Source organism: Coenobita brevimanus, chromosome 90 (assembly GCF_032717465.1).
Source record: "Coenobita brevimanus isolate Jiangsu-jjx chromosome 90, ASM3271746v2, whole genome shotgun sequence".
Lineage (NCBI taxonomy): Eukaryota > Metazoa > Arthropoda > Malacostraca > Decapoda > Coenobitidae > Coenobita > Coenobita brevimanus.
The window spans coordinates 26251422-26395600 of record NC_137043.1 but is presented as its reverse complement, the minus strand read 5'-3'; the positions used below and the strand labels follow the sequence as shown (position 1 = coordinate 26395600).

Genomic DNA, 144179 nt, shown 5'->3' with positions numbered 1-144179 from the left:
GGATAATTCACAAAGTTCACTTTCTGCCCTGCTAACACTGAGTTCTGTTGGGCCACTATTGACTACGGTTTCTTGCGGAGTCACTGTCACTGTCTTCCTGTTTCCTGGGTAATAGTCACTCTAAGTCACACCAGTAGGTGGGGTGCAGGGAGGCTCTCCCGTCTGGGGGCCTCGACCTGGGAGGCGGCCCTCGTACTAGGGCCGCGCCGGTGGGGTGCAGGGAGGCCCTTTGGTCTGGGGGCCTCGACCTGATAGGTGGCCCTCGGGACTGGGGCCAAACAGCCGGAGTATTCGGGCCTGCTTCTTCCGACTCCGGGGAGTGAGGGAGCCCGAATCACCTTCGTCTGGAGTTGGAGAGTCTAGCCTGGGCGTCCTGGGACTGCGGGCACCAAGGGGGAGAGGCGCCGTCAGGACTGCGTCTCCTACAGGGCTCGGACAGGAACAAGGAACTCCCGGGTGTAGGCGGTAAGCCCGATATCGGGCCTTGCCACCACTCTAGTGTCTCCTCCGGGGCTATATTCCCGGGTGGTGACGAAGGGCTCCCCGAAGGGAAAGAGGCTGGAGGAGGACTCACGTTGCCCGTGTCCTCTCGGGTGTGTCTGGAGGCCGGAGCCTGGGGTCGCCTTCCCCTGTCACACACTCTGGCTGTAGCCGTGAACTTGCCCGGCGTACGGGGGACACCTATAGGGTGAACGGGGTCGCCCTTTCTCCGCGGCTTAGGACTGCCGACGTGGTGTTGCTCCCGTAGTAGGAGACAAGCCGGAGTGAGGGGCACAGAGGCCACACTCTCTCCAATACGGATTGAGTCTACCTTCAGAGGATTCTTTACCCTGGTACATGCCCTGGCCGGAGCCGAGTGTCTACCCGTACGAAAAACAACTGCCGGACGAACGGGGTCACCCTCACGCCGCGGCTTAGGACTGTCAACGGGGTGTTGCTTCCGTAATAGGGAAGTGCTACACGTACGTTAGCAGGGGCTCTTTACCCTGATCCGTACTCTGGCCGTAGCCGGGAGCCGATCAGCCCCAGCAGGAACATCTGCCGGGTGAACGGGGTCGCCCTCACGCCGCGGCTTAGGACCGTCAACGGGATGTTGCTCCTGAAGGGGAGAACAGCAAGAGAGTGATGCGCTGGGGCAACTCTCTCTCCCTAGTGTGTTAAGGCCGGAGCCTGGGGTCACTTTCCCCTTCACACTTTTATTTAGGCCGTAGCCTGGGGTCGCTTTCCCCTTCTCACTTTTTATTAGGCCGTAGCCTTGGGCCTCTTGCCCTTGGGCCTCCTGCCCTAGAGGGTGTAACAAAGCCGTCAATACGGTGTTACCTGGGACTGAATTTGGTTCAGTCCCACCCCTATTCTGTCGATCACTGCTCCGCCCGCACAGTAGTTCACTTCCCCTGATCACCTGGGGTTGGGGCACTTGCGGGGAATAGGGACCTAGGACCGTGATGCCCTGATGACCCTCTTGACTGAGGTCACTAAACTCACCGGTGTGTCCTCCTGGGGTGGTGGTGGGGTGGCGGCTCGGTGGTGGTGTGGGGGGTGGTGAGGTGGGAGGTCAGGCGGCAGGCACGGCGGGCATTTTACCACCCTCTGCGTTGTTGAAGTCACGACCCCGTGACTGGAGGTGGTAGGTGGTGGAGGTGGATATCTGGTGGGCCGGGGTAAGGTGTTGGGTGAGGCTGACCCAGTGGGTGGTGAATGTGTTGGGCTCCTGATGGGGGTTGAGTGTGGGGTGGAGGGAGGACGGATGGTTGGTCCAGCGTAGGAGCTGGAGCAGGTGGTGGGTGCCCCTGATTCTGGATGATGGGCGGGTGTAGGGTTTCCAATGCACTTTCGTCACCTTCATCTCGGGGAATGGTGCCTGGTGGAGAGATGAAATTTGAATGCTGGAGAGTGACGGGAGGTTGGTGGTTTTATTGGGACTAATTCGATGGGAGGAGCGTTGTCCTTTGGGGAATTGGGAATTGGGAAAATTCCATCATGCTTGGAGGAGGGGGAGGGTTATGGGGGAGGTGTTTGGGGGGGTATGTGGAGGGGGTGGGTGTTGGGATGGGTGTGCGATGGGTGGAGGTGTTGGGGTGTACCTCGCGGGTGGGCGTGAGAGGCGTCCTGATCTGGTGGTGGTAGTAGTGATGGTGGGTGTGGGTGGCGATGGTGGTTGTGTGCGTGGTGGTGGTGAGGGTGTGCGGGGGCTAGGGGGGGGGGATGGCTGGGGGCACGGTGTGGCGCGTATAATGAGAGTGGTCATGAGGGAGGGTGGTGGTGGGTGTGGAGGTGGTGGGGTGGTGAGTGGTGCGGTTTTCGGGGGTGGGTGGGCGGTGGTGGTGGTGTGGGCGGCATGGGCGGAGTGGGTTGGGAGGTGGTGGGTGGATGGGTGTTAGGTGGGTGAGTTGCAAGTTGTGAAGTGGTGGTGGTTTCGGCCTGTGGTGGTGGTGTGTCGGGGGGTGGGCTGGTTGTTGGTGAGTTTGAGGAAGGGGGTGAGAAGGAGTAGGAGTAGGAGTCTGGGAGGTGATTCTGAGAAAGGTCGGGGTGGACAGGTGTGCGGGCAGGGGTGCAGATAGGCCTAGCGCGGGGATGGTCAGTGTCGGGTGGGTGGAAGGGCCGCACGTGGCGATTCCTGTATGTGCGGTACTGTCCCTGTTGATCTATAATGACTTGGTATGGGTTGGGTACTCGCACAGTTTTGTAAGGTCCGTTGAATCGGGGGGAGGTTTTGGGTGGGGTAGGTAGGTTTGCGACGACTACGGACTGACCAGGTTTGTATGGGTTGGAGTGGGTTATGTCAGGTGCTAGGTCTTGTTGTGAATGCAGATGGTAAAGGTGGCGTTTGAGGTGGTGGAGAGGGTCGGTAGTGGAGGGTGGGGTGGGTGGCTGTAGGTGGTGGCGGAGTGGTAGGAGTAGGGGCGATTCCCCGAAAACTCTTTCATGTGGAGTTATTCCGTCTTCTCGTGGGCATGTATTTAAGCCCCATTGGATGATCTTGACGTGGGCAGGCCAGTCTTCGTTTCCTGTTTGCATAATGCATGTGCGGACCTGGTTCATAAGGGAGCGATGGCTTCTCTTGCAGATGCTGTTACCCTGGGGCCAGTAGGGAGATGAGTGGGAGATGTGGTATCCGAATATGTTTGCTAGTTCTTCCCAGACTTTTCCCGTAAATTCTGGAGCATTATCTGAGTGCAGTGCTTGTGGAATACCAAAATAAGGGAATACATGTCGGGTGAGGGCATCGGCAACTGATACTGCACTGTGATCTTTGGCGGGGCATGCGATGATAAACTTTGAATATACATCCACGAAGGTGATTATGTACTTGTAGCCTGCTTTGGATGTGAGAGGGCCGATGATGTCTAAGGAGAGTAGTTGCCATGGTTTTTGTGCTCTTAATTTTCCTGTAGGGCCTGGTGTTCGGGTGATGTCCTTTCCTAAAGCACAGGCTCGACATGATTGTATGATGTTCTTGGTGATGGTGGATGGATTGGGGGTCCAGTACATGTCGGTAAAGACTTGTAGCAGTTTCTTTGTTCCCAGGTGGATGCCGTTATGGGCATGGAGGTGGAGCATGGTGTCGTGGGCAGTGGTGGGGCTTAGGACGATGTGTCCGTTTGGGTCGAACAGGTGTTCGCCGTGTGGGTGGAGTTTAGCGAATGTGTTCAGTGGGATCCAGGTAAGGCGTTGTTTGTTGTGCCACATTTGGACCAGGTCTGGCTCTGTCGAGATGGCGTTGATTGGAAGACGGGACAGGGCGTCGGCGTTTGTGTGGAGTTTGCCTGGTTGGTATGCGATTTCGAAATCATACTCTTCGAGTGTCTCTCGCCACCGTATCAGTTGCGCATTAGTGGTGTTTGATTGCCGTAGCCATTGCAGGGATTGGTGATCTGTAATGACTATCACATGGGTGCCTGAGATGTAGGAACGGAAGTATTCTAGGGACCAGATGATCCCCAGGCACTCGCGTTTGGTGGCCGCGTAGTTCCGTTCTGCAGGATTCAGGGTGCGGCTGGCACAAGCGATGATGTGCTCCCGCCCATCTTGCACTTGTGCAAGGACAGCCCCTATGGCGATGAGCGATACGTCAGTATACAGGCGGAATGGGAGGTTGTAGTCTGGGAAAGCGACTACTGGGGCAGAGGTTAATTTGGACTTGAGGGTGGTAAATGCAGTTTTCCTTGGTTCGGTCCACATGAACGGCTCGCCCTTTTTTGTTAGGTCGTGTAGGGGTTTGGCAATATCAGCAAATCCTATGACGAACCGCCTGTAGTATGATGTTAAGCCTAGGAAGGCTCTGGTTTCATGTACGTCACGAGGTAGGGGGATGTCGGCGATGGCACGTAGTTTATCTGGGTCTGGTGAGATGCCTTCGGCGTTAATTAGGTGTCCCAGGAAAGAAACAGATCTCTCGGCCAAGATGCACTTTGTTGGTTTTAATTTTAGCCCTGCTTGGCGTATGCGATGGAACACTTGTTTGAGGCGGTGGAGGTGGTCGGCCCAGGTACGACTGAAGACGATGACGTCGTCGAGATACGCCAAACAAGTCTCCCAGGTTAGTCCACACAGAACTGACTCCATCAGACGGGAGAATGTGGCAGGGGCATGGCAGAGTCCAAAAGGAAGAACGTTGAATTCATAATGCTTCCCGTTTGATGTTGAGAAGGCAGTTTTGTGTTTGTCGTCGGGGTGTACAGGGACTTGCCAATGCCCCGATTGTAGGTCTAGGGTGGAGAACCACGTCGAGCCATGTAAGGAGTCCAGTGAGTCGTCGATTCGGGGTAAGGGCGTTGCATCTTTGACTGCGACGTCGTTGACTCGGCGGTAGTCTACGCAAAAGCGCATTGTCCCATCTTTTTTTTGTACGAGTACCACTGGTGAGGACCATGGGCTAGTGGAGTTGGAGATCACGCCGGCATCTAGCATATCCTGGACCTGCCGGTCTTCTTCTGCCCGTTGCTTTGGATTCTTTCGTCGTGATGGTTGGCGAATTGGAGGTCCGGTCGTGTGTATCTCATGGCTGAGATAGGTGGTATGGCTAAGGTCGGTTGGGCCGGAGGAGAATAGGTCCTAAAAGTCCAGGAGGAGTTGTCGGAGGCTGTTGGTTTGGACAGGGGACAGGTGTGATGGTAGGTCGGGGAGAGTGGGATGGTCTGGGGGTGGTGCTTGGCATGGTTCGGCTTCTTCTGTGTCGCCGATGATGAGTCCTCTTGGTAGGGTTAGTGGGGTTGTGGCGAGGTTGGCGATACGGATTTCGTGGGCATGTGGGGGGAGGAAGGTGGGGCTTACTAAACAGGAGGAGAGTGGTCCGGTGGGGATGGATGGTGAGAAGAGGACGGAGGTATGTGAAGGTTTGTTCACCTTTACCCAGGCTTCGTGGTGGGGTGGAATGGTGATTGAGGAGGCGATAGTGGCAGGAAAAGATGGGGAGGGGTCCAGATGATGTGTGGTGGGCGGTGGTGATGGGGGGGGATGGGGTGAGGCAGTGTGAGAGGTTGGGTTGGGGTCAGGTGTATGAGTGATTTGGGACAGGTGAGTGTTTGAGATGGTAGTGTGTGTTTGCGCGGTGCGTGAGGGGTGGTGTTCCTGATTTTTCTTCGATGTGTTTTTTTTTTTTCTTTTTTTCTTTCTTGTTGATTGATGTTTGGTTGGGACGGGCTGGACTGAAGTGGAGGCGGCGCTGATGACAGTCAATGGTGTCGTGGAGTTTCTGGAGCAGGTCCAGCCCGAGATATCCATCATATTGATCGCATGTCGAATCGAATATGATGAATGGGTGGTTAGTGGATATTTGTTGGTGGGTGTGGGTTTGAAGGGCCCGTGTTTCCCCACGGATAGGCAGGGGGCCGTCCCCCGCGTCGACGAGGTTGGCTGAGGTGGGGAGAAGAGGGCCGAATGCAGCAGTGTGGCGGGAGTAGAAGTGGGAGTAGAGGCACGATCTGGCTGCTCCCGTATCCACCAGTAATCGTGCCTTGACCCCGTTCAGCCAAATCTTGTTGTAGACTGGGGGTCTGTAGTTATGTGAGGTGGCCCCCGCCACCGTGGGGAGGTGCGGGGGCGGGCCTAAAAATCCATCTGTTGCGGAGTGGTGTCGTCGTGGTCATCGTCGTCCGTTCCCGAGTAGTGTGTTGGCGGTGCGTCGTCTTCCGGGGCGTCGTCGTCTAGGGAGGAGACATTTTTGCGCCCTTGGTGAAAGTTTCTCCGCCTGCTAGCCTTTAGCTGTTCCCTTATGTCGTGCAAGGGGCAGGCGCGACTGCAAGCCGTGAACTCCCAGGGATTTATTGTGATGAGGTTTCCTTGTTCCCTGGGGTTGGGGCGTTTCTTCTGCGGGTAAGCTCTAGGCACAGTGGGAGACGGCTCTGTAGTTGGCTGGTGAGGCGGCAGCTTAGGTTTGGGTGGAGGGTTTTGTTTTGTCGGGAAACGTGTCACCGCGTGGAGTGGCTGTGGTTTGGGGCGGGCGGCGAGAAGACGTCGGACGAGTTGCAGGTCGTTTTCCATGTCCCCTGAGGGATCGTAGATTGAGAAGTGCTCCCTGACTGTAATCCTCAATAGAGTATTAAATGTATGTATATCCCGGGCATTTGTAGGTGCCTCGGGATAGGCAGCGCTGACGAGGCGCCGAGCCTGGATGAATGTATCGTCCAGGTTCCCGTCGTAGGTGAGGGCGTCGAGTTGAGAAAGAGCGACAACTCTGCCTATTGATGGCGTAAAAGCCTGTCTCACTATTTGTGAGAATTGATCCCATGACAGTTCTGGGACGATTTTTGGTGCGACAGTAGTGATTATTTTCCCCAGGTTAGGTAGTGTGACTGCAATCTTTTCTCTGTCTGAGTCGAACCCTATGACTAGGAGGGGTTTGACCATATCTAAATATACTTCTATGTCGCATTGGTCTGGGTTGAATCTTGGTAATTGGATGTGCGGTTTGGCTGCCAGTGTGCAAGTTTCCTTTCTTCGTTCCTCCGTGCTTTTACTCGGATCCAGAACCACCGCTTGCCACCAGTGTAATGCTGTGTTTTTAAGGCGACTTCTCGTCGTAAAAACACCAGCTACTGAAGCGGGGTCCTCTTTCTAGACCGGAAGTAAAGCACTAACAAAGGAACAGGACATAAAAACCAGGCAGTATACCTTAACACATCTATTACCTAAATCCTACTCGTAACAATACACATAGAATGATATTTAAGATACAGGGACACAGAGGTAGAGTTAACACTTGGCTCCACAGATCAATCGTACACACTATAATAGTCACACAGGGAGATTGTGAGTTTTCTATAATATGGTTTACATGTCACTTGGAGGCAGTATATAAATGGGATTGTTCTCTTTAGGAATAAATAAGGTTGGGAGTCTGGTTTGAGAATATTACTATAAAAGAGGTAGGGTGCGGACAGCGACACTCGACTCTGTTACCTTGTCACGGAGACACGTACACTTAACTTTTGACTCGCCCGCGCCCTTACCTCGATGTTCATAGAAAACTCTCTGATTCTCTTATATGGGGAGGGACTAGGACAATTCACAAAGTTCACTTTCTGCCCTGTTAACACTGAGTTCTGTTGGGCCACTATTGACTACGGTTTCTTGCGGAGTCACTGTCACTGTTTTCCTGTTTCCTGGGTAATAGTCACTCTAAGTCACACTAGTAGGTGGGGTGCAGGGAGGCTCTCCCGTCTGGGGGCCTCGACCTGGGAGGCGGCCCTCGTACTAGGGCCGCGCCGGTGGGGTGCAGGGAGGCTCTCCCGTCTGGGGGCCTCGACCTGGGAGGCGGCCCTCGTACTAGGGCCGCGCCGGTGGGGTGCAGGGAGGCCCTTTGGTCTGGGGGCCTCGACCTGATAGGTGGCCCTCGGGACTGGGGCCAAACAGCCGGAGTATTCGGGCCTGCTTCTTCCGACTCCGGGGAGTGAGGGAGCCCGAATCACCTTCGTCTGGAATTGGAGAGTCTAGCCTGGGCGTCCTGGGACTGCGGGCACCAAGGGGGAGAGGCACCGTCAGGACTGGACTGCGGCAGCGTCTCCTACAGGGCTCGGACAGGAACAAGGAACTCCCGGGTGTAAGCGGTAAGCCCGATATCGGGCCTTGCCACCACTCTAGTGTCTCCTCCGGGGCTATATTCCCGGGTGGTGACGAAGGGCTCCCCGAAGGGAAAGAGGCTGGAGGAGGACTCACGTTGCCCGTGTCCTCTCTGGTGTGTCTGGAGGCTGGAGCCTGGGGTCGCCTTCCCCTGTCACACACTCTGGCTGTAGCCGTGAACTTGCCCGGCGTATGGGGGACACCTATAGGGTTGCCCTTCACCTAAGGGGTTGCCCTTTCGCCGCGGCTTAGGACCGCCAACGTGGTGTTGCTCCCGTAGTAGGAGACAAGCCGGAGTGAGGGGCACAGAGGCCACACTCTCTCCAATACGGATTGAGTCTACCTTCAGAGGATTCTCTACCCTGGTACGTGCCCCGGCCGGAGCCGAGTGTCTACCCGTATGAAAAACAACTGCCGGACGAACGGGGTCACCCTCACGCCGCGGCTTAGGACCGTCAACGGGGTGTTGCTTCCGTAATAGGGAAGTGCTACACGTACGGTAGCAGGGGCTCTTTACCCTGATCCATACTCTGGCCGTAGCCGGGAGCCGATCAGCCCCAGCAGGAACATCTGCCGGGCAAACGGGGTCGCCCTCACGCCACGGCTTAGGACCGTCAACGGGATGTTGCTCCTGAAGGGGAGAACAGCAAGAGAGTGATGCGCTGGGGCAACTCTCTCTCCCTAGTGTGTTAAGGCCGGAGCCTGGGGTCACTTTCCCCTTCACACTTTTATTTAGGCCGTAGCCTGGGGTAGCTTTCCCCTTCTCACTTTTTATTAGGCCGTAGCCTTGGGCCTCTTGCCCTTGGGCCTCCTGCCCTAGAGGGTGTAACAAAGCCGTCAATACGGTGTTACCTGGGACTGAATTTGGTTCAGTCCCACCCCTATTCTGTCGATCACTGCTCCGCCCGCACAGTAGTTCACTTCCCCTGATCACCTGGGATTGGGGCACTTGCGGGGAATAGGGACCTAGGACCGTGATGCCCTGATGACCCTCTTGACTGAGGTCACTAAACTCACCGGTGTGTCCTCCTGGGGTGGTGGTGGGGTGGCGGCTCGGTGGTGGTGTGGGGGGTGGTGAGGTGGGAGGTCCGGCGGCTGGCACGGCGGGCATTTTACTTCTAAGGCGAGTAAAATTCTCCATCTGTTTCACATTTTCGCCATTGAACTGAAATGCCAGAAGCTTTCCTGGGTTGTTTCCTCGATAAATTATTTATTTTTATTGACATTTGTTCTTAGTTCCATTGCATGGCAAACGGTGGAGACGGTGGTGAGACTTGCAGGGATTCTGGGGTATGTGCAAGCACAGCACAGTCGTCAGCTTATTATAGCTCTACGAAATGTGCTATTTCAGTCTTGGTTTGCAGACGTCTAATATTAAATAACTTAATTAGGCCTACCGTCTGGCCCCCTCCCTTTGGGCAGGCGCAGGGTTCGGGAAGCCCACTAGGTAAGATGACCAGGTAAGACGGATTTTTTTTTTTTTTTTAAAATCCAGATCAGGGTTCATTTGTTGGTGACAAAACGGTGACTGCAGTGAGATAGATGTTGAAAATGACAGGAGCCAGGACACATCCTTGCTTTACTCCCACGTCCACGCTGAAGGGTTCGGATTTGCTTCTACCCATGGATACACGAGCATTCATGTTGTCATGTAGGCTCTTCAGGATGGTGAGAATTTGATTTGTTTGGAACTCCAAATTTTGAAAGGGCATTCCATAAAATTTCTTTGTTGACAATGTCAAGTGCTTTTGCGAGATCGATGAATGCAATCTATAAGGAACGGTTATATAAGCTCTTGGCATTCTCTTGTATCTGTCGAGCAAGATCATATTACGGGTGCTTCGTTCCTTCCGAAATCCACATTGTTTCAAGAAGTGTTAACTCAGATATTTTGTCAGTCTGGATAACATATCTTGGCTAGTACTTTGCTAGCATTCACAAGGAGGGAAGGAAAGAAGGAATAATGGAGAACTAACACCAAGCCTTGATATGGCTATATGGCACTTAAGGCAGAAGGGAGCGGAGGAAATAATTAAATATATGATGTGAACAGCAGTAAGAAAAGTGATAATACTGGAAATAGAAAGAGTAGGAAAGTTACCTAGAAAATCAGTAAGCTGTGGGGGCCGACTAGTGGGGAAAGGAGGTGAGCTGAGAGACGGTGTTGGAGTCTGGACGAGCAATCAAGAAAACGGTGACTGGTAGTCATAAGGTAGTTACACTGTGAACAGAGAGGCTGAGGGTCATGGCTCATTAAATGACCGTAAGCGAGGCGGGTATGGCCCAAGCGAAAAGAGCAAAGGATCTGTATTCTGTAGTCTCCCATCGACCAATCAGGGTAGGTTAATGTACAGTACGTGTGCCATGGAAGAACTGAGGGTTAAACAGTATGAATTTGTTGTGAACCTGCAGGTTCCATGAGGATTGCCAACGTTCACGGAAGAGACAGGTCAGAAGAGATGACAATCAAGAGCATTTCTTCGTTGCTGCAACATTTGCGGCCTTTCCTCTAACCTTCTCCCTGTTCAGCACCACCTCTCCATCTGCACCTCACCCTCTCTTCCCAACTGAGACTCAGCTGTCTGAGGCAACTGATGGCAAACCCTTCTCTCTATCCTACTTTCTCCATACTCATTTAAAAGCCAAAGGTGGCTGTTGCATATATGTACGCAACGACTTATATCTTGCTCTCATGTCCCTGAACTTGATTCTTCTGAATTCTTTACTCTCTGGCTCCAGCTTTCCTGTTATTCTCTGACTAAATACATCTGTGCTGTTTACTTATCCCCTAATTCTACTGTACTGACTGAAAAATTCTTCGACCATCTTACTTCTGCAATAGAACACATCCTATCCATTTCTCCTTTCCCTGAAATCTCCAGTCTAGATTTCAATATTTACCACCACCTTTTGGCTCTCCTCTCCTTTCACTGATCCACCTGGTGAACAAGCCTACATCATTTCTATCCTTAATGACCTAGAGCAGCTTGTACAGCACCCTACCCAAATCCCTGACCGCCTTGTAGAGAGTTCTAACATACCTGACCTCTTCCCTACAACTAATCATTTTGCTTACGCTGTAAATCTTTCCACTTCGTTGGGCTCCGTTCACAACCTTATAATCTTACACTGTCCTATTGCTCCAGTACGGACTGTGGACCCTCCAAAGAAACGTCGGTTGTGGCACTTTGGAGCTGCTGATTGGGAGGCCCTCAGACAGTACTTCTTGGATTTTCCCTGAAATGATTATTGCTTCCATGGCCGAGAGCCATCTGATTGTGCCATGCGCATTACGGAGGTTATTCTCTCGGGCATAGAAGCATAATTCCTTTCGCTTATCTTTTGACTAATGAAAAAAAAAAAAAAAAGTTTAATCACGCTTGTTCTAATGCTATCCACAAGAAGGCCTACAAAAAGTACCGGAGCCAACCCACCCCTGAACCTCATCTTTTTTATGTTTCTGCCCGGAATCGTGCTAAGTCTGTTCTTCGCTCTACAAAAAATAATTTCATCCGTAATAAATGCTCTCAGCTAACTCATTCTTCCCGCTCCTTCTCGCACCTTGCCAAAAACCTAACAACTTTACCTCATCATTCTTCCCTCCACATTTCCACTCTGATGGCTCTGTAGCTATTTCTTCAACTGATAAAGCAGAAGTCTTCATTCAGACTTTCTCCTCCAACTTCACCTTAGACGATTCCGGTGCTGTCCCTCCATCTCTTCCCCCCTCTGACTTCCTCATGGCTGACATTAAAATTTCTTCAGTTGAAGTATTTTGTGCCATCACTGGCCTCAGTACTAACAAGGCATATGGGCCTGATGGGTTTCCTCCTGTTGTCCTCAAGACTGTGCTTCTGTGCTTACACCCTGCCTATAGGTAAACTCTCCTCTATCAACTTGCACCTTTCCTTCTTGCTGAAAGTTTCCTCTCATTCAGCCTGTCCCAAAGAAGGGTGACCATTCCCAACCCTCTGATTATCGTCCAATTGCTTTAACATCCTGTATTTCAAAAGTTTTCGAGTCTATTCTGAACATTTTTTTTTTTTTTTTCAAGCGTCTTTCCCATCACAATCTTGTTTCTGATCGTCAATATGGGTTCCGCCAGCTGGGACGCTCCACTGATGATCTCATCAGTGACCGGACAGAACCCTGTTCCTCAGGGCTCTATCCTATCACCAACTCTCTTCCATTTAATCATCAATGACCTTCTAAGCTGTATATCTAACCCTATCCACTCATAAGCTGATGACTCCACCCTTCACCTTTCCGTTCTCTTCCCGCAGCGTCCATCTCGACAGCAGTTGTTTCAACAAGCAAGGGATGAGGCTATGGCACACCGAATGTCTGACTTGGCTCATATCTCTGACTGTTGCTTTTAATGCATCAAAAACTCAGTTCTTTCATCTATCAACCCTACTAAATCTTCTCACGAGTACCCTCTAGTTTTTAACAATATCCAGCTCAGTCCTGCACGTCTACATAGCCTCCTCGGGATTTCATTTTCTCGGGATTTATCTTGGAAAGAATGTAATTATGACCTCCCTTGTAAAATCTGCCTCCAAGAGATTGGATGTGCTAAGCCGACTCCGTAGGCTACTTTCTTTATCCCTGCACAGTTGTTGACTTTATACACGGGTTTTATTCGTCCCTGTGTAGAGTATTCTCTTGTGTTTGGAGGCTTCCCACGCACAGCTCTTCTCAACAGGGTGGAGTCAAAGGCTTTCGTCTCATTAACCCTCCTCCTCTTACTGGCTCCCTTCAACTTCTGTCTCTTCACCGCACTGTTGCATTTTTATCTCTTTTCTGTCGCTACTCATGGCCACTGCTTGTCTAAACGGTTTGCTTGCATCCCTCCACCACTACGGCGGGCACGTAGCATGCACCCGTCTAGCAACAAACTCTCATCCCTTTTCTGTCCAACTCTCTAATGCAAGAGTTAACCACTGCTCCCAGTCATGTATGCAACAGGTCAACTCTGGAACTGTCTTCCATGCACTGTCTGTTTCCTATTGCCTACAATCTCCAGTCTTTCAAACGCAGCGTCCAGGCATCTCGAAACGAATGAATCTTGAATTTTGGCTATCTTTTTTTTTTTTCTTTCTTTTTATTGGAAGGAGCAGTTTGCAGGCCCTAGCTGGCCTTTGGTTCCATCTTCCTTGCATAAATAATAAAAAAGGAATGGGGCAGAGCCGCAGAGTGGACTTACAGGAGTAGCAGAACGTGCCAGCGAGTTGGCTTGTTCATTACTTGTAATCCCAGTATGGCTAGAAACCCATCAGAAGCGAATTGACTCTTTCCGAACAGAAAGGCAGAACAGCCACTCATGAATCGGGGTGATTGGAGTTGGCGTGGTGTGTAAGGAAGTCAGCGCACTAAGAGTATCGAAGATGGCAAAGATGGAGGAAGAGAACCTTGAAAGAGACTTCTGAGCAAATAGTATAGCATACAGTTCTGCGCTGAGAATACTTGCACCGGAAGGAACTGTACAGTACTTTGGAAGGTGTCAGGGAACACAACAAACTCGACACCTTGACAAAATTTGGAACCATCAGAAATTATATGCATGGCAGAAGAGCGACCGGACATAAGTTCGAGAAAAAGGGAGTGAATTGGAGTATCTGGTGGAGGAAGAGACTTAGAACAAGGAAGAAAAGAAGGGCAGAGTCCAGCAGAAGGTAGAAACCAAGATAGGAGGGACACACGATGAAGTGAAAGAATAGGAGGAAAGGTGAAATCAATAGATTGAAGAGTGGGGACCCGAAGGAGGAATGGAAGATGGGAGACCAAGTGAAAAGACCAGTGTTGGAGAAGACTGGAAGGATGGAGTAACTTGTTAGTAGGACTAAATAGCGTGACGCGAACGACGATAAGAGGGGGGGGGGGAATGCCTGATTCAGCACAAAGACTTGCAGCAGAAGTTTACCTAAAAGCGCCAGTAGCTAAATGAAGACCAGTATGATGAACGGAATTCACCTTTGAAAGAGTGCGAGTAGAGGTAGAGGAATAGACTTGGCAACCAGTATCAAGATTAGAAAGAAGAACGACAGACTGAAGACGATGTGTTACATGATCAGCACCCCATGAAAGATGAGACAGCGTATGCTGCAGACGAGGACGATAAGAGTAGAAGACTTTAGGGAGAAATACACACACCACAAAGCCAGTCAGGAGACAGGACGTGTGTGCTGGGCATTCCCCAGGTCCTGTCCTCCCCACTTACTGTTTTTTTTAATCAGCCCATACACCATTGACCGGGCTAATGTATGGCCCGGCCTGCACTATATGTGCAGGGAATCTTTAAACGGGAGAAATATGCGCATACCAGTTTAACCACTTCAACCAGTAGTCAAATGTGAGACCAAGAAAAGTGGTAGAGGAGCGGTAGGGAAGAGGGGTGTTATACAAGTAAAAAGGGCTGTGGTATGGTTTGCAATGAGTAAACGTTACTGCATAGGACTTAGAGGTACGAAAATGAAAACCATAAGTCATGGCCCACATGAAGGCAACATCAATGGCGGACTGAAGAAGGGATTGGTGATGATCTTCAGCGTCAACAGCAAAAGCATCAACATACAGAGAAGCCAAAACAGAAGGGATAGAGAAGAGACAATGTCATTTATAGCTATAAGTAAAAAGGGTAGCATTAAGGATGCACACATGGGGGTTACCTTCATGTTGGGGAAAGGTATCGGAAAGGTGGTCTCCTAGACGGGCATAAAAGGTTCAGAGGAAAAGAAAATTTTAAAGCAAAATACTATTGTTACCATGCAGACCAAAAGAACAAAGAATATTATACCTGCATGCAATATCGCAGGCCTTTTCTATAAAAAGAGAGAGAGAGAAAAAAAAACGGCAATTACTGGCGGAGTCAAAAAGCAGTGGATAAAATATTCGAGTCTAAAGAGAGAATCTCAGGTGCTACGTGCTTTGCGATACCCAAACTGAGAGAGAAAGAGCTAGTCAGAGCTATTGGACAGTAATTTTGAGGATGGTGCCCAGGTTTACCAAGCTTAAGAAACGGGAGGATGATTGCTATACACTAATCAAGAGGAAACCTTCCATCCAAAATTTATTTAGATACCAAGAGGAAGGACATGGCTTATGGGGAAGAGATGTTTTAACATAGAATAATGAACACCAATAAGTTGCTCACTTGTATTTTTACGGGATTTTAGTGAAGACGAAAAGAGAAGGGAGCATTAAGAACTCCCTCAGCTGACAAAGTAAAAGAGATTGGTACAGATTCAGAATCAGATTTAAGGCGATGAAATTCTGGAGATGAGACCCACTACTAGAAAGAGTAAAATAGTTAGGCTACTCGAAGCATTCACAACTAAGGAAGAATCAGTTACAGACTGGCCATCAATATGAAGAACTGGAGGCTGGGGTGGGATATATTTGCATAATAAAGAACTGGAGCCTAGGGTGAGATGTGCTTGTATATATATATATATATATATATATATATATATATATATATATATATATATATATATATATATATATATATATATCAGCCGTTTGAGTGTCCACTGCAGGACCGACCTATCCTTACCGAAGTGGGGACGATACAGCCAATGTATCTCTATCAAGTGGCTTAGGCTGTCTAGTAGAGATTGTACGTAGGGTGAGAAGTGCTTGTAAGTGTAACTGTTGTGTTGGAGTGGCTTTGGATGTGTGTGTAGTCTGTGAACCAAGTGTAATCGGCCCGTGCAAGCCGACTGGGTGCAAGCATACTTTATAGCATGCGACACTAGTTCAGCCACAGCACCCCTTGTGTCCGCCAATGCAGTATGTGGCCAGAAGAAAGCTCCCAAAGTTTATTACCCTGGCAGGGCACGAACCCTCGTTCTTCAGTGCACTAAAACGCACACTTTACCACTGTACCACAGATGCTCCATATATATATATATATATATATATATATATATATATATATATATATATATATATATATAAAAGATATATTGGGTTTCTGTATACCTACCTATCTATCTATATAGCCTACCTAGGCTGCTTCCCCCAAGGAAAGGGAGGTAGCCGAGACAGGACGACACACTCCCCATTTACTCATCCATTCAAACACATTCATTCGCATCTTAGCCCCATGGGGGAGAAGGGACAGATCCTCACCGCATCACACTGCACAAAGGTCAACTGCCCAGTGCAACCAGTGACATCCGCAGCAGGGCCCGACAGCAGAGCTGGTTTAACCCTGCAACATCATAATAGACCCATCCCCTTACCCGCACCTGACCTGACTAGCTGATCAGACCAAATGTGGGAGAATATCCCCTCAGGGCTGCGTCATCATTTATTCATTCACAATTTCTCTCCACATATTTCTGTCACGCACAGCCACTCTTCCTTGCTCAACAGACATCCCTAGCTCTCGCATCCAGCGCTCTCTTCACACAGTCCATCCATCCTATTCGTGGTCTCCCTCTCAGCCTTACACCTCTCACATCAGATCTAGTTATCTTTTTCACCAATCGCTCATTATCCATTCTCTCCATATGCCCAAACCATCGCAACACCCTCTGCTCAACTCTACCAGCCATCTCCCGAACAACTCCAGTTCTCCTTCGCATTTCATCATTTCTCACTCGACCCATACGCGTCACTCCACACACACCCCTCATCTCCTTTACATTCAAACTTTTCCTCTCTGCTACACCCATATTCCATGTTTCAGCCCCATATAACGCAGTCGGTACCACAACACCCTCAAACAGCCTCTTCTTTACATCCATTCTAAGCGAACGACATTAAACACTTTTTTTCATTCCTCCCAGCACCATACCTACTTCATTCATTCTAAACTTCACTTCTGCATCTATTCTTCCATCCACAGCAACATGTGACCCTAAATATTTAAAACACTTACCATTCAAAACTATATTCATCCCCCTACCATTTACCAACCTCGTACACCTCATCGCTTTACTCTTATTCTTATTTGCTTTTAACTTCCTCCTTTCACACACCCTTCCAAACTCCTCTACCAACTGTCTCAATCTCTCCTCTGAATCAGCCACCAGTGCAGTATCATCTGCAAACAGCAGCTGCTACTGTCTACCGTCAACATTCACCAGACTCAGACCTCCATCTAACACTCTTGCATTCACCTCCCTTACAACACCATCCATATAAATATTAAACAACCAAGGCAACATCACACATCCCTGCCGCAGCCCCACTCTCACGGGAAACCAACCACTCACAGCATTTCCCACTCCTACACACGCTCTACTATTTACATAAAAACTTTACACCCCTTTTAGTAACCTACCATCAAGTCCATACAATCTTTAAACAGTCCACAAAGCCTCCCTATCAATTCTATCATACGCTTTCTCTAAATCCATGAATGCCCAAAACACATTCGCTAAATACTTTTCACACACTTGTCTCACAGCGAACACCTGATCCATGCATCCCCTCCCTCTCCTAAAGCCACACTGCTCATCACCAATCACTCCCTCCGTACCCTCTCTAACTCTCATAATTAACACTCTACCATACACCTTACCTACAAGACTCAACAGACTTATACCCCTAAAGCTAGTACATTCATACTTATCAAACTTCCCTTTATACAACGGGACCACAAAAGCAATTGCCCAGTCAATTGGCACCATACCTTTCACAAAGCTCACATTCGACAATCTTACTAACCAGTCAACAATAGTCACTCCACCACCCTTCAGGCATTCCACAGCACACCCATCCATACCTGCAGCTTTCCTTGTTTACATCTCCTTTACTGCCTTCTCCACTTCCTCCTTCGTGATCAAAGAATCATTCAACTCTCCCAACACATTTATTCCTTGCACCCTTCCATCTGCCACAATCTCAGCCACTTTTTCCTCCTCTACATTTAACAATCTTTGAAAATACTCTGCCCATCTCTTCCTTACCGCATCCACCTCAATTAACATCCTTCCATCCTCTGCTTTTACTCGCTCTTCCTTCCCAGACTCTCCCTTTCGCACCCTTTTCACATCCTTCCAAAACATTTTCTTATTCTGTTGAAAATTCTGTCAGTCGCCTACCCCTTTCATCTGCTGCCACTTTAGCATCACGCACAGCCCTTCTCGCCCTATTCCTCTTTTCCTTGTTCCTCATATGACACCTCATCCTTTCTCTGCAGCCACACTTCATATGCACGTCTCTTCTCAGCCACAGCCATACTTCCTTGCACCACCATTCACTTCCTTTTCTTACACCACCACCCACACGTCTCACACCACACACCTCGTCTGCATGCCCCACCACAGCACTCTTAAACAACTGCCATTCCTCCACACTGCCATTTTCCTGATCTTTCACTGCGTTCCACTCATCTTTCAATTTCTCCTGATACTCTATCATTTTCTCTCTTTTATCCAACTCACTCACTTTCAAAACCTCCCTGCCACACCTAACCCTCCTAGCTTTCACCCATCTCTTACCTACTCTTAACTCTCCCTCCACCAGATAGTGGTCAGACATACCACCACCCTCCCCTCTCAGAACTCTCACATCCAACAATCTTCCTATTACATTTCTAGACACAACCACATAGTCCATCAATGCTTTATCCACAACCATTCCACCCTCCTGTCTCACCCATGTATACTTATAAATATCTTTCTTCTCAAACAGCGTATTTCCAATCACCATCTCTCGCTCAACACACATCCCTATCATTCGTTCCTCATTTTCATTTCTTCCAGGCACACCATGCCTACCAACTACACCTTCAACTGCTACATTTCTCACTCTAGCATTCAGATCTCCCATCATTACCACATTCACATTCGCTCCAAAACTCTGCAGACACTCATCATCACTCCAGAAAGAATCTCTCTCTTCTTCATCCCTTTCACTACCAGGCCCATATGCACTTACAAACACCCACAACTCACGTTCAAATTTCGCTTTCACCCACATCAGTCTCGATGACACTTCCTTCCAATCACACATTGCTATACTTCCGGACTTACTAACAAGGCCACACCTTCTCTTGCCCTTCCTCTATCAACACCTGACAATCTTCCATTCACACTTCCAAACATAGATTCACCCTTTCCTTTCATCTTTGTTTCACTCAAAGCCAACGCATCCAACTTTCTTCTCACAAACATTCTCCGAATCTTCTCCCTTTTAGCCTCAATCGTACTACATCCACGCACATTCATAGACCCAATCTTCAGGGTAGAACGATAACTGAATCCCTCATCCCTTTCTCTGGCCTCTCTCTCTTTAGGAACTAAAAAGCAGAGGAGGGGGTCCCTAGTCCCCTCACCCCGCCCCTTTTAGTCGCCTTTTACGACACGCAGGGAATACGGTGGCAGTATTCTTCCTAACACAACCTGGCCAAAGAGTAGTAGTACCACCCCATAGTGCGGCCAGATTGTGTCCCCCCCCCCGCCACAGGGGGGGAGATAATTATTGGTTGTGGTGTTTCCCGTTTCAGGGGTTGGGGAAGCTTAAAGCTTTTATAGAATGCAGTACTGTATAATGATACCAGTGAAGAGATAAAAGTAAAGGAGATGACAGTGATGCCAATCTTCTGTTGGTTAATTTTAAATATCATCATTAAATAAGGGAGATAACTCTCTTCCTCAACCACCGCTTGCATATCCACTGGTCCAAATGAGCTCTGTTTCCCCTCGCCTGTGCCAGTGGCGAGATGTGCAGTAAGAGTCTACTGTAATACTGAATGCTACCTGTTCATTCATGCTGGTATGACAAGTAGTTATGTTATTAGTTGCTGCCTGTATGCACGATAAAGTGCAGGAAGGGTTCAGTTTTCGTTTTTAAAGGCTCCAACATGCTTGCATGTGTCGGCCTTGGTCACCTAATGGCGGCTCTCCATGTTCCACGATCCATTGCAGCCTCCCTGTTCAGTCCCTTAACCCCGAGGTCACACTTAATGACCTCGTCCCATGTATTTCTCGGTCTACCCCTCATAACCCCACCCCCAATATTAACACTTCTCACCCAATTATCATCCCCCATCCCCTCCACATGTCCAAACCATCTCAATCTACCTCTCCTCATCACAACACCAATACACTCCAGTCCCATCCTACCTCTCAACTCTTCCATCGTAAACCCAGTCCCTCGAGGCCTTGGACGCAGGGACACACTGCACATCCACCTAATCATTGTCATTTTAGTATGTCTGAGCCGGCGAATATCTTCCTCCTTCACTGCCCAGGTCTCACTACCATACAGCATTACACTCCTAACACATGCTGCATACAAAGACCCCTTAGCACGTAGGGAGAGTCCTCTCAATGTCAGGAGAGGCAAGAGCTCCCTGATCTTCTTCCAACCACTTCTCACCCTAGCCACCTCCAGCACACAACATGTCTCCCAAATAACAAAACTCTTCCACACATTCAAGAGATTCACCAGCAAGTTCAATCCTTTCACGTCTGACAATCTCCACCTGCTCGCCCCGACATGCCGTACACATAAAATCAGAATTATCTCGCAGTCTACCTCTGATACCACATCTCTTATGCACCCATTTATCGCACACTCCGCACAAGATGGAATTACTTCCCACGCCCTTGTGACAAACTGCACATGGCCACTCTCCCTCGTCTTTGACAGTACTGCCACCAACCCTAGATATCATCACTTTTGTTTTATCTGTGCAGTGATAGCCTAAATGATCAATACAACTCATGATCTCCCTAGAAGACTAATTTATAATCATATGAATAGACATAACAGTACTATAATAAGAAATGTTCAAGGCAGACCTACCAAGGTGGGGTAGAATCATTAGGCCTTTTACAGCAGTCATAGCCTATGGTGTCAGGATGATGGGTACCAAGTGTGCACTAATTCTTTCATCATCAAGTGTACACATACCACCAACATAGTCAGGATACCAGGCAAGATTATGTCATGTTGTCTACTCTGTCTCAATAAGATGGTTTTGCTATGTTGTTTCCACTCCTTTCTTTTCTTTCATTTCTGAGGAAAAGGCAACGTGATCAATTCTCACTTCTTTTATTCATCTGCTAACATGTCTTGATGCGATACATAGAAAGTCTGCACAGTCCGGACACAAGCAGGTTACACAGAACAGCGGCTGCAGCACAACATTCACACAGCTCAGATCTACACCACCATCCAGGGAGAGGAAGGCTTCATATAAAAATAATAACTGTTGGAACTATCATAGATAACTTGCTATGTCATTACAGTATTATTATTATTATTATTAATATTAAGGAAATATCAACAGCATTACATTACCTGACTGATCTGTTTGAGTATCTCCCTTACATTATTTAATATATCTCAAAGTTAATAGACATATATTTAAATACATTTTAAACTGATGCACATATAATCTGTATTTACATAGTACAGTATAATGTATCTATACAGGACTAGCAAAAACTCTAAATGATGCTGGACCTGCAACAGCAAGTGGGTAACAAAATGTACATGTCACCCAGAGACCATCAGACACACACCAAATCTGGGCAATATAAAATTAATTTGATATCAAAGTATGGAGGTAACAGATGCTAGTGAAACCTAGAAATATGATAGTAAACCCTTCATTAGCACAGATGAGCTGTAGCAGACACTGGTACATCAGGTTCAAAATACAGTATAGTTCCCAGATTCATCACAGTACTGTACAGTCTTACATATTCCTACGTTACTCTACCATTATCTTACACTAACACAACATTTGCAAGGAACATAGCCACTTTCCTCCATGCCATCAAAGGGTTTACAGAGCTGAGTTTACCCTGGATGCCTGAGACTGTTCCTCCCTCCCTCATTCACTGAATACAGGACATCTGCAGTAAATTGAAGTAGATTCCACCTCAAAAAATTTAACATTCACACATTTACATAGTTTGAAGGATGCAGATGAGGGGATATACATTTATTTTAAAATACATAACACAAAGAATCAGCAAATACTGATGCAATGAATAATACAAAAGCTAATGTAGGCTGGTGGTCAAGAAGCATACTCCTCTTGCCTACCAGGAATATGTGTTCTTTTACATAACTCATTTCACTGAAACAAAACTTTGCCTTGGAGCAGGACTTCATTTATCCAGACACTTGATATGATAACCTGGTTATGAAAAGGCTTCCTTGACTACCATTTGATTTTTGGTACATTATAAGCATATGATCTTACCATATTCTGAAATAAGTACAGTTTTACTGTACCAGCTATGAAAATTTCATTTCTTTACCTTTTACTGGTTTGAAATCAATGTCGGGCATACTTTTTTTTTTTTTTTTTTTCAAATCTTCATTGCAGTATCCAAATTCAAGTGAGCCTTAAGGACTCAAAAAATTATACTGTTCAGTAAAAATTCTACTACAGTGAATCTAGAAAAAAAAAAAAAAAAAAAAGACTACAGTACAGCAAACTAAAAGTTTAAGGAACCATCATGAAAAGTAAAATCTTAACAAAATTATCATACTGCAGCATCAAAACTGTTAATATGGAAAATTAGAAACTAAATATAATTTTACACCTGTAAATCTATTTGAAAAACAAAGAAAAAAAATGAACACACCTGAAGTGCCGCAATTGTGGACTTTATTAAACTTACCCAAGAAGTATGAAGCTGACACACTAAATTCCCCAGGTAAATTCTTGGTATCTTACTGTGGTTTCGAAGTTTCAGTACATATACTGTATGTGATGATGCAATCTATAATCCTATATGGCATCACTCTGATCCACTAATCATCATTTTGGAGAACCTGCCCTGCGGGCACACATCTGTAATAAACTACTATACAAATTTTACAGTATATCTCATACACATAATTCCTAATGTAATTATTGTACATGCCAATAATTTTGTCTTTTGGTGCTCATTGGGATTCTTCTCTAAAATACACTTCAAAAGAAAGATATAAGATTACCAGTTTTAAGTACATTTGTCCAAAATTCAAAATTCCCTAGAAACTTCTGGAACTATCTGACTTACACCTGAATTTCCCAGGGAGTCATGGGATATTTTGAAACAAATTCTTCAAATAAATAGTTTTGTTCACTTATAGCTAGGGACAAAAGTTTGCCTATCATTTTATCTCTTCTAAATCTCACTTTCCTCTGCTGGCTAAAGCTGTCCATACATTAATGACTGATTGAGTAACATCATACCATAATGCCCCCTCATACATGTGAGGCTCGAACTCACCTTGCCATGGTAAGTCTAGAAAATGTGTGGCCGTCAGGTGATTATAACAATTTTCTTATTGGATTCACACACCCTATACTATTGTAGTGTGGGAGATGGTCAATTATCGTGACCAGAACAACTTAAATTCACTACTGTACAATAAACACTGCAACTGGTCTGGCTGTGTGGTTCCAATAAAAAATTACTTAATGGTCACACATCTTTTAGACCTGCAGTGGCAAGGTGGGTTCAAGCCCCACACAGATGAGGGTGCCTTATGGTACTTGTAAACTGAGAGAGGCTTGGTATGTTTATATGCCCACAGAGGATACTCCTATGCTGACCGAGGCTTGGTATGCATCTTTGCCCACAAGGGATACTCCTACTCTAATAGTGGCTTGGTATGTTTCTGCCCACAGGGGATACTCCTAAGCTGAAAGACGCACGGTATTTTCTCTTCTAACAAATGATTCTTTCTTATACGATGCATCAATGAGGAAAGTGAAAGTCTTGCCCAAAGTGTGAAACAGACACTCAAAATAACAGACAAACTCTTGCCCCTAACTATGCTGTACATTGTACTCTACTTAAAGTATAATTTACAAATGACTATCTACTTATTTAATAACTTTATTACTGCTCATCATGACTATAAACATTACTCTAAAATTATGATACATAAACTAACTACTTATGGGAATATTCATTTTGGATGTTTACAAGCCTGCTGTTCACTGATAACTCTATACAATAACTTACACAAATGTCTGGTACTGCTCCTGCCAAAGTTAGCAAGGGAATCATGTCTGCAAGTGTACACAACCTACTCCTGCCATGAGGTTACATTGGTTGTTATATAAGCACTACTTTTCCCAGGTCAACAGGCCTGGGAAGTTGTGTTTCTTGTGAATGCTTGTCCTCTGATGCATTCCTGCTCTAACACTGCAGGCTTCACACTCATGCAAACTGTCTTTTTTTTAACAACGCAGAAACAACAGCAAAGGCGTGTACTTCTGGGGCCACCAAAGTTAACTTGCTAATGAGATTTAATCAATTTCACTTGAGAGTCCTGACTCAAACTGCCTTCACTGACTAGCCTAACATATTCTAACTCACTTACCTGTTTCAATACAAGATTACAGTTTACTCTAACTTTACAAATCTAACTTACTTGCACTGACTTCCATTAGCCTTTAAGTAAATCAGTCCCCCAAACTTTACAATGTGCAGTAGTAAACAGTGGGGTAAAATACCTAAGTATTTAAAATATGGGTGCCCTCCAAAAAGTGCAGCCTTCACTAAATGCATTTTTAAACATTTTTACTTTCTTATTATTTATGATCTTTTCATTAGAATTTACAAGCCAATGGTTCTTCAATTTGGTTACAGACAGTGGCAATTTCTTCTATAACCGTAATGTACAACTTGGAATACAGAGCAGAACCGATTAGAGATTCTTGATTATGTCTGAAACTGAACAACTGTGCCATAATGGTTCACACTGCTGAAACTATACCCACACATTATACTGTATATTTGTGAGATGATATGTTAGATTAAGTTCAGCTGCATAACAAGGTGACAAAAAATATTCAACACTGGTAATTACACACAACCAAAATGGCAGAGCTATTAAATAACGGACAATACATGGTCTCTAAGCAGTACAACTCCTCCCAGCTGTGTATTCCTGTGATTAGCTGAGCTCCTGGCAGTGGCTACTATGGTTCTAAGAATAAGAAAATTTGCACCTCAGTCAAGTGTTTATCAAGGCCACCGAAAGCAAGCACTGTCACATAACAGCTGCTGAAACACTGACAAACTCTGTAACTATACTAAAAACAACTAACCAGTGAGCAAAGCTGTATGTGTACTGATAAAAGACCTTAGGAATAGCCTTTAGCACCATGCTTCACATGTGCATGCACACACCCCCACACATGCACACGCACGCATGCACAAACGCACGCACGCACGCGCGCATACACACACACACACACACACACACACACACACACACACACACACACACACACGATGCACATGCATGCATGCATACGTGCACACACAAAACTCAAGATACCCTTTTAGTGACCTACAACATTAATTACTTCCTTCTCAACCACTTTTGGATTGCAGTTCAAAATGTATCCATTATATGGACACTTAGAAAACAAAGAATACACGATGCCATTTTCTAGAAAAAATTAAAATAATATCGTTCTACCTTAGTGACATCTGATTACTTAAATACCGAATACAACTGCCAAAAAGCACCAATGTGACTGTCTTACATACATAATAGAACTACTAGGTACAGAAATTATCAGCATGGAATTAAACTTATGAACATCCAAAGCCAATTTAATGCACATTTAAAATTCTACAAACATGAATGAAGAGCTAAAAACCCTTCCTTTTAAAATAAAATTTTACACAGAACATGTGTGAGCTTAGTAACTTCAAAATATATAACAAACATGCAATGTGTCATGAATGCATTTTAATATGTTCACATTTTTACATGGGGATAAATAAAAACAAGGTAAAAGTCTTATCCACTGTATAATGTAAGAATATCAAGGTATTTTTGAGTGCAAAAGTGAGATGAACACTACAGGATTAACTAACCCCTTCAGCAAGACGATCTTATTTATCGTTATATTTTGGTAAACAATAATTTTCTTCAGCTTTGATGACAGCCCTCCAGCTGAAAGTGTTATTAACAATCTCCATTAATTCTTTCAGCCTGAAGACAATATTTTCATCTTATGGCTAATGCCAGATTATTTTAATTTCCTTTGGAGAGACCCATAGAGCTGAAAGAATTAATGACCATATATTCCACCAAAAATATATAATTTTACTCAATGTTATGAGTGCTAAAGAGATTTGAATTGCATGAGAGCAACTGTAATAGTTATATCAAAATATAAAACTACCCAGTGTTACAAGTGCAAAATAATAATAAGTATTTGGGCAAGGTTGTGTCCAGTTCACAAGGTGGTCTCCGTACTGGAGGCAGTGGTAGTACTGGATGCTACCACTGCTTCAGGGGACCAGCTTCGGGTTACAGATGGGGAACTGTTGCTGAGGGAGGACCAACTTTTTGAAGGGTTGCTATTGGGGGACCTATTGCTAGTGGGGGACCTGTGAATGGGCGGAGTGAAGACGTCATGGTGGGGAGAACGAGCATTAAATGCAATCTTGTATGAGCCTGCATGGTAGGAGTTATGTGTCCCACCAGACAATTTGACCTGAATGCCAGAACTACTGTGGGTGAGATGATGTTTACTGGAATGGGAGTTGATGAAATGATTGCTATGGGAGTTAAGAAAATGGTTGATTTGAGGGGAGTTGCTGGAAGATTCCATTACATCGGAGTGGGGACCTGAATGTTGCCTGGCTGTACCTGAACCAATGCTGCTGTTGTATTTACTCTCTGCTGGAATTCTTGTATTAGAGTAAGTGGGATTATGATTATTTCTGCTGTCTGAACAATATTTGCTACTGGTATCTGTGTGTCTATAAATTCCTGTGTTCTGTTTATGGGTGTCTGCATTTTGCTTCTGGGTGTCTATTATCTGTCTGTGAAAGTCTGCTGTCTGTCTATGTGTCTCTGTTGCTTGTTTATGGTTTTCTGAATGCCTCTGGTTATAAGTTCCATATTTACAAGTTCCTGATGACTGATCATTAAAGTCTGTTGTTTGTTTGTGTGTGTCTGATCCCTGTCTGTAAATATCTGTTCCCTGTAAATCATCTGAATAACTGTGTGTGTGTACTGTTTCTTTCTGAGGATCAACTGCCTGCTTATAGTCAGCTGTATGTTTTGGGTTGTTTGCTACTTGTTTTTGAATATCTGTTTGCCTAGATAAATCTGCTGTTTGTCTGCTGATGTCAGAGTTCTGCTGTAAAGACCTCAAGTGGTTTTGTCGGGGTGCAGACAGAAGTGGAGGCCTGAGAGGGGAATCCTGGGGTGATGTACCATTGCTGGTTTCACTCTCATAACTAAGGGAAGCACTCACTAGGGATGACGGGGTGGTAGAGGGAGTAGAAGGTGAGTCATCACCCCCTCCTGCCCCTGCTGCCCAGTCCCATGAGGAATGGGTTCCAAATGCAAATGAACTTCTAGAGGTAGGGGAAGTTGGATCTGGGGGTCTTACACTGGTATCCTGACTCATCCCAATACGATCCCCTTGTCCTATCCCACCCTGACCCTGCCCTACCTTGACTGACACTTGATTGACAGGCTGACTCTTGGACCGTGAATGGAGAGTGAAGCCAGTAGATTTCCCTTGAGACGACTGAAGTCTCTCAGTAGATGAAGTCTTGGTGGAGTGACAGTAGATGCAGGTAGATTGAACCTTGCCTGTCTCCCCAATATAGGACGGCAGCACCTGAGTTCCCACATCTACCACATTCACACGGAAACTGACCCCTTCATCTCTTAGTTCCTCGTCTAAAAAATTAGACCCCTTCTGTCCATCCCCCACTATTCCCTTCCACCCATCCTTCCCTTCTAATCGACCATCAACTCGGGAACCTTTTGATTCTTCACATTTAAGTCCATCGCCTCCAGCATATACTGTGCCCTTAGGAATGTCTCCCCATGGTCTACCCTCCCTCATCCCATCCCCTTTAGATTCATACAACCCATCCTCTCTCATTTCATGGCCCTTTGACCCATCTCCTTTCAGCCTTTCCTCCAGCTGGCTTGAACTAAAACCATTGCCATTCACATCACCATCATCAGTGTGCCTGGTGGGGTGATCTTTGGGTTGTGTCGTGCAAGAGCAAGTCGGACAGTGGCGGCCGGCACGCTCCCTTTCCCTCTCCTCCAACACGGCTGCCATGATGGCTGCTGACACTGCATCAACTGGTTCCTCCTTCACTGTCTCCTCTGAAGGGATAAGATGCAACATAACATAAATGTATGTTATAAAACAGGATTACAAAACTGAAAAGTGGAATTTATTATAAGGTACTAGATGGTGTTGCAGTGTTGATGTGGATGTTCTGGAATGCATTAGAAGTGCTCTAAGAAAGAAGAATGAGACTGACTAGGAGAGTTTACATGTGAGGTGGAGGGAGATACAAAGCATGAGACAGAGAGATGGAGTGGTGAAATATATGACAAGGGTGGTGTGAGCTGGTGGAAAGGTAAACTGATGGCAGAGGACAGAGTGACATGGAGGAAATTTATCTGTGGCCATCCCTTCCAGGATTAAGGCATCAGGCTATCAAGAGACAGACGACTAGCCACCAATGACTCTGGAAGATATTACAATCAGAGTGAAATGTGACTACAAGCTTGGTAACTAGCCACAAAAGCATCACTCTTAGGCATGAAATTCAGTCACAAATAACTGTAAAGTCAAAGTCCAGGCTGATACTCACACTACTACAGCTTACTACTGTACACACCTGATATTTCTTGTTTTTTAAACAGTTATGACCAACTGTTGTGAAGTAATCACCTGGTTCTGTTGTTCTGTTAAGCTTTCAGCCAACAGAAAAGCTATGCTGTACCACAGCCAACTCCTGTATGAGGGTATTATTAAAAGGCAGCATAGTAACATTGATCTGAAAGTCTAATTTTTCATTACCATCGTACTGCAATTACACTATTTTTATCCATTAGTATCGGAAAGCTTCACAAGAATATACAGTGGTTCGGGTGTTTTCCACTCTACTCTCCCTCCTTGGGGACATCATAAGGAATAAGGCTTTTAGCCATCTTACAATACCACCAGGATATTTTTAAATGGCAAAAAGAGGAATCACCCCAGACTCAGAAAGCTGAGGAAAGGTAAAAATGCTTCTTGTTTCCAGTTACTATCCATCATGATGCATACTGATCTTCAAGGATTGCCGATGTCTTGTCTGTTAGTTCAAAGAGAATGCTACTACTTGCTCTTCCACTGATAACTTTGTGTAACATGACAGAAATGCACCTTTATTAGTGGTATGCCTTTAGTCACCACCACCATCTTCTTGTCTCCCCTTTACTTCCCCCCCCCCCAAATTCCCTACGTCACTCAGCTGCCAACTTTTACAAGTGTTTCTAAAGCCTGTTGTTCCACTTACTTAATGCTTTTTTTTTTTCTTTTTTTTTATGAAAAAAAAAATATGGCTGACCACCTGACATGCCATTGCTTTACTGTGGTGTTGTGGCCATTTCTTGTTTTTGCATGAGTTACACTGTTTTTTACAGCCTGATATTAAACCCTCCTTGATTTTTTATCACAAGCCAGTGGCATTATACACTTCTTGCCATCCTTTCTTCTGCATATATTGGTTACATGTGAGCAGTGAGGGCTTACACATTTACTGCAGGGATGGCATGGTGTGTTCCCTCCTGTTGGCTCCTAATTTATCATCATCATCATCAGCCTTTGAGGTCCACTGCAGGACCGGCCTATCCCTACCGAAGCAGGGATGATACAGCCAATGTATCTCTACCTAGTGGCTTAGGCTTTCTGGTAGAGATTGTATGTAGGGTGAGAAGGGCTTGTGAGTATGATTGTAGTGCTTTGGATGTGTGTGTAGTCTGTGAACCAAGTGTAATCGGCCTGCCTTAAGCCGACTGGGTGCAAGCATACTAGTATGCGACACTGGTTCAACCACAGCACCCCCTGTGTCTGCCAAAGTGGTCAGTGGCTTGGTGAACACTTTCCAAAGTTTTTACAACTCTGGCGGGGAGGCGAACCCCCGCCCACCAGCGTGCGAGACGCACACTCTACCACTGTACCACAGAGGCTCCTCCTTATATATAGATATATATACTGTATATATATATGTGGGTGGGGGCACTCACCATCCACTCACTCAATGTAGTGCTGCTGTTGGGTGTCTGCCCTTTCCTCTCCTCCATCCTTCTTTCCTTCCATCCTCTTCTGTCTTCCTTTCCTTCATTCTTTCCTTGTCCTTCTGCCTGTGGGTGACTCTACACTGCGTGACAAGCCAAATGGCTTCCTGAACACCAGGAAACCATTTACTACGCTGGGTGGTAACCATATAACCAAATTTTGGCACCTGGTGGTTTAGTGGGTAATTATTGCACTCCAATCGGATTGAGCTGGTGAAGGTTTATATCCAAGGGGTGGTTGGGGTTGATTGCTCATGTAATGCCACTCAAGGATGAGTGAGGCTGGTCACTCTCATCTTAAATGTCGGGACCAACTGCCTAGCCCCGGGCTCCTACGCTCCTCATGGGGCAATGTAGGATTGGATGATGGATGGATGGATATATATATATATATATATATATATATATATATATATATATATATAAAAGGTGGCTTATGTCTTTATGCTTAGCTGGTGCTAAACAGCTGGCTCGGAATGTCCCAATGACGGAGCTTAGAGGTAACTTTAGTTCTTCTGCTTTAACTTGGAGATTTTTGTCCTTCTACAGAAAGAGAGGATGCTATGGTTTTGCACTATTTCAATAGCACTGCTTTGTAATTAATAATTTTATGCCAAGTTAAAATGGACAAAATAAAACTATACTCTGTTCGCTTTACCTTGGCCTAAAACTGCCATCCCTCCATCTTTAATGCTGAGTTATAACAACGGATTAATGCTAGAATATGATGCTATTAATGAAGAAGTGCTACACTGAGGATGTTAGCCAAAGAATTGTCTTTTCCTGCCACTGAACTGCGTGAAAAAAGCTGCAAATGGAGGAAACTCTGGGTCGAGTTGAAGTGCATAAACTATACAGTAGCTTGTTTGGAAAATTCTTGTACTTGAGTAACTCTCAATTGCCCTCTCTTCTATTAGAATTGGTGCTGCTGAAGGACACATTCACATGGTACAACAGTTTACCTAGGCAGCTCCATTGCTTGATCATCTAAACACTCCTCAGTCCCCTCACTACATCCCAAAGGAAAGTGATGGATTGCTGAAGAACAGTGGTGGCAACCTCTCACTCTCCCCCCCCCCTTTAACTAAACTCTTTATATACTACTTAACTTCAATCTTTTCCCTCTTAGTTTCATATGAACCCCAATCTCACATTCAATCCAACCTCTTCAGTTCCTCTTATCTAACATTCCTGTACAGACCGTAAATATCTTCAAAACAGACACTCACCTTGGACTTTGTTGACAGAGTAGACCATGGCAGTCGGTGGAAATGTGGGTATGGGCACCTTAATGATTTTCATTTCTGGGCGTGGATTGTCACGCACCTCACCCCTCGTCAAGCGGGTCTTGGCTTTCTTTTGCAAGTCTGAGGGTAGCTGATGAAGGAAGTAAAGAATGAGTAATGACATCTCTATCATGAAAACAATCTGTAGCTACTATTATTCTGGGTACTACAAATATATAAATAAGGAATTTACATTCCTTGATAACCTCAAGTTTTAAAAAATACAGTACTGTATTGTAATCCCTCTTTTACTTTCACAAGATCCGGTTGTACTGTGGACTGGCAACACCACCACCATCATCATCATCATCATCATTTCCAGTACTCTGCCCCCTCCTGGTAACTTTTTAACAAGGTATGGCCTTGACAGAACCATCTCAGCCATGCTGTCCTACACTTCTCTCTCTAACTGTTTTTTCCTACTCCTTCTCTCTTACCAACATATTATTCAATTATTTTCTACCACTCTAGTCTATCTACCTATCTATCTATAGCCAGACGCCTTAATCCCGTACAGGATGGCCACAAACAAACTGCCTCCATGTCACACAGTCCCCTGCCATTTCGATGCCCTCCCTCCAACTTACACCCCCTTCTACTCTCCACTCCATCCCCCCATCTCATTTTTGGTTTCCCCCCCTCCATCTCACTCACATACACTCTCTTAGTTAGTCTCTCACTCTCCATCCTCTCCACATGGCCAAACCACCTCAATGTATTTCTCCTAACACTTTCTATCACATCTACATCCACACCATATTGCTCCTTCATCTCCTCATTTGTCGGCCTGTCCCTCCACGTAACTCCAAAGGCTCCTCTCAAATAATTCACTTCCACTGCTTTCACTCTTGACTTTCATCCTTCCAACAAGGTCCGAGCTTCGCTTCCATGCGTCAAAAGTGGGTATCGCAATACGGTAAAACCTCAATATAACGGACTTCAATAAACTGGAATTAGCTTTTATCGGAATCAAGGAGCTACCGGACTAAATTCCTATACATTGGAAAAAGTCCAATAAAGCCAGAAGCAGTCCATACTGCCTGACCACTTCAGCTATGTTCACCACAATAAGGTAAATAAAAGACATGTTTATCACTGTACAGCACAGTATTATTATAGATATTATACTATTTGATTAATGTACTGTAGTGAAGTTATAACACAGTACAGTACCGCAATGGTAGTCAAAACAATTTAAAAACCGTTCATGCAATCCGGACTAATGTCTGATACATCGGACAAAGTGCGGGTTGGCAGATGGTCGTCCGGATGTCGCTTTTATCGGAATTTCGCATTTTTCGGAATGGCTTGGGCCCCAGTTAGTCCATTCTAGTGAGGTCTTACTGCACTATCAAGCACTGACTTTTTTACTTCCATGCTTACTTCCCTGTTCCTTATCACTGCTTTCAATAACCAGCACTGAACCACTTTAGTACAAGGTATTAAGGATTGATACTGGTTGGGTTATAACTAAAAAAAAAAAAAATCTGTATATAATAAATCTTGAGATGAAAACTGTTGTTGTTATTATGCTACCCCAGTCTGTATGATCATGCAGACCCACCAACTGCAGACAAGCAACCATCCCTGCAGGGCTGTCCAGTTCACTGAACAGATGTTCCCATGCAGCTGACAGCATTTCACTACAGCAGTGTGGGGATTAGTATGGAAGTTTAGTTCCTCAGTGGACGCTGCATCTGTGTCTCCACCCAGTTTACATGGGCAGTATAGTAGGCTCCATGTCACCCCATTATCTGGCTATATTGCTATCATCCAGTGTTACAAAGAGTTTCTTGGTTTAAAGGAAACCATTTGGCTTGAGGCTCAATGTACAGCCACCTGAAGTGGAAAGAGTAATAAAATAGCTACAAGAAGGATGCAGGAAATAAGAAGGGAGGAGGTTACATACAGAAAAAGAATGATACACAAGATGGAAGAAGTAGGCAGCAGTACATCAAGTGTAAGGATCATGAGTACCCCCATCTACTATTGTGAGATGCAAGTAAAGCATAAAATTGGGTGACAAAGCACTAAGAACTGTACAGTATATACACCCATACCCGCTATCTGGCAGTGTTGTGCACCAGTGAGAGTGTTCAGTCAGCGACACTGTCAGATATTGAAGCAAATTTCCCTATAAGACACTGAAGAAAAGCCACAGATGCATTCCAGATCCAAACCCAAACTCTCATATACCTTACTCAATCAATAAAGACTGATACAGAAACACCATAGGCAATATTATTATTATCATCATCATCATCATAAACAATACTATTGCTAAAAAATGGCACATCAAACATGACATGCAGGAGGGTAGGGTGGTGGGACGTGTGGTCGAGTGGTGTTAAGAGACTTCATGGGACAACTGATAGTGACAGCCAGCAGCTGGCAGTATGCCATGCGGGGGTGAGGGAGTGCAGGGGGATGGGAAGGGAGACAAGCAGGGGTGGGGGAGGGAGACAAGGGGGAGTGGGGGAGGGGGAGGAGACAGGGAAGGATACAAATCCAAACTGCTCTACTACCCCCCTTCCCCTAGTCTCACTCACTCACTCATTCAATAACTCCAACTCACTCACTCACCACTCTCTCTCTCACTCACTCACTCTCTCACTCACCACTCTCCCTCTCTCTCTCACAAACACACACACACACACACACACACACACACACACACACATACACATGTTGAGGTGGGGGAGGGTGGGGGGATGGAAAGAGAGACAACCAGACGTGGGGGAGGGAAGCGGGGGAGGAAGGGAGACATGCCTGGCAGTGCTGAGTGTGGTGGGGGATGGAGGAGGGACAGGGGGGAGTACAAAGTAGTGCAAAGGAAAGCAAACAGCAACAGACCTTAAGGTCCTTTCAAGGCTGCTTGTTACAGAGTAAACTATGACTACAAGATCTAATTCTACATGCTGAAGGGTAAGTATAGTAAAGCAAGAAGGCTCCCCCCACCTCCAAACCCTCCAGTTAAAACTGGCAGGAAAAAGACAGGAAAACTACCATGCAGCATGGGAAAACTGATATGGAAATTTCATAGGAATGACTGAAAAGGAAAAGTTACATTCTATGATACTTTATCTATATGCTACCAGTTTGAGTAACCTGAAAGAGAAAGTAGTAAAGCAATATGAATAATCAAATCATAAATAACTAAGGCACGATATTATGTATGGGTGCGATGAGTTAACGGGAAATCTGTAGACACAGTATGGAAAATGCACGGTGTGGATGTTCAGGCATGGTGCAGCAGCCTTGCCTGGCGCTTTTAAGGTATGCAGCAGTCAATCAAGCCCCAGCTCTGTTCACTCCACTGAGACAGGGAACTTTCCCATGTGGGACAAGTACACAAGTTACCTCCTGAAGCAGTGACCCCTGTTACATTAAAAACCCCCCGATGGTGGTCACTTAACAGGGACCCTCAGTGATGCACAACCCATCACAGGTTGAAAGTATGAGTGGTGACCAGTAACTCTGGGTTATCTGTGCACTCCCTAGTCTGTGCTTATACTATATTTGCATTTAATAAACTGATCCGGGCTCTGGAGAAAAAAAAAAAAAATCTAAATACACAAGTTTTTATTTAGGTGTAAGCATAATAAGCTGGGGGTCAGATACAGATACGTATCCAAGCAACCGTTAAAGGTAGAAGAAAGGGGATGGACGGAAGATGAGAGGACCGGGAAAGCCTCGTTTCAAACCTAGGGAGAGCAGGGGTGTTGGACTAGTGAGGCAACGGACATTCAACTTGTTCGGATTGTGGGCATGTTCCCCTATTTTTTTGTGTTCAGTCTTGCGAGGCGCTGGTCATCAATGCATCGGATAACAGGGTATGGGTGTACAGTACTGGATTTCCAGATGACTGCATCTGTTTCCAATTCGTGTGTTATGCTTTTGTCGGTCGCTAATTGGCTTTCTCTGCTCAACCTGACTCATGTGACCCACGTCCCATACCTGCCACTGCCTGCCTTAGTTGTTGTCTGGATGGATGCTGTGATTAGAGGCATTTACTTACTTATTTCCTTGCTCCTCATTTCCTGTCAGAAATCTGACCACATGGTTCCAAACTAACTTTAGTTATGCCTGAGCACCCTAAAAGTGTTAAGAACACAAGAAAAGTATTTATTCCCATGGAAAAAGTAAAGCTGTAAGACGAAGTGGCATGTGGTGTGGGAGCTTAAATGTGAATGAGAGTAACATTTGGACAGTCAGATAAAATGTGTCAGATGATTATGATGTGGATAGTTTCTTTGTTAGAGAAAAATGTTAATGATGAGACAGCGGCAAAATTCATGTTTTTGCTTTAAATGCAACGAGTGTGAAAATAAGGCTTTGTGACCGATCTTTGTTATGAACTGATGGTCTCTGGTTGAGAAAATTCGGCTCTCATGGTAGGTGAAGAGTCTAAGTGTTGACCTAAAAAGTTAGGAAAGTATGTGATTTCAGTTCTTGTGAATTATACTGTCATACAAATTATACTGTTTGTCTGAATTGTTTATTATTCAGGACTACTGCATTCCTGTTTACCACATACACTGTACAGTACACAGCCACTCCATACTGATGGTTTCATTGTATTTCTTATATTTGATGGATGATACCGTACTTTTAAAAAAAGTTTCACTGCCATTTTTTTTTTTTTTTTTTTTAACTATATCAGGTTTCTGGGCCGGGCAGATTATGTCTGTGCTAGTGTCTGCCACTCTCACCCTGACCCATATCTTCGCGGCGTGATATTTTTCTTTGATCGCTCTCTGCAAAAATACTTTTCATGATAGAATGTTGGTTCTGGTGTTATTTTAAAGCTGAATAGTTGTACTTTATCGTAGTATGTTAAAAAAAGAGGACCAAAGAAAACAGAGTCAAAATGATGAGCTGGTTAGGTGAAAACCAAAAATTTTATGCCCAGCCATACAAAAATATTCAGGAAAAAAAAAAAAAAAAAAAAAAAAAAATATATAAATCTGGTTTTAAACCATGCAAAACAACAATAAATTACCTTTAAATGATATATAGATTATGGTAATTTCTGCAATTTACTGCACAGTAAAGCAAAAGGAAAGAGATGCACATTTTTTCTTTTTTTGTCTCGGCTGCATATTTGCTTCACAATCTTTTTCTCTGATCGGTCAGTGCAAATACACTTTTTATGATAGGATGCCAGTTGTGCTGTTATTCTGACGCTGAATGGTTGTACTTTACTTTATGTTCACAAATGGAAAACAAAGAAAATAAAAAGTCGAAATGATGAGTTGAAGTTAGGCTAAAACCAAAAATTTTATACTGTATCTTGTCGCAGAAAAATATAGGGCAATAGAAAACTAATGAGGATATAAAAATTTGGTTGAAACCATGCAAAACTACAATAAATTACCTCTATATGATATCCAGATTATGGTTATTTCTACATTTTATTGCATGGTAAAGCAAAAGGAAAAAGATGCACAGTTTTTTAGGTCTCTGCCACATATTCGCTTCGTGATCTTTTTCTCTGATAGGTCAGTGTAAATACAGTTTGTATGACAAGATGCTGGTTGTGGTGTTATTTTGACGCTGAATAGTTGTACTTCATCGTATTATGTTCAAACAAGGAAAACAAAGATGCAAAACTACAATAATTACCTCTACAATGATATACAGATTATGGTCATTTTTGCATTTTATTGCACAGTAAAGCAAAAGCAAAAAGATGCACAATTTTTAAAGTCTCGGCCACATATTCGCTTTGCAATCTTTTTCTTTGATCGGTCAGTGTAAAGACACTTTTTATGACAGGATGCTGGTTGTGGTGTTGTTTTGACGCTGAATAGTTGTACTTTATCGTAGTATGTTAAAAAAAGGAAAACAAAGAAAATAAAGTCAATATGACGAGTTGAAGTTAGGCAAAAACCAAAAACTTTATACCTTGCCATAGAAAAGTATTTAAAAAAATAAATTAAATAAATAATAATAGATATATAAATCTGGTTAAACCATGCAAAACTACACTCAATCCTCATAAACTGCATGTTTATAAACCACGGATTCATAATCTGCGGCAAAGTAGCTGTCAGACTGCCAGCACCCTTAAACCGCTGTTAAGTCACGAAAATCGCGGATCTAGGCACCGAAGTGGGTCTTTTCCAAGGAGTATCGTAAACTGCGGCATTCAATTTGATAACCGCAACCCAACAACCAATCACCACCCGTCCCTGGTGGCAAGTGTGCAAACTAATGCCGCCATGTTGTTGTTGTTCTGCCTGCCAACCCGCACAGTACAGAGCATCATCGTGCGGTACGAGAGCTACCTGCCTTTTTTGTGCACTTTCCCCCCACCTCCTACCTTCCATGGCCCCCCCCCCCCGAACCCCCGAAGAAGCGCTCTAAGCCCTATGGCATCAAGAAGCAGCCGCCATTGTCGTACAGTCAATGTTTGGAGCTCATTTGTCGTGTTGAGAAGGGAGAGAAGTTTGTAAGCCTGGCGAAAGAATATGGGAGGAACGAGTCGACCATAAGGACGATCTACAAAACCAGGGAGAAACAAAACAAAACCAGGCAGACTTTGAGGGCTTCCTGAGGGAGGCTGAGGAGCTGGAGAAGGGAGAACAGCATGAGAGAGCACCCCACCTCATGCTGAGAGGTTCTATGTTCTTCCCAACACCACCCCACTTCATTCACTTAAGCAATACCGTCATAGGATTAAGGTGAGATCTCTTAACCTTACTTATTTCTATCAAATACATGCACTGAATATTTCTAAATCTGTATGTTTGTGTTTGATGGTGCCTAGATAGGTGTAGGTAGGGTGCTTTTGGGGGTGGTTGGCCAAAGTCCAGACCCTAATTAATTTTTCACATAAGAGGTATTATTTATAAACTGCGGAATTTGTAATCTGCGGCAGTGGTCCAGACCCAAATTGCTGCGGTTTACGAGGATTGAGTGTATAAAACTACTGCCCGCCACTCACAGAGCAAGCATTCCGCGACATCATGCCCAAATCTATTTGTCACGACGCGTTAATGCGGCTTACGGTGAACATTTTACAAAAGTATCTGAAAATCGTGAGAAGGTTTATATTCAGGGGCTGGTTGAGCCCATGTAATGCCACTCTGGGATGAGTGAGGTTGGACACCCTCAGCTTAAATGTCAGGACCAACTTGTCTAGCCACGGGCTCCTATGCTCCTTATGGGGCAACATAGGATTGGATGATGGATGGATGGATGGATCTGAAAATGATGCATTAATGCGTCATCGGAATCTCTGAGGTTGGATATGAAATGACACGTAAATGCGTCATTGAAATCTCAAAGGGTTAATGTCGTTCGTTGTCATCGTTTTTGTTTTTAAAGGCTCCAAAAAGCTTGCATGCGTCAGCCTAGGTCACCTAATGGCGGCTCTCCACGCTGCACGATCCATTGCAGCCTCCCCGTTCAGTCTCTTAACCCTGAGGTCACACTTAATGACCTCGTCCCATGTCTTTCTCGGTCTACCCATTATAACCCCACCCCCAACGTTAACACTTCTCACCTTCCTCATCCAATTATCATCCCCCATCCTCTCCACATGTCCAAAAGTAATTCTCGGCAAAATAAGCATGATGCTGGGTGGCTGATTTTTCACTGGTTAATTATTAGAAAATTTTGCTTGGTTGGTATTCAGGGCTTCCAATGTTAAGCATAGTGGCAATTTTAGGTGGTTAATATTATGGGGGTCTTGGAGGGGTAAAACCTCTCAGTTAGGTTAGGATGCACTGACATGTCCAGTCAACGAGATCTTATATCATCAAGCTGCAGCATGCATCAGAGGATTGCTAATAACTGAACTTTATATTTCCTTTTTAGTAAAAATATGGTGTTAGTAATAAAAAATACCTAAAGATGTTAATGATGAGGGAGTAGCAAGTCATGTTTTCAGGTTTAATGCAACATGTGTGAAAAGGGCTTTATAACTGAGAATTGCTATGATGTGACAGAGTCAGGGGCTAGAAAATTCAGCTCTTACAGTATGTGAAGACACTACGTGCTGATGTTGGTACTGTAGTTAGGTAAGATAATTATGTGTGTTCAGTTCTTTTGCATTATACTGTACTATCATACAAATTATACTGCCTGGCTGATTTGTTTTATTACTCAGGTTTACTGTATTCATGTGTATATGAAAAGTTGTATGCAATCACTCCATGCAGCTTCAGTATATATTTTCTCCTTTACTGTTGATGACTGATGATACTTTTAAAAAATTGCTTCACATTTTTTTTATTTTTTTTTATTTTTTTTTTTATTTTTTTTATTGAGTGCACCAAAAGTGATCCTTGGTGAAATATGCGTGTTGCTGGGTGGCAATTTTTCACTTGTTGATTAGGTTAGAAGATTTTGCTTGGTTGGTATTGGGGGTTTTCAAGAGGCTCAGTGGCAATCCTTGGTGCTAAAAATTATGGGGAGTATTAGGGGGCAAAACTAGTCAGTAGGTTAAGTTAGGATACACTGATGTCTCCAGTTGGCGAGATTGTATGTAAACACATTGTCTTGGGTGTCTTAAGGCAGACATAATTGTAATAACCTATCTATATTTTTAATGAAAAATACATGGCTCCTAGAACCTAATCCCCTATTTTGCAGGTAATTACAGTAATCCCTCAATTATCTGACGTAACAGAGCCAAAGGCACATCCGGGTAGTGGCAATGTATGGATACTGAACAATATCCCCCTACTATACCCAGCCCCTACCTATATCCAACCTCCAACCTATACCTAACCTATTTGTACGGTGCCTCTACTTACTTTGGCAGTGTTTTTCAGTAATTCAGGTATATTTAGACATCAAAACACACACACAGGTTTATCCAAAGTAAAGCTAAACACCAAGAAAACCATAAAAAAAAAGAAGAAGAAAAAAAAAAAAACACTGAAAATAAAAAAACACCCTACCTATACAATACTACATCTACAGTACCCCTCCTAATTTTGGCCCTGTTTTCAAATCAATCTGCCATATTTAGACATCAAAACACACACAGGAATATCCAAAGTAATGCTAAACACCAGGAAAAAAAAAAAAAAAAAAAAAAAAAAAAAAAACACTGAAAGCTAAGAAACACCTACCTATACACTACCAAACGTACAGTACCCCTCCAAATGTTGGCACTGTTTTCAGGTCAATTTACCATATTTAGACATGAAAACACACGTGGGATTATCCATATAAAGGCTAAACACCAAGGAAACAATGCATAACAATAAACATCCACAAAAAAAACTCAAGACGGTTGGAAAATCAGTTATCTGACACCCGTGAAAACTGCTCCCGGGCCACAAAAAAATTCCACAGCCAAATACTGTGTGCCACCAGAAATTGGTTAAACTGGTATAAATGTACACCATCACCTTCATTGGTGTGTATACTATAAGCTAATAAAAACACTGAAAACTGATGAGCGAAAGTATAGAAATGCAGTGAAAATGAATACTGTTCAAAAGTAAAACTTACCTTCATATAACTTTCCATCATCCTAGTGCACAATTTTGCCAACGCCTTCCAAGAGATAAAAGCAAGTCTAAACGCAGAATTTCAAGAGCTTTCTCATTGTCACTTTAGAATTTCGATACGACCAATAGTATCTGAATACATCATAAACATATTTAAAAATTCACGTCAGTGCTATCAGCGCAGAGAGGAGGGACTGAGGGAGTGAGGGGGGAGGCAGGAGGGTATGGAGGAAAGACAGGAGGGGGGAGAAGTGAGGCTGTGGGCAGGATTTTGATCCTTCTGTTACGAGGCAGGTGAGTGCTTTTACCACAAATTTCCTCGTTGCTTGTGGTCAGTTAGATGCACGGTGGCCACTTGGAAACAAAACTCCCGGTGACTGGGCGACTTTAGACGATCGGTAGAGATGCGGACGGCCCCTGTCACCAAACGTGTACTCGTGGTTTGTGGTCAGTGTTCGATGCATGGTGGCAGTTGGGAAAGACTTAGCCCGGTGGCTGCACAACTTCGGTCATTCAGTGGGGATGCATACGGATGTTTTGACATCACTTTTGGGTTACAGTCATATTACTCAGGTGCTGGAGGTTCGTTTGGAGTGACTGGACCAGCGTATGACTCTGACCATTCAGTATAGGGGCAGACAAACATTTTAGCTCTGGCCGTCGGTTACGGCCTATTTCCCGCTAACAGATCAAGCCCAGCGGCCATGCTACTGTATGTTTTACCATGTTCGCTGGCTGCCCCAAGTTCTCGGGGACTATTACATCCTGATAATAGCAATTAAATTTGGATAATAGTTTAATAAAGCCAAAGTCCAGTATCTGGATAACGAACAGGTCTGGATACTGCACGTCCGGATAAATGAGGGATTACTGTATATGCCATGTTTTAGCACGAATTTGATTCTGCACGAGGTTCTGCATAACCTATCTCGTGTTGTATGAAGACTGTACTGTACCTGTAATATGCTTTGTGATATAAATGGTACATGCAAAATTAAAATACATGGCTATCTTTACAATAACACATCACTAATACATTCACAGTTAAAGTACTAATTGGGAAATTGCATAATATAAGAGAAACATATTACGTAATGAAGCATTCATCTCCTTTTCAACAAATGATTATTATCCTAGAGAATCTGATCTTCCAGCTTCACCAAAAGTCAAAATTAAGATATGGAAGTGTAGTGTACATATCGTCACAGTTCCAGCTTCACGTAGTAACCACAAACCTACACTGCAGCTGTGCATGGACACACACACACAAGCAAATATTGTCCCCTTATTCAAGAAAGGAATTAAACAAAATCCACTCAACTACCGACCAGTATCACTGACCAGTGTTGTAAGCAAGGTATTAGAAAAACTTATAAGAAAAGCTTGGGTAAATCATCTAGAAGAACACAGTATGATAACAGAAAGACAGTTTGGTTTCAGAAAAGGAAAATCATGTGTTACTAATCTGTTGAGCTACTATGACAGAGTAACAAACACAATACAGGAAAGGGAAGGATGGGTGGACAGTATCTATTTAGATTTCAAGAAAGCTTTTGACACAGTACCACACCAAAGACTTTTATGAAAACTGTACCATCAAGGAGGAATTCGAGGCAAACTGTTTTGTTGGATGCAAGCCTTTCTCATAAAAAGAGAAATGAGGACAGTACTAAGAGGAAACTACTCATCATGGAAAGAAGTGACTAGTGGAGTACCACAGGGTTCAGTGCTGGCATCAATCATGTTTTTAGTGTATATAAATGATATAAACAGTAACACTGGAAATGAGAGCTATCTGAATATGTTTGCAGATGATGCAAAAATACAAAGGAGAATTACTAACACAGACTCTTGCAAAGAGCTACAAGAAGAATTAAATAAACTTCATGAATGGAGTAGTACATGGCAAATGGAATTCAATGTGGACAAGGGTCATGTAATCAAGTTTGGTAAAAGTGGAAAAAGATCTGATTGGGATTATAAGTTAGGAAATAAAACCCTATACACATCAGAAAGAGAGAAAGACCTAGGTGTGATTATCAATAACAGACTATCTCCGGCTGACCACATCAGCGAGAAGGTACGGAACATGTATACACTGCTTGCAAATATGAGAATAGCATTCACATACATAAATGAAGACATGTTAAGAAGGATAATAACATCATTCATTAGACCAACCCTGGAATATGCATCAGTAGTCTGGAGTCCTCATCTCAAAAAGCATATAGACAAGATTGAAAAAGTTCGAAGGGCCGCTACAAGATGGATACCAAGCTTAAGGGACCTAAGCTACGAAGAAAGACTAAATAAACTGAATCTACCAACTTTACAGGAGAGAAGGAAAAGAGGTGACATGATAATGCTATATAAGTGCATATCAGGAAAGGAGAAAATAGACATAAATGATTACTTAACATATGGAGAAGCATCAGCAAAAGGACACTGCAAAAAACTGCATAAGAAGAGAGGTGATAAAGACGTAAGGAAATTCAGTTTTCCAAACAGAGCAATTGATCAATGGAATGCACTACCGAATGAAATAGTGTGCCAAAACAATTCACAAATTTAAGGATATGTACGATAAATATGGTTTAAGACACGGGACAGTACGAGCTTGACTCATTCCTGTAAAGATACAATTAGTTAAGAATACAATTAGGTAAGAACACACACACACACACACACACACACACACACACACACACACACACACACACTCTCTCTCTCTCTCTCTCTCTCTCTGAACATGATCCCAAGTAATCCCATGCAGCACTGATATTTTAAATATCTGTGTGCCAGTGACAAGATATGGAAGCTCTGGAAACAACAAAGGATCAAAGGCATTGGATGAAGCATGTAAGGAGCAACACATGACAAGGGTCTGGCACCCCTCGGTAACTAAGCAACAGAATTACTCCACTTCCTATGTGTTTTTGAAGTACTTCTATAAGGATTTCCTTTGTTAAATATGTACAGATGGCTATGCTTGTACTGTACAGTAGAATCAGGATTCCAAAGGCTTGAACTGTGTGTGAATGACTGCATGCCACATTCCAATGGGCATGCTGATATTCTCCCACTTCTGTACTTTCTCTCTGCATGTTTTTAGATCATGCCACACCCCTTCCTTATGTAGAATTAAGATGATGATGACAATGACAATGGTAATGATGATGACAATGATGATAATGTGATGATGATGATGATGATGATGATGACGATGACAATGATGATGATGATGATGACGATGACAATGATGATGATGATGATGATGATGATGATGATGATGACGATGATGATGATGATGATGATGATGATATCTCTATAAACAGGACCTACCGTGTGCAGCTTGTGGGTGGCATATTTGGACGGGTTACACTGAAGCAGCTGTATGGCCAGATTCAGGTCATTCTTGTACCGGTCCTAGGAAAAGATAAATCAAAATTAGTTTTTTTTTTTTTCCCAAAACCAAAGGGCTCTGGAACTTGTACTACTGCATGGACAATCAGTAATGAGTTCCTTGTGTCAAACTGCATTTTTGCAACAACGTAAACACCAAAAATTTACTCAATGCACTACATAAATCTCAAGTGACTTACACTTGTACTACACCTGCCAGCTTTCACAAAGCCACTTTATCTCACAGTTACAACAACCTCATAATGTGCTCTCGCTCTTAACTACATCCATAGCACATTACAAAAATACTGCTACTTTAAGTGAGGGGACTAGGGACCCCCTCCTCTGTTTTTAGTTCCTAAAAAGAGACAGGCCAGAGAAAGGGATGGGGGATGGAGTTATCCCCGTACCCTGAAGATTGGGTCTATGAATGTGCGTGGATGTAGTACGATTGAGGCTAAAAGGGAGGAGATTGGGAAAATGTTTGTGAGAAGAAAGTTGGATGTGTTAGCTCTGAGTGAAACGAAGATGAAAGGGAAGGGGGAATCTATGTTTGGAAGTGTGAATGGAAGATTGTCAGGTGTTGATAGAGGAAGGGCAAGAGAAGGTGTGGCCTTGTTAGTGAGTCCGGAAGTACAGAAATGTGTGATTGAATGGAAGGAAGTGTCATTGAGACTGATGTGGGTGAAAGCGAAATTTGAACGTGAGTTGTGGGTGTTTGTGAGTGCATATGGGCCTGGTAGTGAAAGGGATGAACAAGAGAGGGAGTCTTTCTGGAATGATGTTGATGAGTGTCTGCAGAGTTTTGGAGCAAATGTGAATGTGGTAATGATGGGAGATCTGAATGCTAGAGTGGGAAATGTAGCAGTTGAAGGCGTAGTTGGTATGCATGGTGTGCCTGGAAGAAATGAAAATGGGGAACGAATGATAGAGATGAGTGTTGAGCGAGAGATGGTGATTGGGAATATGCTGTTTGAGAAGAAAGATATTTATAAGTACACATGGGTGAGACAGGAGGGTGGAAGGGTTGTTGACAGAGCATTGATGGACTATGTGGTTGTGTCTAGGAATGTAATAGGAAGATTGTTGGATGTGAGAGTTCTGAGAGGGGAGGGTGGAGGTATGTCTGACCACTACCAGGTGGAGGGAAAGTTAAGAGTAGGTAAGAGATGGGTGAGAGCTAGGAGGGTTAGGTGTGGCAGGGAGGTTTTGAAAGTGAGTGAGTTGGATAAAAGAGAGAAAAAGATAGAGTATCAGGAGAAATTGAAAGATGAGTGGAATGCAGTGAAAGATCGGGAAAATGGCAGCGTGGAGGAGGAATGGCAGTTGTTTAAGAGTGCTGTGGTGGGGCATGCAGAAGAGGTGTGTGGTGTGAGACGTGTGGGTGGTGGTGTAAGAAAAGGAAGTGAATGGTGGTGCGAGGAAGTAAGTATGGCTGTGGCTGAGAAGAGACGTGCATATGAAGTGTGGCTGCAGAGGAAGGATGAGATGTCATATGAGAGGTATAAGGAAAAGATACATGAAAGGTATAAGGAAAAGAGGAATAGAGCGAGAAGGGCTGCGCGTGATGCTAAAGTGGCAGCAGATGAGAGGTGGGGTAGGCGGCTGACAGAGAATTTTCAACAGAATAAGAAAATGTTTTGGAAGGAGGTGAAAAGGGTGCGAAAGGGAGAGTCTGGGAAGGAAGAACGAGTAAAAGCAGAGGATGGAAGGATGTTAACTGAGATGGATGCAGTAAGGAAGAGATGGGCAGAGTATTCTGAAAGATTGTTAAATGTTGAGGAGGAAAGGGTGGCTGAGATTGTGGCAGATGGAAGGGTGCAAGGAATAAATGTGTTGGGAGAGTTGAATGATTCTTTCATCACGAAGGAGGAAGTGGAGAAGGCAGTAAAGGAGATGAAAATAGGGAAAGCTGCAGGTATGGATGGGTATGCTGTGGAATGCCTGAAGGGTGGTGGAGTGACTATTGTTGACTGGTTAGTAAGATTGTTGAATGTGTGCTTTGAGAAAGGTATGGTGCCAATTGACAGGGCAAGTGCTTGTGTGGTCCCGTTGTATAAAGGCAAGGGTGATAAGTATGAATGTACTAGCTTTAGGGGTATAAGTCTGTTGAGTGTTGTAGGTAAGATGTATGGTAGATCTTTAATTATGAGAGTTAGAGAGGGTACAGAGGGAGTGATTGGTGATGAGCAGTGTGGCTTTAGGAGAGGGAGGGGATATGTTGATCAGGTGTTTGCTGTGAGACAAGTGTGTGAAAAGTATTTAGCGAAAGGCAAGGATGTGTTTTGGGCATTCATGGATTTAGAGAAAGCGTATCATAGAACTGATAGGGAGGCTTTGTGGACTGTTTTAAGATTGTATGGACTTGATGGTAGGTTACTAAAAGGGGTGAAAAGTTTTTATGTAAATAGTAGAGCGTGTGTAAGAGTAAGAAATGCTGTGAGTGATTGGTTTCCCGTGAGAGTGGGGCTGCGACAGGGATGTGTGATGTCGCCTTGGTTGTTTAATATTTACATGGATGGTGTTGTAAGGGAGGTGAATGCAAGAGTTTTAGGTGGAGGTCTGAGTCTGGTGAATGTTGATGGTGGAGAGTGGAATCTGAAGCAGCTGCTGTTTGCAGATGATACTGCACTGGTGACTGATTCAGAGGAGAGATTGAGACAGTTGGTAGAGGAGTGTGGAAGGGTGTGTGAAAGGAGGAAATTGAAAGTAAATGAGAATAAGAGTAAAGTGATGAAGTGTACGAGGTTGATAGATGGTAGGGGGATGAATATAGTTTTGAATGGTGAGTTGCTTGAGGAGGTAGATTGTTTTAAATATCTAGGGTCACATGTTGCTGTGGATGGAAGAATAGATGCAGAAGTGAAGTTTAGAATAAATGAAGTAGGAAAGGTGCTGGGAGGAATGAAAAAAGTGTTTAAATGTCGTTCGCTTAGAATGGATGTAAAGAGAAGGCTGTATGAGGGTGTTGTGGTACCGACTGCATTATATGGGGCTGAAACATGGAATATTGGTGTAGCAGAGAGGAAAAGTTTGAATGTAATGGAGATGAGGTGTCTGAGGAGTATGTGTGGAGTGACGCGTATGGATCGGGTGCGAAATGATGAAGTGTGAAGGAGAACTGGAGTTGTTCGGGAGATGGCTGGTAGAGTTGAGCAGAGGGTGTTGCGATGGTTTGGGCATATGGAGAGAATGGATAATGAGCGATTGGTGAAAAAGATAACTAGATCTGATGTGAGAGGTGTAAGGCTGAGAGGGAGACCACGAATAGGATGGATGGACAGTGTGAAGAGAGCGCTGGATGCGAGAGGGATGTCTGTTGAGCAAGGAAGAGTGGCTGTGCGTGACAGAAATAAATGGAGAGAAATTGTGAATGAATAAGTGATGACGCAGCCCTGAGGGGATATTCTCCCGCATTTGGTCTGATCAGCTAGTCAGGTCAGGTGCGGGTAAGGGGATGGGTCTGTTATGATGTGGCAGGGGTAAACCAGTTCTGCTGTCGGGCCCTGCTGCGGATGTCACTGATTGCATTGCGCAGTTGACCCTTGTGCGATGTGGTGCGGTGAGGATCTGTCCGTTCTCCCCTTTGGGGCTAAGATGCGAATGAATGTGTTTGAATGGATGAGTAAATGGGGAGTGTGTCATCCTGTCTCGGCTACCTCCCTTTCCTTGGGGGAAGCAGCCTAGGTATATAGATAGATAGATAGCTAGCTACGTATAATCTGACTTTCCAATTTCTCCCAAGTTACAGTACTAGTAAAAAAAAGGCTGACATTTTGAAACAAGTGTACTGTACATCCCTGATGTACCAGTACTATGAAGCTACTGTACTGTAGAGTCAAAACTCCTTCATCACCATTAATCAGTTTGTCAAACTACCACAATAACGAAAGCTCACAATAACAAAATCAACCAATACTGTAAATGGGAATAAATGTAAATGATTTAGGGATCCCAAGTTACAGTAATTTTTGTTCCTAGTACCTGAATAATAACCCCCAAACAATCCTAGGTTGCCCATGAGAAGTGTGGGAGCCCGGGGCTAGGTAAGTTGTTCTGACATTTAAGATGGAAGTGACCAGCCTCACTCATCCCTGAGTGGCATTACATGAGCAATACACCCCAACCACCCCTTGGATATAAACCTTCACAGGCTCAATCTGATTGGAGCGCTGTAGGTACCCTTAAACCACCGTAATTACCCATTAAACCACAAGGCGCCAAAATTTGGTTATATGGTTACCACCCAGTGTAGTAAATGATTTCCTGGTGTACAGGAAGCCAAATGGTTTCCTATACACCAGGAAACCATTTACTGCAATGGGTGGTAATCATATAACCAAATTTTGGCACCTGGTGGTTTAGTGGGTAATGACGGCACTCCAATCAGATTGAGCCGGTGAAGGTTAATATCCAAGGGGTGGTTGGGGTGTACTGCTCATATATTGCCACTCACGGATGAGTGAGGCTGGTCACTCTCATCTTAAATGTCAGGACCAATTTTCCTAGCCCCGGACTCCTACGCTCCTCATGGGGCAACGTATGATTGGATGATGGATGGACAAACTGGAGGGAATGGATTAGTTGTCTATCTATCTATTGCCAAATGCCTCAATCCTGTATGGGGTGGCCACAAACAAATAGCCTCCATGTTCCTCTGTCCCCTACCATTTCACTGCCCTGCTCCCAACTCACACCCCCCTCTCTCACATACCTCTCCACCCCATCCCTCCATCTCATCCTCGGCCTCCCCCTCCCTCTCCCCCCCTCCACCTCACTCACATACATTCTCCTCATCAGTCTCTCATCCTCCATCCTCTCCACATGGCCAAACCACCTCAGTGTGTTCCTCCTAACGCTTCCTATTACATCCACATCCACACCACAACGCTCCTTTATATCCTCATTTGTCAGCCTGTCTCTCCATATGACTCCACAGGCTCCTCTTAAATAACTTATTTCCACTGCTCTCACTCTTGACTTGTGTCCTTCCAACAACGTACATGCTTCACCTCCATACGTTAGAGCTGATATCACAATACTGTCATGTAGTAACTTTTTCACTTCCATGCTCACTTCCCTGTTTCTTATCACTGCTTTCAAGGAACCAGTAACCTTTCTTCCTTGTCGTATCCTTTCAAGCACTTCACCCTCCAAACTTCCATCCTTACTCAACAAACTACCCAATTACTTAAACGTACTCACATTTTCCAGTTCCTCACCATCCAACCTCACTATACATTCACTGCCTTCACCTCTCAAAGACCATCACTTTACTCTTCCCTATATTCACCTTTAGATTCCGTTTCTTACACACTCTCCCAAACTCATCCACCAAACCTTGCAGCTCCCCTTCGTCTTCACTCAACAACACAGTATCATCTGCAAACAACAGTACCGGGAGTTTCCAAACACTACCCTCTCTCACCAGGGCCACTCCAACATCCACTATCCTACCTTGTACCTCTTTTATTACCCCATCCATGTACAGATTGAACATCCATGGAAACAGGACACATCCCTGTTTCAACCCAACTTTCAAAGAGAAAAATTCACTTAGTTCACCATCCACACGCACTGCAGCCTTAGCACCATCATACATACTCTTCACAGCATTCAACAACTTCCCATCTACTCCATATATTCTTAATACTTTCCACAATCCTTGTCTATCCACCCTGTCATATGCTTTCTCCAAATCCATGAAAGCTGCTTACAACAATTTTGCTCTTGTGAACTGAGAAACTGATGACTCATTTCTTTCATATTTCTCATAACTAGTCAGCCAACATTCTTAACCATCAAATTTTGTACGTGTGATTACACATCTCCCATAATTAACCATTCCTAATTATCAACTTCTGTCCCTCTAAGTATGGCATTTCTCATAATTTAAGCAATATTTTGCTCAACTGTAACTATGCCTTAAAATAATTTCATTGACATCGAATCAAAGCATAGCTCCACCACTTATATCTATCAAGGCACAACACAGGTGACTGAAGTGCACACAACACATTAGTTTTGGGGTTACTAAAGGGACTGGAGGATGGTCACTGTGAGGCAAGGAAGCTTTGGCATCTTCATACTGACTAATCAGTATTCAGTGACCGACTGCAATGCCAGTAAGCCCTGGCCAGACCGGTATACTGTAATAACAGTTAATTGGGAGCTTTAATCAAGCATGAGATCTTTATTATGCTAAAAACAAAAACCATAAAAGAGTTTAGTTCTTTTTGTGGGTGCTAAATGGACTACAGGCCACCCTCATTTCATGATCAACCACTAAGCGATCATTTATAAGAGCGTAACATTTTAGCACCCCTTCTTCGATATGCGGTACGATTGCATTTCCACATACACAATAGCTACAATCACCTACAATGCATCATTTTTTGACAGATGATTGCCAATTTCACTTATGAGATCACTACAATTCCTATACACATGAATGTTATCCAGTTCTCCATGAGCATTACCTGGTTGTATTTAGAAGTTGACCTGTATTTAAGACCTCTTACCAACTATTAAATGGTGTTTCGTTCTTGAAGGACATAAATTTTTTTTTTCTTAGCAATTTTACTGCAAGGATTGGGAGTACTGTATTTATGGTGCTCCCACTGACTTTTCCCAATTTTCCTCACAGCCTGTGTGTGATCAAGACAATTTTACCTACAGTACTGAAAGCATAGTAATGCAGTTTTATAAGATTCCAATCAAGAAAAAATGCAATAACAAAACCAGCAATCAAGGAAGTTTGACTTCATATGGGCTAAATGTGTACAGTACCTAAAGTACAGCCTAAAAGACTTACATTCTCCTGCTTTAGCCTGTTGATGGCCTGAGCAGCAGTGGTGAGTGCAGTGGTGAGGCTGGCAGTGTCTGCAGCCAGACTGGATTTCTCACTTTCAGTCCGGTCCACCAGCCGAAGCAGCTTGTCCTCCAGACCCTGGTTTACTTTCTGTAGACGCTTGTGAGCCTCCAGCAGTCTGCAGGAAGGAGTACAACGCTTAGTAACACTTTTTTTTTTTTTTTTTTTTTTTTTTTTTTTTTAACTCGATACTTCAGCTAATTATTCATGAAATTAACTTTAAGTTGTCAATGTACATGGGATGCAAAAGCTACATTACTCAGAAAGAAATTCTACTGCTGTAGGTTTGCTTCATAACTAAAATGAGGGGACAATGGATTTTCAATTTTATACACAAATCAAAATGTTACATGTATGTCTTAAAATCAAGGATTTATTCTAAGCCAACATCATGTAGAGGTGTATGATATGTAGGAGGACTGCTGGGCCTTGATAGCAGGCTGTGAAGCCTATGTCAAGAGTCGGACACATAAAAAAAACTTATTTATTATATCAAAAATTATTTTTTTCAGAATATGTATGTTGAGAATTATGTATAAGGAAGGTAAAATACTATGCTTGATTTTATACATACCACACTGTAAGCACTGACTGAATATGCAAAATAAATTTTTGGTGAAAAAAAAAAAAAAAAAAAAAAAAAAAAAGGGGTGTAAGTAGTCTATGGATCATGGTATGGTATACAGATGAACTGCCTTTTCTTTGAAATATATGGGTTAAGGCTTAAAGAGGCCCAAGTTTCTTCCATGTAGTGTGGTTGTGACAACAATGCAGAGTAACTTGCTAACAGTGTGCTTGAAAATGCACCTTTTTAACATATCGGTATGCATAATCTGCAATGTAAGTACTACATGTAAGACTCTGGCAATTTTATTAACTGTACTGCACAGCACTTGCAAAGATTGCAAAGGACAATGTATGCCATTTGAGATAAATGACCCTTCCCACAGAAGAGCAGTACTGTTAACAGTTTTACAAACAAAAAACAATATGTAGCAGAGAAGAAAACATTATTTTTATATTACAGTAAAACCTCACTATAACGGACTAATTGGGGCCCATGCTATTCCAAAGAGGCGAAATTCTGTTAAAAGCGGCATCTGGACTTCCCCCTGGTAACCTGGACTTTTTCCGATATATCAGACATTAGTTTGAATTGCACCAATGATTTTTAAACTGTTTTCACTACCACTGCAGTACTGTTCTCTATTATACATTCATAACAATAATCAAATGGTATAATATAAATAATTACTGTATACTGTACTGAACACAGATAAACATGTCTTTTATTTATCTTATTGTGGTAAACATAGCTGAAGTGGTCAGGCAGTTTGGGCTTTATCAGACTTTTTCCAATATATGAGTAGCTCCTCAATTCTGATAAAAGAAATTCTGTTCCACTGAAGTCTGTTATATCGAGGTTTTATTGTATTCTATTCTTCCATTAACACAAAACAAGCCCAAGAACACATCACAGTATCCAAGAACTTAAGCATCATTATCTTAACATCTTCACCCACAAATCAGTACATATGACCATCAACCTTTACATATGTAAATCTGCTGGCAGCCTCACATAAATAAAACTGAAGTAATGAGTTCGATAAATGAGGAGGGAAGGACATCAACATACACAGCAGAAAGAGGGACATTGGGGAACAGATACCAATTCTACAGTAATATCCACCTAAACACACAAGCGACACAGAATTAACAAGCTGTCTACACAGTGAACAGAAGACTAAGGTAACCAGATTCATATATGGTAACAATCCAGAAACTAAAGGACAAAAGGATGCAAATGTAAAGGAATGCTGTCTTATGCTTACGGTATATATAAGATGGAAATGTACTGTAAAAACAATATGAATGCTGCCAAAAATAAAAATAAAGTATAAAAAAACAAAGACAAAAGAGAGATGCCAACTAAGCAGAGGCAAGATATGGCATTAAAATAGATCCTAAACATCCCAAAGGATTCATTCTAACACAGATAGCAAACACCTTTCTCTCTCTCTTTCCCTCTATCTCTCATACACACACATATATCTGTCAAGACCAGGGCTTCAACTAGAGAAAAATCATCATGACCATTTCAGGTCTCAGCGTAAAACAGGTTAGGGAATTTGTCAAAATATATATACTAAAATTTTTTGCACTCTAAATATACCCTATTGTACAAAAATTCTTTGGGTATCCATAAAAGTAAAAAATCTTAACATTACAAAGAGGAAAAAGGAGAAACTAAGGGTTATCTTACCTTCATGTTCCTCTTAACCTGGCAACACAATCATGGTCATTAATCTGGAGTCTTTAACAGGGACAGATCAGGCAATAAGATGGTGCAGTCAAGATCAATAGCTCTTTTGCAATCCTTCAAGACTATCAAACTTGAATGAGAAATAACAGCCACTATCACAGACTCTAGCAGACTGAGGTCTCATATCATTAGTTTGAAGGCCAAGGCATGTAAAGTAACTATTGCACTTGCCTGAACATTAAAGGACCTTCAGGAAGAAGAGCTGACTGGTAGCAAGCGTGAAGATTAACTTAGGGACCCTTGAGTTTAGATCAAGCCCTGGTCACGACCCATAACTTTAAAAAGGGGGGGGAGGGGGGAAGAACACTGAAAAACAATAACAATCAGCATGCCAACCTAAGCTTGCATTGCTAAGGCTAGAAAACTGATGGAGCTATTCATAACCCTGAGGGATACCACACACATTGTCTGTAATGGATAATGTTTTTACTATGAAATTTTTCTGGTACAACAAAGCAGGAAACTCTTACAACATTCAGATCACAGCATTAAATTCCACTAAATCCTTTGTGTGGTTCTGACTAATTTCTACTGCTGTAGTTGGCTATGCAAGAACAATGCTTAAACAGCACCTGGAGAAAAATAAGTCACCACAGGTTTAACTCAGTAATGCAGAGCAGGAATTTCAATTTGTATCTGACAATGCATACATGAGATTTCTGCCAAGATACTGGTAAAGAAAATATGATTTCTTTTCTCAGTTCAAGGGAATTATAAGTTAATCTAGCACATCTATCCTCATTACATAAAATACAGTCTGCAAATGAATGGCATCTTGCTCATGGCATCTACACAATGTACCAGTACTTTCCTTGTTAATCCTGAGCTTACTCCTGGCCAAGTTCATTAGCACAGTCATTATCCCTTGGTACCCCTCTGGCCTCCTCAATATATCACTTTATTCCCTCTTTTGCTGTAATTGCAACACTTTGGTAATTTCTTCAGGCAAACACAGATTCTGTTCAATTGAGAGCATTCCTAAAAGTCAAAGTTGTCAAAATTTATCCTCAATAAACTCTCTGTTGCTACTGGTATAACCAGGAATTTTGCTTAGGCCAATACCACTCAATTTTGTTCAGATGAGAGATATCCTAGTAGTCAAAGGGTTAAGCAGCTCTTTTGAGTCCTAACAGGGCTGACACCAGAGCTACACCAAGGTGGTTGCAATATACTGTAAATGCTTCAACCTACAGGTCACAACTCATGGTTTTGCCTTCTCAGGTGGTTTATATTAGCCAACACCAGACACTTTTATTACACTGACAGTCATAGCAGCTTAAGTAATACTGGTATCTTTAACCCTCTTGTGGTTGGAATAATTCGACAACAGTACTGTATTTTATTCAGAGTAACATCAGGTTTTATATATCTGAAAGTGAATCACATGAGTCAGAATGTTACTACTTCCTCCTCAAAATGTATATCTCCTCCCTTTAAGCACTAATCCATTTTATGCTTCTACCTTGTTCTGTCTTCCTCACCTTATTCCCCCACTACCAGACACCTCTGTTAACCTCTTCTGCAAGATTACAATTTCTGATTTATTCTTGCTACATCCAGACAGTTTTAACACGTTTTGGGAGGCCTTTCAAAGCTGAGAGGAATGAGGCTGTATACCATTCACTGATCCCATTACAAGTAATCTCTATTAAGCTAAATAAACTCGTTTGGTGGTGATCTAATTAAAATGAAAATTCTGTTATCACATTGAACTAGTTAACCTTTTGCTGACAATGAATTCTTCAGATGATCATTTCTGTAAACTCTTCTTTATGACAGCCTCCCTTCCCCCTCCCTAGTTCTCTTCTTCATCCCCCCTTAAACCCACACACACATGCACACAGACACAGGCAAGTGCGCATGCACACACACACACACACACACACACACACACACACACACACACACACACACACACATTTCTGTTCATACCTGCTGAGGGTGTAAGTCGGGCAAAATGAATTGTCTTTTGTTTTAAGTAACGTTTCCATACATAGTTGTAATCTGTCCAACATCTTTACCTATTGTGTATAAAGTGTTTGTTCACTTGTCAATCTATCTCTCAGTAAATTCAAATGCACTCCTCAAAAGTGACCTCCACTACCCAAATTGTTGACTTCTCTGTTCCAACTGCACTGACTAATTCCCATAATTCAAGTTAGTGCCAATACACTGTCATGCTGGAGTAATTTTATTCAGGATTATATATTCCTATCCTGCCATCCATGTTTAAAACACTTCCATTATCATCACTTTCAATGGCTTGTTGCCTCCTGGAAATTTCCCAACACAGGAAGGCCATGACACAACTGCAACCAGGTTACTTTGTGGCTGATCAAACTCTTTTACACAATCCATCAGAGCAGTATTCAGTTTAACAGAACATCAATAGCTTATTCATTTCATTGTGGCAAGGCGCAGTCTGCCACAAGGGAACATTGGTTCACTGCACAGGACAGCCCTGCAGGGGTAACTGCTTGCCTGCAGTTGATGGGTCTGGTCAGTCAGACAGATCGAGGTTACTCGACAACAATAATTTGAAGCAGTGTTCAATCTTACAGAATACTGATAGCCTATTGACTAGAGGCATACATCTACCACAGATACAATTGTACTGATGTCACTAATCTAAGCTGCTGTGTGTAAAGTGTCACCCATATTCCCCTTGGAAAGTACAGTACCTATGTGTTAGCCCTATCAATATACTCATATGTCATCTTTGCTACATACCACTGGACACCAGTTTCTGTACAACAGAACTGTATTTTTGTAATTTCAATTGTTAAAAAAGTAAAGGGGAAATAATGACTTAAAATAAATTTACACTATAGTACGTACAGCCCTAACAACTGAACTGCCTTGGTATCTATTTACCTGTATGATATCTTACAAACCAAATTCTCATAATGCCAAAGGTATTCTCTAATTTTTGTATACTCTTGCACAATATAAACCAGATCAATTATCTTTTTACACAAAGGTAGGAAACTGAAGGCATCAAATAACCATCATCATCTAAAGTCTTTTTCCCACTTATAGCACATGGAGTGGGGGGAATAAAGAAAAAAAGACAAGTACAGTACAAAAGCAGGTGAACTATCAACTGAGTGCCAAATAAAAATGGACCTAACATCCATTCATTCATCATTCAAGACTTCATATTCATCGCTTCACTTCACAGACCAAACAATCTACATAAAACTGTTTTAAAATACCTGCGAGGTACAGCCATTTCATTGACTGACTAGCAGAAGGGAAAAAATAAATAAAATAAAATGAAGTATAAATGCGCTGTCCTTGCCAAGTCTATCTCTATATTCAGTATATATATATATATATATATATATATATATATATATATATATATATATATACTGTATATATATATATATTGTGTATATACTGGTATATACTGTATATTACACCAGGAATCCGTTTACTATGCTGGGTGGTAACCATATTACAAAATTGTGGCACCTGGTCGTTTAGTGAGTAATTAAGGTGCTCCAGTAGGATTGAGCCAGTGAAGGTTTATATCCAAGGGATGGTTGGGGTTTCTTGCTCACGTAATGCCTCTCGGGGATGAGTGAGGCTGGTCACCCTCATCTTAAATGTCAGAACCAACTTGCCCTGCACCGGGCTCCTACACTCCTTATGGGGCAACACAGGATTGGATGATGGATGTATATACATCCATATATATATATATATATATTGTGTATATATACAGTATATATATTAGGGTGGGTCAAAAAGGAACCACCTAAGGGTTACCAGGTTGAAACATACTCAGAATAGTGCTCCTTTACAATGACAGTAACACTACAGAAAAAAAGTTTCGATATATGTGCCCATTCTAGCAACTTGGATCTAAAAATAGATTTATTTCTCAAAAACTTGGAAACATGTTATTATTTTGGATGAACTATAATGCAATTTGTTAAATTTCCTTTTTAAAAATATATGTAACAGTTGAAATAATTGTATTCAGATCATATGAAAGGCATGATTTCATGAAAAAGAACAGCAGAAATGGCATGAACAGTTGATCACATCAAAAGTCTTGTATACTTTCACGCTTCAGGAACAAGCTGCGAGATCGCTTACATTGGACGAGTATACCATGATGTGATTCATGCCCAAATACTTTACTTGTGGTGGATGTTACGTCCTTGATGCAGCATTCCACTCCTTGGGAATGGCAAGGGTACACGTCCAGTCCGATGGGTATGCTTTTGTCCATATGGTCCAGTCTGTTCTTCAGCAATGGAGGAACTGTGGCAGAAGAAAGCTCTACCAGCTCAGTGTACTTCTTGGCATCGAAGTTTATCTTCAGTGCCTATTTTTCGAATATTCTAACTGAGATTTGGTCATCATTCTCATTCATCTGTGCTTGTTTCATCAACTTGATCGCCATCGAGCATACACCAACATCTTCATCAACAACAGCCAACAACAGGATGTTCTCTGGATGACAGAAGTAGCTGTTATTGGCAAGCACAGAGCAAGTGATCGCCTGATCCTCCAACGGCAACTTTTGAAGGAGCTCCAACATGAAGAAGAAATTTTTGACTCCATCCTGACACGAGCTGTTGGCTTTCACACTGAACCACACAGGAGCATAGTAGTTCACAATGAATGAAACGAGACATTTTAGGGTTAGTGATGGTTGCTCCTTTGACAAAGTCGCAGTATGTGATTAGCTTTCATAAGCCCCCTGGCATGACTTAGCGGTTCTGGTTGTGCAGATGGTCCCACACCTTCATTAGTATCTCCACTTGGCATTTGCACTGCCAAACATGCACGGTACAGGTAGTCCTGATCTTTGCTGAGATCACTTACAACTTCTGGTCAAATGCAAGTTTTCCCAGCAACATGTTCATAACCAACAAATGGAAGATCTTTTGGGTCAAATTCAAGCGTGGACCTGTTGTCAAACCATCGACTGCCTCGAAATACCTTCGGAAAATGATTTCAACAAGATGCAACAAACAAACAAGCCACTGTAGTGGTATGCCAAGCTGTGTTTCGAGCTCATGGATCACTCCATATCTCCTTCCAGTATTAACATTTGTCCCATCACAGACGATAGCTTGCAACGAATCTGCTGAATCTGTTTCTTGAATGACAGACATTACTTCCTTGGCAATATCTGTTACTCTTCCACTTTCAGGAGAAACGTGGTCGATGTAAACGGCGTCAGGGAAAGCAACTACTGAGTAGTAATCTTCCTCCACGATTCTCTGACCATCTGGGGTTTTCTTGAGTGTCCGATCGTTTTTCCATCGAAACCGACGCAAACGATCTCCTTCAAGTCATTTTTATGCTGTTTCAATGTGACATCTCTCCAGTATTTTCTCTGACGGCAGAGTTTACTGGGATCAATTTTATTTTCTTCACAAAGAATAATCATATTTTTCAGTGCTGCGTTCACAATGGAGCAGATGTCTCAATTGCCTACTTGACATCAATCAGCTACACGACTCAGCTCAGGATAGACTAATTTGTTCTGACACTGTTCTGACTGTTTGCTTCCATTTACTTATGCTGTATCATCATCAATGTATTGATCACATTGTTCATCACAGGCATCACTTTCGTCAATACATGCTGTCATTATATCTTCATTATTTTCCTTAGTATCTCTAGTGGACTCTTCATAAAGCTTCCTTTTCATCACTTTATTTGCTGCACACTTAATTTGTGCTGTCTTCTTCCGGTCTATTCCATCAATATACATTTTTCTGAAACTATTTTGGTCAACCCAGAAAGGCCACTCCTGTGGCGATATCTTATCTGCTCTAGCGCATTGACACTCAGACTTCTCACGTGCATTGAGGTTTTTGAAACATTTATGACTAATGTCAAATAAGGTGTCAAAGCTGGCGAGTTTATGTAGGTGTTGGAAGTCCTTTTGCTCACTGGATATTTCCTAAGCTCCTGTGCCTTTGCTATCAGGCATTTCACACGAATAACAACACTGGTGTAATAGTTGTGATGGAAGCTTTCTCGTAAATTCCTGCTACTTCAAGTGTGACAGTTTCCGCAAAGGCTTGGGTGCTCAATGATGGATTTGTGGATTTATGTTCCAAATATGCTCACACCCAGGTGAGAGTGAATGGAGATTTGAGTGATGAGTTTTCCGTGAATGTTGGTGTGCATCAGGGGTCAGTCTTGAGTCCCATGTTGTTTATCATGGTACTTGAAGCCCTTTCACGTGACTTTAGAAACGGACTCCTGTGGGAGTTGTTGTATGCTGATGATTTGGTGTTGATTGCAGAGAATGAAAGGGAGGCGGAGGAAAGGCTTAGGAAGTGGAGAGATGGTATGGGGCAAAAGGGTTTAAGGGTAAATGCAGATAAAACAAAAGTGATGATATCTAGGGTTGGTGGCGGTACTGTCAAAGAGGAGGGAGAGTGGCCATGTGCAGTTTGCCACAAGGGCGTGGGAAGTAATTCCATCTTGTGCGGTGTGTGTGATAAATGGGTGCATAAGAGATGTAGTGGTATCAGAGGCAGACTGCGAGATAATGCTGATTTTATGTGTACAGCGTGCCGGGGTGAGGAGGTGGAGATCGTCAGACGTGAAAGGATTGAACTTGCAGGTGAATCTCTTGAGTGTGTGGAAGAGTTTTGTTATTTGGGAGACATGTTGTGTGCTGGAGGTGGGGCTGGAGCTAGCTCTGTGGCTAGGGTGAGAAGTGGTTGGATGAAGTTCAGGGAGCTCTTGCCTCTCCTGACATTGAGAGGGCTCTCCCTACGTGCTAAGGGGTCTTTGTTGCAGCATGTGTTAGGAGTGTAATGCTGTATGGCAGTGAGACCTGGGCAGTGAAGGAGGAAGACATTCGCCGGCTCAGACGTACAGAAATGACAATGATTAGGTGGATGTGCAGTGCGTCCCTGCGTCCAAGGCCTGGAGGGGCTGGGTTTACAATGGAAGAGTTGAGAGGTAGGATGGGACTGGAGTGTATTGGTGTTGTGATGAGGAGAGGTAGATTGAGGTGGTTTGGACATGTGGAGAGGATGGGGGATGATAATTGGGTGGGGAAGGTGAGAAGTGTTAATATTGGGGGTGGGGTTATGAGGGATAGACCGAGAAAGACATGGGACGAGGTCATTAAGTGTGACCTTAGGGTTAAGGGACTGAACAGGGAGGCTGCAATGGATCGTGCAGCGTGAAGAGCCGCCATTAGGTGACCAAGGCCGACACATGCAAGCATGTTGGAGCCTTTAAAAACGAAACGAAACGAAACGAAATGAAAAGAAATATGCCTTTATGACATTACAGCTAGTGGGCAGCTTATTTACCGGAAGACTGCGTGACGAGCCGAAAACAGTCTTTCGTGCTTTCTCATGTGCTGCAACAAGCCAAGATTCCAGTAAAATATGCAAACTCATACAAAATTCAAAACTGAAAACCAGTACCAGTTCATGTAATTGGTAACAGAAATGCAAAACAATGGGTTATCATTTGTAGAGTTGCCAATCACCGGTAATCAATGAATGTTTGGAGCGTCAGTGCTGTAAAAACTAAACTGATAGTTGCTGGAGCACCACTGACTCATTTTTAAATATATACTTAGTTCATGTGAAAGCATACAATAGGGCATCAAAATAGCCATGTGTTGTTGAATTTTAAATTTCTGACTCACCCTAATATATACATATCTATCTATCTATCTATCTATATATATAATCTATCTATCTATCTATTGCCAGACGCCTCAATCCCATTCGGGGTGGCCACAAACAAATCGCCTCCATGTCACCCTGTCCCCTGCCATTTCACTGCCCCGCTCCCAACTCACACCCCCCTCTCTCATATACCTCTCCATCCCATCCCTCCATCTAATATATATCTATATATAGATAGATAGATATACATATATACAGACAGATAGATAGATAGATAGACAGATAGATATACATACATATAAATATACATATATATATATATATATATATATATATATATATATATATATATACACACACACACACACACACACACACACTCAATCCTCGTAAATCGTGTGTTCATAAATCACGGATTCGTAAATATGGCTAGGTGGCCGTCAGACTGCTGGCAACCTTAAATCACTATTAAGTCACGAAAATCGCGGACTTTTCTGAGGAGAACCGTAAACCGCGGCATTCAAACTGAAAATCGCGACCCAACAACCAATCACCGCGCGTCCCTGGTGGGATATGTACATACTAATGCCGCCATGTTGTTGTTGTTCTTGTCCCGCCAGTCCGCACACTACAAACCGTCGCCGTGGAGTACGAGCGTTACCTGCCTTTTTTGTGCAACTTTCCCCCGCCTCCTACCTACCATGTCCCCTCCTGACCCCCCGATGAAGCACTCTAAGCAGTATGACGTCAAGAACCTGCCACAGTTGTTGTACAGTCTAAGTTTGGAGCTCATTCGATGTGTTGAATGGAGAGAGAAGTTTTCAAAGCTGGCGAAAGAGTTTGGGAAGAACAAGTGCTGAGAGGTTCTAAGTTCTTCCCAAAACCACCCCACTCCATTCACTTAAGCAATTTCGTCATAGGATTAAGGTGAGATCCCTTGACATGGCATATATCTATTTATTACACGCACTGAATATTCCTAAATTTGTATGTTTGTGTTTGATGGTGCCTAGACAGGTGTAGGTAGGGTGCTGTGGGGGCGGCTTGGCCAAAGTCCAGACCCAAATTAATTTTTCACGTAAGAGTTATTATTCATAAATCACGGAATTCGTAAATCACGGCAGTGATCCAGACCCAAATTGCTGCGATTTACAAGGACTGAGTGTACAGTATATGTATGTGTATATATATATATATAGTATATATGATGGTGCTAAGGCTGTAGTGCGTGTGGATGGTGAACTGAGTGAATATTTCTCTTTGAAGATTGGGTTGAAAAAGGGATGTGTCATGTTTCCATGGATGTTCCATCTGTACATGGATGGGTAATAAATGAGGTACAAGGTAGGGTAGTGGATGTTGGAGTGGCCCTGGTGAGAGAGGGTAGTGTTTGGAAACTCCCGGTACTGTTGTTTGCAGATGATACTGTGTTGTTGAGTGAAGACGAAGGGGAGCTGCAAGGCTTGGTGGATGAGATTGGGAGAGTGTGTAAGAAACGGAATCTAAAGGTGAATATAGGGAAGAGTAAAGTGATGGTCTTTGAGAGGTGAAGGCAGTGAATGTATAGTGAGGTTGGATGGAGAGGAACTGGAAAATGTGAGTCTATCTATCTATAGCCCAACGCCCTAATCCTGCAAAGGGTGGCCGCAGACAAAACGCCTCCAAGTCGCTCTGTCATCCACCATTTGGCTACCCTCCCCCCAACTCACCCTCCCCTCCCTCATATACCTCTCAACTCCATCCCTCCACCTCATCCTCGGTCTACCTCTCCCTCTCCCTCCCTCCACCTCACCTACATACACCCTCTTAGTCAGTCTTTCATTCTCCATTCTCTTCATATGTCCAAACCACCTCAGTGTATTTCTCCTAATCTTCTCAACCACATCCACATCCACCCCACAGCGTTCCTTCACTTCTTCATTCGTCAACCTGTCCCTCCACGTCACTCCACATGCTCCTCTCAAGTAACTCATTTCCACTGCTCTCACTCTTGACTTGTTCCCCTCTTGCAAGGTCCATGCCTCGCTTCCATACGTCAGGGTAGGGATCACAATACTATCATACTATCATACATTTAAGTACTTAGGTAGTGTGTTGAGTAAGGATGGCAGTTTGGAGGGTGAAGTGCTTGAAAGGATACAACAAGGAAGAAAGGTTGCTGGTTCCTTGAAAGCAGTGATAAGAAACAGGGAAGTGAGCATGGAAGTGAAAAAGTTACTACATGACAGTATTGTGATACCAACTCTAACGTATGGAAGTGAAGCCTGGATGTTGTTGGAAGGACACAAGTCAAGAATGAGAGCAGTGGAAATGAGTTATTTAAGAGAAGCCTGTGGAGTCACATGGAGAGACAGGCTGACAAATGAGGATATAAAGGAGCGTTGTGGTATGGATGTGGAAGTGATAGGAAGCATTAGGAGGAATACACTACGGTGGTTTGGCCATGTGGAGAGGATGGAGGGTGAAAGACTGATGATGAGTGTGTATGTGAGTGAGGTGGAGGGGAGGAGAGGGAGGGGGAGGCCGAGGATGAGATGGAGAGGTATATGAGAGAGGGAGGTGTGAGGTGGAAGCAGGGCAGTGAAATGGCGAGGGACAGGGCGGCGTGGAGGCGATTTGTTTGTGGCCACCCCGAACGGGATTGCGGCGTCTGGCAATAGAGAGATAGATAGAACTTCCATATCTTGCCTTTTTTCATGTTCACTTACATTATTCCATTATACCAGTTTCAGAAGATTTTCTATATACAGGTTGCATGCAATTCATATAATACAAAATACTGTCACCTGTTACAGATTCCCAGTACAGTGAACTCTCACATTTGGCGAGTTTTTATTTGGTGATGAGATGGGATTGTACACAACACTCTAATTTGGTGACAGAAATCTCACATTTGGCGACTTGATTATAATAAAAATACTGTATACTGTAACTGTAATCTATAATTTCATGCCAATTGATTTCAACAATTTTCTTTATTAATCTGAATTAATTTCAACAAAATTTTGTTTGTAATGCGAAATTCGAGTCTTGACTTCTCGACAAAGAACAAGAAGATAAACCCACGCAGACTCCCAAGCAACTGACAACGACGAAACTCTCACATATTGAGTGACTGTTCCCGACTCTAAGAAGAAATAGAGACAGTTGTTGCCAGTGGAGTGATTGTGTTCAGCTGGTACAGAAAATGAATGAAATATCAACTTTCTTCTTAACCCCTAAGACGCGGGTCGTCGCGTTTGCGACGCTCGCCGAAAAGGACATAACGGCAGACCGTCACATTTGCGATTCGAGTTAATTTTGAATAAACGCGGGCAAGCAGGTTCAAGCTGGTATTGTCTACCAGTACCACCACCCTTTAGCTACTATTAGCATACTTGACCTTTGTACTACTGACCTCCGTTGTTGCCAAGTATCGCTTTTTTTACCCACCTCCCCACCGCGGCCCGGCCACCCTGGCTGTGATATATGGCAGCGCGCTGACTGCTCAGAAATGTCAATCTGCGCTTTCCTCTCACAAGCAGTTTATGCTAATTGGAAACGCTTGTTTCCCCAGTTGTCACACTACTTTTTTTTTTGCGCGGTTTTCTCCTGTTTAGCATCAGTTTACCGCAGGATTTCAAGGAGACATTATAGTGAATTCTAGCTCTTCCGCGTCAGTGCCTTCCAGCCCTCCGCAAAAGGGCTTTGTGACCCCTACCCCTTCTAAACCCTTACTAGGGAGTGCAAAGGGCCTGAGTGAGTCGGCTATAGGCCTAGAACTACTGAAAGCCTCTATGGACTACGGTAGTGATGTTGGTGTGTGGTCAAGCAGTGCAGAATCAGACACTTTATCGTCGAGTGCTGAGTCTGAGGTGCAGGAAGAGGTCATTGCTGTGCCTAGTACCTCGTCAGGCAAGGCTCCACAGCAGAAGGGAGTGGCATATGGCAAGGGGGCCAAGAGGAAGCGAAGTGGTGACCCCGGTTCTCAGTCATTGTTCTCCGCAGGCCAGCCATTGTCCCCAACCTCAGGTCAGGCCGCCGCCATACCACCTCGCACCCCCAGCCAGATTATCTCGTCACCATCGTCTGCAGTGATTTCTCCAGAGTCTTCGGAGTCTCCTTCACCACCTCGAAAGGGAAGTAGGCAGTCTGGTAGTCGTAGAGGTTTCTGTAGGCCCTGTGTTCGTGCTGGCACGAGTTGGAAAGTGTCTACTAGTGCTAAAATTAGTGGTAAGGTTAATCGCACTAGGCAACTCACCACCCACCCTACCGTGAGTGAACTTGAACCTCCTCCCACTCTCCCCACCACCACCACAACCGCACATTCCCGACCTACCTCACCCACCGCCACACGGCCTGCCTCACCCACTGCCTCACGGCCTGCCTCACCCTCCGACGCACCCACCCACTCCCAGCCTAGGCAGGGCACTCTGGACGCCTTCGTGTGGTCTGAGGGCTGATTTTGTGCCAGAGTATCTGCCCTTTGATTCAACTGGGTGTGGGATCCAGGCTGACTTCCCTGTCCCCGAGGGTGGTGAATGTTTGGACTACCTGTTGGCCTTCCTGGATGACGAAGTCATGCAGCATATTTGTACCGAGACCAACAGGTACGAAGGACAATGTGCTGCAGTTCATGAAGGTGAAGGTGCAACGCCATCCACGTCGCGGATGGCAGCATGGGTTCCTGTGACGATCCGGGAACTATTTGTATTCGTCGGCTTGATGCTTCTCATGCCACATAACTGGAAGCACAAGCTCGAGGAGTACTGGAGTGCTGACGACCTGTGCCCCACACCCATCTTCAACGAGTACATGACTCGAGATCGTTTCAGGCAACTCATGACGTACCTGCACTTCGCAAACAACGATAAGGCTTCCCAGACTGACCACCTATGGAAAGTGAGGGAAATCCTGAACTTGATCAAGGACAAGTTTATGACGTTCCTTCGGCCCTTCAAGAAAGTAGTGATCGACGAGTCCTTGGTTTTGTTCAGGGGCCGTCTTCGGTTCGTGCAGTATATTCCTAGCAAACGCCACCGCTTTGGAATAAAGTTTTTCGTGCTGTGCGACTGCAAGACGGGGTTCATCCTCGACTTCGTCATCTACACCGCCAGCAATGTGGACTTGGACAAGACCGACCCCCTTGGATTCTCTGGCTCTGTGGTGAAAGTGCTTCTGGAAAACTACTTCGGCGGGAATCATGTCCTGTATACTGACAATTATTATACAGCACCGAAACTCGCCAAGTACCTTTCAGAGCGGCTCCTGTGGCACTGTCAGGAGCAATAGGGCACACTACCCTGCCTTCCCCGAGGCTGAAAGATCAAAGCGGGGAGACGTGCACCTGAAGAAATCAGACAAGATGCTGGCGATACGGTGGCACGACAAGAGGATCGTCAATATGCTCACCACAGTACACAAGAGGGAAATCCAAGCCACAGGGAAGGTCGACAGAAGGACTGGCGAGCCTGTGATGAAGCCTGATGCTGTAATTGACTACAACGTCAATATGCGGCTGGTGGACAAGTCCGATATGATGATCGGAGAGATTGACTGCCTAAGGAGGAACCGGCGCTGGTACAGGAAGGTGTTCTTGCATTTGCTTGATATGTGTATGCTGAATGCCTTCATCCTGTATAAGATCAAGAACAGGAAGCCAGCTACTTACTCTCTCAGGCGGTTTTCAAAGACTTGTGTCTACCAGCTGCTTCAGCGTTTTGGGCAGGTACTGCCATCAGGTCCCAGGCGCCACTCACAGACACGTCCAGACCGCCTACAGTGCCAGGACTACCTTCAGCGACACCGCCTGGAGCCACTGCCTAGCACTGCCAAGAGGGGGAAAGCACTGAGGAGGTGCTACGTTTGCAGCCACACCATCCAGCAGGAACGAAGTTTTAGACGCACCTCCTTGCAATGCAAAGAGTGTCAGATTCCCCTGTGCGCTTACCCGTGTTTTTTTGACTACCACAGCCTGAGTTGATATTGAAAATAAGGGTGGAAATATGTAAATAATACTGAGAGTGACAGTGATACTAGTGTTTAGTTTTCTTGTACGTACTGACAGTGACAGTCTGTTGAGTGTAAATTAGTGTATGTAGTTGTAAAAGCACTGACAGTGACAGTGATTTCAGTGTAAATTATTGTACATAGTAATGATATAAGGATTGAGAGTGACAGTCACTCCAGTGTAAGAAGTTGAAAGCATATTTTTCTATTCTGTGTTATGACAGTGACAGTTTGGTGTGTAGAAAATTTTATTTTTATAAGTAATGACAGTGACAGTGATGAATAAGGCACTAAACTGACAGCGAGAGTGAAAGTGAGCGATAAAAATGAAGTGCGAGCGGCCGACAGGAACGAGAATAAAGTGACTGGCGTAAGGCAGAATAAAAGCGCGCCGCGGTGGTCTTTCTCATTCCCGCTTCACAATACTGGCAGTGACAGTGATTTTTATGGCCGTAATCGTGACATGCGAGCCTTTGGGAAGTACTATGATGGAAAATAATGTAGTATACGTGTTTTTAGCTGTGAAAAGGGAAATGTTTGTTCAGCGACGGGAAGACCGCCGCCGAGCTGCATGTCGGCCGTACGCTCCATTGATTGTAGCCTTATTTTCAGTGCTTATTGTACAAATATGGATTCCAAACTACCTGTACGTTGTAGTATAAAGTGTACTGTGACAGATTGAGGCTGTGGTAGAGGGGAAACCTGGTTGCTGGACATGTGAAAGTGAAGATTTTGTTACCCAACTTTGCAAGTCTCCACAAGTCCTTGGGTAGTCCATGAAGGCTCAACACCTGTCTCTGGAGAAAGCTGAATGTAAGTACTATCTGCCATAAAAATTATAATGTTCTAGGGTTAATCTCTGATTTTTGGCAAATATTTTCCTACAGGTACTCAGACCGCGATACAACCCCGCCACATGGGGGGGGGGGTCGGCTCTCGACGGCCGCGCTTTAGGGGTAAAAGGAATACAGTAAGAACATAAATCAACAACAAGTGCTCATCACTTGTTACTTGGGCCGACAACAGAGTGAAGATACTGCACCAGCTGAAGCTTCCCTCTCCAGTGATCCTGACCTAGTTGATGATGCCATAGACATTGGAAGCACTCCAGATGACTTCCATTTTGAAGGATTTGGCTCAGATAAAGATCCACAGGAGGAAGGGACAACAGACGCTACAGGGAGAGAGGCTTCAGGACCCGTATTAACAATGATTCTCAAAATGTTTCTTAATTCAATATTTAGCTTGTCATCTGCACTTAGCTGAGAAAAGTGCTTAAGAATATTTCACAAAGGACTTAAAGTCATATTCCCAGCTAAGGGTAGGTGAAATGTTGTGACAAATTGCCCAAGTATGAAACACCTCATGTAGCAAAATTTACAATATGAAATAATATGGTTTAAAAGCAATAACAATCATAATACATAAGGAAAATACAGTATTACTAAAATTTATTATTTACTGACTCTCCCATGATGAAATGTAATAAAATTTTATTGTCATCAATTATCTATTTTCCAATATAAACAAAGGTGCAGACGAATCCTCAATGCCCTGTATGTAAACAATCACGCCAACTAAGGCATCCATACACCACACACCACGTGTACATGAAGCCCATTATTTTCTCTTCTTATGCGAGTTTTTCTGTTTTGTATTGTTTCTTAGCTAAAATAAATTGAATCATGTTATGTGTGTTTATCACATGATTTACACCCACTAATGTTATAATGTACTGTAGGTGGAAAATCAGTCCAGTCATGCATTCCCAAAACCAATTTATTTTTTTCCCATTAGTTATTCAGTTCAGATTTGGCGAATTCCAGTTTGGCAAGGTTTTTTTTCGCACCTATTACTTGCCAAATGTGAGAGTTCACTGTACTTTACTTAAGACAGAGTGTAAACAGAGCATGGCCTAATACTCAATAAGTGGCGGCGTCACTACACCCTTACATTTTTCTCCCATGTAAAATGCATGGGGTGCAGATTCTTATCCTTCCTACACTGTCACATACACAAAATCATAAATGTATGGAGACCTTTACCTATGGCCATCTGGACATACTGTCTTGAATATATTCTGATGACTAACTACGCACCTACATCTCAAAGCATATTACCACAGTGGTACAGACTGCTAGTAATATGCATCTAAAGTTGCACAGTACTGTATACAAGATAAAAAACTATGAAAGTATGCAAAAAGTACATTCTGACATGATATTAATGAAATTCTATCACTGCCTGCAACATACACAATCATTAGGAGGCCAAGGCATAAAATAAGTACAGCACAGTAAGTCACTACATAACAACACAGTCATATTGAGACCCTAACTGAAGAAACAGGTTCAGTAAAAAACAGAAGTAAAAGAAATCTTTGGATGAGAATGTGCTGTGTGCTGACCTGTCATATCTGTCCTGCCAATGGTCACACTGAGCTCTGAGGACAGCCACCTGGGGCTGAGGGTAGTGGTCGGGCCGGTCCTGGGCCATCTGTGCCTCCAGCTGCACGATGGCCACGTCTCGGTCCAGCAGCCGCCGCCGTAACACCTCAACCTCACTCTGCAGCGCAGCAGTGCTCACACCGCACCGCACACAATCACCCACCTGCTGGTATCCCGTATTCCGCATTATTAGCTTTACACTCCAGCTGCATATACAGTATGGGCAGTCCTCAATATAGGTACGGGATGAGTTCTAAATATAAAATATTTTTACATACAACTGCTACTGTAAACTGGAGTAACTAGCATATCATAAGTGGCAGTGGAACTTCAACTGGCCATTTTTCTTAAGTTTACTGAGGACTTAACAGCAAAAAAAACAGATGTCCTAAAAGTCTACAGTAGTTATATCGAGGACTGCCTTTACTGTACTCTCCACAAGCATTCTTACTAAGCAGTGTTCACATCTACATCTGCTCACTTTAGTCACATCAGTAAGTAAATGGTTCAGGTTGCTGACTGCAAGTAATCTTTTCATTTTCAATTTCAACTATCAAAATGCAGATATCAGGAAAGTCTTCCAAGCCATTGCCCCATGCAAGCTAATCACCAAGATATACAACACAAATAGGGAGAACACCATTAAATGCTGGCTTGCCAACTATTTACCTGGCTGACAAGCACATGCTACATTTCAGGGCATGTCATTATGAAAATTCCCTAATGGAGTTCCACATGGTTCTGTTCTTTTATGCAATTTCTTCAACCTATACATGCATGATATTCCCACACCCCAGCCACCCACAAACAATGCCTCATAGGCAGACATAACCATTACAACCACACACCACACTACAGGAGCACTTAGGGGAAATACAGGGCCAGCCTTTGGGTAATAAAAAGAAACACCCAATACTCTACAAACAATATATTAGATCTGTGATGCCCTATGCCTTCCCAGCATGGGCTCCCATCCTATCTAATGCCTGTACTCACTACAACACCTTGCAAACCTACAGAACAATGCTCTATGCACCACCACTGGCTACACAAGAACCACTCCCACAACTCACACTTTGACACTAAAGTCATCCCAGTCAGAGAATACCTGGATATGAGAGGCACACAATTACAGGCAGCAGCCAGTGCCATTGCACAGCATCCCTGTCATTACATGACAGACACAGACAACACACCTCGGCACATAAGACAATCGCCACACAAGTATTATCAAACCTTTTATGACAATATCCACCACCAGACAATCCAACACCAGCACTGAAGAAACACCTAGATACTTGATGCATAGGGCAATACAATACCTCAATCAGAGCACAGTATTATAACCCATCCCTCCTGGCATTCACCCAACAGAGATGCTCTTCAACATATTTGACTGAGTTCATCCAGCCAGCAACAGAGCAGGGCATCATCCTGCCCTCCTCAGCTAACAGCTTAGATTTGGGTTAGGTGGAATCACAGATGAAACATGTCCTGCTTGCAGATGGGCCCCACACAGCATAACTCACATAATGGAGAACTGTACAGAACATGCCACACTAAGACAGTCACAACACACACAATGTAGGGAACCTATGGGAAAAACCTGTAGGGGTAGCTGCTTACCTACAGTACATGGGTCTGCTCAATCAGGTGGACTGGTGTTGAGCAAAAACAACAACACTCAAACTGTATAATTTAATGACTGTTGCATTCAGTTTCTTAACCCATTAACTGCGCATGGCGGTTTTTTGGAGGTGTCCGTGGTGAGCAGACATAAGAGTAAAAATGAAATTTCCCAAAGATCAAATTTTGTCTTAGGAACTGACAGAACACATTCCAAAGTATATAGTAATGAAATATTAGCTTAATATTTACCTTGGTAAAGCCATGGATGAACATCGAAGTGTCTGATTCCCTATTGGAATGTATGGTTTTCGTTCTCTTTTTCGGTTTTGGTTTTGAAGGCTCAAACATGCTTGCATGGGTCGGCCTTGGTCACCATGGCACTATATTCGAAAATCACCTGCGCAGCCAGGGCTGTATTGAGCAGTTGCACTCGGAACAGCCCAGGCTGTATAGTGCAGTTAACGGGTTAATGTTTCAATTAACTTTTATGTGATTTGGTGCCATTTTCTCTTCAATAATCTGCTTCAGAAGACACTTATTTTGGAACAAAAAGGCCAGTGAGCTTTCTTGTGACATACAGTAGACCCTTGCTGAAACGGACTAATTGGAGGGAAGCCAGGCTCAATGAAACCAAAAGTTTGTTAAATCTGAGGTTGGGGCCCCCCACCCTTCTGGTAAAAATTCAAGAAAATGTCTGAAATTAAATGAGTAAAGTATCTTATTCTAATACTAAATGAAAGCCATACCCATTTATCACTAGCCTTGGCCCATAACTTTGCCCTTTTGCTGCTTATTTCACATCCATGTCAAAGCACTTCTTTATGGCTAGTACAGTAATGTATTACCATAATCTGTAATTACAAGTCAGCACTCACCATGGGGAGAAGGCAATTTCAGGCCAGGTTGAATTAAAAATGGAAGGAAACATAACTGTACACTCTTTGTATAGATGGTGGTACACTTCTTACAATGCCACATCTTGTAAACTATTCACTGGGTGAACTGTCATTCACTGTCAGTGTTGGCAAAGATGACATGTGACTCTAATGTCACAACTGGTATAGATAGTCCTAAGGTGCTGGAGATCGGGGTACTGGAGGTTGTAGTGCTGGATTCTGAAGCTATGTGGAGGCTGGGTAGGGAAGTTCAATGCTAGACACAGTAGATGTTATCTTCTTAAGGCCATACTTGTGCATGAGTTCAGTCCTGTTCGGCTTCTCTCATGAACCTCAATCATCTCCATCTTCTCTGCAATGGTAATAATTCTCCTCTTTGCTTTTTCAGAAGGGGAAGTGCTGGGAAATTTCTTACCAGAAGCCATTTTCCTTGGTCACAATGGAAAAATGCTCGGCAAAGTCTAGAGACATCAGACGTGCAAGCAGTTGTCTGAACAAAATAAAAAACAAAAGACAGGGCAAGACTGAGGCTAATCATGCTGGATACAGCATCCACAGACTTTGGCCCTGCCCAGGCCTACCATAAGTAACCCTAAAAATAGCTCAACCCATCACTATTCCTGTTCACAAGAATAGTGATAGCCACAGTGGGTGGGTGAAGCTGCTGCCAGCCTTGGAAACTATGTCCGTGTTACCCCGTGTGCTGGCTGTGTAATGCGCCCCACTTAATGACCATTGTTAGGTATAGCTGAAAAAGTGTGTGGTGAGCTCAGAGGTGTTTGAAAGGGCTATGTGATGTGTCTAATTCAACAATTGTTTCGTATAGCCAAAAAACAATTTGGTGGGCTCAGAGGCATTCGGAAAGGCAGTTTGGTGAATTCTGAGGCATTCAGAAGAACTGCATGGTGCACTCTATTTAACCCCTTAACCCCTAAAGCGCGGCCGTCGACAGCCGACCCCCCCCCGTGTGGCGAGGTTGTATCGCAGTCTGAGTACCTGTAGGAAAATATTTGCCAAAAATCAGAGATTAACCCTAGAACATTATAATTTTTATGGCAGATAGTACTTACATTCAGCTTTCTCCTGAGACAGGTGTTGAGCCTTCGTGGACTACCCAAGGACTTGTGGAAACTTGCAAAGTTGGGTAACAAAATCTTCACTTTCACATGTCCAGCAACCAGGTTTCCCCTCTACCACAGCCTCAGTCTGTCACAGTACACTTTATACTACAACGTACAGGTAGTTTGGAATCCGTATTTGAACAATAAGCACTGAAAATAAGGCTACAATCAATGGAGCGTACGGCCGACATGCAGGACGGCGGCGGTCTTCTCGTCACTGAACAATCATTTCAATTTTCACGGCTAAAAACACGTATTCTACATTATTTTCCTTCATAGTACTTCCCGAAGGCTCACATGGCACTATTACGGCCATAAAAATCACTGTCACTGCCAGTATTATGAAGCGGAAATGAGAAAGACCACCGCGGCGCGATTTTATTTTCCCTTACACCAGTCACTTTATTCTCGCTCCTGTCGGCCGCTTGCACTTCATTTCTATCGCTCACTTTCACTCTCGCTGTCAGTTTAGTGCCTTATTCATCACTGTCACTGTCATTACTTATAAAAATAATATTTTCTACACACCAAACTGTCACTGTCATAACACAGAATAGAAAAATATGCTTTCAACTTCTTACACTGGAGTGACTGTCACTCTCAATCCTTATATCATTACTATGTACAATAATTTACACTTAAATCACTGTCACTGTCAGTGCTTTTACAACTACATACACTAATTTACACTCAACAGACTGTCACTGTCAGTACGTACAAGAAAACTAAACACTAGTATCACTGTCACTCTCAGTATTATTTACATATTTCCACCCTTATTTTCAATATCCAGTCAGGCTGTGGTAGTCAAAGAAACACGGGTAAGCACACAGGGGAATCTGACACTCTTTGCATTGCAAGCATGTGCGTCTAAAACTTCGTTCTTGCCGGTTAGTGTGGCTGCAAACATGGCACCTCCTCAGTGCTTTCCCCCTCTTGGCAGTGCTAGGCAGTGGCTCCAGGCGGTGTCGCTGAAGGTAGTCCTGGCACTGTAGCCGGTCTGGACGTGTCTGTGAGTGGCGCCTGGGACCTGATGGCAGTACCTGCCCAAAACGCTGAAGCAGCTGGTAGACACAAGTCTTTGAAAACCGCCTGAGAGAGTAAGTAGCTGGCTTCCTGTTCTTGATCTTATACAGGATGAAGGCGTTCAGCATGCACATATCCAGCAAGTGCAAGAACACCTTCCTGTACCAGCGACGGTTCCTCCTCAGGCAGGCAATCTCTCCGATCATCATATCGGACTTGTCCACCAGCCACATATTGACGTTGTAATCAATTACAGCATCAGGCTTCATCACAGGATCGCCAGTCCTTCTGTTGACCTTCCCTGTGGCTTGCATTTCCCCCTTGTGGACTGTGGTGAGCATATTGACGATCCTCTTGTCGTGTCACCGTATCGCCAGCATCTTGTCTGATTTCTTCAGGTGCACGTCTCCCTGCTTTGATCTTTCAGCCTCGGGGAAGGCAGGGCAGTGTGCCCTATTGCTCCTAACAGTGCCACAGGATCCGACGTCATGCTCAGAAAGGTACTTGGCGAGTTTGGGAGCTGTATAATAATTGTCCGTATACAGGACATGATTCCCGCCGAAGTACTTTTCCAGAAGCACTTTCACCACAGAGCCAGAGAATCCAACGGGGTCAGTCTTGTCCAAGTCCACACTGCTGGTGGTGTAGATAACGAAGTCTAGGATGAACCCCGTCTTGCAGTCGCACAGCACGAAAAACTTTATTCCAAAGCGGTGGCGTTTGCTTGGAATATACTGCACGAACCGAAGACGGCCCCTGAACAAAACCAAGGACTCGTCGATCACTACTTTCTTGAAGGGCCGAAGGAACGTCATAAACTTGTCCTTGATCATGTTCAGGATTTCCCTCACTTTCCATAGGGGGTCAGTCTGGGAAGGCTCATCGTTGTTGGCAAAGTGAAGGTACATCATGAGTTGCCTGAAACGATCCCGAGTCATGTACTTGTTGAAGATGGATGTGGGGCAAAGATCGTCAGTACTCCAGTACTCCTCGAGCTTGTGCTTCCAGTTATGTGGCATCAGAAGCATCAAGCCGATGAATACAAATAGTTCCCGGATCGTCACAGGAACCCATGCTGCCATCCGCGACGTGGATGGCGTTGCACCTTCACCTTGACGAACTGCAGCACATTGTCCTTCGTACCTGTTCGTCTCGGTACAAATCTGCTCCATGACTTCGTTATCCAGGAAGGCCAACAGGTAGTCCAAGCATTCACCACCCTCGGGGACAGGGAAGTCAGCCTGGATCCCACACCCAGTTGAATCAAAGGGGAGATCCTCTGGCACAAAATCAGAGCCCTCAGACCACACGAAGGCGTCCAGAGTGCCCTGCCTCGGATGGGAGTGGGTGGGTGCGGCGGGGGGTGAGGCAGGTCGTGTGGCAGTGGGTGAGGCAGGCCGTGTGGCAATGGGTGAGCTAGGTCAGGCCTGTGTGGTGGTGGTGGTGGTGGGGAGAGTTGGAGAAGGTTCAAGGTCACTCGCAGTAGGCTGGGTGGTGAGTTGCCTAGTGCGGTAAACCTTACCACTCATTTTAACACTAGGAGACACTTTCCTACTCATGCCAGCATGAACACGGGGCCTATGGAAACCTCTACGAATACCAGACTGCCTACTTCCCTTCCGAGGTGGTGAAGGAGACTCCGAAGACTCAGGAGAAGGCACAGCAGACGAAGATGACGAGAGAATGGGGCTGGGGGTGCGAGGCGGTATGGCGGCGGCGTGACCAGTGGTTGGGGACAATGGCCGGCCTGAGGAGAACAATGGCTGGGAACCGGGGTCACCACTTCGCTTCCAATTGGACCCCTTGCCATACGCCACTCCCTTCTGCACAGGAGCCTTGCCTGACGAGGTGCTAGGCACAGGAATTGTCTCTTCCTGCACCTCAGACTCAGCACTCGATAGTGTCTGATTCAGCATGGCTCGATAACACCGCAACGTCACTACCGTAGTCCATAGAGGCTTTCAGTAATTCTAGGCCTATAGCTGACTCACTCAGGCCCTTTGCACTCCCTAGTAAGGGTTTTGACGGGGTAGAGGTCACAAAGCCCTTTTTCGGAGGGCTTGAAGGCACTGACTCGGAAGAGCTAGAATTGGACATGGTGTCACCTTGAAAGACTGCGGTAAACTGACGCTAAACAGGGGCAAACCGCGCGAAAAAAAGCTAGTGTGACAACTGGGGAAACAAGCGTTTCCAATTAGCATAAAGTGCTTGCGAGAGGAAGGCGCAGATTGACATTTCTGAGCAGTCCGCGTGCTGCCATATATCACGGCAAGGGTGGCCGGGCTGCGGTGTGTTGGTGGGTAAAAAAAATAAAGATACTAGGCAACAACGGAGGTCAGTGGTACAAAGGTCAAGTGTGCTAATAGTAGCTAAAGGGTGGCGGTACTGATAGACAATACCAGCTTGAACCTGCTTGCCCACGGTTATTCAAAATTAACTAGAATCGCAAACGCGACGATCCGCCGTTATGTCCTTTTCGGCGAGCGTCGCAAACGCGACGATCCGCGTTTAAGGGGTTAACCCCGGGGTGTCACTTTCGTGATGCTCAGGCGCAATGGATCATGCCGCGGGGCGTCAATTTTGCGATTCTATGTTATTTTGAATTCTCCTGGGCTTTCAAGTGGTGGCTTGTATCATCTATCAGTACTGCCAGCGTCCAACAATAGTCAGCACTGCTAATGTCATCTGTACTCCCATCCATTGTTGACAATATAGCTATTTATCACCGTTCTTGACTCCCCTCCCTACCTCCCCTCCATTACCCTCTCCTCTCACCTGCCCGGCCACACTGCGCTAAGCAAATCTTCCCCGGAATTTTCCACTGATTTCATCCATTGAAATAAGCCCTATGCCCTATTCTTATACAAAATAATATATACTAAAAAAAAATAAGGTAACTGATAGTGCCATACACCTGGAGTTGGCTAATTATCACCTGGCAACACCCCACGTGCACTTGTTTGCTAATTTTCCCTGGTAATTTCCCCTTAAAATATGCCGTATAATCTATTCTCGTTATAAAAATATATATAAGAAAGGAAGGGAGAAGCCTATGTGATATTTACATTCACCTGGAACTACCTAATTTCCTGCCAATCATTTCACAGCATATAAATTAGGAGCTGTCACCTCGGTGACATTGTCAGCCCTTGGCAGCCCCAATATCCGCCTCGTCATTTAGTTCATTGTTGTTTCTTGAGATGAAAGCATGTAGCACTCGCGCCCCTCCATTTCTGCTGCTTCTAGAGGGCCCTGTGACCTCTACCTCTACTAAACCTCGTGTGGGAAGGGGTATAGGACTAAATGACTCTGCTGTGGAGAGTGAACTGGCTAATTTATCCATGATAATGATGGACAGTGACCACAATCTTTCTGGTGAATCGTGTGATGAGCCAGTGGAGGAAATGGTTATAAACTACGAGTGCGTCAGTGTCCCAAGTTCATCCTGACTCCAAGGGAAAGGAGCCCTTAGTTACTGGAAGTGACAGTGTATAACATAGTGTAAATAAAATAGAAATGTAAATAATTACTCATATAAGAATATGAGTACAAATACTTGGAGTAATGACAGTCAAAGCTTTGCTCTCTATGCTAGTTTACTGAACGAGAAAGTTGCCTGGAGTGAAAATAAACTATTACTGAAGGAAACTTATGGATAAATACTGTATAAATATATAAGTGTAATAAAGTAATAGGAATATAAAGTGTGAGTGTGCTTATGAATAATAAATGACAGAATACCAGCGAGGAATGAGCGCAAGTGGGAAGCTCGTAAGCGCTCATAACTTTCATTGCTTTCACAGTTTTTTTTTTTTTTTTTGGTGTATGGATTCCAAATTACTTGAAAATCATAGTGTTTCTAGTGATAATATCAGGCTGTGGTAATCATATTATGGGGTGCCAAGAAGTGTAAAGTGGAGAATTCATTACCCAACTTCAGAAGTCTCCACAAGTCCTACGGTACTCGACGAAGGCTCAACAAACATCCCAGGAGAAAGCTGAAGGTATGTGCCATATGCACACAAAATTATAATATTCTAGGACTAATAAATGATTTTTGGCAAATATTTTTAAAAAGTCAGTCGGAGCGCGAATATCCTCACGGGACACGCAAGGATAGCAAAAACACGACCGCGGTGTAGGGGTTAACGACCAGTGTTTGGTATTGCCAATGAAAATTTGGTGGGCTCTATGGCATTTGATAAATCAGAAATTTGTCCAATCAAGGTCTGTTACAGCGAGTATCAACTGTAAATATAAGAATACATGAAACTCTAAGCAAGGTGAAATTCTCCCAGCAAAGCAGTGGAAAAAATGACCATTCATTACAAAATGGCTTGGATATTTCTTAAAACTACCTGCACCACTGAATTCATAAATGTTGTTATGTCAGATACTGTATGTCAGATGAAGGAATAACAACTAAAACAGGGAGTAAAAATGGTATGTTAGCTGTACTGTAGTCAAAGAAACGTAATGAGATTTACAGTAGTACACCAGACCATCGCTATAACAAACCCAGCATAGCGAATGTCAGATTTAACGGACGCCATGAAGCCCACTGAACTTTGTTGCTTATGACGAACGATGTCCGTTAACCCTTATGCCGCAGGCTTGTTTTGCTTTGACTTGCGGCTCCCGCGGGCATATTCGCGCTCCGACAGACTCTCTAAAAATATTTGCCAAAGATCAGTTATTAGTCCTAGAATATTAAAATCACATATACTTATGGCACATACCTTCAGCTTTCTCCTTGGGTGTTTGTTGAGCCTTCATCGAGTACCGTAGGACTTGTGGAGACCTCTGAAGTTGGGTAACGAAGTCTCCACTTTACACTTCCCGACAACTCGTAATATGATTACCACAGCCTGATATTATCACTAGAAACACTAATCTATGATTCTCAAATAGTTTGGAATCCATACTCCCCCCAAAAAACACTGAAAGCAATGAAAATTACGAGGGCATATGACCATCCCACTTCCGATCGTTCGCCGCTAGTGTTGTCTATTATTCATAAAAACACTCACAGTTTATATATCTGTTACTATATAACACTTATATATATCTACAGTCTTTATCCATAAGTTTCCTTCAGTAATAGTAGTTTATTGTCACTGTAGGGATTCAATTTCTTTCAGTAAAATACGTAGCATTCACTTTCTCGTCCTGTATACTAGCATTGAGAGTGAATGTCACTTTCACCTTCACTCTCATAACTCATAGTATTCATACATGCTAGAGTGAAACTTTCACTTTCATTACTCCTAGTATATATACTCGTATTCTTATAATACCACTCATTTACATTTCTATTTACGTTCTCTACTTTATTTACATTATTTACAGTGCTCGTCAGAAGAATCCAGCGTTGTCCGCCGGGCGCGCAATACTTATGGCCAAAAAAGAATCACCCATTTTTGGGGGTAAGAATTGAGCCACAAGTTTGAGCTCCGAGCATGACGTCACGGTAGCCTGGGGCCTTCTGACGCGCTGGTTGGTTCCCGCCTCAGTCGCCCACGGGCTGCCTGAGAGAGAGGAACTCCGCCGAGTGTCCCTCTCAAATTGCGCCATTTTTTACCGAGTGTCCCGCAGTGTTTTGGCCTTCAAAACTTTGTTATGGCACCTACCCGTGAACTATCGAGTGAAATCATATCCCAGATCATTGCTCTAAAGGAGGCAGGCCACCAGACAAAGGAAATTAGTGAATTGGTTGGTGTGGCACGATCGACAGTGCGTCGTTGGTGTGCGCGGTTTCGGGAGGAAAACAGTGGTGAAGTTCCCACAAAGAAACCGAGGTCTGGTAGGCCTAGGAAAACTTCCCCAAGGTCTGTTAATGTTTTAAAACGTGCAGTGGAGTTTAATCCTCGTGTGAGTGCAAGGAAAATTAAGGAGAGCAACCCAGAAGTGTTTGGTGAGGTGTCAGTGAGAACAGTGTCTCGTAGGGTGCATGAGCTTGGTTACACAAGTCACAGGCCTGTGAAAAAGCCTCTTCTCTCTAGCAGCCAGAGAATTCGTAGGCTTGCCTTTGCTAATAAATATCTAAATTGGGGTGAGGAGCAATGGTTGTCAGTGTTGTGGTCTGATGAGGCAACGTTTAGTGTTACCTGTAACAGAGGAGCATGCAAAGGTAGTGACCCACTTGACCCATGGTATGTAGAAAGCACAGTTAAACATCCTGATTCACTCATAGTATGGGGTTGTTTTTCAGGGAAGGGTTTGGGGAAGCTTGTTGTACTTCCCAAGAACCTCAGAGTGAATCAGGATGTTTACCTGGAGCTTCTGTGTGATCATTTACCAGACTCCTTCGAGCTAACAGGTGCACGAGTGTTTCAGCAGGACGGTGCACCTGCTCACAAGGCCAAATCGGTCACCAATTGGCTTCGTGACTGCGAGGTATCATTCATGACAGACTGGCCAGGAAATAGCCCAGACATCAACCCGATTGAAAACCTCTGGTACCTCGTAAAGAAGAGTCTCCAAGGGAAGGACGTGAGCTCTCTGCCTAAGCTGGAAGCCGCCATTCGTGACTCCTGGGACAAAATACCGCTCCAGCACCTCAGGAGCCTCGCCCTTTCACTTCCAAGACGTCTCAGGTCCGTGAAGAAACGTAAAGGCTACCCTACGAAGCACTAAAGGTAAATAAAATGCATTATTTATATGTTTTTTCAATGTTGAAAGGTTTGTTTCTCAGGAGGGACGCAGGGCGCTCCATACTTCTGACGAGCACTGTACATTCTATTTTATTTACACTGTGTTATGCACTGTCACTTGAAGTAACTTATAAAACTATTTTCCACTGTTCACTTATATTTACATTCATTGCTTTCTTGCTGTTAACACATTATTTACAATTTATTTACAATTCCACTTGCACTGTTTTACTCAATAAAAAAATCATAGTCACTCTCTATCAATTCTCAGCCCTTTACCTCTTTCCACACGAGGTTTAGTAGGGGGTAAAGGTCACAGGGCCCTTTGCATGGGGTTATAAAGCGACGTAAGTTAGCAGGAGCAAATCAGACATACTCCCACTTTCAAAGACGACAGTGAACTGATAGTGGTGGCCTCCTGCCGCCTGGCTAGGGTAGGTGCAATACTACCAACTTCAGCCTATGAGACCAGCTGATATATAGCTATGAAATGATTGGCAGGAAACCAAGACAATACATAATAAATTAGGTAGTTCCAGGTGAATGTAAATATCACTTAGGCTTCTCCCTTCCCTCCTTATATGTATACTGTATTTCTTACGAAAATAGATTATACGGCATATTTCACGGGGAAATAAACAGCGAAAATTAGCGAACGAGTGCACGTGAGGTGTTGTCAGGTGATAATTAGCCAATTCCAGGTGTATGGCACTATCACTTACCTTATTTCTTTTTTGTATATATTATTTGGTATAAGAATAGGGCATAGGGCTTATTTCAATGGATGAAATCAGTGGAAAATTCCAGGGAAGCTTTACTTAGCATAGAATACAGTGTGGTGGCCTGCAATAATTAGGTAGTTCCAGGTGAATGTAAATATCACATAGGCTTCTCCCTTCCTTTCTTATATATATTTTTATTACGAAAATAGACTATACGGCATATATCAAGGGGAAATAAACAACGAAAATTAGCAAACGAGTGCATGTGAGGTGTTGTCAGGTGATAATTAGCCAATTCCAGGTGTATGGCACTATCACTTACCTTATTTCTTTCTTGTATATATTATTTGTTATAAGAATAGGGCATAGGGCTTATTTCAATGGATGAAATCAGTGAAAAATTCCAGGGAAGATTTACTTAGCGTAGCACGGCCGGGCAGGCGAGAGGATAGGGTAATGGAGGGGAGGTAGGGAGGGGAGTCAAGAACAGGGAGAAATGGCTAAATTGTCAACAATGGATGGGAGTACAGATGAGATTAGGAGTGCTGACTAGTGTTGGACATTGGCAGTACATATACTGATAGATGTAACAAAGCCACCACTTCAAAGCCCGGGCGAATTCAAAATAACACAGAATCACAAAAGTGTCGCCCCGCGGTATGATTCCTTGCTCCCAAGTGTCACGAAAGTGACGCCCCGCGGCTAAGGGGTTAAATGGGGCAAAATGGGTCACAACAAGTGTTTCCTACCTTTTTTACTCCAACCTGGCCTGAAACAGCCCTCTCGCCATCGTGACTGCTGAGTTCTAATAACAGACTATAGTAATAATGTACTTGTCATGAAGAATTGTTATGACAAGGACGTGAAATAAGCTGCAAAATGGTAAAATTATGGGCCAAGTTAGTGTAAAATGGGTATAGTCTGCATTGTTAGTATTACACTATGCTATAACATTCATTTATTTTCAAATGTGTGCATAAAATCCCACCTCAAGGAGGGAACCATCAGATATAACATTACTGGCTTTAACCCGCACCATCCCAGGCATTTTTGCAAGATTATACCCACCCAATCCCGGACCAAAAACGGAAAAAATTTTTATTGCATAAAACAATCCAAAAGGACATATAAATCAAGGAAAAGCAAAAAAAAGTACTCCTTATAGGAGAAATAAGACCAGGATGGCAGTCCATCGTGTTTTTAGCCCAGTTTCCCAAGCTGTGAGCAATGTTTTCACACCCAGCTGGGCAGGATGAGACAGAACGGGGGAGGAGAAAGGGGGATTCTCCTTTCTCAGTTCCTCCACTGGCTCATATTCCTCCCCAGAATAGTTATCCAGGCCGAACAGGGTAGTACTCCCGAGGGGAATGGGAATGCTGGTGATAGGGAGAGCTGGAGCTCCTGTTTCACTAGCTATCTAACCATTCCCCTTTGCTGACCTTTTCAGTGTGACAGTAACATGGAGAGTAGACCAGCATACTCTCCCAAACATTTCCTCTAACTGTCTATGCACTACACCACATGCACTTTACATTTCACACAACGTATCCCACTATGTTACAGGGGTTGGCGCCAGCAAGGGCATGCGGCCAGAAAACTTTGCCCCCGCTACCTAGTGGCGGACTTCTGGGGGGTAGGTGTGGCGGGGGTTCCGCCAGCATAGATCGTGGGTCCAGGGCGAGATGGGGCTCGGACCTGTGCTAGAGGGTACAGGGCATTGCGGTTCCCAGGCTGCCGCTCCCGCCCAATAGAAAGGGGCCCGAACCTGGGAGTAGCGCCCCAGGAGGCTGCCCTATCAGTGGGTGTATAATGGTGGGATAGTTGCAGTGCCAAGACGCGCTTGGAGGGTGTCCCTGCAGCTGTCCTGGCAGGGTGCCCCGAGGCCACTACCACAGCCACTGGTAAGCTGGTGGGCTAGGGGTCCCAGATCCATTGCCTGGACCTGGGACTGTGCAGCGAGTGGGACCTGTGCTGTGTCTGTCCCCCTTTATTAATACTGAAGATGACAAAACAAAATAAGTTTCAAAGCAAGCCTGAGGACAGTAAATCACCCATGGGGATAAGGGTGGGTTCATGGAATGTGGGAAGTTTGAGGAGAAGAGCAGGGGAAGTTGTTGAGGCATTCAGTAGGAGGTGGGTGGATGTGGCGTGTTTGCAGGAAGTCCGGTACAGGGGTGGATCAGCCAGAAAGATTGTTGGGAAGGACTGTTGCTATAAGTTGTTTTGGCAGGGGAGGTCAGACGGATATGGAGGTGTTGGTGTGATGGTTGCGGAGAAATGGGTGGAATACATTATGAATGTTTTGAGAGTAAGCGATAGGATATTGGTAGTGAAAATTCTGTTGGGAAGAAAGATAGCTGCGATTATATCGGCATATGCTCCACAGGCAGGATTGGATGAATCAGAGAAAGATAGATTCTGGGATGATTTAATACGTGTAGTGGGTGGTATGCGGGATGATGAGATAGTGATTTTGGGAGGGGACTTAAATGGTCATGTAGGTGAAGCAGCACAAGGTTATGAAGGAGTGCATGGGGGATGTGCATATGGTCTAAGGAATGCAGAAGGGGAAAGGATACTCGAGTTTGGGGAGGCAACGGACATGATTGTGTGCAACACATATTTTAGGAAAAGAGACAGTAGGTTAATTATGTATGAGTCTGGAGGAAATAGCAGTCAGATAAATTATTTTCTGGTTAGGAGGGCCGATAGGAGGTTAGTGAGGGATGTTAAAGTTATAGGAAGTGAGGAGTGTGTGCAGCAGCACAAACTAATGATTTGTGATATGGTGCTTAAAGAACAAGTGATGAAAACGAGGACTTATGTACCTAGGAGGAAAATATGGAAGCTGAAAAACCAAGTAGTAAGGGATGCCTTCTATAGTGAGTTGAGGAGAGTGGTGGCTGAACAGGGAGCTGTAGACAGACGCGTTAATGAACAGTACAGAGCCCTCAAGAACAATTTCTTGAGAGTTACTGAAGTAACATGCAGCTGGACAAGAGGACCACCAAGACATAAAGTAACTTGGTGGTGGCATGAGGGTGTAGAGGCTGCAATTAAGGAGAAAAGAAGGCTTTTCCGGGAATGGAAGAAGGGGGGTGTAGAGGCTGCAATTAAGGAGAAAAGAAGGCTTTTCCAGGAATGGAAGAAGGGGGGTGTAGAGGCTGCAATTAAGGAGAAAAGAAGGCTTTTCCGGGAATGGAAGAAGGGTGGTAGGAAAGAGGAATATTTGGCTGCCAAGCGTAAGGCTAGAAGAGAGGTATACAGGGCAAAGTCTGAGTCACAGAGACAATTACTTGATAACCTAAATCATGGGGAAAGGAAAAATATATTTAGGGTGGCAGGTCAGGTGAAGAGGGATAATCGGGATATTATAGGTGAGCAGTGTGTGAAGAATGATGAAGGAAGGGTAGTGGTGAACAGTGAGGATATTAAAGATGCATGGAGAAAGCATTATAACCGGTTGTTGAATGAGGAGTTTGACTGGGACAGGGAAGGTTTGGAGCCAGCAGATCCAGTGTCTGGCCCTTGGCCTTTGATTGATACTGCTACTGTGAGTGAGGCAATAGGCAGGATGAGAGTGGGGAAGGCAGCAGGTGTGTCTGGGTTGACTGCCGAAATGTTGAAGGCCTCAGGCGATATAGGGGTGAGTCTAGTCACTGACCTGATAAATAGGATTATTTATGAGTGTATTGTCCCAGATGATTGGCTGAAGAGTGTAATTGTAAATGTGTATAAAGGGAAGGGTGATGCCCTGGAAAGAGGAAATTATTGAGGTATAAAGCTTTTAGATCAGATAATGAAGGTAATGGAGAGAGTTTTAGAAGGTATGATTAGAGAAAGGGTGAATATTGATGAGATGCAGTTTGGGTTTATGCCAGGTAGGGGGACCACTGATGCCATATTCAATGTTCGACAGCTTCAGGAAAAATATATTGGTAGGAGAAGGGATCTTTATTTTGTTTTTATTGATTTGGAAAAGGCCTTTGACAGAGTCCCTAGAGAGGTGGTGAAGTGGGCAATGAGAAAGCTTGGCTTGGAGGAGTGGCTGGTTAGGGTGGTTATGGCCATGTATGTGGGTGCTCACACCCAGATGAGAGTGAATGGAGATTTGAGTGATGAGTTTTCCGTGAATGTTGGTGTGCATCAGGGGTCAGTCTTGAGTCCCACGTTGTTTATCATGGTACTTGAAGCCCTTTCACGTGACTTTAGAAATGGACTCCTGTGGGAGTTGTTGTATGCTGATAATTTGGTGTTGATTGCAGAGAATGAAAGGGAGGCGGAGGAAAGGTTTAGGAAGTGGAGAGATGGTATGGGGCAAAAGGGTTTAAGAGTAAATGCAGCTAAAACAAAAGTGATGATATCTAGGGTTAGTGGCGGTACTGTCAAAGACAAGGGAGAGTGGCCATGTGCAGTTTGCCACAAGGGCGTGGGAAGTAATTCCATCTTGTGCGGTGTGTGTGATAAATGGGTGCATAAGAGATGTAGTGGTATCAGAGGTAGACTGCGAGATAATGCTGATTTTATGTGTACGGCGTGCCGGGGTGAGCAGGTGGAGATTGTCAGACGTGAAAGGACTGAACTTGATGGTGAATCTCTTGAGTGTGTGGAAGAGTTTTGTTATTTGGGAGACATGTTGTGTGCTGGAGGTGGGGCTGGAGCTAGCTCTGTGGCTAGGGTGAGAAGTGGTTGGAAGAAGTTCAGGGAGCTCTTGCCTCTCCTGACAGTGAGAGGGCTCTCCCTACGTGCTAAGGGGTCTTTGTATGCAGCATGTGTTAGGAGTGTAATGCTGTATGGCAGTGAGACCTGGGCAGTGAAGGAGGAAGATATTCGCCGGCTCAGACGTACAGAAATGACAATGATTAGGTGGATGTGCAGTGCGTCCCTGCATCCAAGGCCTGGAGGGACTGGGTTACAATGGAAGAGTTGAGAGGTAGGATGGGACTGGAGTGTATTGGTGTTGTGATGAGGAGAGGTAGATTGAGGTGGTCTGGACATGTGGAGAGGATGGGGGATGATAATTGGGTGAGGAAGGTGAGAAGTGTTAATATTGGGGGTGGGGTTATGAGGGGTAGACTGAGAAAGACATGGGACGAGGTCATTAAGTGTGACCTTAGGGTTAAGGGACTGAACAGGGAGGCTGCAATGGATCGTGCAGCGTGGAGAGCCGCCATTAGGTGACCAAGGCCGACACATGCAAGCATGTTGGAGCCTTTAAAAACGAAACGAAACGAAACGTCTTTTTCTTCTGAAGAATCACTAAATGAAGGGACAGAAGGGTACATGTGACAATTTCAACAGCCTCCTCCAGCCCAATGAGGCGGAAAAATGGCGTGATTTTCGTGACATCCTGACGCTCTGACAGACAGTGGCACACTGATGTTACCCACCCACGCAGAACCAAACTCAGTACTACAACTGCTTGGACACAGTGTTGCCAATACATTAAGCTACTCCTTAGCAAAAAATAAGCTAGATTAAAGCAGTTTGAGACGTGCTACAGCACTTGAACTTTGCTGTCGGCACCATCACATCACTGGGATTAATCGAGACGTTTTGTACTGTCGGCACCATGCCAACGGCGGGATTGTACAGGTTAACAGACCAGGCCTTCCTTCAATTACCGTAGTCCATTATAGTGAAGGTCTACTAAACTACTGTTTGGAATTAACACTGTATGGTAAACGGTAATGCCAATAATATAGGGCAAAATAATACAGGGCAATACATGCCCCATTACCCATGCAACTGTACTTAGGTACACACCAGACCATGAGTATTCCTCAGCACTACCATTATACTGTACAGTATATGAACCATAACATTAAGCACAATTTAAGGCAGTAGTGATCTATCATATCTTATGTACAGTACTCTTTCCAACTTCCTCTTTATGCCACCATCAACAATTTTCGTAAAAATGCCCTTTCGCATTAACTCTTTCAATACATCTTTTTAAACTACTTGCTGTCCCTAGACCACCTGATTCAGATTAGGAGAAACTTTCTAAACTAGAGAGGATAGATACAGCCTTTATGAAATGCTTAACTACATACAGCTACTGCAAATTGATTTAGGACACCCCTCCACAAGGTATTAAAAACACAGAAATCATAGTATATCACAATGTTTGTTCATGAAATGCCATTCAATAATATGAAATCAAGTTTCCCTTGTTTTTCATGACAGTTGGATGCATTTTGGCATGGAATCACTTAGATCTCTTAAGTAATCTATGGACATTTCTTTTTACCAAACAATTGTCAGTTCAGTCTTGAGGTTGTCCAGATTGGGTGTCTTCTTTTCTGCCATGATTTTCTTCATCTTTGCCCAGCAGTTTTCTATCGGATTTAGATCCAGACTGTCGCCAGACCAGTCGAGGACCTCAAACCGATTATCCTGAAGCCATTTTGCCACCTTTCTTGACTTGTGAAATGGAGTTGAACTGTGCATGAAAAAGTCGCACCCATGAACAACAAAAAAGTTTAACAAATGATCTTTCAGACCTTGAATGTACCAGCCACCATTCATCATCAAGCTCTCAGGAAGAAAGTAGAGGCCTCCCCTTCCCATTTCACCTGAGAAACACCTCCATACTGTTACTGATTGTGGGTGCTTTAACAGTCGGCATGTGTAAGCAGGGTCATATCGACTACGGGAGGCAGGGCGATGAACCTTGGCAGAACGCACTTGTAACACCTGAAATGTGCTTCCATCGGAAAATGTAACTTTTCTCCACTCATCTGATGTCCAGTGTGCATATTTCTTGGCAAACTGAATGCACTGCTTCGTCATGTGGTCAGTGAGAAGCAGTGTCTTGGCTGCGGTGTGGCTTGGCAAACCCAGCTCCTTCTGCAAGCGGTGTTGGATAGTTAGAACTGAGATGTCTTGTAACAGCTGGGGATGCATTCTCTTCAATTCTGTCGAGGATTCTTGATTACTTCCCTCTTCAGAAGTGGATCTGTACCTCTGGATGTTGTCCTCTTCTTTCCACCACCATGCTTGTGCTCTGGTACAACATCAGGTGGCAGGCTGCGTGCTGCAGCAAGAATTTTCATGACGGTCAACTTTGCATGTCCAGTTTGTTCACAAATCGTGTTGATAGGGACATTATCCTGCCTCCATGCAATGATACGGACCCTCTCATCCCTTGAGCAGTACTTTCCAGGCATGACAACTCGACTCTAGGAAAATAACAGGGCAAACAATAATGCACATGAAATAAGAGGGAGGTGTAAGCTCGAAGCGACGGGAACCTATACTTCCACTCTCACTTCTGGGCAAGCACTGATGTGCTGAGTGTTTCACCACCTCCTGCCAACACCAGAGGATTGCCAGTTACTTCTTGCCCCCCAAATTCACTTGGCAGAGGTGGAAACACAAAGCAAAGACAGACAACTCTCCCATAGCAAGTCTGTGTGTAGGTCCTAAGTCAAAATGTAGTAGGTGTACCTACATACTAGTGCCCCCATCAGCTTATAAAAAAAAGAAAGAAAAAAAAAAAAAAAAAATTGTGGAATACTATAAAAGTCATACCCTTTTGCTGAAGAAACTAAGCTTTTAATTAGTGATAACTTTTTACTGAAGATGCCCCCCCCCTTTTTTTAAGAAGCATTTCTGCCACCACCTGTGCCACCATCACCAAGGAGTGTAATGAAAGTGATCAACAGAGTAGCACAATTTCAGTGCTGTTACTTATGCAATCACCCACCTGCAGCAAAAGCAGTGTTAGTGTGGCCTCGCCTTCTTGGCACCGTGCTCACTGTGAAGTGAATTATCTCCCATGCAATTACAATGCTGAAACAACAGCACTGTATGTTGACATTTAATCTGCATACATTTTTATCTTTATAGTTTTTCTTGCTATCCCAAATGCTTTTATTCAGCTTTGGGTGCAATAAAAACAAAAAATCAGTGTAGTCTTTCTGCTACTCACCTGGCGGACATGCCCTCTGCTCATCTCTCTGGCCCTGCCTCATAGAAGCTCACTAACCTCACCATCTGTGAAAAAAGATGTATTAAGAGTGACACGGAAACTGAGACTAGTGTAAAATACATACAGTACTGTGGTTTTCTAAGTTTCACAGGGGTTCAGTTTCAAAGAACAGCTGTGAAGTTTGACAAACCAGTGTACAGTACACTTACAGCAAATATAAATTTGAAATATTCTTAAGTATCAGCAGTAAGAAGTACGGTTAATTAACATAACTCCACAAGCTGTAAGGAACAAAGCAATAATGTCTACACTATAGACGGAGCTGTCTGCCAAGTTTGGGTGAAATATACGGTATCCTAAAAATAAACAGAAACAGGAATAACAGTACATAACAAAATGTTTCATCTGTAAGGAAGCACTAAATACAGGTAACACAATTAGTTGGCTACCTTGATATATGCAGAACAAACCAGGTTTTGACAAAACGATCCAGCAGAATGAATGATCTATCTATTGCCAGATACCTAAATCCCATTATAAGTGAGAAATTAATCTAAAAACACAAACAAAAAATGGCTTCAGAATAAGTACATCACTGCATTTTCTTTCCATACTTTTATAGAAGACTAAAGTTTCAGTTTCATTAGCAGATAAATAAACCCAAATGTTTCCATTCATACATAAGAAATAAAAAGTTTGACAGACCTAAGGCTGACCCATTAAAACTAAACACCCTCACTGATGACCCCCTTACAATAACCAACGTATTTGTTGATTCATTTTCATCTATTTTTGTCCCTGAACCAGCTACTAATCCTTCCCAGCACCAGACTTGTATCAATAGTATGTCTACCATTCACTTCAGCCATACTGACATTGAGAACAACCTTAAAACACTGAAAACTGACAGTGCCGCAGGTCCTCACAGCCTACATCCTGACTCCTGAAGGAATGTGCATCTGAACTAGCATAACCACACACAATTCTGTTCAACAAGCCTATGCGCACTGGGACTGTACCCACATCCTGGAAAGTGGCAAGTGCCATCCCTATATATGAGAAAGAATCCAGGACAGATCCATGAAACAACCAACCGATTGGCCTGAAACCAATTCTCTGCAAAACAATGGAGCGTATAATCTGTAAAACCTTGTATGCATTCCTAGAGGTCAACCGACTATTGCTGATAATCAGTTTGGATTCCAATGCAACCGGGCTGTGACAGACCAACTATTACTCACCTATAACTGTCACAATTATGATGAAGGGTACACTGTAGATATGATTCTTTTTGATTACTGTATATGAAAGCCTTTGGCAGAGTGAATCACCAAGTCCTTCTAGACAACTTAATTATGACTGGAATCTCTGGGAATTTCTTTGGATGGGTACAAAGCTTTCTTTTGGGTCGTACAGTATCTGTAACCGGTCATGCTAGCTCATCCAGACCAGTTCTCTGCGGAGTGCCTCAAGGCTCTGTACTTGATCCCCTTCTGTTTTTGATAATTATCGACTACACTGGCTCTCAACTATCATCCAAACATATGATCTTACCTGATGACTTGAAACTCTATCTCTGTTTCCCCACATCCAGCCCCAACGCTGCAACATTAGAACATAACGTCAACACTCTCCACAACACTTCCAAGTCTTTGGGACTAACATTTGCTCCGGACAAATGTATACATTTGAGATTCACCTGCTCATGTGAACATGCTCAGGATGACCATCTTTACTACCTGGACAATATTTCTATTAAAACTTCTTCCCGCAATGACCTTGGTGTAACAATAGATACCAACCTGAAATTCCATAGCCATGAAAGACTCTCTGCTGCAAAAGCTGGAGGTGTTGCCACTAATCTACTGAAGTCCACCATTTGCTGCATACCTCAATTTATGTATTGTATTCCTTATTCATCAGTGACATCCATCCCATTCTTGACTTTGCATCTCCTATTTAGAATTCTGGATAAGCTAATGACTTGAAACTGCTAGAATCTGTACAGCGCAAGTAGACCATGCAAATCACGTCTCGAACATCTCCCCTATGCAGGAGGACTTTGTATCCTGGACCTGTTCAGTGCTGTCAAGGGAAGGTTGCTGAGACATGATATGATATATAGCTACAGAATTTTAAATGGATTATCTAACATCAAACCTGAAGATTTATTTGGCCTAGCACTTGCACTTGGCAAATGGGGATCACACATTCAAGATATATATTGCACATTCCTAGGTAGAATTTAGAAGATTCTTTTCCAGTCGGGTAGCTCACACATGGAACTCCCTGCTGTTAAATGTAGTTGAAGCCAGAAGTGTAGGAACTTCAAGTGACAATTACACATACCACTAGGTGATCAACTACTTAGTTATGATGACTATTAAATTTGGACCACCTCTCCTCCTCCTCTAGAACTGACTTAGGCCTAAACTCATCACTGCCATATTGTATCCCTACAAGGTCTTTCTTAGCAATTTCTTACAACTAATTCCTGTCATTATTCCAAGTTTAACAAGGTTTACTAAAGCTAAACTCCCTGAAGATACATTTAATCAGTCTATTATCACTATTCATGTAACTATATTCTTGCTCACTTGACTGGCGTATCTGTTACCATATCAAGGGCTGCTCACCTCCCCTGTCTAGCTGCTGGCTGGACTGAAGATCTGTGATGGCCCCACCAGGTAAGATTACCAGGTAAGGGTGAGGACTGGGGAAAGCCATGGTTAGAAATGAAGGATGTGGCTTCTTGATTAGGTTAGGCCCCTCATAAATGACCCTTTGAGCAGTAACTATTATGGCTGGAACCACAAAATGGCTATACCATACTCAGACTGGTCTTGTCCAAAAAAATTTTGACAAAACCTGGCCTGAATGTAAAATCTTAAACATTTTCTATTGTACCGTATTAAATGGGTGTTCGTGTTATATCAGTATGCTTTAACCCATCATCTTCCCTGATCTTCAAAGCCCTCCCCACTTTGGAGCTAGCAATTCTGACAGCTGAAGGAAAAAAACATACAATGTAGAAATTTGTGATAGAAGTGAAGGTCAAACCCATCTAAAACATATCAAAGGGTATAATGATTTAAATAAATGGTGTGAAGCAAATAAAAAAGTATGCTGTTTAACCCTATTTTATCTAGCTAAACCTATCTGTAAATAAACCAAACAACTACAGTTAGGAAAATACGAGGCAGGTATGAAGACAGCCTTGCACAGACCATATGAAATCATAGCTGCCTCTTTGAAACTCAAAACATTCAGGAAAAGTACAGTAGTAGGTGGTTCCATTAATTCAACTTTAAAACCAATCTTCCACAGTAATGTGATCATGTGAATATCCTGCAATCCAAAAAACTATTTAACAGATTGCAAATAATGACAGGTGGTAATGCTCAACTTAGGGAAAAATCTGCTAAATCTGTTAAGTTTTATTAGGAACACGCACGGTGTATTGCAATGATGAATTCACCGGGCATTTACTGTATACCAACTCTTTACTGTTAACTGATCAGCAGCTACATTACCCACTGAAGAATATGGTAAACTACGGTAATTGCAATACGACTAATTCAGGGCTAACTCACAAGTTGGGTGGCTTGTGTTACAATGCTGGACTCCACGTACACACCACTACTGCTACTTTTACGTGTTTCATTCACTCTTCATCTTCGCGAACAATTATCCTGCCTAGATTTTGATATACATTTTACTATAAACCGCACCATAATAATGAATTTTCCCTTATTGACATTACGACCTCGACCCAGTTAAATCCCATAATATAAACAAACCCGACTGACACGTATACTTAAGACCAAGAAACAATCTTTAGCCCAATATTTTCATCTGTATCAACGCAAAACTTCCAGACTGTATTATAGCAGGTCCAAAGCTGCGTCAATATCATGGTACTTACGAGTGTTGATGTACAAACAATATGATTTTGAGATATCTGGGTGGTGACGAAAGCATCAATGACAACACAACGACTCGCGCGCCATCTGTTGACACCCCACCCAGGGCGCCCGTGCTGCCCTCTCTTGACGCCCACGTCACCTAACACTAGGTTATGGAATGCGAGTGTTATTGTGCTAATTCACTTAATATGTATATATTATCATTTTATGATCTGATGAGTCTCCCTGTGGCTACGGGAGTTACGTCTCTGCTTATTCGATACCCCTCATTTCTCTCCATCCACGAGAATCCTCTCGTCTAAATAGGACAGTGTTCGTCCATAACCTCAGGGGGGGGGGAGGGGGAACTTTGATGGATGGTTGCGGAGAGGACGGACGTGTGCTGAACTCTCCTCCAGACTCTAGGGCTGCCCCACCGGCAATAGTTTTGCACTTTCCCTGATTAAAGTTAGGTTAGCTAGTGTTCACAATCCTCCATACCCTTATCAGAGATATAGTAGGTGTCTGTATCTGTTTACTGAGATTGCCTTTGCTTTCTCGCCTCTGGAGTGTACCCCCCACTGATCGCTCTGGGGTGTGAGTTATACACAGGCGCGTCCTCCCGAGAGTGGTTTGAGAGGGTAATCTCAGGCTAGGTGTGTCTTTCCCAGGTACGTTGTCCCTTGCTTGTTTTTCTCCTTCTTCCCACTTCCCCCGCGAGGGGGAAGTGTTACCTATGGAGGACGCCCCTACTGCCTCCCCCCCTTCAGGGGGGGAGGTGGTCCTGACGATAGTAGGCATGATAGGACTGACCACCCCCAGACTGACGGACGCCAGACTCGAGCCCCACTTGACATCCCTGTAGCTAATGCGACCTACGTTATCATTCATGCGCTAGGTTCCACTCCCCTGTCCAGTCTCAATCCCTTCCTTATCAAGAAGGTGATTGACCACTGTGCGGGAGAAGTCGAACAAGTTAAAAAACTTGCTAATGGAGATCTCCTGGTCAAAACTGTAAACTCGGCACAGGTAAAGGATTTGTTGAAACTGCGCAAATTCCATTGTTACGATGTCGAAGCCAAAATCCCAGTCTCCATGAATTCTTGCAAGGGTGTTGTCACTTGCAGCGATCTCATGGTGATGAGCGAGGACGAGATCGTAAGTGAATTGGAGCAGCAAGATGTCATCGAAGCTAAATTCATAACTCGCTACTCGGAAGGCATAAGGACGAAGACAGCAACTATCATCTTGACGTTTCCCAAATCTTCTCTTCCTAGTGATATCAAAGTTGGTTATGAAATTATTCACGTTCGGCCGTACATCCCTAACCCTTTGCGTTGCCTGAAATGCCAGCTGTATGGGCATGGTACAAAGACTTGTCGGGCTTCCCAGCCAGCGTGCGGCAAGTGTGCAAGCCAGGGTCATGATGCGGAAAGTTGCACATCAGAGACAGTACGTTGCTTTCACTGCAAGGGTACTCACTCCACTTCCTCTAGGGATTGTCCCAAGTGGAAGGAGGAGAAGGAAGTCTGCACAGTGAAGGCAACTGAGGGTATTTCCTACTACGAAGCTAGGAAAAAGGTGAAGGAGTTGCATGCAACTCCCACGCCGAATAGGTCCTATGCTTCGGCGGTAATGTCCCGTCCTGTGATGTGCTCTGTCGAGACGCAGACTGACCCTGTCTTTCTCCCTCCTGCCACTCACAGTAGGCTACATCTCCATCTCGACCTCCTGTCCGTTCCAACTCTCTCACTGACATCCCTAAGGCATCAACTTACTCTCAGGCTGCTGCTGCCTCTCCATCAGTACGGCCAAAAGCGAAGCCTGACAATCCTTAGTACCACCCTCACGAAACAGTCACGTCCTCATGTCCTTCCGGTTCCTACTCCAGCGAGGGAGATAAAGGTTAGCTCTTCCTCGGGGGAGGCTGGGAACCTAGTTATTGATGAAAATATGGAGGTTTCCATCAACAAGCACCGGGATAGGTCCCCTGGTAGTCGCTCGCCTACTGGCGGGAGACAAAAAAAGACGAAGCACACTGGCCCCCAACGAAAATCTTAAACCGCCGCATTCACTCTATTACAGTGGAATTGTAGAGGTATTGGGAATAAGTTACAAGATAAAGCAATCTTGCTGTCAATACACAGGCCAGACGTTGATTGTTTACAGGAGACGCGCCTGGAGGATCATCCTGATCCTCCGCAGTTAAAACACTATCACTCGTATAGAAGATATGAAGGTCACGGAGTAGCCATTTACACGTACAAATCACACCCACAAACGGAAGTGATTCTAAATTCTACTATGGAAGCGGTCGCGTGAAGAGTAAAATTTAATAACACGTATCTGTCTATTTGCTCTCTGTACTGTCCTCCACATGGCCTCATTGATAGTGATGCTTTATATTCACTATTTGAACATCTGCCTGGGAATAAGTTAGTGTTGGGCGATTTTAACGCCCATCACTATCAATGGGGTAGCTTGAGGATTGATGGTCGTGGGGAACAAGTAGCCGACCTAATACTACAGTCCAACCTTTGTCTTCTGAACGATGGTAGAGCGACTCGTGTAGATGATCGTACTGGTAACTTTTCGGCCACTGACTTATCTTTGGCCTCCCCTGGTATACATCAAGATCTCTCATGGGACCCTTACGACGACTCCTTGGGAAGTGATCATTTACCCATCTGTCTTTCTTATACACGCGACATCGTTCGGACCCTCCACCTCCAAAATTTAACTATAAGAAAGCAGATTGGGGATCCTTCTCAAGGATCGCCAATTTAGATATATCTGGGGAGACCATAGATGTTAAGGTCGAAAATATAACTACTTCCATATTACACGCAGCTGAGGCTGCTATTCCCAAGACTTCTACAGTTCATGCGAAGCATAGAGCACATTGGTGGACGCCGGATTGCCGACAAGCATTAAGAAAACGCAATAGGAGATACAGGATTTTTGATAGTCAGCCCACTGAGGAAAACTTTATTGCATACAAACAGGCACGGGCTGAGGCAAGGAGAAAAATAAGAAGGGCCAAACGTGACTCCTGGCGGTCCTTTGTGTCCACGGTGACTCGTACAACACCATTACGTAAAGTCTGGTCCACTATAAGAATATTAAATAATAAAGGCCCATATTTTCCAATCACCACCCTTCAGGTTAATAATAACATCTATGACGAGCCCGTGGACGTTGCTAACATCCTCGCCAGGAGTTTTTCTCATGTAAGTAGCTCAGCCAATTATGATCCGCGTTTTCAACATCATAAACGCATGGCTGAGCTACAGATATTAGACTTTGCCACAGAAGACGTAGACTCCCCATACAACCAAGAGTTTACGCTAGATGAACTGCTCCTTGCCCATAAATCCTGTAAAGACACCAGCCCTGGACCAGACACCATCACATACGGTATGATCCAGCATCTTAATCAGGACAACCTGATTAAGATGTTAGCATTGTACAATGAGATTTGAGCGTCTCGAACGTTCCCAAACTCATGGCACTTTGCGCACGTCATACCGATACCCAAAGAGGCTGGTCGTCTTATGAATCCCACTTCATTTCGTCCTATTATGTTGACTTCTTGTCTATGTAAGGTCATGGAACGTATAGTAAACAATTAGCTTCTTTTTGTTTTAGAGTCGAAGAATTTGTTTAATGATCAACAATGTGGCTTCCGTAAGTACAGAAGTTCACTAGATCATTTAATGAATTTGGAGCATTGTATTGCAGAGGCATTTGCCAATAAAGAATTCATGATAGGGGTGTTCTTGGACATCCATAAAGCCTATGACATGATATGGCGACACGGTATACTAATGAAGCTCTATGCTTATGGTTTAAGAGGAAATTTGCCTATTTTTATTTCAAATTTCTTAAGGGACAGAACTTTCTCTGTCAAATTGCCCCGTAACGTAACATCGGATATATTTATCCAGGAAAACGGGGTGCCACAGGGAAGTGTGCTTAGTCCTACTTTATTTAGTATTATGATCAATGATATTCTGTCATCAGCTCCCATCCCGAGGAATCTTAAATAATCGCTCTACGCTGACGATTGTGCAATATGGCACTCTTCCCGTAATGCACAATTTTCGGCTGGGCGGATTCAAGCAGCCCTTGACTCCGTCCACCAATGGGCCTTGCAGTGGGGATTTAAGTTTTCCGTCCATAAGTGTGCCGCTATAGTCTTCACTAATCGTAACGTACCTAATTTGTGCTTAACTTTGGATAATCAGGCGGTACCTTTTCAAAATTCTGTAAAATTTTTAGGAATACATTTTGATCGTAGAATGAATTTTAAACTTCACGTTAATACTTTGCTTGCTCGGTGTGATAAACCGTTAAATGTCCTCAAGTGCCTAGCGGGTACTACCTGGGGTGCCGACAGAAAATCTTTATTAATGGTATGTAAGTCCCTTATTTGATCGAAGCTAGACTATGGCGCACAGGTGTATGGCTCGGCATCCGATGCCACGCTGAAAGGATTGGATGTGCTACAGAATAAATGTTTGCGAATGTGTCTTGGAGCTGTCCGGTGAACCTGTGTGGCTCGTATGGAAGTGGAGGCGAATGTGCCTCCCCTCCGTATTCGCCGTGACCACCTGGCCTTGTCCTACGGTGTAAGGACATTAAGGAAAAGTAATATCGGCAATGTGGCATGTACCCCCCTGCGTCAATACCACCACCTTCTGCGGGTGGTGCGTCGGCCACTTGCCGCTCGCCTCCACTTACTGACTCAGGAGCTTGATGTAGACCCCAGTGACTGTGACAAGTTGGTGCTTAAAAATATAGCGCCTTGGGAGCCACCCGGCTTTACAGTAGATGTCTCATGGCTCGCAGCACCAAAGGCCAAGGCGCCGGAGGCGGAGGTCCACCACTTGTTTCGTAACATCATTGTTAGTCACTTGGGGTCCCATCAATTGTACACCGACGGCTCCAAGTCGAGTGAATGTGTGGGTGCAAGTGTGTGGTCGACTGAATGTGCCCTCAGGTTTCGGTTGCCGACTCATACATCTGTGTTTACTTCAGAACTTTTTGCTATTGACAAAGCCATAGACTATGCTCTCAATAATTCTGGGCATGACTCATTTTTCATATTTTCATATTCAAAATCAGCCCTTCAGGCAATTGCATCTTGCACTACGGACTCTCACGAGATCCAGGGCCGCATCATTAATAAGTTGCATTCATGCAACAAGTCATTCACGCTGATCTGGATGCCTGGTCATTGTCGTATCTACGGCAATGAGCAGGCTGACTTACTTGCAAAGTCGGCTGTAGAGCTCGAGGAGACTTGGGACGTTCCTCGTGATCCACGGTCGAATCTGTCTCTCGGAAAGAGATCAATAAATCTTCCGTGGCAAGGTCAGTGGACCAGACTAAATATTCCAACTTGTAAGCCGTACCTGGGCGACTGGGACACCGCCAACCGTCCCAGTCGCCTAGAAGAAAAAGTGTTGGCACGGTTACGGCTCAATGCCACCATTTTAACCCACATAAAACCATATATGGAAAGACGCTTCCCACCACACTGTGACATCTGTGATGCGGTGTTATCTATCAGTCATATCATCCTGCGCTGTCGGCGATTTATTCGTGAACGAGCTTCACTTATAAATTACTGCGGTGCAGTAGACGTCCCCTTCACCCTTTCCACCATCCTGGGTGATGGGGACATTGTTATGACTGATAAATTGATGGCTTTCTTGAGAGAGACCGGACTGATCAGAGTGATGTGACTTTTTTACTGTGTGGTTATGGTTTTTATCAACGGTAAATATGTATATATTGTAATATTAATTAGGGTTGACAGTTGACATATTTTAAATAGTTCCTCCTCCCACCGATCTATTTCTAATATAGATGTCCCCTACATTAAGCCAAGTTCCTCGCCTGACAGTCACCAGCTGATGAATGCAAAGTGTGCAATATAGGAAGGTATTGGGCACTTGCAGTCGATGGTGGTCTGCTGGGCGAGGTTCTTCACTTTTTGTACAAATTATGTAAATACATTATATTATCTTGCTTAAGTTATTCTAATTAGGGACGACAGCTGACGTATATGGAAATGTTCCTGACTCGTCTGGTTCCCCTTCATATAGTGATGTCCCCTATATTAGGTTGTGCCTCGACTGACAGTCACCAGGTGATGAGTGCAGGTATGTCATGTAGAAAGGCATTACATATCTGCAGTCGATGGTGTTCTGTTAGTCGAGGTATTTTTACCATTAGTGTAGGTCTAGCTATTTGTCTCTGTAGGATTTAGTATAGGTTAGCGATTTGTCTGTTAGGTGATTAGTTTTAGGGTCTTTAGATTAGTTTTTCTTTATAATATAAGGTATAAAAAATATAAAACCAAGAAAAAATTTAAAAAATAAAAATACAAAAAAAAATAAATAAAATTAAAATTATTATATATATATATATATATATATATATATATATATATATGTATATACGTTTGCATGAAAGTGTGTCTGTGTGTGTGTGTGTGTGTGTGTGTGTGTATGTATATATATGTGTATGTTTAAATATATATATATATATATATATATATATATATATATATATATATATATATATATATATATATATATATATCCGGCCTTAATAACCAGGGGCTTCGGCCCCAATGGTTGATAGGCCGAAAAAAAAAAAAAAAAAAAAACAACCTCAAGGACTTTTCATGAATGGTTGCGGAGAGAGCAGACGTGTTTTCTGAGCTCTCCTCTAGCATACGGTTGCCTCACCGGCGTTAGCTTTGTTTTGCTCGCCACTATAGTAGGACTCGCGCACGTTTGCGGCTGTGGTGTGGCCCGCACCTGTGTACAATGGTGCCACGTTTCCCCAACTTGCGATGTGAAACGGAAGCTATTTATGTACAAGGCATCACAAATTCGATAAATTCAGATGAATAAAACTTACACTTGTGTATTTTGATGGATGAATCAACAGTAATCTTATTATGCATAAAATATTTATACAGTAACACAGAAACATGGCATACATATTGTACAGTGTTGCTAAAAGAAATTGTAGTCTCTTTTAATGGTTTTTAGCGTAGTTTTAGGGTGGGTAATAATATTACAGTTATGGATATAAGAGAATGAGCCTGAAAAAAGAAGAAATATGCCAATATCCAAAGTAAAAGAAATAATTCATGTAATTCTTGTGAGTGGCAACACTTATCCAGTCTGGCCTAAGGTAAAGTACGTACCTCCGTAGACCCAACCATAGCTTGTACAGGTGTTGCTAGGGAAAAATGCTCACATTTACCGGCTTTTACCATAATTTTAAGGACGAGGAATAATCAAATTTATAATCATAAGCTAATATGTAGGACAAAATAGTAGGCATATGCCAATACCGAAGTAAAAAAAAAAAAAACATTATTCACTCGCGAGTGGCAACACTTCCACACCCAGTTGGTGAGAGAGAGAGAGGGGGGGGCAGGAGAGGGGCATGCATTGAATGCATTGTCGGCATCACTAAATATAACAAAACCAAATTAACAAATGAAAGCACAATTATAAATAACATATAAAAGAATCAAAAGTACTAAGGGTGGCTCACATTTCCCGCCAGGAGAGAGAGAGAGAGAGAGAGAGGTCTGTCACTGCCTTCTTTGTATTCATTTGTTCCTTTGTACATACTGCACACACTGATATACATTGTTCCTATTGATGCACATATATCTATACACGTAATTTCTCTCTCTCCCTCTCTCTCTCTCTCTCTCTCTCTCTTCTAATACTGACCACGTGGTAGGTGAATCCAGCCCCCCCTTCCCCTTCCCTCCCTTCTTAATCCCTCCTGGGTGTCTCAGGTCAAATCCCCCTTCACACTTCCCCTCCCCCCTGGACCACCACCCCAACAAACCCACATCCACACTCCCACCCACACCTACACCCACACCCCACTACGTCGGGGTGTATGAATCAGTAACGTAACAAACCTCTCAGCAGACAGTAACTTTGACACTCCATCTACTACTAAATATAACAAAACCAAATTAACAAATGAAAGCACAATTATAAATAACTTATAAAAGAATCAAAAGTACTCAGGGTGGCTCACATTTCCCGCCAGGAGAGAGAGAGAGAGAGAGAGAGAGAGAGAGAGAGAGAGAGAGAGAGAGAGAGAGAGAGAACGGTATAGAAAACGTGGCAACACTGTACACAGGTGCGGGCCACACCACAGCCGCAAACGTGGGCGAGTCCTACTATAGGGCATTTTTCTATAAAGTTAGGATAGCTAGTATTCATTTTCCTCCCCTCCCTATTTAGAGATACAATAGGTGTTTGTGTCTGTTCCTGAGTTTACCTTTGCTTATCGCCCACGGAGGGTCCCCCCACTGATCGCTCTGGGGCGTGAGTAAACACGGTCGGGCCTCCCTGGAGTGGTTTGAGAGGGCAACCTCAGATTTAGGTGTTTTGCCCCTGGTTGTTTATCCCTTGTTTGTCTTCTCACCTTCTTCCCACTTCCCCCGTTAGGGGGGAGTGGTACTATGGAGGACGCCCCTACTGCCTCCCCCCCTGAAGGGGGGGGAGGCGGTCCTGACCGACCCCCGACTGAACCACGGACAGACCGATCCCAGACTGAACGGCCCCAGGCACGCACCCCGCTAGACATCAATGTTAATAACGCCTCCTTTGTACTACTACATGCGGTTGGTTCCACTCCCCTGTCCAGCCTCAATCCTTTCATTTTCAAGAATGTGATTGACGGGTGTGCCGGTGAGGTGGAACAGGTGAAAAAACTTGCTAGTGGGGACCTTCTAGTAAAGACAGTAAACTCGCGTCAGGTAAAAGATTTGATGATGTTGAGTAAGTTCCACTGTTATGATGTTGTGCCGACGATCCCTCACTCCATGAATTCCTGTAAAGGTGTTATCACCTGCAGGGATCTCATGGTCACGGACGAGGATGACATCATCGGTGAACTTGCTCAGCAAGATGTAATTGAGGCCCGATTCATAACCCGTTTCCAGGAAGGCATAAGGACGAAGACAGCCACAGCAGTTTTGACTTTTGGCAAAGTATCTCTCCCTGCTAATGTGAAAGTAGGATATGAAATTGTTAATGTGAGACCTTACATACCCAATCCCCTTCGTTGTGGAAAATGTCAGCTCTATGGACATCATGAAAAGGCTTGTCGAGCTTCAAATGTAGTATGTGGCAAGTGCACGACTATAGGACATTCTGCTGACCGCTGTACATCAGAGACTGAATGTTGCTTCCACTGTAAGGATGCTCACTCCACTTCCTCTAGGGCTTGTCCCAAGTGCAAGGAGGAGAAAGAGGTCTGCACAGTGAAAGCGACTGAGGGCATATCCTTTTACGATGCTAGAAAGAAGGTGAAGGAGTTGCATGCAACTCCCAAGCCTAATGTCTCCTATGCATCGGCGGTTGTGTCCCGTCCCGTGATGTGCACCGTGGAGACACGACTGACCTTACCTTCGCTCCACGTGCCACATGCCCTACCTCTATGTCTAGACCCCCTGTACGTTCCAACTCTCTTACAGACATCCCTGTCACCACTTCTTACTCTCAGGCTGCCGCTGCTCCTTCGCAGTTGGTGCGGCCAAAATCGAAGCCCGACAAGTCTGATAAGATTAATCTGACCACCCTCACCACGCCGGCACGTCCTCATGTCCTTCCTGCTCCTGGTCCAGCAAGGGAGAGAAAGAATAGCTCTTCCTTGGTGGAGTCCGGGAGCCTTGTCATTGATGAGAATATGGGGGTTTTCCATGAGTAAGCACCGGGATAGGTCCCCCGGTAGTCGCTCGCCTACTGGTGGGCGACAAAAAAAGACGAAGCACACTGGCCCCCAACGAAAATCTTAAACCGCCGCATTCACTCTATTACAGTGGAATTGTAGAGGTATTGGGCATAAGTTACAAGATATAGCAATCTTGCTGTCAATACACAGGCCAGACGTTGTTTGTTTACAGGAGACGCGCCTGGAGGATCATCCTGATCCTCCGCAGTTAAAACACTATCACTCGTATAGAAGATATGAAGGTCATGGAGTAGCCATTTACACACACAAATTACACCCACAAACGGAAGTGATTCTAAATTCTACTCTGGAAGTGGTCGCGTGCAGAGTAAAATTTAATAACACGTATCTGTCTATTTGCTCTCTGTACTGTCCTCCACATGGCCTCATTGATAATGATGCTTTATATTCACTATTTGAACATCTGCCTGGGAATAAGTTAGTGTTGGGCGATTTTAACGCCCATCACTATCAATGGGGTAGCTTGAGGATTGATGGTCGTGGGGAGCAAGTAGCTGACCTAATACTACAGTCCAACCTTTGTCTTCTGAACGATGCTAGAGCGACTCGTGTAGATGATCGTACTGGTAACTTTTCGGCCACTGACTTATCTTTGGCCTCCCCTGGTATACATCAAGATCTCTCATGGGACCCTTACGACGACTCCTTGGGAAGTGATCATATACCCATCTGTCTTTCTTATACACGCGACATCATTTCGGACCCTCCACCTCCAAAATTTAACTATAAGAAAGCAGACTGGGGATCCTTCTCAAGGATCGCCAATTTAGATATATCTGGGGAGACCATAGATGTTAAGGTCGAAAATATAACTACTTCCATATTACATGCAGCTGAAGCTGCTATTCCCAAGACTTCTACAGTTCATGCAAAGCATAGAGCACATTGGTGGACGCCGGATTGCCGACAAGCATTAAGAAAACGCAGTAGGAGATACAGGATTTTTGATAGTCAGCCCACTGAGGAAAACTTTATTGCATACAAACAGGCACGGGCTGAGGCAAGGAGAATAATAAGAAGGGCCAAACGTGACTCCTGGCGGTCCTTTGTGTCCACGGTGACTCGTACAACACCATTACATAAAGTCTGGTCCACAATAAGATTATTAAATAATAAACGCCCATACTTCCCTGTGACCACCTTGCAAGTGAATAACACCACCTATGACGAGCCCGTGGACGTTGCTAACATCCTCGCCAGGAGTTTTTCTCATGTAAGTAGCTCAGCCAATTATGACCCGCGTTTTCAACATCGTAAACGCATGGCTGAGCTACAGATATTAGACTTTGCCACAGAAGACGTAGACTCCCCATACAACCAAGAGTTTACGCTAGATGAACTGCTCCTTGCCCTTAAATCTTGTAAAGACACCAGCCCTGGACCAGACACCATCACGTACGGTATGATCCAGCATCTTAATCAGGACAACCTGATTAAGATGTTAGCATTGCACAATGAGATTTGGGCGTCTCGAACGTTCCCAAACTCATGGCACTTTGCGCACGTCATACCGATACCCAAAGAGGCTGGTCGTCTTATGAATCCCACTTCATTTCGTCCTATTGTGTTGACTTCTTGTCTATGTAAGGTCATGGAACGTGTGGTTAACAATAGGCTTCTTTTTGTTTTAGAGTCGATGAATTTGTTAAATGATCAACAATGTGGCTTCCGTAAATACAGAAGTTCACTAGATCATTTAATGAATTTGGAGCATTGTATTGCAGAGGCATTTGCCAATAAAGAATTCATGATAGGGGTGTTCTTGGACATCCATAAAGCCTATGACATGACATGGCGACACGGTATACTAATGAAGCTCTATGCTTATGGTTTAAGAGGAAATTTGCCTGTTTTTATTTCAAATTTCTTAAGGGACAGAACTTTCTCTGTCAAATTGCCCCGTAACGTAACATCGGATATATTTATCCAGGAAAACGGGGTGCCACAGGGAAGTGTGCTTAGTCCTACTTTATTTAGTATTATGATCAATGATATTCTGTCATCAGCTCCCATCCCGAGGAATCTTAAATAATCGCTCTATGCTGACGATTGTGCAATATGGCACTCTCCCCGTAATGCACAATTTTCGGCTGGGCGGATTCAAGCAGCCCTTGACTCCGTCCACCAATGGGCCTTGCAGTGGGGAATTAAGTTTTCCGTACGTAAGTGTGCCGCAATAGTCTTCACTAATCGTAACGTACCTAATTTGTGCTTAACTTTGGATAATCAGGCGGTACCTTTTCAAAATTTTGTAAAATTTTTAGGAATACATTTTGATCGTAGAATGAATTTTAAACTTCACGTTAATACTTTGCTTGCTCGTTGTGATAAACCGTTAAATGTCCTCAAGTACCTAGCGGGTACTACCTGGGGTGACGACAGAAAATCTTTATTAATGGTGTATAAGTCCCTTATTCGATCGAAGCTAGACTATGGCGCACAGGTGTGTGGCTCGGCATCCGATGCCACGCTGAAAGGATTGGATGTGTTACAGAATAAATGTTTGCAAATGTGTCTTGGAGCCATCCGGTGTGCCCGTGTGGCTCGTATGGAAGTGGAGGCGAATGTGCCTCCCCTCTGTATTCGCCGTGACCACCTGGCCTTGTCCTATGGCGTAAGGACGTTTAGGAAAAGTAATATCGGCAATGTGGCCTGTACACCCCTGCGTCAATACCACCACATTCTGCGGGGGGTGCGTCGGCCACTTGCCGTTCGCCTCCACTTACTGACTCAGGAGCTTGGTGTGGACCCCAGTGACTGTGACAAATTGGTGTTTATAAAGATAGCGCCCTGGGAGCCACCCGGCTTTACAGTGGATGTCTCATGGCTCCCAGCACGAAAGGCCAAGGCGCCGGAGGCGGAGGTCCACCACTTGTTTCGTAACATCATTGTTCGTCACTTGGGGTCCCATCAATTGTACACCGACGGCTCCGAGTCGAGTGAATGTGTGGGTGCAAGTGTGTGGTCGACTGAATGTGCACTTAGGTATCGGTTGCCGACTCATACATCTGTGTTTACCTCCGAACTTTTTGCTATTGACAAAGCAATAGACTATGCTCTCAATTCTAGGCATGACTCATTTGTCATATTTTCAGATTCAAAATCAGCCCTTCAGGCAATTGCATCTTGTACTACGGACTCTCACGAGATCCAGGGCTGCATCGTTAATAAGTTGCATTCATGCAACAACTCATTCACGCTGATCTGGGTGCCTGGTCATTGTCGTATCTACGGCAATGAGCAGGCTGACTTACTTGCAAAGTCGGCTGTAGAGCTCGAGGAGACTTGGGACGTTCCTCGTGATCTACGGTCGAGTCTCTCTCTCGGAAAGAAATCAATAAATCTTCTGTGGCAAGGTCATTGGACCAGACTAAATATTCCGACCTGTAAGCCGTACCTGGGCTACTGGGACACCGCCAACCGCCCCAGTCGCCTGGAAGAAAAAGTGTTGGCACGGTTACGGCTCAATGCCACCGTTTTAACACATATGAACCCATATATGGAAAGACGCTTCCCACCGCACTGTGACATCTGTGATGCGGTGTTATCTATCAGTCATATCATCCTGCGCTGTCGGAGATTTATTCGTGAACGTGCTTCACTTATAAATTACTGCGGTGCAGCAGACGTCCCCTTCACCCTGTCCACCATCCTGGGTGATGGGGACATTGTTATGACTGATAAATTGATGGCTTTCTTGAGAGAGACCGGACTGATCAGAGTGATGTGACTTTTTTACTGTGTGGTTATGGTTTTTATCAACGGTAAATATGTATATATTGTAATATTAATTAGGGTTGACAGTTGACATATTTTAAATAGTTCCTCCTCCCACTGATCTATTTCTAATATAGATGTCCCCTACATTAAGCCAAGTTCCTCGCCTGACAGTCACCAGCTGATGAATGCAAGTGTGCAATATAGGAAGGTATTGGGCACTTGCAGTCGATGGTGGTCTGCTGGGAGAGGTTCTTCACTTATTGTATAAATTATGTAAATACATTATACTATCCTGCTTAAGTTATTCTAATTAGGGCCGACAGCTGACGTATATGGAAATGTTCCTGACTCGTCTGGTTCCCTTTCATATACTGATGTCCCCCATATTAGGTTGTGCCTCGACTGACAGTCACCAGGTGATGAGTGCAATGTCATGTAGAAAGGCATAACATATCTGCAGTCGATGGTGCTCTGTTAGTCGAGGTATTTTTATCATTAGTTTAAACCATTTGTCTCTGTAGGATTTAATATAGGTTAGCGATTTGTCTGTTAGGTGATTAGTTTTAGGGTCTTTAGATTAGTTTTTCTTTATAATAAAAGGTATAAAAAATATAAAACCAAGAAAAAATTAAAAAAATAAAAAACAAAAATATAAATAAAATTAGAATTATTATATATATATATATATATATATATATATATATATATATATATATATATATATATATATATATATATATGTACGTTTGCATGAAAGTGTCTGTATGTATGCATGGAAGTGTGTGTGTATGTGTGTGTGTGTGTGTGTGTGTGTGTGTGTGTGTGTATGTATATATATGTTTGTATATATATGTATATATGTTTAAATGTATATACATATATATATCCGGCCTTAATAACCAGGGGCTTCGGTCCCAATGGTTGATAGGCCAGGAAAAAAAAAAAAAAAAAAAAAAAAAAACATAACCTCAAAGTATGTAATCTTGCTGATAAAGGAGCAAGATTTACGTGGATACAGAAGGAAACAACTATTTAAGCTAATGCAGACATGATGTGCACAGTACAGAACGTTCAGCCTTGCTACTCGACCCAGTTTAACCCTCGGTTAATTCACTGGTGCTGGCAGAAGCAGGGAAGCAGCAATAACATATACCCAACCAGAGTGGTTGTTTCACTTCATTTGTGCAAAACAGCACCCTGCACTGAAAGCTGAATATAAGCCCAAGTACGTTGCGTCTGCCGCAGCGACCTCGCTATCAGTCTTGGGACATTTCCGCAGTAGCCTAGATCTCCTTGGCTATAGTTATGTTGTCTCCAGCCTTTTGTTTGATTTGTCAAACATATTTCATGTCCTGCTGATGTAGCATCTTCATTCCTTCATACACACCGCATCCTTATCACTGCTTCTTGCTCTCCCTCCACTCTCACCCCAATCTTTAAAATCTTCTCCCACCCAAGGTCCAGTGGATGTCCTGCTAATCAAGGGCGTAGCTACGATTTTTAAAGGGGGTTGGCCACGGGATGGCCAAACCAACTTATAGGGATAGCCCAAGGAGAAATGGTCAGTTTGGAATTGTTTCCCCGAAGTTTTGTGGTGGCTACTGGGGTGGCCATAGGCATATTTCAAGGGTGGCCAGGGCCACCCCGGCAACTTTTCTGGCGACGCTAGTGCTACTTATGATTATGATCACACAGTCACATATGTGGTTTACCTGGCAGTTTAAAGCAAGTAGGTGTCTTGATAACGGTTAGGATCAACAAGCCACACACAAATCTGTCTATCCATATGTGTGTGTGTGTGTGTGTGTGTGTGTGTGTGTGTGTGTGTGTGTGTGTGTGGTAGTAGGAGGAGGCGGGTCGGAAAGTCATACCTCAGGTGAGAGAGGGTCAGAGGGCGGTGCCTGTTAAGAAATTGACAAAGTGGTAATAATCCCGGTTCGAAGAAGGTTAGGGGATAAGAGAACGAGTGGAGACAATGGTGGACTTTAATCTGGATGAGAGAGAGAGAGAGAGAGAGGGGGGGGGCAAAGAACGGAAGTGGGAAGTTATTCAAGACAGCGGGAGTAGAATGTTTTGTCGGCAATACAGCTACGCATCCAATGGGAAGCTATAGGCCAGTGTGGGAAACCGTGGCGCATGTCACGATGGTCTGTTATCCAGTCATAGCCGGTATTTATTTTCCTCTCAGACCCTCTGTTACACCTATTTGCATGGGAATAGAAGGGAGGCCAATGTTCTTGAGTCTTCGCCCCAAGTGTGTCATCACCCTCTGCCCCAGCTAATTCATATTGCTACCTGTTCTCTCCTAACTTACTACTAAACCACCACTTCTGTCCCAGCTTCAATTTCTTCCTCCCAAACTTACTTCTCTACGACCGTAAGTTTCATTCCTGTCTCTTCATCAGTAAAATACGGGTGCTTGGCTGGAGATATCTGTACGCTGACAACCGAACACCCTCATGTTCACTGCCTTAATTATCACCTCTGACAACCCCAGGACTCTATTGGAGCTATAGTGGAATAGCTATGTGCTACCTTACTCAATCTGGCAGTCATATTGCCTGATTTTTTTTATCAACAAGCTGGTATCCTGGTATAACTGACTTGGGCACCAGCCCACTCAGAAATGAGGTATAACTAATATGACGACTTCCATCTTTGTTCACCTATTACTTAATTTTCAGGAAGGCGCCTCATGTCGATTCTCTCTCAATCTGAGTTCTTTGTAATATAGCCTACTACGATATTTTAGTAAGCATATTTTTGCTTGTTAAATTTATCTCAGTGATTCCAGGATTCAGTCTCTCCGCCTGTCCCCATTTCCTGGTAATATTTCACATGGGACTTCCCGAGTGCTCTGTTGACTGCCTGGCACATCAGATTCATCCCATAACATCTGCGCATATCATCCTTGTGGCGAAGTTGTCTCACACTACCTCAAAAGTTTGTGCTAATATTACTGCAATATTTCTGCATTTGTTTCTCGATTCCAGAATGCTACATGACGGTAGCGTAAAAATTCTTAGAAAAATCCTGTCTCGTTCGCTTTGTCCTCTTCTATTCAGGCAGGAAAGGGAAGACAGATGTCCTGCCCTTTTCATGCCATCAACTCAGCTAACCAATAGCTTCCAGCAATATTTCTTTATGCGAATAAGAAAGAACCAAAGACAAGAAACCTGCAGAAAAGTTGTTCTTTCCAGGAAAAACTGAACAAATGACAGCCAAATTTAAGATCCGTTGACTTCCAAATGCCTGGACACACTGTCGCGATAAACTCCTCTGCATCATTATCCTGGTTTTACTCCCGGGGAGGTAAAGGTGTTGAATCCTTCCTCTCACCCCCCACCACCACCTCCACCAGCCTCTTTATTTGGTTGCCGGTCCGCTAACTTATGCAGTTCACAAGCAAAGCTCTCTCTCTCTCTCTCTCTGTCATGATGGTTACACTTACATCTTTCCCTCTCCGTTTATTCACTATCTGCGAGGCTTCCATGCCAACTTCTTCCTTTCACCAAACGAACCTAGTGCTGGAGAGGAACACCTTCATGTGATGGCACCGATATAACCAGGGGGCTCAACTGCCTGGTTATACAAACGTCCCTCAGCTACTTCCCTGTCCTTCAAATGGAAGGTGGTAGACAGCAATAGAAGTCTACATTCTACGGTCCGCCGAGTTCACGTTTGAGATGAACTTGGGGCTACTACTACTACCACTATACAACAACTACCACCACCACCAGCACCACCACTACCACTACTAATACTACCACCACCACCACCACCACCACTACTACGACGGCGTGTGTTCCTGCGGACGGTGATGCCTGGACGACCACCGCATACGTATCTAGCCAAGCAGTGATGTCTATTCCTTACTCGAGCTCATTTCCCTCAGCCATTTTGCATCGTGCCCTTCCACACAAACTTAAAATTGGGGTCGTATTCTCAAACATAGGTCGCTTCCCTGTCCTCGCTCGTCTTGTTTTTGACAGGAGGAACTACATAAACGCGGGAAGATTTTGCACTCTCCCTTCCCTATCCTTGGAGAAGAAAAGAAGCTACGATCATTTTTTTCTCGTTTTTTTTTTTTTTTTTTTTTTTTTTTTTTGAGGAAGAACAGTAGATATGGGAAAATTGTGTAGTTTCTTTTCCCTGTTCTTCCTCAAAAAAAAAAAAAAAAAAAAAAAATATATATATATATATATATATATACAGTATATACAAAGTTACGCCAAGGAATCGATCGCAAATTTGTTAGGGAATCTCACTCCTGGATGTGTTTTTATAGAAGATCTTAACTAAACTCTCTTCAACTTGACCTAAAAGTGCCATCTCTCCTTCAACACCCAGTTCTGGCAATAGCTTAGCACTAGAATATAATGCTAGCAACGAAGAGGTGCGGTGGGAAGGAGGTAGAGCCACAGCATTGTCTTATTCTACCATCAACTGCGAGAAATTAGCTGCAGAAGGGAAAAAAAATGGGCCAAGTTAAAGTAAAACAACTATATTTCTTACGGTAAATGAGAATCTCATGCAGCTGAATACTGTGGTAAATAATTTTTCGTTGTAGTTTTCGCACTGATTCACTCTTGTTTGGACGTGAAATGTATGGCAGCTGTATTTAATATGGTAAACGTAGAAACAAACGGTCTTATCCACGAATGAAGCTCAAGAATTTTATGATGATTAAAAAAATAAATATAATAAATGATAACAACAACAACAACAATAATAACAGTAGTAGTAGTAGTAGGTGCAGTAGTAGGAGCAGTAGTGGTAGCAGCAGCAGCAGCAGCAGTAATAGTAGCAGCAGTAGTTGTCGTAGTAGTAACAGTAGTAGTAGTAGTAGTAAAAAAAAAAAAAATCAGTAATAATAATCATCATCATCATCATCCAATCCTACGCTGCCCCATGAAGAGCGTAGAAGCCCGGAGCTAGGCAAGTTGGTCCTGACATTTAAGATGAGAGTGACCAACCTCACTCATCCCTGTGTGGCATTACGTGAGCAATAAACCCCAACCATCCCTTGGATATAAACCTTCACTTGCTCAATCCGACTGGAGAGTGGTAATTACCCAATAAACCACCAGGCGCCAAAATTTGGTTATAAGGTTACCACCCAGCGTAGTAAATAGTTTCCTGGTGTACAGGAAGTCATTTGGCTTGTCACTCATTGTAGAGTCACCCACAGGCAGAAGGAAGACGAAAAATGAAGGAAAGAAAGACACGAGAGGATGGAAGGAAAGAAGGATGGAGGAGAGGAAAGGGCAGACACCCAAGGGGAGCACTACATCGAGTGAGTGGATGGTGAGCGCCCCCACCTACCACATTAATAATAGTAATAATAATAATAATAATAATAAATAATAATAATAATAATAATAATAATAATAACAATAATAATAACAATTATCACCACAGTAAATGAACAAATGATAAAACAAACTCCTCTTTGCCTATTAGATTAACTTATACATATGACAAAAATAAGACATGATTTCTTTCACCGAATAATGCACCTTATGTGGTAACTGGTAATCTGTGATGAAAAATAAGTTTGTGCATTATTTATTTGAAAAATTTTACTACAGAGTATATTCTGTTCTCTCTTTCTTTCTTTCTCTCTCTCTCTCTCTCTCTCACACACACACACACACACACACACACAGTAGCGTGCATTTAATGCCTACAACTGGATCCCTTATCTTGACCCGATGAACACAACACAATATAAAATGCGTACGAAGATCCAGAACTTAAACTGACTTCTTTGTGTTATAAATACTCTGGTTATCACTGTGGACTGGACGCCTAGTTAATAGTGCAAACGTGAAAAGATTGCTTGATATTAACTTTCTTAGAGGGGCAAAAGTTCTTGGTTGAGGCAGTTGTGGAAATGTGTAGTGGTGGAAGGAAGAGGGATGTGCGTGGAACAGAATGATGAATGTGCAACTTGCGAATGAGTTATGTGTGGTGAGATATCAGGAAAATACGAGAGAGTGACTTAGAATGAGAGATGGTGCATTATGAGTGTTACGAAATATGCAGTATGAGGACGGGAAGAAGAAAGAGTAGTGAGTGGTGAAATGAGAGGTAGAGAAACCTGGGGATAGGGAAATGGCTTTGTATGGGCATTACTTGTGTTGAGAGAATGTACAGGAGTGGGAAGAGTATATGAAAAAATAGCAAGAAGTCAAGAGAGTGGTACTGTAGTTGACAACCAGAGTAAATGACATCACGGAATTTCAGGAACAGTAAAGTAATACTTAGGAAGGAAGGACATGTACAACGACAATGAGGGATGGAATAGCCTACATGAATCGATAAGGGAAGCAAATGGAGCAGGATTGACTGGGTCAACAAGAAACCGACTGATTATTCTGACAAGCTTTAAATGTAAATGATGACCAATTGGCAGTCATGATAAACGTGGTTGGTGCAAATTTACACGAAGAGGTCATCTAGTGTGGCAGACAAGAAGCGAGGAGGTGAGGAATGCATTGCAGAAACTGAAGTATGGGAATGCAAAAGGAATGGAGGAGAGTGCTGCACTGTCTCACGAAGAAGGGGGAGAGGGGACTGTGTCGAGGGGTGGTTTGATAGATCTGATCAGTGTTTGGATCACGGCGAGGTACTGTACCTGAAGACTGGGAGACTGCATGTACTGTGCTGTGCCTCTGTAAAAAGGCAAGGGTGATAAGAGGACTGCTTAAATTTTAGTGGGTCTCTTGAACATACCAAGTAAGTTGTATGGGAGACTGGTGCTCAAACAGAATATCATATTACGGAAGGAGAGGGAGGTTTCAAGTGTGGCAAAGGGAGCGTGGAGCAGGTGTTTGCTCAGAGAAACGTGTGAAAAGTACACACTGAGAGGCAGGGATCTGCTTTTATTACTTAACCCCGATCCACCTGGCCGAGCAGACCATGGACCAGATGTAAGCTACTGCCCGTATGGGGTGGTCCCATAGGTTCCGTGCACTGTTGTTACTGTGTCTGCATTTTAGTATGGCACGTTTTGTGCGGTGCTCCATAATGTGTGGATCTATTTTGAAAGGGGGACGCGCGTCATCTCTGACCCTATCCAGCCCGAATCTAAGCTGATAACTGAGGAGAGATGGGTGATGTCCTGTTCTAAGCTTAGACAGGGGTATTCGATTGGCTCTGATGGGTGGATATCGGGAGGGGGGCGGTTTGCTTGTAGTAGTGTTCTGATCGAGGACTAGTACTGCCCTGCGCGTGAAATGAGTATGTCGGTTTTCTTTGTTGTTCTGTATATATATTTAACGTATCTGAAGAACGCACATGACGGCTGACAGGACACGTTGCGATAAGTATTGTAGGTGCATGAGGTAAGTGGGAACATTTTAACCGCAACGAAGAACTTTTACTATGGGAGTATAGGGCATGTACACAAGTGGGAAGGAGGAGACAGAATACTTAAAAGATATGGGTGAAGATGTGCCAGAAACGCGTAATATTTCTATGTCTGTTCAATACGAGATTGTTTATGGATAAGCTATTGAGAAAGTAAATGTGAGGGTCCTGGGAGAGGGTAAAATTCATGGGTATAGGGAGACCGGGAGACTGGGAAGGAGAGCAGTTTCTTTTTGCAGATGATACGGCTTTGGTTTCAGACTATGAAGGTAAAATTCAAGAGTTTCTATCTAAGTTTGGAAGAACTTGTATGGGGAAGAAACTGAGAGTGAATGTAATAAAAATCAAGGTGATCAGATGTATAAATGAGCAAATCACAATGGTATGAGGTTAAGTGTAGATGGGGAAGATCTGGGGGAAGAGAAGTTTTGTTTTTGAGGATGGACATCGCAGGAGAGAGAAACCCAGAACCTGAGGTAAATCACGGGATGCGAAAAAGGTCCAAAGTACTAAGGTTGGCTGAAGACCATGTGGGAGTAAAGATCTGTCTAATCAGGCGAAAAAAGGCATGTATGAAGACTTAGTGGTGTTTACTGTGTTGCATAGACGCGGGGTGTGGACCCTAAATGCTAGGGACCGGAAAAGGGTGGAAGTGTTAGAAATGAAGTGACTAAGGTCAATATGTGGGGTCAAATGGTTTAAAAGAACAAAAAATGACATGGTGAGAGAGAGGTATGGAAAAAGATGTAAAACGACGGAAAAGTCCATGACGTGGTCATGTGGACAGAATGGGTGGTGAAAGATTGATAAAAAAAGGTGTATAGAACACACAAAAAAAAGAAAAAGAAAAAGAAAAAAAAATGAGAAAGGTAAGACAAGGGCAAGGAGGATGTGGAAGAATGGCGTGAAGGAAATTCTGAATCATGGAGGTCTAAGCATCCAGGAGGATGAAAGACATGAAAAGACGTGAACAAATTGGAATGAAGTGACTTATGAGGAAATCACTCACTATCAGTTACTTATAACCTGCAAGAAGTGACGAGACTAAGCTAAAGCCACAGTGATTAACAGGACATGGCTGTGGACGATTCATCAGACTTGCTTTGGAAAGCTGTAGACCATAACAACTGTACAACGGCTGAAACAATGAAAGTCAATGAGTGATATTACTTTGTGCTTTCTGCCGCCAACCAGCTTGAACAGGTAACAGTGACCTTATATATATTTTTGATATGTAGTATATCAAAATAACAAGTAAAATCCATATACCTGTGACAAAAGTGGCTAAATATGTAATGAATATTAACAATTTACATACACAATATTTTAGCATTTAGGGCAATTCAGGAGTCCCCTCTTCAACAGTGGCCACGGTACTTGTGTTCCCGCCATTTTCACTCCTGGTCTTGTTGCCCCTATTTCCGCCTCTGTTCCTGTTCCTGTTCCTCCTACGGGCCTGCCTCTCCACGTCAGGTATACGCCTGGTCCTGGCTCTCTTGTACACTCTGAAGAGTCGCCGCTCCAGCCTGCCGTAGGGCTTGAAGAGGCGGGTGACGGCGGAGTGGCTGAGACGGTTGAACCTGGCGTTGCGTTCACCCACCAGGTTGATCTCGTAACTGGACGGGCTGGCAACAAAGCACCATAATATATCAATACACGAATATGGAAACGATTATATCATCATCAGCATCATCATTATCCAGTATACCTTTGATATATATCACCCCCACTTTCTTCAAATAAAATAAAACCAGTTGGTTATTATTTGGTCCAGGTTCAGTCTCCCAGCTCAAAAGTGCAGACACACATCTCAGAGGAGTAAATATGCAATGACTGAGTTTTGAAGACGGAGGGGGGGGGGGATGAGAACATTATCCCATTATGGATGAGACAATGTTGCGAACAGTTTACGACAGGAACCCGTGTGCACCATCTGGATACATACTGTACGTGTGACGTTTCCAGGCCTGCAAATGTACAGAAACACAGCAAAGCAGGTTTGTTTCGAAACATGATTAGTGTCACTGTCTACTTCAGTTATTTGGTGATTCAATATTTACGGTATTAGGCTGATAATCTTGATAATCTACAATATGAAGTCTCACAATTTGCTTTAACAAAGCTTATCAGACTTTCCGGTCGACTGGTATCTCTGACCCGAGGATTTTTTTTATATTTTTTTTTATTTTTTTTAGCTGAATGAAACTCTGTTCTCTCAAGGGTCCGTAATGAGTGTGAAAGCGACATGTGACCAACTGGCCTGTTAACAGAACCTTTACGGGAGACGCCAGTGGTTTCAAAAGAGCGGACTGCCCCTTAAGCCACATTCTCCCCTCCACTCTGCATTAAAGTTCCACCTATTCCAGTCAAGTCAATTCAAGTCCAATGAGATCAGTTCAAGTCCAATCAAGTCCAGTCAGGTCCAGTCCAGTCCAGTCAGAAGTCCAGTCCAGTTCGATCACACCATGTCCAGTCAGGCCAAGTTCAGTCGTCAGGTCAAATCATGTCCAGGCAGATCACATCAAGTCCAGTTAGATCACGTCAAGTCCAATCAGGTCAAGTCCAGTCAGATCACATCAAGTCCACTCAGGTCACGTCAAGTCCAGTCAGGTCGTCAAGTCAGATCACATCAAGTCCAGTCAGGTCACGTCAAGTCCAGTCCAATCAGATCACATCAAGTCCCGTCAGATCGTCATGTCCAGTCAGATCGTCCAGTCCAATCAGGTCACCTCAAGTCCAGTCAGATCACGTGAAGTCCAGTCAGATCACGTGAAGTCCAGTCAGATCACGTCCAGTCCAATCAGATCAAGTCAAGTTCAGTCCAATCAAGCCCAGTCAGGTCACGTCAAGTCCAGTCAAATGAAGTCCAGTCCAATCAGGTCACGTCAAGTCCAGTCAGATCAAGTCCAGTCCAGTCAGGTCACGTCAAGTCCAGTCAGATCATCAAGTCCAATCAGGTCACGTCAAGTCCAGTCCAGTCAGATCACGTCAAGTCCAGTCACATCATGTCCAGTTCAATCAGATCACGAGAAAATTCAGTCAGATCACGTCAAGTCCAGTCCAATCAGGTCAAGTCAAATCCAGTCAGGTCACGTCAAGTTCAGTCAGGTCACGTCAAGTTCAGCCAGGTCACGTCAAGTCCAGTCAGATCAAGTCAGTTCAAGTCCAGTCATATTAATCTAGGTCAGATAAGGCCCATTCAGCCGAGTTCAGTTCCAGTCAGGTCAGCCAGGGCCACTTCAAGCCCACTCCGGCCCCTCACGTCCATCCCGGTGGTGGAGAGGGCCGCCTTCGTGTGGTGGCATGGAAGTAACCAGGTAATTCCGCTGCCAGGCTGTACACACGTTCCTCAGCTCCCTCCCTGTACTCTAAAAAGGGGGATGGTGGACTGGAGAAGAAAGGCAACTTCAGTCTACAGTCCATCAGATTCACGTCCACATAACAATGGGCAAACAACACTAACAACAAAAACAAAACAGTAAGAACATCAACAATAACAAAACAGTAAGAACAATAACAACAATAAAACAGTAAGACCAATAACAAATACAAAACAGTAAGAACACTAACAAAACAGTAAGAACAATAACAACAAAACAATAAGAACAACAGCAACAACAAAACAGTAAGAACAACAAAACACTAACTACAACAACAACAAGGGCAAGAACAACAACATTCACTCCAGCCCAATCATGCTAGTCATTACCTTGTCCGTCCACATCACCTCAACTCCACCGACATCCATTCCCAGTCATTCACATACACCTACAATCACGCACGCCCGGCCACGATACCTAAATTCTGATTAGAGTACAATATGAAAAGTAAAGTCGGTTAGGTCAAATTAATTCAGTTTAAGTTTATTCACATCCACTCAGATCATTTTCAGGTCTAATTAGCCTACTTAATCCAATGGCGTAATTTTTATATTTTACTCGTGCTACGGTGCTGGGGAGGGGCTCCTTCACGTGATGGCACCGATATAGCTGGATGATTGAGCTGCTAAGTTATACAAATGTCCTTTAGCTACTCCCCTCTCCCCAGAAAGGAGGATTCAGAGCTGCAGGAGAAAGGAACTTAAACCTGCAGTCCATCGGGCTCACGTTTCAGATGAACCCGGGGCGACTGCTACTGCTACTACGTTTACTACAACTACTTTTGCTACTACTGCTACTACTTCTACTACTATTACTACAAATACTACTATGCTATTACTTCTATTCGTGCTATCTCTGTCGATTTTATGCAGCTTGGTAAAGACCTTCAGTACTGAAAGGATTACTGAAGCTTGCATCTACCCCCTCCAGTTCTTTTTTCCTCTCAGAAGCTTGGAATATCGCCAAAAGTGGCAAGAATGAAAGGGTTAAGCACTTCAAAACTGTGGCGTATTTTGGGGAAGCTATATAGAGCCTTCATTTTTTCACTACAACAATAAAAATATAGAAAGCAGACAGCGAGAACGAAATAGCAGTGACGTCCTCGGGCTGAGTAGGTCAAAGGCAGTTCAGGTCACTTCAGGTCCACTCAGGTCGCTTCTGGTCCACTTAGGTCACTTCTGGTCCATTCAGGTCACTTCCGGTCCATTCAGGTCACCTCAGGTCACTTCAGGACCATTTAGGTCACCTCAGGTCCATTCAGGCCACCTCAGGTCCACTCAGATCACTTCATGGTCACTTCAGGTCCATTCACATACAGTACATTTAGGCCACTTCAGGTCCATCCACATACATTCAGGTCACTTCAGGTCCATCCACATACATTCAGGCCACTTCAGGTCCATTCACATACATTCAGGTCACTTCAGGTCCACTCACATACATTCAGGTCACTTCAGGTCCATTCACATACATTCAGGTCACTTCAGGTCCATTTGAATTACTTCAGGTCCATTGACATCCATTCAGGTCACATCAGGTCAAATTAGGTCAATTCAGATGTAATTAGGTCAAATCAGGTGTTTATTCAAATCCATTCATATCTTTATTACATTATTTTGAGCTCACCCACTTCCATTCAAAAGGTCAAAGTAAAGTCGTTTAGTTTTCCATGTCACTTCAGTCACGTTTAGACCCAGTCAGACTAGTTCAAGTCCGTTTGTCCGGGTACAGTCACGTTAATTTAGGTCACTTAAGGTCAGTTCAGATGTCATACCAATAAATATATGTAAATAAGACTTGTCCCTACTCTGAGGCTCTACTGTAATTAATTAACTTCAGGTACTTACAGATTACTTCATGTCCAACAGATCCATTCAGATCAATTCTGAATCATTCAAGTCAAACCTGTGAAGCATATTATATAAAAGTAGGCTGATATTCTCCACACTGTTCCAAAAGCTTGGTCTGAATCAATCTAAAACTTATCCTGCATCATGTTAAAAAAAGAAGAAAAAAGAAAAACAGACTACACAGTTTTCTGTCAGCGGTGCGCATGAGTGCGTTTGAGAGTGAAGTAACTGCTGTGTCAGATACAGATGAATAATAGCCACGTTTGAAAAAGTTGTTCTAACTCTAAAATAGGCAACTTTTCCAAATGTGGATTAAGTTCTTCCATTTGAACAAGTAACGGCACTGTGATACCAAACACAACGTACAATACTGTACATTAACACAGAGAACAAAAGAGGCTAATGTGGTGTGGTGGCAGGAACAAATGCGGCCCGGCGCAGCGCAGACCGCAGGCGAAGGGTGAGGAAGGAGCGCGGGTAGAAAAGCAGCTGTACCGCTGCATGCTGAAGACGACGGTACCAGTTACGATACACAGGGTGCGCTCTTACCGTCAGGTCCTGGTACCGTGGTCTGAGGGGGCACGGTACAGTCGGGGAAATAAATTCGCCAAATATTTCATCCCCTCCACTTAAGTTTTCCCAAGCTGAGGGAGGCTTGGCATGTTTCTCTGTCCTTGATAAAAGTTTGCCTAATATTTGACCTCATTTACTTCTCACTTACCTCTACTGGCTAATATTCCTCAACTGAAAAGGTCTTCATATATATCTTTGACTTTGATAAATGTTTGCTTAATAGTTCATCTTTTCTTCATCTCGCTTTCCTCTGCTGGCTAATATTCCTAAGTTAGGGGAGGCTTGGTATGTTTCTCTGCCCTTGATAATAAATTTGCCTTAATATTAACCTCCTCCTCTTCTCATCTGCTTCTGCTGTGTAACATTCCTAAACTGCGAGAGACTTGGTATGCTTCCCAATCTACAGATGCTCGTTGATATGATGCGTTTAGGAGGAAAGTGATAGACACGCCCTAAGTTTAAAGGAGACGCAGTGGAATAATATTGTTCCAGACTGTACACACACACACACACACACACACACACACACACACACACACACACACACACACACGAAAATATGCAAAGATAAGTTACCAGTATACACTCGCACAATCACTTAATATTAATAAACACAAACACAGAGGTATAAACATATTGGTACAAGAGTACCGTAGACACATGTTACCAGCACAAAAAATACGATGATAAATATCACACATTACTGGTATACACATACACATAAGGAGGGGCAACAGCACGTGGATGCACAATTTTCCACTTAACATTAAATTCAAGCAATAATAATAACAATGGAGGGCTGTCTCAAGCATGCCTCTGGTGTGGGCGGGAGAGGGTGGGCTGAGGGCTGGGAGGCGGGGAAATGTGGGTGGCAGGAAGGGTGGATTGCAAAGCTGACTATTAACACTCTCAGGCTTCTATATTCACTTTCATTTTCAGCTGAACATAATCAGTTGGTGTTTGGCCAAATAAGATACCAGAGTTGACGTGACTATGAGAGGATTAACAGAGTCAAGTACAAATATTCCCAGGCGCCTATTATATTTAATAATTTCTGTTGGACCACATAAAATACCAGAACTGATGCTACAATGAGGGGGTTTGGAAAGGAGCTGGGCGAGGTCCCGTGTCAGAAATGGGTTAGGCTCAGGTAGGTGAAGGAGAAAGAGCTAGGTAAACGACAAAATGTGAGGTACAGGGCGGTGGGGGGGTGAAAGAATGGGTGGTAGACAAAGTGGATGGCAGAATTGGCTAGATTAGGAATGGAACTGGGAGAGGTACAGTTCTAGGACAGTTAGGGTCAGGCAAGTGAAGGAGAGAGCTAGGACACATCAGTGACTAGAACAGGCAGAGGCGAAGATAACGTATCACAGAAATTTAGGATAAATCAAGATAGAAAACCAAGAAGCAGGTGAATACAACAGGTGAAGGAGAGGACCTACTGTGGTAATGAGTTAGCTCCAAGGAAACAGAGTTAAATGAAACAGTAAGAGCTAGGCCTGTGTACGTCCAGGAACGGAATAAGAAACTAAAGCATGATAAACATCAGTAGTTAAAATAGACATGATAGTTGCAAGGTTGAAGCGGAAGTATGCCATCGGAAAAAAATGGGATAGACCAAAGAGTGACTAAGATAGGATAGGTGTAGCAAAGGATTAGGAGGCAGGATATGCGACCAGGGAGTAGTCACGATAAGGTCAATGAGAAACAGAGGCAAGAGCAGCCAGGGCGAGTTGCGCACGTATGCTGGTCAGGGTCACTAATTCAATGGCCATATTACTAAATCTGAGAACGGGAGGGACAAGCCAAAGCCCCCACTATTTGACATCACAACTGAAACACATGATGACAAAGAAGAGAATTAAGTTTAATACTTCTACTTCGCTGCCAATAGGCAAATGTAAAGAGGATGGCAATTTAACAATTTTCCATCCTCACAGTTCTCTATTCACTTTATGTAGGAGTAAAACTGCCACCTCTACATGCTGAATGCTGAACTATAATGAGATATTAAGACATTATGGTGCCAGTTACGAAAATGTGTAATGCAAAGGATACATGGACGCTATAATGTCTCATTCTGCCACTGAACTGCGACAAATAGACTACAACAAATAAGATGAATGAATTATAGTGTTTTAGAAATGAGTCATAAAATAGGGGCCTGCCTACGCCTTTCTGTTCCCAGTTTTACGAATGCTACTTAGAGATGGATTCCGTTTTGCAGAGCGGGCGAGGAAGGCAGCCACATCTTCTGCCACCCCAGGTATAGATATTCCCGCCTCCCAAGTCCTCCCCCTCTCCTCATTAGGTCTCCCGTCTATCAGGTACTTGATGACAGAGTAGTAGTTAGTGTCTGCGCCGAACTGCGGGATGATCTTGTCGTAAGAGGCCACTTCGAAGGCGTCGCGAAGGAGGAGACTCATGAAAGAAGCGTTGGAGAAGAGGTGGCGGACTACTAGCTCTGTCGTGTGCTGCTGGGCCAGGGTCCGGTTTCCGTAGTAGGGCATATAGTCGAATAGTGGGCTAAGGGTGTGGGGGAAAGACGGAGGAGGACTTTTGAGTTTTCATGCACTACGGAAACTATATTCAAACAGCCTTCTACAGAACAGTAAACATGGAAAGAAGAGTTCTTTTATTTATTTATTTATTTACTACTGAGGAAAAACGTGGAGAAAATGAAAGAGTTTGGGAAAAAAGGTAATACTGTAATAAAAGAGTTAGAATGTAAGAACAGTTACAGCTTATCATTTACTTGGAATGAAGAACAGGGTGTCAAGATCAGAGATGGCTGTTTGAATAGTCAAGTGTTAGATACTGACCGTCAGTTTACTTCAGAAAATGTACAGTATATCGTCATGAAGTAGAGAATGTGAAGGTCAAAATAAATTAGTCAATAGTCATGTTATATCGGAGGTATTGTAGTATATGGTCATGAACTTTAGTACTTATAAGAGCATTAACGATGTCAGGTATACGATTCCAAGTTTGAGGTATTTTAAAGCAGTCTTAGTATCGTTCTGTTAAAAGTGTCAAAGCAAAGTGTCCTAAGTATAACATGTGGAGTGTATTAATTCCTTAAATCCGAAGACGTCATTTTAGTTATTCTTGCTACTTTCAAACGAGCTTATTCAACTAAGGGATAGGCCTTTCGTACTGAGGAAGTTGATAAAGACTGTATCTAACCCAGTTCGAGGTGTGTATCCTAAAACTGAACAAAATCGTCTGGGGACGGTAACAAAGAGAATGAAGTACAAAAGTACTAGACAGATGCAAGACCATCAGGGCCGTGATATGGGTTTTTGCTGAAGTCTACCGGGGTAAAGCACTTCTCATCCGAAAAACTTTAGGTCGTGACTGAAGGACATGGCCTCTCCAGTAAAATAATGAAACTAATAATAAGTCAGCTAATTGACGGGGTTAACCGCTTTATTATAATGATTTTTTTTATTTATAGTCTTCAGACACCTTTCATCAACTGGAGCGAGTTTTAACCAGTACAAAAGGTTTCATTTTAAAAAATCGTCTGGAGGCAGCACGAATAATAAAGGAAGACGTCACCGGATTCAAGGTGGTTAGTATCAGTCATTAGTCCAACTCACCTGATGATGTTAAAGTCAGACATCTCTGCCCCGAACCTGTCAATGATGGTGAGTGTGTCGAACTGTACGGCCTGCAGCCCCGTCCGCACCCGCGTGATGGAGGAGGGGGCGGCCCGGTAGTCTATAATCAAGTCCAGGGGTCCAGTGAGCCATCTGCCGCGGATCTGTGGCGGTAGGGGCGACACTTGGGGGCTGGGCTTACATTGGCCTCACCTCTGGCTCATTACATTAACTACCGGTTCACTTTCTCACCTCACATCATCTTCCATACCTTCTCACAGGTGACACTAATTTCCCTATACCTTCTAGTAGCCCAAGAAAGTAGTGGTAGGGGACACGTGGGGCTGGGCTATAAATTAGGCTCACTTCTGGCTTAGTACATTAACCACTGGCTAACTTTCCCACCTTAATGTCATCTTCCTTGTCCTTTCCCAGCCCCTCCCAGTTAACTTGTCTCTCCTACTAGCACTCTCAAAATTAATTTCAGCCTAACACTGCCTATTTGATAAGTGAATCTTGTACTTATAGTTTCATGGGAAATACAGAAATCTTTGGAAGAGATTCTGTTTGGTAAAGAACTTGGGAATCGTGTCACTTAGCCTCGTTTGACTAGAGTGAAAACTGCATGGTTTGTGTGTGTGTGTGTGTGTGTGTGTGTGTGTGTGTGTGTGTGTGTGTGTGTGTGTGTGTGTTTTGAGAGGTAAGAGGGTTGTTTTGTTTTTAACTCCGCTTGTCCACATCTCTCAGAATATGTCCATATTTCACAAAACATATTTGACGTCATTGTCCGTCCCAACTTATCGTTTCGTAGTCTGTCCACTCTTGTCCTTTAACTGTCTTTACAACACTGTCTGTCAAAGGCTGTCTCTTCACACTGTCTGTCCAAGTTCTATCCGTCATCTCATCCACGGAACCAAACGTCAGTTCACGGTACAACCAACGCCTGTCCACATCTTCCAACGCCTCTTCATGAGTCTCCAAGCCTTCTCGAGCACTCCAGTTTCCCTTCACGTCAGCGCACACTTGAGACAGCCCTTCTCTTCTCTCTTCTCCTCCTCTGGTTACCTGTCTATGAGGAAATCGATGAGCTTGGAGGAGGAGTCGTTGAGGTGGGTGACGGCGTGGGCTGCTAGGGCACTCAGGGTGGAGTTGATGCTCTTGACGCCGTGTTCGGTTTGGAAGAGAAGCTCGATGTTCAGGGGGCCATACACGTAGTGGCTACGGACCTGGCGGACGGCGGGGTATACACTTTTTACTCTTGGCCTAAAACTGCCAACTTTCCATTTCGAATGTTGAGATGTGACGACAGATTAACAATGGAATATGGTGCTAGGAACGAAGGAGAGCTATGGAAAATATGTACAGCAGTAGCACTGTCTTTCTACCACTGAGCTATGTGAAATGTGCTGCAAAAGGGCGAAAACCTGGGCCAAGTTAATGTAAGGGGACTATGGTACAAGAGGATGCGAGGGTGTGGGTATGTGTGCTGTAGTGGGAGGAGGAGAGCATGGAACTACTGGAGGAAAACTTCATTTACTGGGAGAAAGGTAAGGAATGGGGGGAAGTGAGTGGGGAACGTGAGGGAAGTGAGGCTGGGCAAAGGAGCGTCGGAGTGGGAGGGGGGCAGAGGGAGACAGCAAGGTGAACTAGTGGAGGGGAACATATGTCATTGGGAGAAGGAGAACATCCGTTATTGGTGTAAAGGAGGTATCAACTATCGGTGTAAAGAGAATATGAATTATTGGTATAAAGAGAACATCAGTTAGCAGTGTAAGGGGGGGTATCAGTTATCAGTGTGAGGGAGACATCAGTTATCGGAGTCAGGGGGACGTCAGATCTTGGTGTAAAGAGGACATCGCTTACCATTAAAAGAGGACATCTTCAGTTACCATTAAGCGGAACATCAGCAAAGCGGGAACGTCTAAATTCAGTGCAGAATGGAAAATACTGGATAAGAACAAAACATAGCACGAGCACATAAGTAAATCAAAAGAAAACCGAATGCTCCGAGGGATGGTGAAATCATGAACACGAGTTATCAGTGCAAAACAAAGAAGAAAGTGTCATCATCATCATCATCACCATTAACATCATCAAAACTGATCATGAAATCATTAGCAGATCCAGACATCGTAATTACGGACACAAATAAACACTGCTACAGGAAAGCCCGCTAACCCTGTAGGTGGTAGTTGGTGTCATGCTGAGTGTAATTTAAAAATATGACTTGTGCCATTTCTATAAGTTTAGGAATATCATTGCCACTACGTACGACGACGGCTACGACTACGATTACTGCTGCTACTACAACAACAATAACAACAACAATAACTACTACTACTATTACAATAGTGCACTGGGATGCTGTGACGTACTTTTTACGTACAGTTTGTATATGTGGGTTAAGATCAGTAATTACTGAGCACCGCTGTTGAGATTGTAATTTGAACCATTATATATATATATATATATATATATATATATATATATATATATATATATATATATATATATATATATATATATATATATTGTATATAATATATCATGGTGTTACCAAGCTATGTAATTATATTACGAAATAAAATTCAATGAAATTATATTACTCTTACCACTTATCTATCAATCACTCTATCTATCTACCTACCTAACAATCTACCTATCTATCTATCTGCCGACAGCGAGACGCCTTAATCCCAGAATCTGTGGCCACAAACGAATCATTTCATGTCACCCTGTCTTCCGCCATCTGGCCATTCTCTCTTAACCTCCGGCACCACTACTGCTATTGGTACTACTATGGCTACCTTTTATTATTCTAACCAGCTTCCAACTTTTTAGTACCACCATAACGATTACCACAATATACCACGAAATACAAATACTACGCTTTACCTACCATTCTTTTCCCTGGCAGTGGTTAAGGCAGGAGACTACTGTGTTTAGGCCAGACACTAACCAGCTAATGGAAATCCCCATCAGTGAAAAAAAAGATAATGGCGAAAAATCTCTTCCCTAGCACCACCACCATTACTACTAACACCACTACTGCTACTAACAACACTATCACATCCATCAACACTATCACCACCACCACCCCACCACCACTGCAACTACTACAACTACTGGTACTATTACTACCATCGTATAAACCTCACCACCTTCCCTATCGCCACCACCACCACCACTGCTACTACTACTACTACTATTACTACTACTACTACTATCTTATAAACCTCACTACCTTCCATGCCACCACCACCACCACCACCACAACCACCGTCTCACCAGCGTGTTGTTGCCTGCTATCTGGACCTCCGCGTTGCCGAACCTCTTCACGTTGGTGAGGCCGCGAATGACACCGCCGCCGATGGCACTACCACGCTGCCTGTAAAAGACGAGGGACAAGCCAGGGTGAAAAACTGAGTAAGAGCGGACTGGTTCGAAAAAAAAAAAAAAAATGGTAGACCAAAAACAAACTGGAAGGTCAAGGCTGGGACTTAAAATGGAGAGTGAGATCTGTTATGAGGGAATGGTGGGTTATTACTGATTATGGTACGGAAACATTATCTAGAGGTCTTCTTGTCAGGCATACCTCTCATAGGACGCTGTTATAATAGAGTGAGCCTAAGCTTATTGGGGAGTCTTTACCATGTCCTGACTGACACTCCAACCTTCGACAACCCAACAAGCTGCCAGTCGCTCTACCAACTGACCTACAGTACATCGATGGCTTATTAGGCATGACTTCTCCAAGGGGCGATTTATAACCATTGCCTGTGGCTTTTATTACCTCATCACATACGACAATACACAGAGTCACGGCACAACAAAGATGGCGTCAAACAAATGACAGATGTATGAAATGAGGGAAATGAGTTAACCTTTTGAGGCAGAGAGCCTCTCCTAATATGGCTACAGGCCGTCCCATAAGTTTCGAACCATAAAAACCACGGTGCTGCACATTCGCCGACTGAATATCTCGTCTTCATAGGTGTATTAGTCACAGTACTGGACACACTGAAAATATTTTTTGAAAATAGGCCGTTTTCAGTATTTTACATGTGGTTCCAAACTAATAGGACATATCGCATCTTTTATATATCTACATCTGTGTGTGTGTGTGTGTGTGTGTGTGTGTGTGTGTGTGTGTGTGTGTGTGTGTGTGTGTGTGTGTGTGTGTGTGTGTGTGTGTGTGTGTGTGTGTGTGTGTGTGTGTGTGTGTGTGTGTGTGTGTGCGTGCGTGCGTGCGTGCGTGCGTGCGTGCGTGCGTGCGTGCGCGCGCGCGCCGTAATGAGTAGGATGGATAGAGGCGCGTGTTGGAGCATGTCGAGGGGGGGGGGGCATACTCTGTGTAAATGGATGCTGCTGCTGACTGGCAATCGACGTACACATAACCATTTTAAAGACATCACAACATGCGACTACATGTGGGTTGGGTGAGTGGAAGGGTGGCCGGGATGGGCTGCGAGGAAGGGTGGCCGGGATGGGCTGCGAGGAAGGGGCATGCCAAGGGAAGACCACTCTATGGAGATGACTGCTGTAGGGTGGTGAGGTGCAATTCAAATGTGGAGCAGCAAAAAAATAAGTGAGGTGGCAGAATGAAGTAGGTGATTCAGCTAACTTGGTGGTGGGGCAGGGTAGCATGAGTACACCCTGTGAAGATGGAGTATGTATGAGGAGAGGTGCTGCTGGTGGGAAGGTGTAATTTAGAAGTTCGATGCTGGGACGGGTAGTAAAAGGGTGGGCTGTGTGGAAATGAGCGGGCAGGATAGGCTGGGACAGTGGTAAGCAGTGGGGAAGGGCATTGTAGGTTGGCCAATATTAGTAATGTAATGGCTTAGTTTGGAAGATGAAGTGCATGAAAGGGCACTAGTGGGAAGAAAGGTTGCTAGTTCACTGAAAACAGTGATGAAGAGTAGGAAAGTGAATTTGAAAGTAAAAAGGTTGGTGCATGACAGTATTGTGAACTCCAACGTACGGAAGTGAAGCATGGACCCTGTTGGAAGGCCTCAAGTCAAGAACGAGAGCAATGGAAATGCGTTGTATGAAAGGAGAATATGGAGCTGCATGAAGAGACAAACAGACAAATGAGGATGTGAAGGAGGGTTGTGGTGTGGATGTGGATGTGACTGAAAACGTAGAGAGAAATGCTCTGAGACGGCTTGGCCATGCGGAGAGGACTGAGAATGAAAAACTAAAAGAGTGTATGTGAATGAGGTGAAAGGGGAGAGGGGAAGTGGGAGAACTAGAACGAGATGGAGGGATGGAGTAAAGAGATATATGAGAAAGGGGAGTGTGAGCTGAAGGAAGGGAAGCTAAATGGTAGAAGACAGGGCGACATGGAGGCGATTTGTCTGTGGCCATCCCTTACGGGATTAAGGCTTCTGACGATAGATACAGAAGATAAGACAGAATGGCTTAGTTCCACTTTATTTTCTAAGAAGATGAAGAAAAGTAACAAGAAAAGAAAGAAGCCAGAGAGGATGAAGAAGAAGAAGAAGAAGAAGAAGAACAACAACAACAACAAGAATAACGTGAGTAAGCAACACGAACCACTCACCTGGCAATAAACGACACAGGTAAAAATATACGGCCACACCTGGCTTCCCGGCTAAGAAAGTTTGTGTGTGTGTGTGTGTGTGTGTGTGTGTGTGTGTGTGTGTGTGTGTGTGTGTGTGTGTGTGATTCCTTCAGCCCGAGAACATATTCCTAATTACTATCAGACGATTTTACTGAACAATATTAGTATTAAAGAGGCTGATTACGGATACATCTAACTGCTCAAATCGGAAAACTCCCCATGGCTGGATGAAATCTTTTGGAAGTGGGAAGATCAAGTCAATAATATCTAATTTAATGAATTAATTATACAGACACAACACAAAGCTCTGACTACATATTTGAAAGAGAAACATTGTCTAAAAGTATGTTTAATTTTCTGGAAGAAAATGGTAAGAAAATACAAAAGTGAACGAGGAGTACATCGGAAATACAGACGTAGCGGGAACGTGTAATCAGGCGGAATGTACTCAGGTGACAGGACAAACTGAATGCCTTGAGAATGCTCAGCAGGCAATGTCACACGACCAAAGTTAACCAGAGGAAGGCAGGCTAATCCTGTTCTTGTTCTTATCGGTGAAGTTTGAAAAAACCTTCACGGGCAGGGATTTCGCTGGGGGTGGGGGATGAAAGTACAGTAGCTGGCTCTACATTGTTCGAAGTTACCCTGGTCTCCAAATAACTACTACTAAATGTACCGTACATGTTGCACGAATGTATGTGACTATATGCAAAAAAAAGAGATATGTGTAAGCAGCTAATATGCTTAAAATCTCAAGTTCAGATTGCAATCACATGATAATTGATAGTGAGCGATAAATATGTATCAGAACAAACCGAAAACAAATAAGTTTACACTCAAATATTAAGGAAAATACCTTCTTAATAATCTTGGGATTCAAATAGTTTTAATGTGCCCTTAAACATGACGCATTTTTCCTAGTTCTGGGGGGGCTGCCACTCCCCTCCCCTCACGCCTCGTACTCTGCATTCAAACTATCAATCCTATAGCTCGTAGTTTCACAGGGTACGAGTATACTCCCAGGGTCTATCTCCATCTCCTTAAAACGGCTCTAGTTCCTCAGGTAGTGGCGTGTTCGCAGGGAACCTCAGCTTGAGAATCAAGAGGACAACGAGCGTAGACGTGAACATCTATCTATATACCTAGGCTGCTTCCCCCAAGGAAAGGGAGGTAGCCGAGACAGGAAGACACACTCTCCATTTACTCATCCATTTAAACACATTCATTCACATCTTAGCCCCAGCCCCATTTTTATTAACCTCCTAAACTGGCGATTGTATTCTAAGCGAGATTTGGAGATTTCATAACACCTCTTCTCCTCCCTCGTAATTTATTCTTCAGTTTACACCTTTATAAATCCTGTTTTTTTTTTTTTTTTTTTGTCGATATTAAAGAGATTTAAGTAACACTCATGAGCTTGTTAAAATGTAAGATACAAATATGTAGCTAAGGAAAAGGAATTACGAAGCTTCCCATGCCACCTGGAACACAGCCTTGTATCCTACGTACCTTGGTGTCCTGGCTGAGGGTGACGGCTCTGAGGGTGAGGCGGCAGGGGGCTCAGCAGGGGACGGGGAGGCTGGATCTTCTCGCCCAGACCGTGGACGTGTTGAGACGTGCCTGACACAAATGATATATATTTTACAACCAGATATATAAAACTGATCAGATGTGTTGTGTTTATAAGTAATGTAAAATGGTTATATGCTCTGACAAAATGATCCTGTAGGCTACATACAACAGTGAATAAAAACGGTAATAATGGGCCCCACTGAATGTGGCTTCGGAGATTTGGCAGCACACTGATCCTTACCGACTTATTCTGCCCATTACAGCTCAATATCCTCTTGTAAGTTACGGTTGCTGACTATGTCGATATTCACATGAGATAAATAATATGTGCTCTAGTACCTAACTCTTTGTAATTGTGTTCTATCTCACTCGTTTTGCTTGTCCGCTTGAACAATAACGATTATATCTATGAACAATATTAGCCTATAAACGCACGACCATAACAACTACCCGAACTGTGCGAGAGGGAGACGTGTGTGTGTGTGTGTGTGTGTGTGTGTGTGTGTGTGTTAGTGACAGGTGTGTGAGTATGAGACAGGTGTGGGCATGGCAGGTGTGAATGAGGCAGGTGTGGGGAGTGTGGTGACCCTGGTTCCATATTCACAAAATTTTTCAAACTTAAATTGTGTACAAGTATAAAACTGCTTGTCCGTATTTTAGTCTTCACTCATATTATATCTATCACAACCAAACAAGTCAATGCTAAAGTGAAAAATAATAAGGGAAAATAACAACTGAACTATTTCTGGTTATGGTAAATAATTATGAGGACTTGTTTATCTTGTAAATTGTTTAAGATCCATCATAAATATAAACCCTGGCGTCCCTCTGTTACATCACACAATACAATACTGCCACATCACACACACACACACACACACACACACACAGTATAATAATGATGCAAGTGATGGTAATAATGGTAATAACGATAAACACTGAGAAATGAGGCTATGTTTACCAATGCTATTCACTGTTTACATAATAGGATAACCGACGACAGCTGAGTACAATAGCTACGCAAAGTGTCATTACATTGTTCGTATAATTTTACATTTAGCGCGATATCAGTATTATTTAAATTATTATCCTAAATTATTCGAACAATTTGACAAAAGAAACACTTACTACGGTAATCTTTGTAGGCTATATCAGACACATATTCCTAGAACTGATGCATACTTATACAATACAAATTACCTATCTAGCCGCCCTGTGACCTACTGGACAGACACCACTAGTCGGAGTGACGGCTGTGTCTAGCATATGGGTTCGAAACTCCAAAAGGTGACTGGAATCTTTTCGACCATGCAGTGTTATCACTAGTATAGGTCGGCCTCCTGCTCTTAGCCCTTTTCTTACGAGATATTAACAATGCATTTTATTTCGCCTAACGGCAGACGATATCATTTTACTTACGAAAAATCACGAGCTCATAAAATGTTCAATCTATCATGATTAACGTTTTGGCAGAGAAGACAGAATTTTGTAATTAATTTAATCTTACGACGAGCCATTTTGTTTAACTCACAAAAACTCACTTCAGTCAAAAGATTAAGCACTTCACCACCATGACGTCCAGTTTTTGTGTTACTACTATCCAGGCACTATCTTATTCAGCACTGACGAAACGCATCTAAGTGCTAGCCTTCATTAGCCCTTCACAATGAAAGGCACTTCCTAACTTGAAAAAAATCGTCTGAGTAAAAGAAAAAAATACGTCACAGCAATAAAAGGACTTCATGTAGTCTTACCTCAGGTCCCTATTTCTCGAAGGTGGGGGTGACTGGTTGTTATCACTTATATCAGCAACACATTTGGAAGCGGTTAACCTGCCACAGGCTCAAAGGCTTATGTTACAGAGATGGGCACCGCGGCTAAGCGTCTCATGGCGTCTTCCCACACCTCTTTTTCTCTTCATCTCCGTCAGTGAAATTATGAAACATCGTAGCTGTTACGATCATTCGCATCGCGGATATCGCATGCAAAGGGATAGTTTTAATCACTTCCACTCGAGATGGAAATCTGTATTATATTCTTGCTATCTTCGGACAAGTTTATGAAAAACTGCGTGTGTAGTTTAATCCTGCTGACACCAGACGATTTTATTCAGCTTGGAAGAACCCCCGACAGTGGAGGGGTAATGAAGACTATATCCAACCTCTCCCGTTAAATCTGCTCGAATATGGCAGGAATATAAAGTACGTCATCGGACTGAAGAGGTAATAATAACGGATATATACAACCACTGATACATATAAACAAAGTGGTGTAGTGCATGATGTGGTGGATATATCTTTTTGAAAAAAAAAAAAAAAGGGAGGAGGCCCGGGAGGGGGTGTGCAGTATGAAGCTGGTAAAACTATGCTCGCACCTTACTGGGTGTCACTTCCAACTCCTGGACAATGCCGCGAGACGGATTAATCCGTCCAGCCGAGGGATGTCTTGAGACGGATTAATCCGTCCAGCCGAGGGATGTCTTTTCTATTTCATTCTTGGTAACTCCATACTATTTCAGTCTGCTCACGAGACTTTTCTAACTGAAAGGGTTGTTGTTACTGTTGTTGTTGTTGCCCTCGCCTCATCCGAACGCGAACCCAGTGGACTACAGACTGAAACTGTGCTTCTGCAATACATCACCCCTCTCGCGGGATAGGGAGGGAGTTAAGGGACGTTCGTCGGTGCCACCACGTGAAGGCGTCCCTTTCCAGCACTGAAATGAAGGGGTAGGCTATTGCCTTCATCAACCTCCCTCTGCCTTCACTACTAAGGAGCTCCCCTATGCTGAATTTAACCGTCTATAGATGGCGCAAGAAGACACTAAGAACTACGTAATCAGCTTTAAGGTGCTGGTAAGTGGGTGGTGTGAAGATGGGGCATGATTTCCATTTTGGAGCAAAAATTGAGCCTGCACTTGAGGTGGAAGTGCCTCCTCCCGTTGCACACCTCACTGAATGCCTTGTCGTGCTTTACGATTCACAATACAAGATCAGTATTAGTTTGTTTCCCTGAACTGCCACTGAACATTACTGCATCTACATAACATGCTTGCTTCTTTAATACTGCACTGTTGTTGATATTACAAACAGGTCTTATTAGTCCCTGTGTTAAGTAGTTCTCTGATGTGAGGAGGCTCACCATTTGTGGTTCTTTTAAACTGGACGACCAAAAGCTCTTATTTACATTAGCTCTTCTCTCACCCACTTCCTTCATACCCTCCTGGCAGCAACACTTTTCACGTAATTGTCGCTGACACACTGGCCACCGTATATATGTACCTTTCGTTTGCAGGCTTTGCTTAATATGGCGGACATACAGCACCAAGTAATTCACATTTTTCTCATTCATTTTCTTTCCTTATCTCCAATTCAAGCGTTAACCAGTATTCTTTCTTTATTTCCCCACGTAAACAACAGGTCAACTCCGGAGCAGCTTTCGTCCTATCTTTGCTACTGTCGCAATGTATTCAGGTATCGCTAAACTGATGGATCATGATTTTGGATTCCTTTCGCCTGACAATTTTTTTCGGACATGGCAACGCATCCGGCTTCCAATCTACACAGAGAATATGGATCTACACTTCCATCCGCAGGTAACACTTTCAGACGTCAAAAGTACGCAAAAATGTCGCCATGATCATCCCGTAATGTCACACGTTACTTCCGTTACGGTGTTTAACGCACAGCACCACAGTAACCTACAAAGCCACAAGCGGTGATCCACGCCACTTTCCACAACCTCAAATGGCAGCTGCGTTTTGTCCGCGAGAAAGACGCATGAAACAGCAGAATTTTGGCGTTTGGCGTTAGGTCTGCGAATAGTGCGCATGAAATAACAAAATGATGGCGTTAGGTCTGCGAATAGTGTCCAGAAACAGCAAAATGGTGGCGTTAGGTTTCCGAATACGGTGCACGAAGCAGAATGATGAAGGCTGAGAGTCCCATGTGCCTTACGCTTTCACATCTTCTTTTCTCTCATTCGTGTTTACAAATTTAAATTATATCTTACGTCGAACAGCAGATATATATGTTAAGCAGTATTCTCCGTGCAACCACTCTTGCGATAAATAGCTATAACCTGCGCAAATAGTTAAATAATGGGAGAACGCTTTCATACATTCTTTTATTGCATATCACTCTTATTTGGGTGTCAAAATATACCTCTCGTCGCGCAAGCAATATCAGAGGTATTCTGCATTATCAACTGGTTTTCAGGTATGAATGGGAAGTTAGAACATGGAAGAACAGGAGATAATGTGCACGAATATAGTTCACAAAACAGCAGAAGGATGGACGATGACGCCTTCTGTCTTGCACTTACTTGCCTTCTTTTGTTTCATTCTGATTACGTCTTTAAATATACCTAACGCTGTACAGGAAATATGTGTGATAAGCAATAATCTCAATATAATAATTCTCGTGATAAATGACCTATGTGTGAAGGATATTACATACTGGGAGAACGCTTTCAAGTCTTCTTTTATTTCACATATCACCACATAACCAACTAACGGGATAGTGTGGTGCCTACTATGGTACCCCTGTTAACTGGATGGAGAGATGCAACGGCAGCGTCCATCCAGGAACCAATCCTCCACGCTCTTCCCCACGCCTCGCTGTGGCGAGGCGTTGTCTGCGAACAAGATTCACTGCACGAAACGACCTTTCAGGGGCGACTACTTGCCTGAGGTTGATGGATTTGCTTCACCTAACAAACCAAGGTTGCTCAACAACGCAACAAAACACTCACGTCGTACAGGGACTGGTACGTTTAACAATACTCTCTTTATTATCATACTCTTTATAACTGAACGCGAGAAATGTGCGTTTTTGGTGAGGAGACTCAAAGATAGCAAGAAGGATCTGTCACGAAAGCGGGCTGGATATGAGAACGAGGTCGCTGGTGAATGGCTTACGAACAAAGGCGATAACCGCACGAAATCATCATCGTCATCATCATCGACATCATCATCATCATCATCATAATAAAAGTAATAATAATAATAATAATAATAAGTTCGGAGGTATGGCGGCTCAGTGGTAGAGCCCCTGACTGGAGACCGATTACATGGTCAGAAGAGCGATCTCTACGCACAAATGAGGAGAAATTAATAAACCAGAATAAACTTTTTTGAACATACAAACTCAGTATTAAACCCAGTACCTTGCCCCACAAGTCCCGCCCATCACCCACACCCACACCCACACCCAAACCCACGCCAATACTCTACCAGCTTATATACATGAGTCGTAGAGGAATGATCTATTGATAAAAACATCCAAGTCCGATCCCAGCTGAGGTAAGAAACAACTTGAAGGTTTATATATCGTTCAAAAAGTCTTAACTAACCTTCCAAATAACCCATCGGCATGTCACAAATATATTCCATCTAATATCACCACACCAGTCCCGAATGAAACAGCTATGGCGGGTTTCAGTATGGAGTATTTGATGCTGGCACCTACAGTAAGTGTGTGATGGTGCAAGGATGGACTGACGGGCTTCAAAAATCGAACTGTTTAATCTATGGCCAGAGTAGGAGAGGTAAATCCCCTCCACACACACACACACACACACACACACACACACACACACACACACAAATATTCATCAATTAATCCTGTCTATTTCCTTTACACACACACACACACACTATAATAGCCCCATCGTTCCCATCCACACCAAACCCACCACCAACACCCCACACCCACCCTACCATCCATCCCACCATCCACACTCCCTAACCCCATGCACACCCTCTCCCCTCAACCCCCGTCATCTACTCACTCGACAATGCCACGATCGTACACCCTGAAGTAGAGCGGGTCCATCCTCTTCCTCTTCATCTCAGCCACCATGTTGACCATCACTCCATCCACGAATGCGTTGAAACGAGAATCTGGCGCGTAAACACCTTGGTAGATGAGGGACAGCTGGCCTGGGAGGGAGGGTGGGGGCGGTGTTAGAGAGAAAGAGAGAGAGAGAGAGAGAGAGAGAGAGAGAGAGAGAGCGTGCAAATCTCTATATTACATTACTGCTAACTGCTAAACTATTTCTTTCTTCACCTTAGGTAACACCCTCGGACTGTAAAGGGTAAAAATATGGACACAATTTTAAACACAGTATTTCTTCCATCGACACCCGATAAACTCGTTGCTTGTACGCAGAGATGAACAGAGAGAGAAATAAATATCTTCCCAGTCCCGTCTGATGAAAATTTACAACTGGCGACATACAGCGAAAACCCCGTCTCTACCAGTGTGTGTTTCAGATGGTTCGGGTTGTCCACTAAGTATTCGTCAAACTTTGGGAGGATACTTATTTCTCTCTCTCTCTCTCTGTACAATGGGTGTGGAATGTAGTAAATTATGACTTACGGCTCTTGGGCTTGTCGTCTTTGGTGTCGTTCTTTTGAAGGGCGGTGTCGCCTTGCTCTGCGTCTGAAGGAGGGAAAAAAAATACAATAAACCATACGATGTAAATAAATCGATGTAGTAACACCGAACAGGAAGATTCAAATAACTCGCAAAATAAAATCTGACAGTAAAAAACAATCACTGTGGTAAAAAAAAGAATATATAACACGAAAAATAATGCACTCATTCTGTTGCATAAAAATAATGTTATAAAGATCTCCAAGAGGGAAAACAGCAAAATATCCTAATTTCTGTATGGAACAGTGCAACGTACAGAAAGAGGCAATCGTTCACAAATATTTAAATGGAATAAATTAAGTAAAAAAATAAAATAAAAAAATAAAAAACTCAATTGTTCTGAGAGAAATAATCTGGAACCGCTGCACGTCCCCACAATCCCTTCTACAATACATACCAACAATCTGGAACTTTTGCACGGCCTCTCCCATACGTACCAACAGTTTGGAACTCTTACAAGCTCCCTTTAATACTTCCCAACAATCTGGAACTCTTGCACGCCCTCTCCTTTATGTACCAACAATCTGGAACTCTTACAATCTCCCTATAAATACTTACAATAGTCTCGAACTCTCGCACAGCCTCTCCCTAGGTCAAGTTAATTCTCTTGACCTAGGCCTCTCCTATACGTACCAACAGTCTGAAACTCTTGGACGGTCTCCCACACACTTACCTACAGTCTGGAATTCCTCTTCCACGCCGTCTATTATGTCATCACTCAGTGTGTCATCAGGAAGGAGGTTGAGGTTGACCACTACGAACTCCTCACCCCCGCCCACACCACCATCGCCCCCACCCGCTGCTGTAAGGATGAGTGGAGGAGGCGTTAGGAGGAGGAAAGGACAAACTGGGAAGGGGGAAAAAGTAAAGATATATTCATGCGTATCGACTGCAAAATTATTAACTGAAGGGGTTTGGTACTGCCTTCCTGAACCCTTTCCCAACTAAGAGATCCTTTCTGTGCTGAATAAAATCGTCTGACGGCAGCAAGAATGAAATGAACACCAATACGTTAACGGATTGAAGGGGTTAAGGCGGATATCCAGTTTCTGGTTAAGATCTGAGACGCGGAGAGCTGCTACCCCGAACTCCCTTCCTGGATCTGAAAAAAAGAAAAGAAAAAAGAAAGAAAGATGGATTAAATTTGCACCTACCGACTCCACGAGGGACATAAAGGCTGACAATCAGCTCTTGTTAAGTCCTAATTTTCTCCCATACGATGATCTTTAACAGTCAAATAACCATACAGATCCCTATTTATACTCCCGGGTGAATCGGGACAAAGGGGACACAACCTTTGTCCAACAGTCTGACCGGCATGGGACTCGAAATTGCGTTCTATCAGTTGTGAGCTTGACGTTCATACCAATACACCAACAGCTCTCCCCAGGTGGTAAAAGGTGGAGGGTGGAGGGAATGGGGAGAGAGAGAGAGAGAGAGAGAGAGAGAGAGAGAGAGAGAGAGAGAGAGGTGGGAGGAGAGGAAACTGAATAAAGACGAGAAACTGAGAGACAAAAATGGTTGGGGAAAAGAAGTGAGGAGAGGGAAGGGAAAAATCAAGTCACCTGAGCTAAAACAAATTACCTAGCACGTACCCAGGTAACCTTAGAGCAAGAACGTCAGCCCGTAAGGTTACCAGGAAAATAAGAGAGAGAGAATGAAGGGATACGAGAGAAAGAGAGAAGGATGGGAGAGAGAAGGACAGGAAGGAAAGGGCAAAAAGTGAAAAGAAGAATGAAGGTATGGTAGAGAATGAGAACGGAGGATGAGAGAGAGAGAGAGAGAGAGAGAGAGAGAGAGAGAGAGAGAGAGAGAGAGAGAGAGAGACGGGAAGGGAGGAGACAAAAAAGTTACAGTCTAGTACGGAAGAATCAAAAGGGGAGAGCGAAGGACAGAAAGGCAAGGAAAGAATGGGGAGTGTGTGTGTGTGTGTGTGTGTGTGTGTGTGAGAGAGAGAGAGAGAGAGAGAGAGCGGGGTAGGGGAAGGAAAGAGAGGGAGGAGACGAGAGGAGAGAGATTATAGGAAAGAGAGAAAAGAAAGGGAGGGAAGAAAGAGGAAGGCGAGAGATAGAAATACAGGTAAGAAAATTAAAAGTAGCCTGAGTCAACATATAACAGCAAGCAGGTACAACTGCGGACAAAAATATGGATTCAGTTTAACGTCGAACAATTATGAAACTCTTACATGGTATTCTGAACAAGTGTGTTAGGTTCCTAAACTCGCATTACTGGTTTTCGAAAGTCATTGTTCACTGGAGTGTATTCTAAGTAACACCTCTTTCTACGTGATTTATTTTGTGTCTTGTACCTTAACATTCTCTTGTATGTTACTTATCGTTTCAACTTCGACATAGTTCCTCAACAATAATTTGCGAGAGAATACTGAGGTGTAATGCAGAATAAATCACTAGGGACGAGGTGCTACGATGCCTCTCTTGGCACATGCAATGCGACCCACTCTCTCGTTATTTATGGTAATGAGGTGTATCGTTATTATGTCCACGACTTTACACAGAGGGACGCAAGTACTTTCCCAAAGTTTGAAGAATACACAGCAGAAATATCCAACCATCTGAAACACGCACCAACAGAGACAGGGTTTTCATTGTACTTCGCCGGTTGTGAATTTATCTTCAGACGGAAATGGGAAGATAGTTACTTCTTTGACTGTACATACGCCTACTACAAGAGCCCTCGAGGCTAGCTGGAACTTCAACATCTTCAGACCGAGAACGTCATTTGTAGGGTCAGGATATTCCTGATTGTACCAGACGATTCTGACAGAGCTTGGGAAGGACATTTAGTAATAAAAAGATTATATATATACATACATACATACATACATACATATATATATATATATATATATATATATATATATATATATATATATATATATATATATATATATATAAAACTTTATCTAACTCCTCCAGTACGAAAAGTCTGTCCTGAACTGGAAAGATCCGTCAACAGATTGCAAGAATAGAAAAAAAAAAAGTGGGGGGGGGTCTCTTCATCATACTCTTCTTTTAGTATCTCATATTTCTGGATCCTGTCCATCCCAACAAGCATTCAGGCCTTCATCCCTTTCTCAAAACTTTATAACGACACTAAGTATGTCAGTTAAGTATCCCAACCTCCTTGCTTCAAAGCCTTACACGTAAAGCCTTTTCTGTTACTAATGTCACTAAAAACCTTTCATATCAGTCTATCAAAATAATTTTATATCATTACTAGTTCCAAATTGTTCCTCTCAGCAGAACAGCTAAATCGAAGGTAAATGCACACGGGTGATGCATTTCAAGGTGCAATAACACTTTTACGTTATTCTATTAATACATCTGTCAATGATTAAACCTATTTTGGTGAATGACTTTCCCGTTAACTTTCTGGTATGTTTACAACTTACTGTATAGAGACGGTGTAAATTGCCAATCACTTGAGAGGTATAGGAGGCTGAGGTTAGATAACAGTAATTCTGAACATTTTGGGGCAGGTGACATGCCTACGCCCTTGGTGGTATTATCAAAAAATCTCCAATTGCCTCTTATGTCTTCGAATCTATACTCCTCTAACTTAACTTAAAATTGCCGCCTTTCCATCTACAATGCTCAGCTATAGCAAAACATTTTAATACTAGAATATAACGCTAGTCACGAAGAAGTACTATAAACATCCGTAGCATCGTCTCATTCTGCCACCGAGCAACGTAAAATAAGCCGCAAATGGATGAAAATCTGGGCCAAGTTACGTGAAAGGAATATGGGCAAACTTCCGCTAACCTTCATACTCGAGCTTCTTCACGTAACTCTCGATGTCGTTGATACTGGTGGTGCTCCTGGTGGTGGCCGGGGGGGTACTGGATGCTACCACCACCACTACGCCTACCACATTCACCACACACCACACCCGGGCGATTGTGGTAGACAGGGAGGGGCCTCTTCGTGGCGGAAACATCGTCATGGTGGTAGTTGTGGTAGTTCTGTTAGTTCTGGACAGCTGTGGGGGAGAGAGAGGATTTATTGGTGGAGATTTTGGTGGATATAGTGGCTTGGGTAGTGGTTGCTGTGGCGGTGAAGAAAATATGTTGATGGTAGATAAATTGACAGGTGGACAGACGGATGGATGGATCGATGGATAGATATATGGATGGATGAAGAGTCAGTTGTTTAAGGAGAGAAAGGAATGGATGGATGGATGGATGGACTTACTGATAAATGGGCAGGTAGATTCACAGATAAATGGACATACAGATAAACATACAGTATATAATAAAGCGACAGACAGATAGACAGACACTGACAGACAGTTACTGAGAAGCAGACAGATAGACAGGGACGTGTTTCTTCCTAACTCTAACATGGGAATTGTGGTACTTGTGGGGGATAATTGGTTAGAAATAATTTTTGTAGTCTGGATGGTGGTGGTTGCAGCGGTGGGAAAGATAGATCCATATACTGTATATATGTATATATACACACACACACACACACACACATATATATATATATATATATATATATATATATATATATATATATATATATATATATAAAACAGAGAGAGAGAGAGAGAGAGAGAGAGAGAGAGAGAATAATAATTGGCTGGTGGTAATTTTGTTAGCCGTGGTACCGGTGGTTAGCATGATAGTTACCACAGTGAGTGTGTGGTAGTACTGGCCTTGCAGTGGTTATGGTATGTTAGTTATGGTGGTGTAGTTGTTGTGTTACTTGTCGAAGTAGTAAATGTGGTAATGGTTGTGGTGGCAGTGGTTGTGGTAATAGTAGTAATTGTGGTTATGGAAATAATAGTAATGATAATATTTGTGGCAATGATAATCACAGTGGCAGCTGTTGTAAGAATGGCTGTAGTATTAGTGGTTGTGGTAACACTGGTGCAATGGCGGTAGCTGTGGTAAGAATGGGTGTACTGTACCAGTAGTGGTTGTAGTAGGTTGCTCTGGCAGCCGGTGTAGTGTGAATGTGGTAGGCATGTACTCTATACAACCTCGCTACGCCTCCTACATACCGGTGAGTTACACAACACAGGTAATTACTGGGTACACAGGATACAGTGATTTGTGGAGGTGCCCGCCTCACTCCAATATAGGGGTGAGTCTGGGTGGATGAGTCGGATATCAGATGAATGTATACCTGGGACCGGACGAATCTGTGTGATTGTTGGTGGGTCATGATGAATGTTGAGTTTTATATACTGTATATATATATATATATATATATATATATATATATATATATATATATATATATATATATATATATATACAGTATATGTGTGTGTGTATGTATGTATGTATATGAGAAGGCGCTGGGTGAATGCCGAGAGAGGATCCATCATTATATCGTGTACCCAAAACATTCGTCACGGGTGTCATCAGGAGTTTCAATGATGGATGGTCATAACACACGTCACAGGTGTTGCTTTTGTAGGTGGCAGCAACAACAGAACACGCATGTAACTCACACCACAGGTGTAAACCTTAGTAGTGATATCGTTACTCTTAGTGCCCTAGTCATAACAGATGTCTCATGCTGAACACCTTACCCAAACATCCACTGTCAACTCCCCAACCAAAAATGACATACAGCATGATATGTGTCACCTGTGTAGTTGTTCCTGTGTCAAAAAATTGGAGTGATTGAGCCTGTGGCAGGACCAGCATCCTCGGTGCCTGGTTGCCTGACGTGGCCTTCTCCTGTTGCGGTATAAATATTGTGGATTTCGTGATACTGCCAGTCGCCTCACGGCAGATGTGATGTTCGGCAACAGTTTGCTGAAGTAATAGTGTTCAGTTGTCAGTGGTTTCCAGGACTCGCACGGTGAAGGTAGTGGGTCAAGTATAATTCGTGTAGGCTTCCCTCACTTCTTAAAATATTTCCCTCTGCAGGATCATGTCACAGAAATTTTGACATTCCTCTGAGACATGTGTGATCGCATGCTGGAGGAAGTAAAGGTTTGTTCCCTGACATTAATTTAATCTGTGATGGGCTTTCCGCTCAGCTCTTCTTGAGTGCTCTGCTGTTAACTGCTTAACTGCTGGGAAATTCTTTTCTACCCCATTAATCTGAGCGCACCACAATAAATCCTCTGCAATGTTCAGGAATGGGTTGGCTTGATCTCCCCTGAATAAACAGGGTAACGGTAAATTTGCGTCGGTGTCGAACCCTCTCATAATCAGTGAATTCTATATAGCATTTGCACCAAGCACAGCAAATGTTGGTGTGCTTAAGCAAATATGGGTGAGTCTGGGTGGATGTGGAGTAGCTTGGTGAATGTAGGTGGACCTTGATGATTGTGGCTGAGTTTAAGTAAATGTGCGCGTGAGGCTGGTTGAGTGTGTGAGCGTGTGTGTGTGTGGGGGGGTGAATGTGTGTGTGTGGGTGGTGAATGTGTGTGTGGGGGGGTGAATGTGTCTGTGGGGGTGGGTGATGTGTGTGTGGGGGCGAATGTGTGGGGGGTGAGCTGAGTATAGGTGTGGAGGCGAATGAGGGTGTGTGGTTGAATGTGGTGTGTGTGGGTGGATGTGGGTGAGTGAGTGAATCTATGTGAGTCTGGAAGAATGTGGGTTATTTCTGTAATGCGGAAAAGAAAGATTCAAAGGCCAGCTAGGCACGAAAATGTTGCCGCCTCGAAAAGTTGGAAAAAGAAAGAAAGAAAAAAAAAAGGTAAAAATGAAGTTCCGATCATCTGGAGATGCCTGGACGCAATGTGTGTAGCCCGTTCATATATTTCCGTTCTGCATGGGTATTCGTCTCAATACCAGAGCCAGCCACCTCAGCCAAGCAGCCCTAGTGCGATAGGATAGGTTTGAAAACTTTGGAACTATGGAAGTAATT

At 43.7% G+C, this 144179-nt stretch overlaps 2 protein-coding genes across 3 annotated transcripts in view; both read right to left on the bottom strand.

Annotated features, from left to right (window-relative positions):
- Nucleotides 1-23700: 23700 nt before the first annotated feature.
- LOC145411516 (uncharacterized) lies at nucleotides 23701-89582 on the bottom strand. 2 transcript variants are annotated; one of them, XM_080281526.1, is made up of 7 exons: nucleotides 89513-89548; nucleotides 89288-89373; nucleotides 69490-69692; nucleotides 51081-51255; nucleotides 44207-44290; nucleotides 31338-31485; nucleotides 23701-28140 (listed from the first exon to the last, which is right to left on the bottom strand). In XM_080281526.1, the coding sequence occupies exons 3-7, from the start codon at nucleotides 69576-69578 to the stop codon at nucleotides 26237-26239; spliced, it is 2400 nt and encodes a 799-aa protein (XP_080137652.1). In that variant the 5' UTR covers nucleotides 69579-69692; nucleotides 89288-89373; nucleotides 89513-89548; the 3' UTR covers nucleotides 23701-26236. The 2 variants fall into 2 exon arrangements, with proteins under 2 accessions (XP_080137652.1, XP_080137651.1); XM_080281525.1 differs by lacking the exon at nucleotides 89288-89373 and having other exon boundaries at nucleotides 89513-89582.
- A 25840-nt stretch (nucleotides 89583-115422) lies between these two features.
- Nucleotides 115423-144179, bottom strand: part of LOC145411644 (uncharacterized) — a 67350-nt gene continuing 38593 nt past the window's right edge. The window contains exons 2-9 of the mRNA XM_080281650.1: nucleotides 141105-141321; nucleotides 137993-138121; nucleotides 137263-137325; nucleotides 136673-136823; nucleotides 130823-130933; nucleotides 127018-127117; nucleotides 124795-124955; nucleotides 115423-115949 (exon numbers count right to left, since the gene is read on the bottom strand). Of these exons, the coding sequence (XP_080137776.1) occupies nucleotides 115658-115949; nucleotides 124795-124955; nucleotides 127018-127117; nucleotides 130823-130933; nucleotides 136673-136823; nucleotides 137263-137325; nucleotides 137993-138121; nucleotides 141105-141321 (1224 nt within the window). The 3' untranslated portion in view covers nucleotides 115423-115657. The remainder of the gene's footprint in view (nucleotides 115950-124794; nucleotides 124956-127017; nucleotides 127118-130822; nucleotides 130934-136672; nucleotides 136824-137262; nucleotides 137326-137992; nucleotides 138122-141104; nucleotides 141322-144179) is intronic.

Excerpts from the sequence above, each read along its gene's own strand:
- LOC145411516 (XM_080281525.1), bottom strand. The coding sequence starts at position 89,536 with ATGAGCAGAGGGCATGTCCGCCAG. Across the intron at positions 44,291-51,080 it reads ACAGGCTAAAGCAGGAGAAT|GACCGGTACAAGAATGACCT; the intron begins GTAAGTCTTTTA and ends ATCTTTTCCTAG. Across the intron at positions 31,486-44,206 it reads CCACCCACAAGCTGCACACG|CTACCCTCAGACTTGCAAAA; the intron begins GTAGGTCCTGTT and ends TTCCTTCATCAG.